The sequence below is a fragment of the Pristis pectinata genome, chromosome 32 (assembly GCF_009764475.1).
Source record: "Pristis pectinata isolate sPriPec2 chromosome 32, sPriPec2.1.pri, whole genome shotgun sequence".
Lineage (NCBI taxonomy): Eukaryota > Metazoa > Chordata > Chondrichthyes > Rhinopristiformes > Pristidae > Pristis > Pristis pectinata.
This window is the reverse complement of record NC_067436.1, coordinates 11,264,210-11,379,576: the sequence shown is the minus strand read 5'-3', so window position 1 is coordinate 11,379,576 and position 115,367 is coordinate 11,264,210. Positions and strand designations below refer to the sequence as shown.

At 41.3% G+C, this 115,367-nt stretch overlaps 1 protein-coding gene across 1 annotated transcript; it reads left to right on the top strand.

Annotated features, from left to right (window-relative positions):
* Positions 1-1,252: 1,252 nt before the first annotated feature.
* On the top strand, positions 1,253-99,562 carry LOC127585265 (dual oxidase 2-like). The gene is made up of 34 exons (XM_052042594.1): positions 1,253-1,392; positions 1,935-2,043; positions 14,816-14,893; positions 15,764-15,928; positions 20,871-21,058; positions 22,681-22,882; positions 26,117-26,283; positions 34,526-34,586; positions 34,700-34,796; positions 35,986-36,076; positions 38,091-38,193; positions 39,644-39,816; positions 41,120-41,295; positions 42,664-42,782; positions 45,631-45,768; positions 47,948-48,061; positions 51,181-51,380; positions 54,338-54,523; positions 56,541-56,766; positions 58,829-58,922; positions 61,598-61,773; positions 62,893-62,959; positions 67,465-67,575; positions 70,920-71,098; positions 72,712-72,942; positions 74,037-74,136; positions 75,719-75,768; positions 78,198-78,325; positions 79,413-79,566; positions 80,846-81,078; positions 82,705-82,863; positions 86,729-86,884; positions 92,311-92,439; positions 97,436-99,562. The coding sequence occupies exons 2-34, from the start codon at positions 1,971-1,973 to the stop codon at positions 97,556-97,558; spliced, it is 4,647 nt and encodes a 1,548-aa protein (XP_051898554.1). The 5' UTR covers positions 1,253-1,392; positions 1,935-1,970; the 3' UTR covers positions 97,559-99,562.
* The last annotated feature ends 15,805 nt before the right edge of the window (positions 99,563-115,367 follow it).

Sequence of the window (115,367 nt, the reverse complement as noted above, 5' to 3'; positions counted from 1 at the left end):
ATCCTTGATGATACTACTAGCCTTCCTGAAACAACGCACCTTGAAGATGGACTGGGTGGAAGGAAGTGATGAGTCTGTGATAGACTGGGCTGTGTTTACCTCTCTCTGCAGGTTCCACCAGTCCATACCAGGCTGATGTGCAACCCATCAGGATACTTTCTATAGCGCACCTGTAGAAGTTTGAGAGGATCCGCTGGACATGCCGAATCTTCTCAGAAAGTAACTATGCTGATGCGCTTTCTTGATCACCACAACTGAAATTATACACATTAAAGTTCCTGACTGGTCAAGATCGGGTAACCAGAGTGCAACTGTTTCCATTAACAGATGGTTCAATGACCAGGGGACTTGGATTTAAATTCTGGGGCAAAAGGTACAAAGGAGATATGAGGAAAAACTATTTTACTCACAAGTTATAATCTACAACTCTCTTGCTTCATAGATAGCGGGAGCAGAATCAATGCCTTCAAGAAGGTATTGGACAGAGACTTGAGGTAGAATAATTTGCGGGGCTATAGAGGAATAGGACTGACTAGATTGCTCTACCAGCAGACTGCATGGACTCAATGGGCCAAATGGTCTCATCCTGTGCCATAATAATTCCCAGATTCCATTCTATTAAGTGCTCCAGTAATCTGTAGCAGAACTCAGTCCACCACTTAAACATTCAACCCCTTTACCACAGGCACACTAAAGTTGCAATGCAACAACTTCGAGATGCAATGGTGGATCTCGCCAACCCACTACATCTATAAACTAGGTCAAGGGCAATAACACTTGTGAGTACCCCCCAAGTCAGAACCAATCTGGCATGGAAATATGCAATAATCTTTCACTGTTGCTTAACCTAAATTCTAAACCTCCCCACCCCTGAGAGTAGCATTATTTACAATGCCAAAAAACTACAACCTTAAAGCTAAAGTATTAGGGTCAGTTCAAATCAAGAGCAACAAATTTACTTCTACACTTGGAAAAAGGAACAAATAGACCACACACTTGGCAACTCGATGTGCAGACTGTCTCATTTTCTGATGTGGGGGTGATATGAGGAAGAATCTCGACAAAGTGCACTTCACATATTTTAAATAGTGTGTGCAGTTTTTATTTGAAAATAGCTTCAAAGGCATTTGTCATGCAGGAACCATTTGAACAAGTTGTCTTAGTGCCGCCTCTAGGGTGTGTTCATTTAGAGACACAATGCACTTGGCAGAGAATTTATTCAATTCTACATTTCCTCCTGTGCCTCCTTAAAAGGAGTAGTCAAATCAACCCAGGCAAAATCCTTTTTTACATTGTAGACTTAGAATAAGCTTTTGCCATCAGAACAGCATGAGATATCTGCTCCTCTCCTTGTGAAGCTTGCTTGAAGATACATAATCAAGTTTACGCAAGGTATGTTCTTGTTCCCTTTCTGACTTTTATATTTTTCATTTGTTAATTTTCAATCATTTTTCATGCTGGTACACAGCTGATAAAACCATGCATTGTAAATGTTGCAGTAAATTATAGTATGGTATTCATTATACTAAATCCATTAAATAATTTCTATATGTTTTATTATTATTTTCCTATTTAAAATACCAAATGATTTATTTGATTAGTTGAGATTAGCAAACTGCAGTTTTCACTACTTTTCAACTGCTTTCATAATCTGAAAAGACTTCCAAAATGCCACTCTACAGTCTATTCTGTTTTCAAGAAGGGAACTCCAGGGTGTTCCGGTCTTTGCTGATAATTACAAGCTCTCAACTCTGTATGTGTTTTACCAATACCTCGGTCATATGTAATTGTGGAGGCCAAGACTCTTCCTATTGCACAACAATTACACTGGTTGGTTCAGGCTTAATTTTATTGCACTTAAAAGAGCACAAGCAAATTCGGGATGTTGCACATTAAAACGTGTTTCATGTCTATATCTTTACTATTGTTGACAGATCATTGTGGATGTAAAAATTCAAAGTTGGAAGATAATGAAAGCACATAATAACTTTAAAGTTCTGGTTGTTTTCTGGACCCTGATCCTGTGTTGTCCTTCACTTCTCCGTGAGTAAAACTAATATGAAGCTTCTTGCAAAACAAATGTACGGTTTATTGTTGGCTTACCTTTAAATAAGGGAGCTCCAAATGATATTTAAACCATTGACCTGGCATATACAAGAGCAATTGAGTCAATGGGGTTGATTTATCTCATCAGCTTGCATTGGATGGTCAGATACATATGAAAAACCAACCAGAATAACATGTAAATAGCACACAATTTTATAGAATTATAATTATTCCAGATGCCATTTGTTTTTCTTCAGGGGCTGGGAACTCAGTTACACAGAGGTATATGTGCAAAATGGAAGAGGTAATGAACAATCTTAGTAATAATGGCAGGAGGGGAAAGGGTGTGTAGTTATGTTTCATATCTTCATGCCCCCTTCTTGAACCTATTAAGACCTCTTTGTACAAGTCCCTTCCCAAAGTAAGGTACGTGGCCCTTTGTGTGTAGGTGAGCTGGGATGTGGATGCAGGACACATCCGGTCGGGCTTTACTTGCCTGCCATCTCTCCACCAGGTTGTCCTTCTCCAACACATTCACTTTTGGGGTATTTCCATGGAGAAATCCAACTAATGGGGAAACATGGTGCTGGGAAAAGGGTGGCACAACTGGTAGGGCTGCTGCCTCACTGCTCCAGTGACACAGATTCAATCCTGACCTCCAATGCGGTCTGTGTGGAGTTGGTGCATTCTCCCTGTGACCTTTCGGGTGTCCTCTGGCTGCTTCACCTTCTCTCAACATCCCAAAGACACACACATTGACGGGTTAATCAGCCACCATAAATTGCTTCTGGTGTGTAGGTGATTGGTGGAATCTGGGAGAAGTTGAACAGAATAAGTTCCAGGGAAAATTAGAAGGGAATGGGATTACTCTATGAGCTGGCAAAGGCTTGATGGCCTCCTTTGTCATTAGGAAAAATGGAATATGGAAAAAATGCCCACAATGGCTAATGATAGCGATTAAAACAGTAAAAAAACTGGAATTCCTGTAAAAACTGGTGTCAGAACTTTCTTATCATCCATTAATACACATGATCTAAGCAATTCCTTAACAGCTGTGGCTGAATCTGGCACACTGCACATTCAGTTATTGGAAACTAGCTTCAGAATGAAGGGAAATGTGTCAGTGGGTGACAAGACTGTGATTCAAGTCCCACAACAGGGATTTAGTGCAAGCATTTCTACTGACATTTTGTAGTGTTAGGAGAGGTGCCATCTTTCAGAAGACCGAAAACAAAAGGCCCATTTGCCCACTGATTTATGTAAAAGACTCTATGCCACAAGATTTCTCAATTTACAGATTTTCCATTTACGAATTTCTGCTGTAATGCCATTAGTTCTTTGGGTTACATGTATTTGATTTACTGTCACAAGGAATAGCATGTCATTCTCTGCCTTTAGGAAGACATTGTACCAAAATACCGACAATTTATTTTACCCAGCCTTATCGATTTATGAAATTTTACTTAACAACCTGTTTTCCAAGAATGCATCTTTTTTTGTAATTCGGAGAATGGCTGTATTTCAAAGGGAAGGGCATTATCCTTGGTGTTCTCGCCAATATTTATTCCTCAGTCACTGTCAGATTATCTGTTCACTATTACACTTCTGTAGGGAGTGCACTGGACGTGAATGGTCTGTTCTGTCCATTGCAACAGAAGCAGAGCTGCTGCCTCCAAACAGCTCCAGCATTCTCAGTTCAGTCCTGACCTCCTGTGTTGTCTGTGTGGAGTTTGCACGTTCTCACTGTGACCACATGGGTTCCCCCCCACCCCCGAGTGCTCCAGTTTCCTCCCACAATCCAAAAATGTGTATTTTGGTAGGTTGATTAGCCACTGTAAATTGGCCCTAGTGTACAGATGAGTGGAAGGATCTGGGGTAGTTGATGGGGATGGGTGGACAATAAAATGAGATTAGTATGAATGTATGCTAGACGGTCAGTGTAGATTCAGTCCATTGGGACTCTTTCTATGCTGTGTGAATCAGTAACGACTACAAAGAGTAAAACAGTATGTTATAAAGCTCTTTGTAATATATGATGGTCAGGAAATGTACTGTACAAATGCAAACCTTTTAAAATCCAACCTTACTTTTGGGTCACTTCACTGTGTGTATGTATACAGTGGGTGATAGCTATGAAACGTAGGACCATTAGGGTCAAGTAAGTGAATTAAATGCTTGGTAATGGCCTTTGATTGCATCTTACCATGAGTTTATTCTTTTACTTTTTGGACCATTGAAATTGGAAAATATAACACTTTCTGAATTCAAGCATTGTATTCACAACTGCAGTACAGTATAAGCAGGGTTAATCTTTAGACAAGATCTATTTTTAAATCCTTGAACTTTTTGCAAGAGTTCTAGCCATGCTGATTTGAGTAAAAGATGTGTTGGGAACAGGGAAAGGATGGTCTTTCGTTGCAGAATGTATTTGTTTATATGCAATCAGAATAGCAGTGGTGGAAACTGGAACATAGTAATGCTGTAACTATGGGGACTGCTGGAAACAAATACGTTTCTGCATCAGTAAACTTTCTGGCAGTTTTAAGTAGTCTTTCGATTATAATAACTTGGCAATCACATTTGTCTAGGTTTGCAAAACATCACAGCCATGGCTGAAGCCAAATAGTTAAAAGAGTTTCTGATAAATATTCAGCACAGTTTGGGGAAATGAACAGAAGAATAAAATAGCACAACATAAATTTGATGAAATCAGCCATTTGCAGTAGATATGAATTCCGCATGAAGAAGTTAATGCTACATATCGATCATAAATCTTGGTTTACTTACATAAATGCCTTTATTCTTGTTTTGCTTCACCTTCCACTGATGGTAGATTATTATTGAAAGCCAGAAATTCTCTAACTCAATATATGTTTTAAGAATTCATTTTTTACACTCATTCATGGAATGTTGGTATCACTATTGCGGCATTTATTGCCTATCCCTTAATTTCCTTCTGAACTTGGTGGTTCACCGGGTCATTTCTGAAGGTGGTTAAGAGATAACAGTATTCATTTATAATCCAAACTGAATAAGGATGACAGATTTTAATTCATGAAGAATGTTAGTGAACAGAAAAGTTCATACATAGATTGTAATTTCACGGTCTCCATTTCTTGCATTTTTCTCCAGTTTTATTTAATAAAATGAATTGAGAGACATAGACAATAGGAGCAGGAAAAGGCATTTTGACCCTTCGTTCCTGCTCTGTCATTCACTATGATCATGGTTGATCATCCATATTCAGTTCCAACATTCTCCCCATATCCCTTGGTCCTTGCAGCCCTTTGTGAATATTTTTAATGATTTGGTTTCAGCTGCTTTCAGTGGCAGAGAATTCCACAGGTTCACCAATTTCTGGGAGAAGAAATTTCTCCTCATAGAGTCACACAGCATGGAAACAGGCCCTTCGGCCCAACTGGTCCATGCCGACCAAGATAACCATCTAAGCTGGTCCCATTTGTCTGTGTTTGGCAAATATTCTTCTAAACCATGTACCTGTCCAACTGTCTTTTAACTGTTGTTAATGTACCTGCCTCAACCACTTCCTCTGGCAGCTCATTCCATATACTGACCACCCTCTGGGTGAAAAATGTTGAACTTAAGGTTCTTATTAAATCTCTCCCTTCTCAACTCAAACCTGTGCCCTCCAGTTCTTGTTTCCCCAATCCTGGGAAAAAGACTGCGTGCGTTCACCCTATCCATGTCCCTCATGATTTTGTATAACATCACCGCATATTCTCCTATGCTCCAAGGAATAAAGTCCTAGTCTGCTCCACCTCTCTCTATAACTCAGTCCCTTGAGTCCTGAAAACATCCTCATAAATCTTTTCTCTACTCTTTCCGGCTTAATGGGATCTTTCCTATAGCATGGTGACCAAAACTATATTCCACGATATAGTTATTACATGATATTCCAAATGCGGCCTCGGCAACATGTTGTACAACTGCAACATAACATTCCAACTTCTATACCTCAGCCTTAAATGGTTTACTCCTTATCAGTCTTTGACCCATAGTCCTCAACTCCCTGAACATCTGGATCATCCTTCCTGCATCAAAACTGTCCCTTCCCATAAGCATTTTGTGGGTTTTGATGAGATCCCCTCTTATTCTTCTAAACTCTAGTGAATGCAAACCTAACTGACCCAATCTCTGTTCATGAATTGGTTCTGCCATTGCAGAAATCAGCTTGGTGAACCTTCACTGAACTCCCTCCACAGCAAGAACATCCTCCCTCAGATAAAAAGACCAAAACTGCACACAGTACTCAAGGTGTCGTCTCACTAAGGCCATGTACAATTACAGAAAGACATCCCTGCTCGAATCCTCTTGCTATGAAAGCCAGCGTACAATCTGCCTTCTAAGTGCCTGCTGCACTGCACACATACCTACATACCTACTGCAACTGGCGGACAAGGACACCCAGGTCTCACTGCACCTCCCCCTTCAACTCATTGTTGTTGCCATCAAAGTGAATAACCTCACATTTATCCGCATTATTCTGCATCTGCCGTGTATCTGCACACTCCCTTAACCTGTTCAGTCCAACTCAACCTGGAACTTCTCTACATCATCCTTACGGGTCACCCTCCCACCCAGCTTTGTGTTATCCACAGACATGGCAATATTACATTTAATTCCTCAATCAGATAATTAATATACAGTGTGTGTATATATATATATATATATATATATATATATATATATATATATATATATATATATATATATATCTGTACAGCTATATATATATATATCATTAACAGCTGTGGTCCCAGCACTGATCCCTGTGATACCACACCAGTTACTGCTTGCTACCTGGAAACTGACTTGTTTAATCCTACTCTTTGTTTCTTGTCAGCCAGCCATTTCTCTATCCATATCACCAATTTTCCCTCGGTCCTTAATTTTGCACACTAATCTCTTATGTGGGACTTTATCCAAAACTTTCTGAAAATCCAAATGCACAACATCACAATCAGAATCAGGTTTATTTTCACTGACTTATATGTCGTGAAATGTGTTGTTTTGCGGCAACAGTACAGTGCAAAGACATAAAATTACTATAAATTACAAAATAAATAGTGCAAAAAAAAGGAATAACAAAGTAGTGTTCATGGGTTCATGGACTGTTCAGAAATCTGATGGCGGAGGGGAAGAAGCTGTTCCTAAATCATTGAATGTGGGTCTTCAGGCTCCCACTGGTTCTCCCTATTCTGCGAGTTACATTCTCAAAAAATTTAGTAGACTTGTCAAACATGATTTCCTTTTAAAAATTCCACACTGACTTTGTCTGACCCTATCACTTTTCTCCTAGTTCTCTGCTTTTATATATTTTATTATGGACTCCAGCATTTCCCCATCACAGATATCAGGTGAACTGGTTGATTTGCTCACCAGCTCTTTTTTTAATATTGGTGTTACATTAGCTAATCTCCAATCCATTGGAACTTCAGAGATTAGAGAATGTTGGAAGATGATTACCAATGCAGTCACTGTTTCTAGGGTTATTACCTTAAGTACTCTAGGATGCAGGCTCACAGGCCCTGTGGATTATTGGTCTTTGATCCTTTCAATTTCCTGAACCCCATTTTCCTACTGATACTTATTTATTTCCTCCCTTTCAATAGACCCCACGTTCCCCAATGTTTCCTCCTGTGTGGCACAGTAGTGTAGCAGTTAGCGTAACGCTATTGCAGCGCCAGCGACCCGGGTTCAATTCCGGCCGCTGTCTGTGAGGAGTTTGTACATTCTCCCCGTGTCTGCGTGGGTTTCCTCCGGGTGCTCCGGTTTCCTCCCACACTCCAAAGACGTATGAGTTAGGAAGTTGTGGGCATGCTATGTTGGCGCCGGAAGCGTGGCGACACTTGCGGGCTGCACCCAGAACACCCCACGCAAAAGATGCATTTCACTGTGTGTTTCGATGTACATGTGACTAGTAAGGATTTCTTATCTTATCTAAGGATGAATTTAATTGGACTGCCTTTTCTTTGTTCTCCTTCTTTCTTACCCTTCTTTCTGACAGGAAGGGACCTAAATTTGTTTTCACCAATCTTTTTCTCTTCACGTAGCTTCGGAAACTTTTACTTTCTGTTCTCATCCTCTCCATGAGTTTACTCATATTCTACTTTCTCCTTCCTAATCAACCTTTGTCCTCATTTGCTAAATTCTAAACTACTCCGTACTTGCTACTCCCTCTAACCTTTTTATGTTTCTCCTCCTTGGATCTAACAGTGTCCTTAATTTATTTTGCAAACCATGGTTGAGCCACCTTTCCTGTTTTATTTTTGCACCAATCAGAATGTATGTGGTAATTGGTACATTCACTCTTTAAATGCTTGTTATATTGCCTATCCACTATCAACCCTTGAAGTAACGTTCCACAATCTATCATTGCCAGCTTGTGCCTCACACCTTAGTTTCATAGAACATGGAACAGTATAGTAAGTACAGCACAGTAACAGGCTCTTTGGCCCACCACATCTGCACCAGGCACAATGCTAAATTAAACTAAATCCTTTCTGTTTTAACATGATCCACATCCCTCCCTTCCCTGCATATTGATCTTGAATGCCACTATCACGTCTGCTTCGACTACCACCCCTGGCAGCGTGCTCCAGGCACCTACCACTCTCTGTGTAAAAGAGACTTGCCCAGCACATCCCCTTTAAACTTTCCCCATCTCACCTTAAAGCTATGCCCTCTAGTAGTTGACATTTCTACTCCAAAAAAGATTCTGACTGTCTACCCTATCTATGTCTCTGATAATTTTATAAACTTCCATCAGGTCTCCCTTCAGCCTCCTACACTCCAGAGGAAACAATCCAAGTTTGTTTAACCTTGCCTTATAGCTAATACCTTCTAACCCAGGTAGCAACCTGGTTAACCTCTTCTGAACCTTCTCCAAAGCCTCCACATCCTTCTGACAATGGGGCCACCAGAACTGCATGCAATACTCCAAGTGTGGCCGAAGCAAAGTTCTATTTTGCTGCATCATGACTTCTTGACTCTTATACTATGCCCCTAGTGATGAAGGCAAGCTTGGCATATGCCTTCTTTACCAATTTACTATTGCCACTTTCATGAGGATATGGACTTGGACCCTGAGATCCCTCTGTACATCAATGCTGTTAATGGTCCTGCCATTAACAGTATACTTTTCCTTTACATTTGACCTTCAGGACCCCAGTCTCAGAATCAACTCTCTCACTTTCCACCATAATGAAGAATTCTATCATGTTATGGACTCTCTTCCCCAAGGGACTTTGTACAACAAGATTGTTTCTTAATCCTTTCCTGCTCCCTACTTTGGTTTCATCTCTCATGTTAAGATGATGTTTACACTTCCTCAGAGCAGTTGATCATGGGAGCAAGCATTGAGTGGAAAAGTTGAGAAAGATGACCAACATTTGGCTCAAAGAATGGCATGGGTGACTGAGGGAGGTTCAGTGAGTGAATTTGAAATTGTGAGGCAATGAATGTTTTGCCCCCCAGCAGAGGGTGTGGATGATCCCACACTGAAGGTTGGAGGATCAAACAGCAGGAGACAAAGAATAGCACAGTGCAGTGTAATGTTAACGGCTGCATTCACTTAGACTCAGAACACCACTTGGGAGGTTATGGTGTGGTTGTATAAGATGCTGGTGAGGCCTCACTTGGAGTATTATGTTCAGTTTTGGTCGCCTTGCTATAGGAAAGATATTATTAAACTGGAAAGAGTGCAGAAAATATTTACAAGGATGTTGCCAGGACTCAAGGGCCTGGGTTACAGATTAGGACTTTTTTCTTTGGAGCCTAGGAGACTAAGGGGTGATATTAGAGAGGTGTATAATAGAGAGGGGCATAGTTAGGGTGAATGCACTTAAACCTTTTTTCCCAGGGTTGGAGCATCAAGAGCTAGAGGACATAGGTTTAAGGTGAGAGGGGAAAGATTTAGTAGGAACTTGAGGGTCAACATTTTTACACAGAAGGTGGTACATATGTGGAAAGAGCTGTCAGAGGAAGTGGTTTGAGGCAGGTACAGTAACAACTTTTAAAAGGCAACTTGACAGGTGCATGGATAGGAAAGGCTTACAAGGCTATGGGCCAAACATGAGCAAAATGGACTAGCTTGGATGGGTATTTTTGTCGGAAGGGACCAGTTGGGCCGAAGGGCCTGTTTCCATGCTGCATGACTCTATGATGGAAAGGAAATGGGTGCATTTATTGTGACAGCCAACTCTCAACTGAACTGAAGCTTGGTACCTACAATGTAAACCAGATGACAGATTCCTTCATTGTAGTGACTCACAAACAAAGCAACAATTAAATGTAGCAACTAATATGCATGAACCACAAGACAAGACACAGATATGCTGGCCTTGCCAAAGGCACATTACATGAATAAACAATAAAATGCATGTGTAGGCTTTGGTGAGGAACTGATTAACAGTTGCTGTTGGAGTATCTTAGGATGTAACTGCAATGTATTTGGTAAACGTTCACGTGGTTGCTACTGTAGTGTAGGAAATGAAGGTTCCCTGGATGGTGAATGGGTGCCAGTCAAGGGGGCTATTTTATCCTGGATGATGTTGAGCCTCCTGACTGTTGTCGGGGGCTAACTTATCGAGAAAAGTGCAGAGTATTTCATCACATTCCTGACTAGTGCCTTTTAGATGGTGGAAAGGACTTGGCAGTGAACTGTACTTCCTACACTTGGACAAACACTTCATGAGGCCAAGCAAGGAATTCTTTGCCATTGCATGCTTTTATGTGTTAAGTAAAGGAATTAGTATAAAACAAGATTGCTAAGTACCCACTGAAGCTACTAGACATTGGCGACAAATGGCTTGCAGTGCATGCATTAAGGCCAACTGAGCAAAATTCATCATGTATACAAAACCTGGAAACAGAAAAGGTAACTGTCAGAGCCTGGTGCTGACAATTCAGCTGAGATCTGCTCCTGTGCAACTTAAAGGGGATCAGTGTAGTGGTTAGTGTAACGCTATTACAGTGCCAGTGACCCAGGTTCAATTCCGACCACTGTCTGTAAGGAATTTGTACGTTCTCCCTGTGTGTGCGTGGGTTTCCTCCGGTGCTCCGGTTTCCTCCCACATTCCAAAGATGTACAGATTAAGAAGTTTTGGGCGTGCTATGTTGGTGCCAGAAGGGTGGTGACACTTGTGGGCTGGCCCCCAGAACACTCTATGTAAAAGATGCATTTCACTGTGTGTTTCGATGTACATGTGACTAGTAAAGAAATCTTATCTTTTCTGGCAATTGGTGATGCTGAGATGTTGATATCAATGTATCCTGTTTTAAAATTGTTTTTTAAATGTTTGCTTCCAACCATCCCTAACAGAGTTTGGTTCAAAAGAATTTTCACCATCTCACCATCAGACACTGACTCTGTCTTTGGACCCGCTAACCACCCCCACCACCCCAGTCATCCACCACCCCCAACTCTTCAGTCAATTTCATTCCTGAACTTTAACACCCAGTCCACCTTTCCCCTTGCAGCTCTCCAATTCCAACCCTCCCTATGGACCTCCTCATTGAGAGCCAGTTTGAGGTGCTAACAAGCTCAGTGGCCTGTTATTTTACATAGAACTGAGGTTGGGACTTTGATAACAGGGGAGGGAATCTTGATGCTATGCAGTTGCTCTGGTATTCGCTGCTGCTTTTACTGACATTATACTCTGAACACCAAATCCCAAATCATTGTAGGGTGAATGAATCCAATGTGAATGACAAGCTTTCTTTCACTGTTAATCCTTTTTTTCTGTCCACTATCCAGAAAAACAGAAATTGGTATTTAAATTGGAGTAGACTGTCAGACCCATTGTCTGACAGTGATCTGGTATTCCCAATTGGTTAATGTTTATAGAACCCAACTTACAAAATACTTTGAAAAAAAAAGTCAATTTTATTGTCATATGCACAAGTACATGTGTGCACAGGTGCAGTGAAAAACTTACTTGCAGCAGCATCACAGGCACATAGGATCAGATAAACAGCATTCACAAGAAAAACATAAATTATGCACAATATTTACATGTAAAAACACAATTAGAACAAAATTGTGTTCTAATTTTAGTCCAAAGTGGTCATAGTGTTGCTAAACTGTAGTAATTAGGGTTTTGCCAGTTGGTTCAAGAACCAAATGGTTGAAAGGAAGTACAGTAGCTATTGTTGAACCTGGTGGTGTGGGACTTCAGGCTTCTGTACCTCCTGCCCAATGATAGCTGCAAGAAGATGGCATGGCCCAGATGCTGGAGATCTTTGATGGTGGATGTTGCCTTCTTGAGGCAGCACCTCTTGTAGATACTACCGATGGTGGGGAGGGATGTGCCCGTGATGCATTGTGCAGTCCACTACTCTCTGCAGCTTCTTATGTTCCTGCACATTCAAATTGCCATACCAGACCATGATGCAAGCAGTCAAGATACTTTCAACAGTACAGCTGTAGAAGTTTGTTAGAGTGTTCGGTGACAAGCCGAACCTCCTTAACCTCCTAAGAAAATAAGGATGCTGGTGCGCCTTCCTTGTGATTGCGTCTGTGTGCCGGACTTTGACCACATTTTGTAAGCCTTTGTGCTGAAGACTGAAGTCTAGCTGAATTCTAACATTAAGGTTTTTTGTGAACCTGTAGGAGAAGGAAAAGATGCTTTTTTTCATATAACGTTGAAAAAATATAGCATGTTATAATGTAATTATAGCATCACAGCCTTTGTACAATATGGATCGATGAGCTGAGATGTGGTGTTAGTGATTGCCCTTAACACCAAGTCATCATTTGACCATGTGTGATGTCAAGGAGCTCTGGTAAAATTGAAGTCAAGGGGACTCAAAGCAGAAATACTCCACTGCCATTTGATTCCCATTGAATTTAGTTCACCCCAGCCCAGAGCATTGCTGCAGGAGTTTGTCAGTGCTGTGTCCGAATCTAACCATTTGCAGTTGCTTCATCAGTGATCTTTCCATCATAACGTCGGAAATGAGGATGTTTACTCATACACAACTCCTCAGCAAATGCCACAGACCTTAGCTTTAAACAGTAAGATTCAGACAACATTCAGGAATGGGCTGTTCAGTGGTAGGTAACTTTCATACCATAGAAGTGCTAGGTGGTGACCATTTCCAACAAGATGGAGTAACCACATCATTCAACTTCTTTACCATCACCCAGTTCCCCTGTCATGAGCGTGCTGTAGGTCACTATTGACCACAAACCCAACTAGGCCAGTCATGTAAATAGCAGCAGGTCAGAGACAATGAATAACTCACCTCCTAATGCCTTGAAGTCAGGAGTGTGATGGAATACTCTCCAATTGCCTGGTTGAGTGCAGCTCCCAATAATTCTCAAGAAGCTTGATTTTATCCACTCAAAGCAGCCCACTTTGTTCGACCACACCTAAACATTCATTCCCTGCATCACTGGCAAACAGTGGCTGCGGTGTGAGCCATCCATAAAGTGACCACAGCTTCTCACCCAGTCTACTCTTGACAGCACCTGCCAAACCCGTGATACTTACCATCAAATATGATGATAACAACAGGCATGCAGGAACACCTCCAGCTGCAGATTCCCTTCCAGGCAGTACACCATCATGATATGGTAATATATCTCCAGTCCTTCCTTGTCACTGGGTCTAAATCCTGGAACTCCCCATCCATCAGCTCCGAGGCAGTATCTTCACCAGTAGGACTGCAGTTGTTCAAGAAGGAGGAACACCACCACTTTGTTGAAGGCAATTAAATATGAGCAACAATTGTTGACCACACCCAGATCTCAGAAAATGAATAAGTAACAAAACTATTATTTATAAGTTTGTGGCAATTATTAAATGATAGTTCATCATTTACGGGTATGACGTATATTTCTAGCATATTATTATTTTATTGCAGAGTTTTTCCTTCATTCAGGGATATAGATATTGCTGGCAAGACCAGTAACATCCGTTCATTATTTCTCATGAAGGTAGCGGTGAGACACCTTTTTTACTTCAAAAGTAAACTTTGTTCATAATAATAAAATTCATAATAATAAAAAAATACAAAAGAAGAACAGTGCAAACTCGTTACACTCTTAGTGTTGCTTGGTTTATACATTCATTGTTGCTTGTTCTATACACAGTAGTGTCAGCACATCTTTTTGTAGATAGCACCATTGCCCCTCATATGGACCCCTGTGGTGATACACCCTTCAGTGTTTGAGGGGCTTCCCCACCCAACTCGGCCCCTGCATGTCTAGTAGTGGAAGGACCCCAGACTCGGATCCTTCCTCACAGGATCTTTGTATTGGCTGCACCAAGCTTCAGAAAATCCCTCACCATGTACTCCTGCAGTCTAGAATGTGCCAGTCCCTTACGGACACCTCGCTGTGCTGGAAGACCAACAAGTTTTGGGCAGACCAAGAAGCATCTTTCACTGTTGATGATCTCCTCTTGAAACTCTGCAAGTACGCACACTAAGCCTTGTAGATTTGATTGAACTGAGTGGCTTGTTAGTTGGGTCTGGAGCCACAGTTGGATAAATATGAATGGGAAATTTTCCTTCTGAAATGACATTGATGACTTATATGGGGTTTTATGGCCATGTGTTGTTTCATGATCACAATTACTGTCAGTAACATTTTTGTATTCCATGTTTATTTAAATAAGTTTAAGTTTGAATATATTTCTAAATCACAAAATCATTCCTTCTGGGTTATCTGGCCAGTAATGTATATTCATGGTATTGCAGAGAATCTTTTCAGTATTGACCATGCAGATTTGCTTTGGTTTAGATGCTGTTCTGAACTGGGAGATACAGCGATACGATGGATGGTACAACAATCTTGCCCATCACAGCAGAGGGACGGTAGGTAAGTAGTTCCTTCTGACTGTAATTATCTCTACAACAAAGCCATCTTACAACATCTTGTCAAAATACTGAGCCATCTGCCTGAATGAATGCACAGCAAAGAAATTTGTAGCATGCCATTGGAAATATTCCTGATAACGGTAAGTAGAATTGTGCAGGTATAATGGACTGAATGTCTTCTTCCTTTGCAGAGTGGGGCCCACTGTCCAATCACCTCTCACAATCCGCAGAAATTTTATCTAGATTCATAAGACTGATCTTATTGGTCAAAAGTCCAAGGAGCAGCAAAGCCCCACAAATGGCACACCTCTGGAGATCTTTGACAGGTAGCAAAGCCATGCTCCCAGTTTTCTCACCGACAGATGTTTTCAAGAATTTTCATTATCTCCAAAGATCCCAAAAGTTTTGTTTTCCTAAATGTTTCTTATGCCCTTCACATTTAGAAGCATTTAGATCTATTAAAAATGAAGTGAACAACTTCATTTTAAAAACTTCAGGACCGACCAATTTTGCCCTGTAGTTTTGCCATACATTTTTGGCTGTGGAGGAATCGGGGTTATGGGGAAGAGACAAGAAAATGGAGCTAAAGCCAACAATGAGACCAGCCATAGCTTTATTTAATGGCCAACTCCTGAATCTATTTCTTGTGTTATCCAAATATGAAAACATCTTCTCTGTATCTAGGCTATCAAAACCTTTAATAATTTTAAAGGTGGTATCAGATTACCTTTGAGCCTTCCATTTTGTGGAGAAAAGAGCCCAATGTTTTCTGAAAGCTATAACCTCTCAGTGCTGGTATTTGTTGAAGCATTAAGAAAGTATTCATGCTGATTTTTAAAAATAAACATTGTGTCACTCTTTTTCCTTTCAGACGCTCCCTTTGCACGCCTGCTGCCTGCTAGTTATGCTGACGGAGTTTACCAGGTTTTACAAGAACCAGAATTACCAAATGCTCGCAAGATCAGCAATGTGGCGATGGATGGAAAGTCAGGAATACCATGTTCCAAAAACCGAACCGTTCTGTTTGTCTACTTTGGTAAACTAGCTTAGAATTTTGGGAATGTTTTAGATTTGCAAATGTTCATACAGATTTGAAGTTCTTACTTGCAAAATAAATTCACTCACTAATTTATGATTAGGATTCAAATTGAACTACTCATTATAAGTAGCAAACACCAACAATGGATAAGGAAATAGACTAAACTAAAAGTAATGGAGGTAATGGAGACACGAGAGACAGCAGATGCTAGAATCTGGAGCAACAAACAATCGGCTGGAGGAACTCAGTGAGTCAGGCTGCATCTGTGGGGGGGGGGGGGGTGGGGAAGGAACTGTTGGGGGGGGTCTTTTCTCTTTGGAGAGAAGGAGAATGAGATATGACCTGATAGAGGTGTACAAGATGACAAGAGGCATAGATCGAGTGGACAGTCAGAGACTTTTTCCCAGTGCGACAATGGCTAACACGAGGGGACATAATTTTAAGGTGATTGGAGGAAGGTATAAGGGGGATGTCAGGGGTAAGTTTTTTTACACAGAGAGTGGTGGGTGTGTGGAACGCACTGCTGGCAGAGGTTGTGGGGGCAGATACATTAGGGATGTTTAAGGGACTCTTAGACATATGAATGATAGAGAAATGGAGGGAAGGGTTAGATAGATCTTAGAGCAGGATAAAATGTCGGCACAACATTGTGGGCCGAAGGGCCTGTACTGTGCGCTAGTGTTCTATGTTCTATGAACTGTCGACGTTTTGGGTTGAAACCCTGCATCGACTGGAGGAAAACTTCTATGAAGTCAGCATGCCTTGAAGGGACTTTGCAGTAGATGATGAAGCAGTCTAAACAAAAAGCTTAGACTATTTCATCATCCACTGCAAAGTAAGGAAGCAGGTTTTCAACCCCAAATGTTGACAATCCTTTCCCCCCACTGATGCTGCCTAACCCTGAAAGTGGTGTCACAGATAAACAGGATAGTGGAGAATGTTTTTGGCACTGGCCTTCTTCATTGATCAGGGCATTAAGTACAGAAGTTGGGATGTTATGTTGCAGTTGTACAAGATGTTGGTGAGGCTGAATTTGGAGTATTGTGTTCAGTTTTGGTCACCCTGTTATAGGAAAGATCTCATTAAGCTGGAAAGAGTGCAGAGGAGATTTACATGAGTGTTGCCAGGACTTGAGGGACTGAATTATGGAGATAGGTTGAGCAGGTTGGGACTTTACTCATTGGATCATAGGAGAGTGAGGGGTGATCTTATAGAGGTGTATAAAATCATGAAGGGCATAGATAGGGTCAATAAACACAATCTTTTTCCCTGGGTTGGAGAATCAAGGACATAGGTTTAGTGGGAGAGTGAAGAGGTTTAATAGGAACCTGAGGGGCAACTTCTTCACCCAGAGGGTGGTCAGTATATGGAATAAGCTGCCAGAGGAAGTGGTTGAGGCTGGTACATTGACAAAAGTTAAAAGACACTTGGCCAGGTACATGGATAGGAAAGGTTTAGAGAGGGATGAGCCAAATGCAATCAAATGGGAGTAGCTTAGATGGGAATCTTGGTCAGCAGGGACCAGTTGGGCTGAAGGGCCTGTTTCCATGTTGTATGACTCTGTGACTCCATGACCCACTGAGTTCCTCCAGCAGATTGTTTGTTAAACTAAAAATAATGTTAGATCACACAAATGAAAGCATTAACTGCAAATGAAGGTAATGCTTGACTGATAATAAAAAGAATCATAGCCAGAGCAGGTAGGAGATGTTAGTATGTCTTATTTTTTACAGGAATAGAATTTTAGTGGTATTGCATAAGCTGTGTAAAAGTTGGCAAGTTCACTTGTTTTTGAATTAGAAGTTTAAATGTGTAAATCACACTCCAGACACTTGAGGATAAAAATCTAGACTGACTCTGCAGTTAGACACTGCTGCACTGGGACCCAATTCCCTTCTCCAATGTCACAGAGCTGTATTTTGGGTGGCGTTCTCCCCCACTGGTGTCCTGGCTGACATCACCTGCAATGGTATGAGTAGGTGGGGTGATTTCACAATCATCTGTTCGAAATGTAGAACTGCTTACAATAGGAGTGATAATGGTTTGAGGTGATGGTGCAGTCAGTGCCTGGCGCTGGCACTGCTTGAGCACTCCCTGAGGCTTTTTGGGTATGAGATCACATCAATGGTGCAAGATCATCCAACAGAGTGATACAATATAGAAACAGCCCTTTGGCCCAACTGGTCCATACTGACTAAGGTGCCCATCTAAGCTAGTCCCATTTGCCCACATTTGGCCAATATCTCTCTAAACCTTTCCTATCCATGTACCTGTCCAACAGTCTTTTGAGTGTTGTTATTGTACCTGCCTCAACCACTTCCTCTGGCAGCTCGTTCCATATACCAACCACCCTCTGTGTGAAGAAGTTGCCCCTCAAGTCCCTTTTAAATCTTTCCCCTCTCACCTTAAACCTATGCCCTCTAGTTTTTGATTCCTTTTCCCTGGGGAAAAAAACCCTATTCACCCTGTCTATGCCCCTCATGATTTTATATAGCTCTAATAAGGTTACCTCTCAGTCTCCTATGCTCCAATGAATAAAGTCCTAACCTGCCCAACCTGTCCCCATAACTCAGGCCCTCGAGTCCTGGCAACATTCTCGTAAATCTTCTTTGCACTCCTTCCAGCTTAATGATGTCTTTCCTATAACAGGGTAACTAAAACTGTGCACAAAACTCACCGATGTCTTGTACAACTGCGTCATAACCTCCCGACTCCTATACTCAATGCCCTGACTGATGAAGGCCAGCGGCCAAATGACTTCTTCATCACCCTGTCTACCTGTTCCCCTTATAGAGCATTTTCTAGCATGGAAGCTTCAGGTGTCTCATGGGCAGGAGATGTTGGTACGGGTAGGGTAATTGGAAATAATTGTAATTCAGGCCTTCATTCCTAGGGAGTTCTTTCTTGCAGCAGGAACCTTTCTTCCAATCATAACTGCAACAACAGCAATTTCTATTAACAAAACAAGAATGTACCAAAGTGGTCCAAGGACCAACAGAAAAAAACATTTAATGCTAAACAATGAAAGGACAATGTGTTTGATAGCTCAAAGAGTTAGATTTAAGGAACTTCAAATAGGACTACTGAATCTCTATATGAGCCACTAATAGCCCTCCACTTTTCAGCTGTTGATTCATTGCCCTGCGGGTTATGGCCCTTCAAGCACTCACCCATACACTTTTACAAAAGTAGTGTGGCTATCTTTTTGCTTTTCACTTCCAGAAGTAAAATATCATTTTTCTTAACTTTTCTGATGCTTTTGCCAAATAATCGTTTGCCCCTAAGTTACTGACCTTTGCAAAAGGAAAAAGGTACTTACTGTTTATTTTGTCTGGGCCTCTTATAATTTCTCCTCAGTGTTCATTGTTCCAAGAAAATAACTTTCCAGCCTTGGCAACAATCTCATAAATCTTTTCTGCACCTGCTTGAATTCCATTAAAAGTCAAGTTGAGGTTATTGTCATATGCAGAAGTATGGTGAGGTGCAGGTACGATGAAAACCTTGCACTACTGACACGCAGGTTCGGATAACACAGAGAACATAAATTATACAAGACAATGAAGAGAAAGACTGTGCCAAATAAGACATTAGTGCAACAAAAAACACAATCAGGGACAAGTCCCTGGTAGTGCAAGAGGTGGTCTGCAGTGTTCCGTTGCTGAGGTAGGGTTAGGTCAGTTCAAGAACCTGATGGTTGTAGGAATGCAGCTGTTCCTGAACCTGGTGGTGTGGGACTTCAGGCTTCTGATGATGAGGAACTTCCTATTTTGCAGTAACCAGATCTGTACACTTTAGTTGTGGCCCAAGTAATGCTTATAAAACTCTTTCATGATCTCACTGCACTTCCACACTCGGCCTTGGCCAAAAATGCAGGTATCACATAAGCCTTCTTAACCACTATAAGTGTGCTGCTTCCAGCATTTGTGGCATGTTCTCCTTGCTCCTTGTTTTACCAACTTTACCGTTTATCATGCATTCTGTTCTTGTTATCTGCAAATGCATTATCTTATACTCCTCATAAAGGAGGAAAATGTGACAGGGAGGTTAAGAAAAGAACTCCAGAGCTTGGCACTGTGACAACTGAAGTCATGGTTGCCAAAGATGGAGAGATTAAAAATTGGATGTGAACAAGAGGCCAAAATTTGAGAAGTGCAGGTGTCTCAGTGAGTTTTAGGGCTGGTGCAGGTTATGACAGAAAGGGGGAGTGAGGGCTTTGAGAACAAAGATGAGACATTTTAACATCAAGGCAGTGCTTCACTGAGAGCCTGTAGCAAGCACAGAGATTGCAATTTGAACACCAGCCCAAAATGTCGCTCAAAGGCACAGCAGACATGAGAAGCCATGTAGCCTACATCTCCACAGCAGAATTGAACCCAGGTCTCTGGCACTGTGAAGCAGTGGCTCTCCGAGCTACACCACAGTGCTGCCCAGTTAACCACCACAATAGTCATTATCTGTCGTATCAAGAGACCATCAGGGCAGGAAGTGATGATTCAGATGATTTATTTGAGTTTATCAGTTCCTTTATTTGACTATCAGCAGTGATAATCAGGTCTGTCGTTCCACAAGAAACAGCGGCAGTCTATCGATCTTCAATTGAAATAGCATAACAAATTGCAACCAAACTAATTCTTATCCCCCAGTTCACAGAGTCACACCAGCTGTATGCAAGAGGACTCTAGCTAGTCCCAGTCCCAGCTTTCTCCGCATAGCCCCACAAATGTTTCCCGTTCAAATATTTATCCAGTTCAGTTTCTGAATGCCAAGATCAGATTTCCTTCCAGTTCATAACCACTCACTGTGGAGATAGATCTTCTGATGGGACCTGGTTCTTTTGATAATAATCTCGACACTCCACCATGCTTTATTTGAAAGAGAATGAATAGAATATAATTTTACTGAATTTTCTGCGATTAAATGTTTTTCTGGTTTATCAAAGGGTTTCACGTCTTTGATGAAATTTTGGAAGTGGTTGGAACTGGATGCCCTGCTGAATTTCTTAACATTCAGGTTCCTTCTGGGGACACAGTTTTTGATCCCAACAGCACAGGGAGGGTGGAGCTGCCATTTCAGCGCTCTCGGTGGACAACTAAGTCAGGCCAAAGTCCAAACAACCCCCGAGTCCAGGTGCGTCATGTGACAGAGTGCAATGCAAATGTTGATCAATTAAATCATTTTGAATAATATAGGAAACCGATCTGAAGCCAGAGGTACAGATCTCCAACTGATATCCTCCCCAATAATCTTTCCTTTTGAATGGCAGGGTGGGGATGGGGTGGAGGTGGGATTTGGCTGTAGGGAAGCATGCAGCGTCAAATGATTAGTATTAGAGAAAAGACAATCAGAATTAGGTTTATTGTCACTGACGTATGTTGTGAAATTTGTTGTTTTGCGGCAGTGGTATGGTGCAAGACATAAAAATTACTATGTTACAAAATTAAATAAATAGTGCAAAAAAGGAAAAACGAGGTAGTGTTCATGGGGTTCATGGACCATTTAGAAATCTGATGGCAGAGGGGAAGAAGCTGTTCCTAAAACGTTAAGTACGTCTTCAGGCTTCTGTACCTCCTCCCTGATGGTAGTACTGAGAAGAGGGTGTGTCCCAGATGGAGAGGGTCCCTAGTGATGGATGCCGCCTTCTTGAGAATATCACTATGGATAATTCCTGTTCCTCTTCCTCTCTATTTGGCTACTCGTCATCGAATGAGTGAGGCTTGAGTTCAACGTTCTCTCCTCAGCTGAAGAATGTGAAAATATTGAACAGAACACAATAAAATGAACATTAGGCCAAAAGTGTGTCAAATGGAGATAATAAAGCCCAGTAGGCCATTCTCCCTTTAGGCCGAAGGTGTGCGGCACTGTTGGAGGTACTGTCATTCAGTTGAGTTACTAAACTAGAATCAGAGAATGCTACAGCACAGAAGAGTCCATTTGGCTCACTGAATCTGTTGATCAATCCCATTTGTCCAATTCCCCTGATCTTACCCTTTATCCCTGCAAATTATTTTCTCTCAAGTATCTATCCAAATTAGAATCTGTTTCCGCCTCCTTTACATATCATCACATCGTGTGTATTAAAAGATTTATCTCCATTGTACAGGCTGTCCCTGGCTAATGAATGGGTTCCAATTTTACAGGTACAGGGATTTGACACAAAACACAGACCATTACTTTCCTCCTTTCCCCCCACCAATGCTGCTGGACCTGCTGAGTTCCTCCAGTAGACTGTTTTTGCTCCAATTTTACCGAGCTTGAATTATTAGTACTTTCCACATTTTGGATATGTTCTAACTCATCCTGTATCCAATTAACTTACTTCTGTAGTTCAGGGTGTTAGATTAAGTCCACTCCAATAACAAGTGAATGACTGACAGGTTGTTCTATTCCTAGCACTGTCGTGTGGGGAAGAGCATCTGGTCAGGTCACAAGGAGACCTTACTGGAGCTGTTGTATCTGTTAAAGCTTCAGCTTGACATTTCACTTTAACAATAACATTATAATGTGAGTGGCATCCAGAACCTGGTTGAGCCTCTGCCTGCACTGTAGGAATAATAATTGTTGACAGTAGAATTCTGTTTATCTGGCCGTCACATCAGAGAACAAGGTACATGTTGCTTTCGATTTGGGTACTGCAAAAGAAAACATTACCTTTCCTTGTTGCTGGGTATAGATTAGTTTCTCTATTAACAGAAACTTGATAACGTAAGACATTTGTGTGTGATATCTTACATCGGGCACTTACATTCCAGATAAACCACGTCACCACTTGGATTGACGGAAGTTCTATCTACGGATCGTCCCATTCCTGGTGTGATGCCCTGCGTACCTTTTCTGGTGGACTTCTGGCTTCTGGACCAGACAAACGGTTGCCAAGACAAAGTAATGGATTGATTCGTTTGTGGAAATTTGCAGATCCTGCAACCAGACAACATGGAGTTCAAGGACTTTATGGTAATTAGTTTGACTCCTCACTGTGGCTTGTAATGATATTTCTTAGGAGTTATTTTTGATAGCTATCCATAAATCTTTAAGAAACCCACCATCATACATAAATAATTTACACTGCATAGCTGGTGTAGTTATTTACCCTAGATATATATTGGGCTGAACTTTTGCCTCTGATTCTGAAGGTTCTGGGTTCAAGTCCCATTCCAGAGACTTGAGCAAAAGCATATCCAGGTTGTTCTCCAGTGCAGTGTGGAGGGAGTGTTGTATTGTTGGATGTGCTTCCCTTTTGATGCAAAATCAAACAGAGGTCCCGTTAGCTCTCTTTGGTGGATATAGAAGATTTTCTTGCCAGTATTTTGAAGAAGAGCTTGAAGACTAGCTCTTACGTCCTGGCCTATATTTATCCCTCATCTGACATCATCAAAACTGGTTGGACTACAACTTACTAGGAAATTCCGGTAATTCCTTACACTGAACTGTGAACATTTCTTATGTAAACTTGGAACTGGAAACACATAAATACCAAACTTGCTGACTCAACTTGTTTGAAGATCACACAGATATGCTGTCATGTTGAACAATGTGAGTGCAACAAAGGAGTATAAATTTTTTGTGCTAGGGGAATCTTCCTGCTAAAACTGAATAGAAAGGAACAACTGTGTGTATAAGTGAAATATTTTTATATATTTTAAAATAATTTTATTGATTTTTAATAGTTTTTAAATGTTTCTGAATGTCAGAAACATTTAGAGTTCTCGACAGCTGGCAAAGCCTGGAACGTGGCTTATCCATCTGTTTTATGGGTGGGACTTGTTCTAGCCTACCCACAGACTGGCATTATTTGCTACAACACCCTGTCACTATGCAGGGTGTTGCCATTTTGAATCCGGGTAAGTTCAGGAGCCGGGCTGACTATACTAGAAGCAGCAAGTTAAGTCCACAGATGGGCAGTGTGGACAAGCTGCCGAATGTAGCAAGTTCTAATCTATTTTATTTGATTCTTATCATCCTGTTGTTTTGTGTGTTTGCTGAGTCTAACTTGGCTGCTGCATTTCCTATGTTATAGCAATCACATTAGTTCAGATTGGCTGTAAAGAATGACCTGAAGCAAAAAGTGCCATATAAATGTTTCTGTAATTTTAGATACAATAGAATTTAGTGCACATATAGAAAGCTGGCCTTGATAAACAGGGCAGGAGATCCACTCTGGATGTTTGTAATGGCATTTGCCTTGGTCCCTGCATTATTTGCATCGCTTTATACATTGATTGGAAAAATATACCGATCAGAGATCTGGAATAAGAAAAAAAAAACTGCAGAAGCTGAAAATCCACAACGTAACCAGAAGATGCTGGAAAAAAACAGCAATTCAGGCTGCATCCATGGGGAGATAAACAGAACCAATGTTTCAGGTCAGAGGCCCTTCATTTGAAATGACTCTTGTTTCTTTCTTCATGGGTGCTGCCCAAGTTGCTGAATTGTCTATTTATGTGCCAGCTGGTGATTGGCTTGAAGACACAATGGAAATCCAATAGGAATAAAGATCTTCATTTCACTATACAATCTTTCCATTCTAAGGTTTTGCTCCTATTTTGTTAACACTGCTACCAATGGCAGTCATTAATATTCAAAACCTAATTATCCCATCCAGTGACTTCTTACAAACCTCTCAATGATCTTTGAAGACAACAGTAGTATTTTCTTAGGGACATTCTTGCTGAATTTATCCCCTGCACTCCGAGAATAACAACATGAGTTATGATCTGTAGACAGATCTTGAAGTTAAAAAAAATACTCGTGTTTATATACGTGGACAGGTTATGTGGAGTAAGTTTCTATCCATCAACTTGCAGATGATTAAGAAAAAAAAATCAACTTCTTCCTGATACCGGAAATTTGAAATATAAGCAGAAACTTTGGAAATACTCAGGAGGTCATGCAGCATCTGTTGAGAGAGATGCTGAGTTTCAGATCAAACACCTTACATTTGAACTGGAAAAAAATTATAGAAGTGATACTTTCAAGCAAATTCAGAACCATAGAAGCCGAGGGAGAGAGGATAGAAGAAGAGTTTATCTTACACCTTGAAGCCTGTCATTCTTTCTTTACTTGCGCCATTATCTTCCCCTTATGCTTTAGTTCTTCAGCCATTTAACCTCTCAGCTCATCATTCAGTTCAAAGAGTGGGGGAGAACAAGGGACAGGGAAGACAGAAACTAAAGCACTGAAGGTCTTGGATTTCCCGATCAGATCTCCCTACATGCACACTGTACAGTAGGAACTGTAGAATCTATACTCTTGTATCAATACTAGGTAAACCCCTGAATTTGGGAGTAAAGCAACAAACACATTGGTAGGTGTGAAGTCAGCTGCAGGCTGGGCAGGGTAGGAGCAGCTGATTATCTTAACTGATAGTTGTTAGTGAACCATATAAGATTTTACAACCATCTGGCAGTTTCATGGTCATCACTATGGCTACTAGTCTTTTATTCCTGATTTATTTAATTACTTGAATTTAAATTCCCCAGCTGCCACGATGGGCTTTGTAAACATGTCTCTGGATTAATTGGAAGTCCAGTAATTTAACAACTATGCCACCAAAGGAAGAAATTGCTAGTTAGTAATTGGTTTATTATTGTCACATGTACTGAGGTACAGTGAAAATCTTTGTTTTACATGCCATCCATACAGATCATTTCAAAACATAATTTCTTTAGCCAGAGGGTGGTGAATCTGCGGAATTCATTGCCATGGAGGGCTGTGGAGGCCAAGTCATTGGGTGTATTTAAGGCAGAGATTGATAGGTTCTTGATTGGTAATGAGGTTAAGAGATATGGGGGGGAAGGCGGGATAATGGGGTTCAAAAAAAATCAGCCATGATTGAATAGTGGAGCAGACACAATGGCCTGAATGGCTTAATTCTGCTCCTATACCTTGTGATCTGTAAGTATATTGAGGCAGTACAACAGAAAAAACAATAATAGAATGCAGAGTATTGTGTTACAGTTACAGAGAAAGTTACAATAACGTCCAAGCGCTACTACGAGGTAGATTGTGAGGTCAAGTGTTCATTTTTATCATACAAGAGATCCATTCAAGAATCTGATAACAGCAGGATAGAAGCTGTCTTTGAGCCTGGTGGTGTGTGTTCATTGGATAAAAAGGTGTAGCTGGGGAGAGGAGGACTTTTTCCAAATTCTTATGTTCTAATTTTGTTTGTTTGTATCTTGCTGACAGATTTTGGAAATGCAAAAGGAAATGAGAGTCCGTTCCACAGAGCAGAGAACATTATCTGGTTCCGATATCACAATTACTTAGCTTCCCGACTCCAAGCACAGAATCCCACGTGGACAGATGAAGAGTTATTCCAGAATGCCAGAAAACTAGTGATTGGCACCTTCCAGGTAATTATAAACCATGGAACTTTCCTTATTGAGATTCACTTACTGGTTAGACTTAGAAGGTTCTTCTGAACAAGCCATCCAACACATTGTTCATTGAGATCACAACCAAGCATCTATGCTTATAACAGTGTTTATCATTATCACTGAGCAATTTGCAGCAATACTGTGATTACACTGTTCCTAATTACAACCTTTTTTATGTGGAGTTTTCCATTTGTCAAGGATTTAACATTTCATGCAGTTTAGACCAGATTGACACCCAGTCAGACCTACCATAAATGTAAACTCAGTCTACCCTTTCATATTTAACATCTGCAACATTCACTGAGTGCCAGGTTTTGAACCAGAACTTTGTTGGAAATTTCTTGAGATTTCACTGAACCTTCTGTGGTGGATGAAATGAGGATCATGTGTATGATATAGCATAAATCGAATGTTAGATTGTTAGGGCTTGTTCAGACGGGAAACTGGTTGGAAGCGAGGTACCTTGAGATATACATTTGTTCCTGGTAAATAAATAAATAAAAGTCAAACTTAGCCAGTTTTCAATTTTACTTATGATAGAAAAAGACTTCACACAGATGAATGAGCCACTTTGTAAACTGGAAAAGTGTGAGGAAATACATTTAGGATGGGAAAACAGGAAGTGAGAGCATTGGTTCAATGGAAGGGAGCTGATTAGTCATACAGTATGAAAACCGGCTCTTCAGCCCAACTCATCCAAGCCATTCAAGATGCCCATCTAAGTTAGTTCCATTTGCTCGCATTTGGCCCATATCCCTCTAAACCTTTCCTATCCATGTAGTTGTCCAAGTGTCTTTTAAATGTTGTTATTAGGGATGTTGATTGTATGATTGAACAGAGAAAATTGGGATATTAAGTATATAATTTTCCATAGCTAATTTAGAACATACTTGTCTTGGAATCCGTGCAGCAAGGTCTTAGTAGTTTCTTTCTTGGGATGAGGGTTGACCTATGAAGAGAGATCGAATTAGATTAGTCATTACGCACTGTAATGAAGAAGAATGAGAGATGATGTTACAACGACGGTAAGAGGATTGACAGGATAGATTCAAGAAGCTGCTTCCTGAGGCTGTAGAGTCTTAATCTAGGGAGCACAATCTTGGGATAAGGAATTGGCCTTCTAAAACTGAGATGAAGAGGAATTTCTTTACACAGAGGGTTGTGGATTTTTGGAATTCTCAACCTTACAGGGCTGTGAACGCTCGAAGTTGTGGGCATGCTGTGTTGGCGGCGGATCATGATGACACTTGCGGGCTGCCCCCAGAAAACTCTATGCAAAAGGTGCATTTCACTGTGCATTTCCATGTACATGTGACTAACAAAGATATCTTATAAAGCAATCTTACAGTCATTGCTGATGCCAAAAGGTTGTGGGAATTAGGAGGCAAAGTGGAACAGGTACACGATAAGCCACATCCTGCTTTTACTTATGTTTTTTTGAGACTTCAAGCACAAATGAATAAAAGCAGAAGGAAACCCAAAAGAATATTGATTTTGTAACTGCATTTACAGAGCATATCGGTAAAGATGCCTCTGCCCAAAAGGTTAGATAGACTAAATTATGTGGACTGCACCCATAACAGAAAGCTTACTAAGGTAGCTGAGGAAATAAGGCAGAGATCCACCTCGGTAACATCAGGGATAACGAAGTGTAGTTATCAGAAGATACTGGTGTTATTTTCACTAGGACAAAAGAGATTTTATAGAATCTTCAAACATTGTGATATGTTTTGATTTGGGAATAAGACCATAAGACATAGGAGCAGAATTAGGCCATTCGGCCCATCGAGTCTGCTCCACCATTCGATCACGGCTGATTTAATTTTCCCTCTCAACCCCATTTTTCTGCCTTCCCCCCCCCCCTTAACCTTTGACGCCCTTACCAATCAAGAACCTATCAATGTCTGCTTTAAATATACCCAATGACTTGGCCTCCACAGCTGTGTGTGGCAATGAATTCTACAAATTCACCATCATCTGGCTAAAGAAATTCCTCCTCATCTCTATTCTAAAGGGACACCCTTCTATTCTGAGGCTGTGCCCTCTGGTCCGAGACTCTCCCACTACTGGAAACATCCTTTCCATGTCCACTCTATCCAGGCCTTTCAATATTCAGTAGGTTTCAATGAGATCCCTCCTTGTCCTTCTAAACTCCAGCAAGTACAGGTCCAGAGCCATCAAACGCTCCTCATACATTAATCCTTTCATTCCCGGAATCACTCGTGAACCTCCTCTGGATCCTCTCCAATGCCAGCACATCCTTCCTAAGATCTGGGGTCCAAAATTGTTCACAGTACTCCAAATGTGGTCTGACCTCATAAGTTGGAATAAGTCAGTAAACTTAGTGACAATGGCATATCAATTTAAAACTGTCAGAGTGATTAGAGAGTTGGTAGAGTTAGGAATGTAATGATTGGTAAATTGGTTTATTATTGTCACATGTACTGAGGTACAGTGAAAAACTTTGTTTTGCATGCCATCCATACAGATCATTTCATCACATCAGTAAATCACAGCGCTACAAGAGAAAAGCAAGAACAGAATGCAGAATAAAGTGTTACAGAGATAGTACAGAGTAGGAGACACAAGGTGCAAGGCCATGATGAGGTAGATTGTAAGGTTAAGAGTCCACCTTATCGACACAGGAATTAGCTGAAGCAAATTTATTGCATTTATGATAATTTGGAAAAGATATTTGATATCAGACTATAGGTGAGAATGCTGGCAATGAGATTAATTTTGATTTATTTTATAACAACACAGAATGAAACCATCCTAACCATCAGGACCATGTCAGCTCAGAGGGGCAATCCTATTTGTCCCATTTCCCCTCTCTTTATTTCCCTGTGTCCCTGCCAAGGTACAGCACATGTGATGAGAAATAAACTGGCTTCTCTATTGCTGGGAACTACTAAGATTCTGAGGGACAGGATGTCATCACACTGTTGAGTTGATATCATCTACCAAATCTGCAACCCTATATGACCAGAAAAGACAAGGGCAGTGGTACATGGTAACACTACGTTTTCAGGTTCCTCCTCAAGTCACATTCCACTTTCACTTGGAAATATATTGCTGTCTGTATCCAAAGTCTTTTAGTGGTGTTTCAAATTGTGAAGGATTTGGATAGAGTAACTAAAGAGCAACTGTCTCCAAAGGCTGAAGATTTGATTGGGAGTGGAGCCATAAAAAGTGAAATGCAAAAGAACTCAGAATCAGGTTTACTATCACTGACATTTGACGTGAAATTTGTTGTTTTGTGGCAGCAGTACAGAGCAAAGACATAAAATTACTATTAATTATAAAAATAAGTAGTGCAATAAAAAAAGGAATGACGAGATAGTGTTCATGGGTTCATGGACCATTCAGAAATCAGTTGGTGGGAGGAGGAATCTGTTCCTGAATCATTGAGTTTGAGTCTTCAGGCTCCTGTACCTCCTCCCTGATGGTAGTAATGAGAAGAGGGCATGTCCCGGGTCGTGAGGGTCCTTAATGATGGATGCCGCCTTCTTGAGGCACCACCTTCTGAAGATATCCTCAGTGGTGGGGAGGCTTGTGCCCGTGATGGAGCTGGCTGAGTCTACACCCCTCTGCAGCCTCTTGTGATCCTACACATTGGAGACTCCATTCCAGGCAGTGATGCAACTGGTCAGAATGCTCTCCACCGTGCATCTGTAGAAATTTGCAAGAGTCTTTGGTGACATATCAAATCTCCTCAAACTCAAAGTGGAGCTGCTGGCGTGCCTTCTTCATGATTGCATTAATGTGTTGGCCCCAAGATAGATCCTCCGCGATGTTGACGCCCAGGAACTTGAAGCTGTTCACTCTTTCCACCGCTGACCCCTCCATGAGGACTGGTGTGTGTTCTCCCAACTTCCCCTTCCTGAAGTCCACAAGCAATTCCTTGGCCTTGCTGATGTTGAGTGCGGGGTTGTTATTGTGACACCACTCAACCAGCTGATCCATCCCGCCAGTCTCCTACACTCTTGCTCATGAGTATAGCTTGTCCATAAGTTGGGCATTCATAACCTAGGGAGGGTGTGTAGGTAAATTTTTGCAAGATTGGAGAACGGAAGACTATGTGGAACTGGCTCAGAAAAGGAGTTGAGGCCTGTGGCAGATCAGCCATGATTATATTGAAGGGCCAGGTAGACTATTCCTGCTCCTATTTTCTTGTTCTCTGTCCCTTTATGATGTAATGGGAATCAATTAGCCGCATCAATTGTATTTTTATATCCAACCAAGTAGGTGCAAATCCCTCACCACATGATCTCACTACTATTATGAACCTTAACCACTCATAAGTGATTGTACATTGCATAATTAGAACTGACTGCAATTTGCATAATTATTCATGGTTTTAAAATATAAAACTGTGAACAAATAAAATGTCTGAAATGTTTTAAAAGTTACAGTGCCATTTCCAGAGGCATTTGAAATGCAGACCGGTTTCAGAGCTGCCCAACAGGTTAATTGGGTTTGGCTCCCATTCCAAGCCTGAGCAGGTTATTCATCAGTCTTGGCTTTCTCATCATATAGTCAAAGCTGTTCTAGCTTTCTTGTTCATTGACCCATAATTTAGCTGCTCTTATTTCTGATTGTCTCTTTAAAAATGCCAAGACAACTTTTTTGTCCCCAACCGAATAATTTGCCATTATGTGTCAAATCACGAGACAGCAGACTCATTGTTGGAGCTGAGCATTTTGTGCATTAGTACTTCCAAGAACCCTTCATCCCTTTCTTTTACTGCCTGGACTCTCACTGTGAAACTAGTTCCTCAACAATCGGAGCTTGTTCTACGGAAGACTTGGCAGTGCCTGCTGAGAAAGCTGGAGTTGCAAAACTCTGACCCATCTCTCCAATCTTACAAAATCTGCACTGTCCTGTCAAACAGTAACACATGGGCCATAGATTCCATGAACCATAGAAAGAATGCTTTGGCCTATCAAACTTGTGGGGGCTCTTTCAAAGAACAATCGAATTGGTCTCACTCGCTGAGTCTTTTGCCATATCTCTGCAATGTTTTTCTCCAACTTTCTCCTACACTCTCCTACACTCTTGCTCACGAGTATAGTTTGTCCATAAGTTGGGCATTCGTAACCTGGGGAGGGCGTGCAGGTAATTTTTTGCAAGATTGGAGAATGGAAGGCTCTGTGGAACTGGCTCAGAAAAGGAGTTGAGGCCTGTGGCAGATCAGCCATGATTATATTGAAGGGCCAGGTAGACTATTCCTGTTCGTATTTTCTTGTCCTCTGTCCCTTTATGATGTAATGGGAATCCAACAATTGGATTCTCTAACAATCCAATTGTTAATTCAAGGTTACTGTTGAATCTGTATCCACCAACCAGTTAGGCAGAACAATGCCATTCCTAACCTCTCATGGACAAACAAATGGGCACCATAGTTTGCAGCTCGTTATTCCTCTTTTGCAGTATTCATTTATTTTTGTAACTTATACTAATCTTTATGTCTTGCACTGTACTGCTGCCACAAAACAACAAATTTCACGTCATATGTCAGTGATAATAAACCTGATTCTGATTCTGAACGGGGATAGGTTTGCCAGCTGTTGCGGGGCTGCAGGCTTCTGCTGCTGAGAGCAAATGGGACATTTCCCAGCGCCTTCTCTCCCCCCATCCCACCCGAAGCCACAACAATCGGGGGCTGGGTGGAGCCGAGCAGAGCTGGGAGCGCTGAGCAGACTTGCTCACTCATTCCCTGAGTCAGTGAGGCCGGCTGGTATGTTCTCAAGACTTCTTCTGCATGTATAGATTCTGGGACAGTGAAATAACAAGCAGCAGCTGGGGATTGAGAACCCTGTCAACAAATGGTCATTCTATACATAAGCAAGAAGAAAAACTTGTTCACATAAGGGGCAGTAGTTTGTTTGGTTCTATATTCATAAGGCAAACTACAGTTTGATTGGAAATTGGAACCATTTCTCCCTCAATAGCAATGGGACTTACGGACACCTCATACATATGAAAGAGCATTTGGGAGATCAGCAGGATGGATGGGGATGGATTTGCCGGCTGCTGCAGGGCTGCAGGCATCTTCTGCTGGGTGGGAACGGGGCATTTCCTCCTGCCTTCTCTCCCCGCCACTCCCCCTGAACCGCAACAATCGGGGGCTGGGTGGAGCCGAGCAGAGCCGGGAGCGCTGAGCAGTGAGGCCGGCTGGTGGCCGCTCTTCCCGCGCCTGCTCGCTCCCCCTGTCACAGCTGTTTCTGTGACCCCCTCCCACATACTGTGGTTGTTCATTTCCGACTTACAAACAGTTTGGGTTACGGACGGTTCTCAGGAACAGAACCCTGGGGACTGCATTTTAAATATCTCCATTAATATGACCTCCACCCCTGCTCTGGGATGGAGAATTTCAGAGATTCATTACCTTCTATGAGAAGAAGTTCCTGTACCTCTCATTTTCAAATGACTGCCCTCTTATAATAATGTCCCCTCATTTGAGCCTGTCGACTATTGAAAACATCGCAACGTCTACGCCATCACCCTCTTAGGATCTTGAGCAACAAACAATCTACTGGAGGAACTCAGCGGGTCGAGCAGCATCTGTGGGGGGGTGGGGGAGAATAGGAATTGTCGATATTTCAGGTCAAAACCCTGCATCAGGGCATATTCCAGCATCTGCAGTCTCTTGCCTCTCCCCCTTTGGATCTTATATGTTTCCATAAATTCATCCCTTGAATCTATGTTAGCACATTTCCCTCAATCCTGTCAGCTCTATGAGTAGTTGCAGTCTTAATATTCTCCCTTCTGTGAAGCTTTCATGAATTAAAAATGGGTTTTATTTCAGAAAAGTAGTTCAACAATGTAATTGACTGTGCAGAAATTGGAAAACTTGTTGGCTGAAATTGGGACCTTTATTGTGGCATAAGTTAATTCAACTTATCCTAGCATAATTTGGTCTTCTTAAAATTTCTTTTGGTTTGCAAACTACATTCTATTCAACTCTAAAAACAGATTCAGTCAATGTTGGAATGAGCATTGGTGTAAGTACACTGAAAGGCAGTTTCCTCATCAATAAGGAAAGCCTTGCATTTGCATATCCCACACAAGACATTCCAAGGCATCTGGTGATGATGATTTCTGGATATCAGGAATAACTCCCTTGCTGTTCTTCGGGATATTGCCTAATGGTCTTTTACATGAGAGAGCAGACAGGGCTGTATTTAACATCTCATCCAAATATAGCAGCACTCCTTCAGTGTCGCAAGCAGTATCAGCCTAGATTTATGTTCTCTGGTATCTGGAATGGGACTAGAACCAGTGTTTTCTGACTTGGAAGCAAGAATGCTTTCACCTGCTACACTTAACATGAGTTGGTTCTGTGTGCAAAATATTTGTGTTACATATTTTGCATACAAAGGATTCATGAGATAAGATGCAAATGATGCATACCATGACATATGAAATGCAAGTATCTAGCTGCGTTCTGAATATAGTTATTTTGCCTTGGCATTTTTGAGTTAATAAATTTCTGAGAATATTTCTGGGAAATACTCATTGCATGTAATTAGGAAGTTCTTGCAACTAACTGAATCCTTGAAATGTTGAGAGAACATGTGAATAACGCCCACTGAAAAATACTCTTGAGGCCAAATTCTTTGAGATGCATTAAGTCTTAGAAAATAACAAATGTCAACCAAAGGACAAATCTGCTCCAACTGGAAGCTTAAAGTCATTAAAAGCCTGCTTATTTACCATTTAAAAGACTTTTGAAACTCCATTGTTAAAAGCTTTTGCTTAAACCTTCAATAAAAATAGAAACTTCTGGAAGTCTCAGCATGTCAGGCAGCATCGATGGAGAGAGGAAGAATTAAGGGGCCAAAAACGTACTTGCCCTTTGCCACTTCAGAAGAAAGCCACTGGCAAGGTGCTCCTTGTGGGTCAGCTCGTTCCAGCTTCTACACAGATCAGGTATTGGTTCACTGGACCCCCTGTTCTGTTGCTCGACTCAGCACTGACTAGGGATGAAGGCAAAGCCTCCTGAACTGAGGAGCTGGATAGACTTTTGAAAACTGTATTCTACTCCATTTCACACCACACATAATCGTGTACGTTTAGGGCCATTTCCTAGTAAAGGTGATATGTGGCAAGCCAGAACTATATTAGTATCTCTTTCATCAATAAACAATCTGTATTGAAGGCACGGGATTATATTTTAGTTAACTCCGTTGACATTTTTGTTTTATGTTTGTAGCGTATTCTATTCTATGAGTGGCTACCAGCCTTCATTGGAGAAAATGTGCCAACATACAGGGGTAAGTATGATCTGATGTTACCCATAAATTCCAGAAAGCTGGAGCATATTGAATCTCAAGCAATTCCAGAAGATAACACTGAGCTTTTCTGATTTTCTGTTTCTGTTTTGCAGGCTACAAGAAATATGTGGACCCCAGCATTTCATCTGAATTTCAAACTGCAGCTATTCGAATAATGAACTCCTTGGTTCCTCCAGGCATCTATATGAGGTAGTGAAGCCAAATATTATGCTGTTATAGATTTTTTTTATATTTTTGCTGGTGTGCCTGATCCACTTCTGATATATTGCTGGAATTTATCTAAAAGTAAAGCTTTCACTCTACTTATGATCTTATGATATAAGTATTTAGTCAGTCTTAAGGTAGCTTGGTTCAACTGGTGTACAAGATGATAAGAGGCATAGATTGAGTGGACAGAGACTTTTTCCCAGGGCAAAAATGGCTAACAAGAGGGGGCATCATTTTGTGATTGGAGGAAGGTATAGGGGGATGTCAGAGGTAAGTTTATTTTTACACAGAGAGTGGTGGGTGTGTTATTATGTAGATAGAATAAAGAACTACAGTTCACAGTAGGCAATGCAAGGGGTCACATAGGGGAACAGGAAGTGGCTGTAAAAAGAGAGGGAAAGCAAGCCAGGCTGGTGTTGGTCAATAAAAATTTACAGATGTTAAACCCACGCCAAGTTTGTCTCTTGATGAAGAACAAACATACCAGTGGGTGCGTGGAACGCATTGCCGGCAGAGGTTTTGGGAGCAGATACATTAAGGACATTTAAGAGACTCTTAGATAGCCACATGAATGATAGAGAAATGGAGGGCTATCTGGGAGGGAAGTGTTAGATAGATAAAATGTCGGCACAACATCGTGGGCCGAAGGGCCTGCACCGTGCAGACCTTGATCAACATATATTCTATATTGATCAAGGTCTGAGTCAGAAGATATTGGCTCAAGCTCCATTCTAGGACTTGAGGATATAAATATCAGTTATCATTTCAGTGAGATGATGAACTGCAAAGTTAAAGAAAAACGCAAATGGCTGGAGGAACTCAGCAGGTCAGGCGGCAGCTAAGGAGGGAAAAATGGACAGTCGACGTTGTATTCAGTATTGTTGGTCCACGGATTGGCAGCTGTGATTGCTTGAGTAACAACTGTAACTACACTTAAAAAGGAATTGATTAACCTCAAGTTTAGGTCTTTTGAGACAATGTTATTCTAATTGACAATTCCATTATCATCATGTGACATGAGCATTAAGATGACAACAACAAAGCTACATGGATCTTTGGTCCAGAGGGAAACAAGTTATATTCTAATTCGAATACCAGGTATTAGTAAAATGTAAAAGCATTTCTGATACTGTGAGCAATAAGAATACTTGCTTCCATTTGACTCTCCCAGGAACAGAACATGCCACTTTCGACGGGTTGAGAGTGTTTATAACAGAAGGGACCCAGCACTTCGAGTCTGCAATAACTTCTGGAGTCGAGAGGTATGGCAGCATTATAGTTGCAGCACTGAATAAGTGCGTGAAAGGGCAAAGCTTCTAACTGCACTGTGGCAAATTGTGAAAAGGAATTTAATAGTAGCTGGGTACCTACAAAGTGGCATCGTAAAGAATTACTATGACACCTCTGGAGTAATGTGCAGCTGGTTCACTGACATCCTTCAGGGAAAGGAACTGTCTTTCCCTGTCCAGTCTACATGTGATTCTGGTCCTTGATTTTTAGCATCCACTGAAGTACCCTGGCCAACCACCAGTGAGCCACGACATGGCATCTGATTACACACAACTCCCAGCTTTCATGTAACCCATTGTGTGATTTCCATCAAAGTTTAAATTGCTGTAGTTCTTTGATTGAGTAAATTATATGGGAGCTTCTTGCTTTAAATATACATTGAAAATCCAAGACAAAATGACCTAAACCTATCTGGAATCATGGCTGCTTACCTCTGTTATGTTGGTCATGGTTGACTGTTTGTCTGTTCTTGTTTTTTTGCAATAACTTTCTGAGGAAGCATTCAGAATCCATGGAATTCTGTGTGTTTTCAAGTCTAATTGAGTCTATAGTCATGTGCACAAGTATGGTGAAGTACAGATACAATGAAAAACTTGCTTGTAGCAGCATCACAGGCACGTAAATTCAGACAACACGTAGAATTTATACATAAGGTATACAAGGTAGTGAAGAGAAGAAAAGACTGTGCAAAATAAGTCATTAGTATAAAAAAAAACACAATCAGAGACAAGTCCATGGTAGTGCAAGAGGTACCTGCTTCGGGTTCCCAACACTTTGTATCAGTCTGCCTCTGTGTTTCAGGCAATAGCCTCTCTGCAGTTGACAGCTGTTTTCAGAAACCATTTTGGGTTGAGGATGGATTGATAGGGAATACCCTGTTCACTGCCCTGCCTGTTCCTTTTTTGTGCTGTGATAGCAATCTGCAAGGTACAATATGCAATAAAACAGCGATTGAAAGGTTGTCATGTGTTTGACCTAAAGCAGTAGAAATTCACCATAAGCAGAGGTGTAAAATAGTTTGTATAATAGTGTAGTGAATATGTTATTGGACTAGCATCCGGGGGGGGGGGGGGGGGGGCTTCACCTTTGATCTGGTTGAGAAATTTAAAACTGTAATTAAAGCTGGAATTAAAATAATTGTGTTAATGTAAAAATGACCATAAAACTGCTATATTTCTCCTTGGACTCTTTTGTCTTTACCTCTCATTGTCTTGGTGAAGCAGCCGGCATAATGAAAGACCCCACCCACCCCAGACATTCTCTCTTCTCTCCTCTTCCATCGGGTAGAAGATACAGGAGCCTGAGGGCACGTACCACCAGACTTAAGGACAGCTTCTACCCCACTGTGATAAAACTATTGAATGGTTCCCTTATACAATGAGATGGACTCTGACCTCATGATCTACCTTGTTGTGACCTTGCACCTTAATGCACTGCACTTCCTCTGTAGCTGTGACATTTTACTCTGTACTGTTATTGTTTTTACCTGTACTACCTCAATGCACTCTGTACTAACTCAATGCAACTGCACTGTGTAACGAATTGATCTGTACGATTGGTATGCAAGACAAGTTTTCACTGTACCTCGGTACAAGTGACAATAATAAGCCAATACCAATACCAAATATTGTTCTGGTTCGGTAATGCCCTTTAATGAAAGAAATGTATTACCTGCACCAAGTCTGATCTGCATGTGACTCTAGACTCATCAATGTGGTTGAATCTTTAATGCTTCATTAAGGGCATTTAAGGATGGACAATAAACACTGACCTTGCCAGAAGTATCCACGCCTTGTGAGTAAATAAATTAAAAGATGAGTTTTATCAAATTGATTGCCCACTCTGGTGGAATTACATAAGAGGTGTGGGAAGTCATGGCAAGAGATCTGATTTGGCCATCTGCTTTCTACTTCACACTTTATGATGGTTAATTGATGGATATTTTCCACCAAGTTTACTTTGTTTTTGTTAATTTTGTGGTTTTAGAATCCAAATTTTAAGAAAGCAGAGGACATAGACGAGCTGATTCTGGGAATGGCTTCCCAAAGAGCAGAACGAGAGGACAATATTGTGGTGACAGACCTAAGAGGTAAAACATGGCCAATGTTATTATATCTGTGCCCCACTCACTGGTACAAAATACATTGATCAGCTGCATCAGAAAGCTCTGCTGTGCTTTCAAAGTTAATTCAACACATGATCTGTTCATTAGCATACTATTTAAACGGACAGATCTTCAACATATTTCAAAATCAAGCACGGCACAAAATAAATTTTCTATATCCGCTTAATTTGGTTTTTTTCTGTGTTTGTATAAATCCCAGCGGTGTGAATAATGAGAAGCTAGTTTCTCTGGCAGGGTAATAAGAAATGAGAAGCATTGTGGATACATAATTTTATATTGAATAAGGCACTTTCATTAAAAAGTGTGTCATAAATAGATGAAAATGTTCAAACATAGTGCAGGCTGTAAAATATAGTGAGCAGTGAGACAGAATTGTTGAAAAGAGTATTTTAAATTGTTTATATTGAATTATCAAACCAATTGGTACAACATTATTGCAACGAGCAATGAATTTAGTTCACATGATCTGCCAAATGTGTGTGATTATTTTACCACATGCATCAGAGGTTAAAGTGATTGTACTCTTAAGTAAAATGTTCTTCCCTCAGGCTTTCCTGCTTTCTTATGTACCCTTTGTCAGTTTATATGCTTATATACTTACATGCTCTATATTAATTTAATTGGAGTTTCCACTAACCTTTAGTGTCATTCAGTATGGAAACAAGCCATTTGGCCTAACTGGTCCACGCCGACCCAGATGCCCATCCAAGCTAGTCCCATTTGTCAGTGTATGGCCCATAAATTTCTAAACCTTTCCTATCCATGTACCTGTCCAACTGTCTTTTAAAAGTTGCTTTTGTACTTGCCTCAACTACTTCCTCTGACAACTCATTCCATACACGTACCATCCTCTGTGTAAAAAAAGTTTCCCCTCAAGTTCCTATTAAATCTCTCCTCCTCACCTTAAACCTATGCCCTCTAGTTCTTGATTCCGCAACCCTGGGACAAAGACTGAGTGCATTCACTCTATCTATGCCCGTCGTGATTTTATATCATTTTCTAATGTTATTGACCTGGACCTTCTATCGCACAGCATATTATTTGTTACACAATATAATTTAACTGGAAAATCCTTCACAAGCTTCAGGATTTATCCCATGCTCCAAGAAGTCTGTGATTTTCCTTCCATTTCCTCTGTGTAGTGCAATCCAACATCATGCAACAGATACCTAGATGCATCTTCGTGATGCATGGGATAGTCTTGGACCTTTCATGCTGCAGAAATTTACAACAATGAGCCCTTGGAAAAAACATTCTTTGCACCACTCATTTAACATGCATTTTGATGCCAAATGATCTAAATTTCTCTATTTTTGACACATTGCTATGAGAACAATATTTTTTGGTGTTCTATAGTTCTTGCATGACTTAAGTACTATATTGTCTTATTGACTGTACCATGTACCTATTACAGATTATATGTATGGACCTTTGAGGTTTACACGATCAGATGCAGTAGCCCTTGATATCCAGCGGGGACGAGATAACGGCCTTCCAAGTTATAACCAAGCACGAAAAGCTCTTGATCTTCAGCCAGTTACAAACTGGTCAGAAATTAACACTGAGCTCTACAGGGAGAATCCACAGGTCAGATACCAGAATTACTTACTCCTGTCTCGAAAAACAAAGTTGAGAAAGAAAGATACTCTATGTTAAAAAACCTGTGTGAACTTGAAAATATAATTCTCATGGGAGAAATATATACCCGTGTATTATTTGTCTTTTAACATAATTGTTCACCAGCTTTTGCCCCCTGAAAAATTATGAACTCATTATTCTTTTGTTCCTCTCATCTTCTATTATAGCAGTAAGTCATTTGGGTGCCGGTATCTGTACCAGCTCTTTGAAGGAGTTATTTCCCCATAGCCTTGCATTTCTTTTCCTTACAGATATTTATCCAGTTCCTTCAGCGTTACTATTGAATCCTTTCCCACCCTCTTTTCAGACAGCATATTCCAGATCATAAAAACTCAACATATGTGTAGATATATACACTTTGATTCTTTTGATCACTGACCCAACTCTCAGTGGAAACTATTTTATTTACTCTCCCTAAACCCGTTGTGATATTGAACACCTTTTAAAGGTTCATATTCTTAGGAATACCTTGTAGGAGATGGTGCTCTGATAGAACATTAGGATTTCTTCTGTGCATCTTTATTTTTCATTTCTCTATCTGAATTATTCTACTTCTAGATTGTGCCTTTTCCTAGTCTCCAGCTAACGAGTCTATGATATCATACTGGTAAAGACCCTCTGCACCATCTCCAAATTCTTCACGTTCTTACTAATGATTGGTTCCTCAGGTTAGTCACTTAGGTGCTTTAAATGAGGCCTAAGAAGCAATTTACAAATGTAATTTGCTCGGTTTTGGGGTAAACTAACTTCTTAAATTAAAATTCTCTACCAATAACCAATACTTTTTGATTTGTTTTAAACTGCTTTATTTCCCTCAGTGGGGTCCTAGAGTTTAACCTTCGACCTGTACATTAATTCTCAGTAGGAAAAGACACGGTGCCTAGAAGGAGAATAATTAAGACAGAGAAATGAAAAATAATGATGCACTGAAAGAATGCTAATGTTCCACCAGAGGCCTATCTCGGTACTAGTACTCTTGCCTCTCTTAGAGGGTTGTGAGTTCAAGTCTCAGTCCAAAATGTTAAGCACATAGTACAGGCTGGCACTTCTTCAGTACTTTACCTTCTGAGCCTGTGCCTTCTGTATAAGGGCCTCGTATTCACTTCCTGTTGGACATAATTGATGCAGCTATGTTCAAAGAAAGCTCTTTAGTTACGTGCAATGATTTTTTTTTCATTTTCTTTTATGCATTACATTTTTCAAATGTTCTGAATGACATGCTGAATGATGTTTTGTCTCTTCTATAAACCAGCTCATTAACCAATTAGCAGCACTGTACAATAATGACATATCCAAACTGGAGATGTTTGTTGGAGGCATGCTAGAAAACAGTGAGACCCCTTCACGACTCTTCACCACCATCATCAGAAAGCAGTTTGAGCACTTACGAGATGGGGATAGATTCTGGTTTGAAAATACCAAGAATGGGTGAGTTAAGGTCCTTTACCGTCTATTGATTACATACTTGGCAGACGGATTAATAAATGGTTTACAAAGACATGGTTTACAATGCAGCTCATCCAGTTGAGCTTCTGGTCAACGGTGACCCCAGGATGTCGATGGTGGGGAATTTGGCAATGGTAATGACATTGAATGTCAAGGGCACTGCTGAAACATAAAACACAGCCACTTTTGACAAGTTAAGCTTCAGTTTATTATTTTTCTTCATTTATAACTTTTTATGAGGTCCTCTCTCACTCTATATGGTCTGATTACGACCATATAGCTTTAATATTGGAGTCCAGATTGAATTAGGCAGCTTTGTCTGCAACACAAGAGATACTGGAGGAACTCAATGGGTCAGGCAGCATCTAGGAAGGAAAATTAACAGTCGACGTTTCGGGTCGAGACCCTTCATCCAGTCCAGATGAAGGGTCTCAACCCAAAACGTCAACTGACCATTTTCTGCCTGACCCGTTGAGTTCCTTCAGCATCTTGTATGTTGCTCCGGATTCCAGCATCTGCAGACTCCTGTGTCTCCAGCTTTGGCTGCAACTAGCTTGTACATTTATACATGTGCCAATCAGCGGAAATTATGAAAATATCACTTTTTGTACCCATCAGTCATATAGTTATGGTCTTTTGGTCCATCAAGTCTATGTTGGCTCCTGGCAGAACAATCCCATTAGTTCCATTTGGTCGCACTTTCCCCATAGGCCTGCCAAGTTATTCCCTCTCAGATTCACTCCAGTTCTCCTTTGAAGGTACTGATGGATCGTCTCCACAAAGTGAGTTTGGATCATAATTATTCTCTGTGTAAATAAAGATTTTCCTCAAACCCACCTTGTATCTTTTGCCAAAAATTTTAAATTTCTGCATCCTAGTCCCTGAAACATCTGCTAAACCACTCAATTATTGTACTATTATCAAATGTTCTTCCTTGCTCCAAGGAGAACAATTATTGCTTCCTTTATTACAATAATTATTCTGTTAAATCTTTCCTGCAGCCACTCTAGAACCTTCATGTCCTTCCTAAAATGTGTTGACATCGAGGAACAAGATATGAGAAAGGTCATAAGAATGGTTCTGGGAGAGGTGAAAGTGGCTTAAATTTCTTACTGTAGCCTATTTTATTGATACTGAATGCTTTGTCTGCTTTCTTATTAGTACACTGTAGTAGCACATATTGACTTAATTTCTGGATTGAGATCAGTGGAAAATGACCAGTGCATGAAAATGTAAAAGATGAAGTGTCAGTGAGAACTAAGAATTATATGGAAAGGAATGCTGTAAATGAGGAGCAACACCCTAGACTGGTAAAATGTATGGCGTTATTCCAAATTCTGTTTCTTCCAGAATTTTTACAGAAGCACAGCTCAGAACCATTTGGAACACAACATTTAGAGACGTTTTGCTGGCAACAACAATTGCAGAGCCTGGAGATATTCAGAAAGATGTATTCTACTTGAAGGATGGTAAGCAGCATGGGGCTGAGGAGACCTGGGGCTTACATAATCTGCTAATAATTAGCAAGATGTTTATAAATCTCAATAGTATTGTTCAATAAAATGGACTAAAAATGTTCCTAAGTAGAAATAAAAGCAAAATTCTTGCTCTGGGGAACACCTTAAATGGTTAAATTTGCATTTGCTTTGTCAAAGTATAGTATCTTCCCATTTTACAATACAATAACAAGTACTGAGACTCAGGGATATTCTTTACCCTAAGCACTACATCTGCATCACAGTCAACACCCTAAATTCTTCAATTGCTTCTCTAAACTTCCCTGTATTCCTTTTAAGATGTTCCTTAACTGCCCTAATTGTTTCTCCTCTGGAGCAATTCTGGACAGTTCCTTGGATGAAATGTATTAAAGCAAGTTAGTGTTGAGCATCATCAAAAATACAGTATGCTCTGTTAGTTTAGAGTTATATCTCTGACTCATTCATCAGGAAAGTTTGAGGTTTGTAGTTCTGGCTTGCTCTCAGTTGCGACAATGGTGCTAATTGGTCTCAGTACTGTCAAGTTTCCTGGATAATGAACCTAGTCCCTCCTACTCACTGATTTTGGAATATTCTTGCCCTTCGTGCTTCACAGCTTGAGGTCAGCCAACTCTGCACAGGCTGACAATTGGACCAGCTTATTAAGATTCAACTGTTCATTGGATGCAGGACACAACTGAAACTGACCCTTTTGACAAACTGAAGCAACACACAAAGGGTGAAAGCTCTGTCTTTTTCCCAGGGTTGGGGAATCAAGAACTAGAGGGCATGGACTTAAGGTGAGAGGGGAAAGATTTAATAGGAACTTGAGGGGCATCTTTTTTATACAAAGCATGGTATCCTTGTGAAATGAGCTGCCAGAGGAAGTGCTTGAGGCAGGTACAATAACAACTTTTAAAGACAGTTGGTAGGCAGGTAAGGGAAGAGAGAGTGGGAATGATGTCAGAAGCTGGGAAGTGATAGGTGGAAGTGACTAAGGACTGAAGATGATGGAATCTGATAGGTGAGGAAGGTGGAGCATAGAATAAAGGGAGGGAGGTGGGGAGGGGAACCAGTGGGAGGAGTGTGTGGGTGATGGGCAGACGGAGATGGTGGGGGAGGGAAAAGCAAGAGGGTGATGGGGGCCAGTTGGATCAGGAGGAGAGAGAAAAAAAGTAAGAAAAAGGGAAAAGAGGCAGAGAAGGAACAGTTACTGGAAGTTTGAGAATTCGATGTTCATGCTGCCAGGTTGGAACGTGACAATTTGTACAATTTGAAACCTCTTTCTGCTTCAAAAGAACATTGAGACAAAATATGATATTGAACTATGTGGGGAGATGTTGGAACAGTGCCAAAATTTGGTTGAAAAGGTAGTTCAACAAAGACTGACGAAAGGTCATCTACCTGAAACATTAACTCTGTTTCTCTCTCTCTACAAGTATTGTCAGACCTGCTGAGTATTTCTTGCACTTCCAGCTTTTGTTTTGGATTTCTAGAATCCTTTGTATGTTACCTTTGTATTAAAGTCTGCAGCTAAACCTTTAAAGAGAAGGGGATTATTTTTCCCATACTTCCTTATTGTAGAGAATGAGGCCATTTGTATATATGATGGTTGATAGTCCAATCCCATCCCCCACTGACTTTCTCTGTAAACTGTTGTCCCCATATTAACATCAATTCTACCGTATAGCTGTACACTGAGTATAATTTACAGTCACCAATTAGCCTACCAATCTGCATGTCTTTGGGATGTAGGAGGAAACTGGAGTACCCAAAGGAAACAGGGAGGACGTTCAAACTCCACACAGACACCACCTGAAGTCAGGAACAAACATGGCTCACTGGAGCTAATATGCAGCAACCCTTCTGCCATCCCAAAGAGACTGAGAGGTTTAGGCAGGGAATTCCAGAGTCTGGGACCCAAGTAGCTGAAGGCAGAGATGCCACTAATTGGATAAATCTTTGAAGGAGAAAAAGCCAAAATTGAAAGAGCACATTGGTGTTGGTATTGGTTTATTGTTGTCACTTGAACTGAGGTACAGTGAAAAACTTGTCTTGCATACCGATCGTACAGGTCAATTCATTACACAGTGCAGTTACATTGGGTTAGTACAGAGTGCATTGATGTAGTACAGGTAAAAACAGTAACAGTACAGATTAAAGTGTCGCAGCTACAGAGAAGGTGCAGTGCAATAAGGTGAAAGGTGCAAGGTAGATCGTGAGGTCAGAGTCCATCTTATCGTTTAAGGGAACCATTCGATAGTCTTATAACAGTGGGGTGGAAGCTGTCCTTAAGTCTGGTGGTACGTGCCCTCAGGCTCCTGTATCTTCTACCTGATGGAAGAGGAGAGAAGAGAGAATGACCTGGGTGGGTGGGGTCTTTGATTATGCTGGCTGCTTCACCAAAGCAGCGAGAGGTAAAGACCAAGAGTCCAAGGAGGGGAGGCTGGTGTCTGTGACATGCTGGGGCTGTGTCCACAACTCTCTGCAGTTTCTTGCGGTCTTGGGCAGAGCAGTTGCCATACAAAGCCGTGATACATTCAGATAGGATGCTTTCTATGGTGCATTGATAAAATTTGGTGAGTGTCAAAGGGGGCAAACCAAATTTCTTTAGCCTCCTGAGGAAGTAGAGATGCTGGTGAGCTTGCTTGACCATGGCATCTGAATTACTGGGAAATTTTTCATTGATTGCACAATACAGTTTTACTTTGATGTTTGAAGACCGTATTTGTATAAATAAGTTTTGCATATTAACCTGAATTAAAAGAATACTATGCCAAAGAGCTTAAGAAATGCTTTGTCAATATTCCCTTACTAATTTAGGTCTATTGTCTCCTGGCAGGTGACCCCTGTGTTCAACCAAAACAGCTGACTGTCAATGATATGGAACCATGTGTACAAGTCAGCACCATGCATTACTTCCAGGGCAGTGGAGCAGGTTTTGGAATACTCATTGTGGCTCTTTGCTGTTTCCCTCTAGGTCTGTAACTTCTATTTTATTTTTTAAAAGAAGCAAAAATGAATTGGAATTACCATATATTATCATCGTAGATAGTACACTCTGATCAAATGTTATAAAAGAAACCAAGCCACCATTTCTAAACAGTTACTTCTAGCTGCCATCTTTTAAGTTCAACAAACAATCTGCTGGAAACCTGATGCAGGGTTTTGACCTGAAACTTCGACAACTCCTTTCCTCCTACAGATGCTGCTTGACAACTCCTTTCCTCCTACAAATTGTTTGTTGCTCCAGATTCCAGTACCTGCAATCTCTTGTGTCAACCTCTGTTAAGGTTATTGTTTAAAATTAAAAGCAATAGACTGTCTCTTTTAAACAGTGTCTACTTAGACATAGCTGGAATGATATATGCTTGTTACTGATTAAAAATCAGCACAATGCAATCCAATTTTGATTTAGCCAGAGTGAAATGTGCTAATAATCATTTTCAGGTGAAATTGAGCCAATTGTGAGATTGGACTGTGCCCTTCTGTTTGTGCTCCACACTCACCTGCCTGACCTTTACTTGGTGCAACATGTAACACCGAATGATGTATCCATTCATGCAAAGCTATTTCTGTCCCTAACAATGTAAATCAGAGCTCAAAGCTCCAACCAATGGCCATCATGAAACAGGTTCAGTAGAACCATTGCTGTAGTTTGTTATTTTCCCTGACCATTTAAAAGGACATTTTGTTGACTGGGAGAACAATCTGGGCACCTTTGGAAAGGAGTTCAGGCTGTCGAATCACCTTGGATGGAAATCTTAGGGCAGGAAGCAAAGATTCCACATGTGAAATCCTGGTCCCTGAAAATGTTTGGACATGCAAACCCCTTTGGGTTGAGGGAATCATGCACTTCCTGGAAACTTGCCAATAACCATCATGAAATTTGTGAAGGATCTACCCTCAGGGCGTGTTGAGAGACACCACATCCTACAATGAGCAGTGGATTCACAGCCTCAAGTTTTCCAAGGCTTTTATCGTGTTTCAGGTCTGAGACCCTTCATCAGAATTGAAAGATGTGAAATGTTGCTGGAAGGACCTTAGCCACCATCTTGCGCATGGACTTGTATCTCCGTGAGGGTCAAGGTTATGTTGATTCTGCACTACAAGATCGTTCCAAGCTGCGTAACAGATTTTTGCCATATATCCCAATGCGTCATCAGATAGGTGTCTGAGGCATCATACTTATGAACAAACAACTTTATTTTTTACCAACATCTGTATCAATGCACCCATTATTGTCCAGGTTGTTATTGCCCAAGTTTCTTGGCTTAGCTTAACGCTGTAGTGTCTTAAATAGTTCTGGATTCTAACACGGGTGGGATAAAATTTTACTTCGTAACCATATAAAATTTATGACACAGATGATGATCATTTGTTCTGTGTCCATGCTGATCGATAAGGAACCACTCCCTAATCCCATATTTCCACACTAGGTCTTTACCCCTGCAGGTCACATCTCTCAAGTACACAATCAAGTTCATTTTAAATGTGATGATAATATTGAAAGTGACCAAATTAAATCCAGATGGATCTTACCCTGACAGACCACACAGGAAAGTTGTGTATTATAAGATCTCAGGAAGAAAAAAGATTCAGAGATTCTGCTGTAACTTTGGAAAACATAATTTGGTAATACATTTCCAATAAATCTTCCGGCATACTTAATCTGATGAAATGGAAGCAGCTTCATGGAAGTTCTGGACCAATGGAAGTACGGAGCAACAATGGAGTACGGAAGAATTTCAACATGAGATAAAGCTGACAGAATTCTGAATCCTAACTCTGGATGTGAATTCAAAACTTTATTGATGAATAAATGAACCCAGCATTTTAGATTCACACATCCTGACTGCACAGTGTTATCTTTTATAGGACGGTTGAGTGTTGTGACATTGTGATGTACAGTATATGGTTTATTCTGTGGCTCCAAGAGTTCCTGGTATCTTGCTGATGAGTATTAATAGACCCATTCAAATAAAAACTACTTCTCCTGACCAACTAATAATGAACAGACAAGCACTTGGACCTTGTAGAGTTACCAAGACAGCCAGACAGAAACATTGGGTCAGATCACTTTGAAGTTGAAAAGAGCTTTACAATTTAACTTTGTTTATGCCTTCATAAGTGATGGCTTCTTTTTATATATTTTACAGCGGCTTTGCTTTTGGCTTTCGCTATATCGCTTGGTCGAAAGAGAGAAAGGAGGAGATTACAGAACAAGAAACATTCTGTCAGGAAACAAGCTGCTTCAGGAGACAAAATACGAGGTATTAATTATAATGTTATGAAATAAAATGTTTTGTGTCTGAGAGTTGCAACTGACTCCTGCTAACCATTGTGCAGTTCACAGATAATAGTACTTAGCTAATTATAATTATAAAAATAGTAATTAGCTAACTAGGATGTTAAGTACTTAGTATGCATGGTAGTGTAGCGGTTAGCGTAATGCTATAACAGCGCCAGAGACCCAGGTTCAATTCCGGCCGTTGTCTGTAAGGAGTTTGTACGTTCTCCCTGTGGCTGCGAGGGTTTCCTCTGGTGCTCCGGTTTCCTCCCACATTCCAAAGGCGTACGGGTTAGGAAGTTGTGGGCATGCTATGTTGGCGGAAACACTTGCAGGTTGCCCCCAGAACACTCTACACAAAGATGCATTTCACTGTGTGTTTCAATGTACATGTGACTAATAAAGAAATCTCAGCTTATCTTTACCTTACCTTATTAGTAAATGGTTTCACTCCATTCAATAGAGGTGCCCCCAATAATATTACAACCAGTTTAAAATTCCAGCTTTGTGACCTTTAAATTACTAGCCCCAAATCATTGGTTCATAAAAGTGACAGTTATTAGAAATAAAAAGAGAGGAGAAACTGGTCTTCGGTGACTAGCACTATAGCTGTGCACAAATGTCAGCTTTTGGATGTATGTACTTCTCCATGCTTGGATCCATTGAACTTAACGCTGGGAGAACTATATGACTGGCGGCTCATATTCAAGCGTACACTTAGTGGCAGCAACAGTGATGAATTATTCTCTCTCTCCATTCTCATCTTCATGCAAGATGATAAACTTCAGCTCCTGTGACAATAAGATGGCTACCACCACCTTTGCACCTGTTGCCTATCAATGTCACTACAGTGAAGTTGATCGGGTAGATAGTCAGAGGCTTTTTCCCAGGGCTGAAATGGTTGCCACAAGAGGACACAGGTTTAAGGTGCTGGGGAGTAGGTGTAGAGGAGATGTCAGGGGTAAGTTTTTTTACTCAGAGAGTGGTGAGTGCATGGAACGGGCTGCCGGCAATGGTGGTGGAGGCGGATACGATAGGGTCTTTTAAGAAACTTTTGGATAGGTACATGGAGCTGAGAAAAATAAGAGGGCTATGGGTAAGCCTAGTAATTTCTAAGGTAGGGACATGCTCAGCACAGCTTTGTGGGCTGAAGGGCCTGAATTGTGCTGTAGGTTTTCTATGTTCTCTATGTTTGTATGAAGTTCTCCTCTCTTGTTTCTCCTAGACTATAAATGCAAATGTCCTTTATGTTCTTCATCATCCTGCATCCCTAGAGTGTTGTAAACAGGACAAGTCACTTCTTGCCATTAAGTAACACCTGCCCAAGACCTGTTTCTCCATACCCTACTGGTCTGTACTGAACCAGTTTGATCTCATCTAAACTCTACTGCCTGAATTGCCTCATTGCTTTTCCTTTTCAACCATGGTTGTATTGTGCAGTATAGTTTATGTTGACTGATTGATGCTGAATTTTCTTTTGTTTACAGATGTATCAGTTTTTTGAGCTCTAAATTCTAATTGTTCATTTTTCAACTGCAAGTAGAATTCAGTGTCTTCGAGTAAATTTCTCAGAAAAAAAATCACTGCTGCATTAAACTGTAACTAATGCAAAAACAGAATAAGCTATGATGTATTTGGAATGCATAATTGTTGTTTCAACTTGTAAGGAAAATTTTTGACTCAATTAAACATTCTTAAATTTGCTTTGGTGACCAAATGTCAGCAGGGCAATTTTTTTTATGTCAGAGGTGCATCTCTTTGAGATATGTTTCTTCTCCATTGAGCAGCTGAAGTTCTTTACAAATGAGACCAAATGTTCCTCATTCATTCCAATCTGTGTGTAACAGGGACACTTTTTGCTTTATCCACTTTCGTCATCAGAAGGTTAATGCGATTTTAAATTGATTGATTCCCACTTTCAAATCTGAAGCAAAATGTGCTCTTTTGTAGATGTTTACATGATAGGTCTTTTACCTCACTAAGGTATAAATAAACTCAAGTTAACATTTCAATGCTGACATCATTCTGCTGTGTTCTCGAGGCCCTGTGTAGACTTTTTTTACAATTTCTCAAGTACTGCCAAGCTATAGGTGGTTCAAGTCCACATTCACTAAGCAGTTTGAGAACTCTTCATACTCATTATAAAGCCCACAGAGAACCTGAAGAGGTATCAACATGATCCTAGAAGTGAATGGACAGCAACTTGCCCCCTCCATATTAGCAGCTCCTAATCATAATATTTCTTGTTTGGGATGGTGCCCCGGTTCCTGGATCTGGATCTGGAGTAAATATGGCAAGTAGTGCCGTGAAGAGTGCATGACCAGAAAAACGTTTTGCCATTATTTCAGCCTTAAATGGACAGAAATGTGGCCGATTTCTTAACTGGGTCTCATTCATCCTTATCTGATTTACCTCATAAAACATCAAATGCTACAGCACAGTACAGGTCCTTCAGCCCACAATGTTGTACCGACACTTTATCCTGCTCTAAGATCTATCTAACCCTTCCCTCCCACATAGCCCCCTATTTTTCTATCAATCATTTGTCTATCTAAGAGTCTCTTAAATGTCCCTAATGTATCTGCCCCCACAACCTCTGCCAGCAGTGCGTTCCACGCACCCACCACTCTCTGTGTAAAAACTTACCCCTGACATCCCCTTTATACCTTCCTCCAATCACTTTAAAATTATGTCCCTCATATTAGCCATTGTCGCACTGGGAAAAAGTCTCAGACTCAATCTATGCCTCTTATCATCTTGTACACCTCTATCAAGTCCCCTCTCATCCTCCTCCTCTCCAAAGAGAAAAGCCCGAGCTCACTCAACCTATCCTCATAAGACATGCTCTCCAATCCAGGCAGCATCCTGGTAAATCCCCTCTGCACAGTCTCTAAAGCTTCCACATCCTTCCTATAATGAGGCAACCAGAACTGAACACAATTCAGCCTGATAACCTGACATAGAGTGGGAACACCCTGCATATATTTTGTGGCTCTACATCTGATTATATAGGCATGGCCATGAGATTTGAAATATTTAAAGCCTGCTTTATTATCATCTAAAATGTTTGTTATGTGGTGAATGTTCTTGAATTGCATTTAGCTAGAGAATGGCAAGGGCCCAAGGAAGCACCGCGGGTCGTCAGCGTTGCCTTTGACTCCAACAAGTGCATTAAGGTCATGGACAGTAAACGTTCTGTAATCCGAAATATCAGGCTCAGCCAGGACCACTTCGATATTATTCAATCCACCAATAATGAGCAGAAAACTTTGCTGCTGAAGGTCCCCAAGGAATATGATCTGGTAAGCAGGAATTTGCATTTGTGACTCTTTTTTTCACAATGTTTAAGCGCCCTCCTAACCAGTTGTTTCTCTGCAGTGGCAATGCTTATAAACCAGGTAAGTTCATGTACGGATTTGTCAATTGACAAAGGCAAGCTCCTAATGTATCAATGCCTAGGATTTAAGATTATCAACCATGTACCCATCCCTACATCACCACAGAATATTCTACCTTCAACTCTCTCTCTTGCCATTCTATTTATGTGACTGGTCCAGTTAAGTTTCTAGTCATTGGTGAGCTTGGATGTTGGTGCTTGTAATGTCATGAAATGTCACAGGGAAGTGGTTAATTTCACTGGAGAGGATCATTGCCAGTGAAAGTGCAAATTGTCTCTCTTCTTTAAACCTGGGTGTAGTTCATGTCCATCTATGAAACTGCAAATGAAACTGAACCCAGTGGAATGATCAGAAACATTCCCATTTCTGACTTCAGGGTGGAGGGAAGATCATTGGTGAACCAGCTGAAAATGGCTGGGCTTAGGACAGTGTCTTGAGGAAGTTCTCCAGCGAAGCCTGGAGCTGAGTTAATTGGCCATCAACAAGTACACCTTTGTGCAAGGTATGACTTCAACCAGTGGAAGGTTTGCCCCCCATTCCAATTTCACTTCACGTACTGCACTCTCTCTGTAGCTGTGACACTTTGCTCTTCCATTCTGTATTGCTTTACCTTGTGCTCCCTCAATGCAGTATGTAATGAATTGATCTGTATGAGCGGTATGCAAGACAAGTGTTTCACTGTACCTCGGTACAAGTGACAATAATAAACCAATTCCAATTCCCTTTACTGGGTTTCTTTGGTTCATGGGTTTCATCAATCACTTGCTTATTACCAGGTACAGCTACTTTCACTTCAACTCTGCAATCAGCTCCTTGGCCCATGTCCCTCTTTACCTCACTTTAACAGTACATCATTGTCTGTAAAGCACATTGCAACATCTTGATAAAGACATGAAAGATGCTGTTTAATCTGTAAAGAGATCTGGAACTACATGGTCACAGCACAGTCCCTCAGCTGAGCATTGGTGACCAGGTGCAACAAGCAATCTGCTGGAGGAACTCAGCTGGTCAAGCAGCATCTGTGGGATGAAAAAGATTGTCGCCATTTCAGGTCGGAACCCTGCGTCAGCCCTGAAATGTCGACAATTCCTTCCCCTCCCCCCCCCCACCCCCCCCCCCCGATAGATTTTGCTTGACCCACCGAGTTCCTGCAGCAGATTGCTTGTTGTTCCAGATTCAGCAGCTACAGTATTTTGTGCCTCCATTGGTGACCAGGTTGTTACTGAATGTCATTTGATAACAATGTCTTGAGCAGCTTCCATCACTTCACCTATGATTGAGAGTAGGCTTACAGGATAGGAGTTAGCTATATTGGATTCATCCTGCTTTTGGGAATAGGACTGGATAGAACAATGTTGTACATAGAAATGTGAGTGGGCCTTTAAGAGCTGTGCATGACTTTTGATATATTGTTGTACTAACCACAGCTGTTAGTTGAATGTTAATTATCTTCAGTGAAGAGTGTTCTGTTGGTAGCTCTTTCCTTGTTACTTGTCTGAGTGAACAGCAACACAAAAGCCCCTACAATGTTCCTCCATATAAGATCACAACATATATGAGCAGAATTAGGACATTTAGCCCATTGAATCTGCTCCACCATTCAATCATGGTTGTTTTTTTTAAACCCCATTCTCCCACTTTCTCCCCGTAACCCTTAACCCCCTTACCAATCAAGAACCTATCAATCTCTGCCTTAAATACACCCAATGACTTGGCCTCCACAGCCCTCTGTGGCAACGAATTCCACAGATTCACCACCTGCTGGCTGAAGAAATTCCTCCTCATCTCAGTTTTAAAGGGATGTCCTTTTATTCTGAGGCTGTGCCCTCAGATCCTAGACTCAGTTACCTGCCATATTTGTGACCAATCACAGTTGTTAGTTTTTTCCCCCCTTTTATTAACCATAGAATGCATTAGTTAGATTTTTAGGAACAGTTCCCAGATTATGTGTTGCTCTCAAATTAAATTCCCTTCTCCAATGGGTCAGTAATCAGCATGCAACTTTGGAAGGTCCCTTGAAGAGTCTCTGCTCTATGCTGTGAACTGATTTCACTCAGGAAAGCAGTAGGGTTGGTATAATTGCCATTTCTGCACATCAAAGTGCCAAGTCTTCTCGGTTCTACAGACAGTGTTAAGAAATGTGATCAGATGTAATAAAGAAAATCCTGTCATCCACAGGATGATATCATTCCCTATGCAGTGCTCCTCTGGGAGAACTTTGGGGGAACATGGACTATGTTGCCTCGGGAATTGTCATCGTTAGGCACTCCTGGAACAACCTAGCCTTCTCAACACAATCCCAGGTGGAACCCTATCATTTAAGGCCCTTATATATTTATAATCATCCCCATACACTGTTTTGAACCCCACCTCCATCACACACTGTTGTCCCTGACCTGGTCCTGAAACCAAGACCCCAATTCTTTGTCTGTCTGGCCTTGCTATGTCCCCAAGTCCCGACATTCTGACTTCCTGAACTTTCCTCTGAGGCTGATGACCCGTCAACCTCCTAGACCGCCTGCCCTTAAGTCCCCACCTTCTCCTCACTGCTACCAATCATTGGTAAGATCCTCCACCTCCTCCTTCAATCCTTGACTCTTGTTCCAGTCCTTCCCCTAACCCCACCCAACTAAAGACACAGCCTCAACCCCTTCCACCTATTCCTTCCTATCTCCCAACCCCTGCCCTCCTCCAAGATTCAATTATTTCATCTTCTTACCTTATCATCATGTGTGTTTTTATAATATCAAATTTGACAGATGTAAATTTTATCTTGTCATTCAGAAAACATATGCACTGGTGTCAATGTTTAAAAGTTAACGTGCCATCACATTAATATAAACTCTGCCTTTTGCCCTCAGGTTCTGATGTTTAATGAAGAAGATGAACGTAATGAATTTGTGGCAGATTTGAAAAATTACCTGGACACTCTGGGCATACGTATGCTGGTGCATGAAGTGAAAGAACGCACTCTGTTGAAAGAAGCTGTAACAAAGCAACAACGGATGAAGGTCTTAGATACGTTTTTCCGTCGTGTGTTTGCACAGGTAATACAGCAATTGAATTGGTAAATTGGTTTATTATTGTCACATGTACTCGGGTACAATGAAAAAATTGTTTTGCATGCCTCCATACAAATCATTCCATCACATCAGTGCATTGAGGTACAAAGGAAAACAATAACAGAATGCAGAATATAGTGTTACAGTTACAGAGAAGGTGCAGTGCAGGAAGACAATAAGGTACAAGGCCATAACGAGATAGATTGTGAAATCAAGAGTCCATCTCATGGTGCTGGCAGACCATTCAATAGTCTTATTACAGTGGGATAGAAGCTGTCCTTGAGCCTGGTGGTACATGCTTTCAGGCTTTTGTATCTTCTGCCCGACAGGAGGGGGAAGAAGAGAGAATGTCCAGTGTGGCTGGGGTCTTTGATTATGCTGGCTGCTCTACCGAGGCAATGAGAAGTGTAGACAGAACCCATGGAAGGGAGACTGGTTTCCGTGATGTGCTGGGCTGTGCCCACAACTCTATGCAGTTTCTTGTGGTCCCGGGCAGAGCAGTTACCATACCAAGCAGCGATGCATCCACCTATTGCACCTATAAAAATTGATGAGGGTCAAAGGGGACATGCCAAATTTCTTTTTGACTTTTCCCCATGTAAGGTCCTTGTTACACCAAAACCTGGAAACCACTACCAGATGTTTACTGTGCAACATGTTCCTCGTTCGGTTTACTGTGTGAGCAGGGGACTGGGGTTGCCCCACTTCATGAATGTCCTATGATAAGTTGGAGGTTGCATTTCACTATTTGTTTCCATGGCCATAAGGAACAAAGGTCTTAGTTAATCTAGACTTTTTTGTTATTTTTTAATGTTTCACTAGCTTTTGAATATCTAAACCTCTCCAAAATTCTGCCCTAGAATTGCTTCCGTACCATTAAGACGTTAAATGGCAGTGAGCCAACTCATCATCTACGTGTGGACCCACACTGCCCACACATCTTCCTGCTACAAATTCTATTATTGGAAAGGCATCATGCACACTTTGTGGCAACAGATGCCCTTCTTCAGCTTGCTCATTATTGCAGAATAATGATCTGTTGCAGATCATGGGGGGAGGCTGTAGTGAAGGGAGGTCTGGGATGGGGACTAGGTCAGGGGGAAGGAGGGTGGGATCAGGATTTCAAGGGTCGGAACCAGCACTGGAGAAGAGGATTGCATTTGGGTTTTGGGAGATGTGGCGAGAGTTGGCCATGTCAGTGGAGGGTTGATGTCTTGATTGAACTAAGAAGCGAAAAAGGGAAAAAGGTATGTCTGCAGTTGCGTGAAGAGTTGTCGTGAGGGAGTGTTGATGGATATGGGAAAGGGAGTGGTCCCTTTGGAAAGCTGAAAGAGGAGGGATGGAGAAGGTGTGTTTGGTGATGACATCAAGTTGAAGTTGACAGATGTTATGGAGGATGATTGGTTGAATGTGCTGGAGGAAAGTGAGTGAGGAAAAACAAAGACATCTCAGAAGCACTGGTGTGGAAGGAGTCATCAGTAGAATTGGCACAATGGAGTTAAAGAACTGCAAGAACAGAATGGACTCCTTCCAGAAAGGAGAGTGGGAGGAGGTCCGTGGTGAAAATGAGCTGGTTGGGACCAGGAATTTGGGAACTCGCAAAGTGGTGGAGGGGCATGAGAGATGCTACAGCTGTAAGTAGGAAGAGATCGGACAAGGAGAAAAAGAATAGGTTCACGGTGGGGAGAAATATGTGAGAAAAGAATAGGCTGAAACACTGGATCTACCAGGGCAGTCCTACTCACCGATCTTGGGGAGGAGGTAAAAGCTGTCTTTGCATGACTGGGGGACTATGAAGTTAGAAGCTGTGGAGAGGAGATCTCCTGAGGAATGAGATCACTGATGGGAAGACCTGGTGGGTCACAATCCAGAATGAGGTATGAGGAGGTGCCAGCTGTTGTTCATCCTCAGTGAGGTTGACGTCACTTCGTCAGACAACAACAACATCACTACTTTCTGATTGTATAATATTATCTACTTCTGCATTCTTTGCTACAATTAGGTTCTGGAGATTGATGGGTCCAATGCCGGGGACTTTGATGACGAAATCTCAAAGAAAGCAAAAGAGTCTCTGACCTGTGAACTGACGACCACAGAATTTGCTGAGGCACTGGGAGTAAAGGAAGACTCCATGTTCGTCGAGCAGATGTTCATACTGGCAGACAAAGATGGAAATGGCTACCTATCATTCCGGGAGTTCCTGGATATCTTTGTTATTCTGATGAAAGGTAATCCTGAGCTCGAGGACAGATGGGAGCTCAGCTGGGAGTCTGGCCTGTGTCAGCAACAGACAGGGAAACAACGGAATGCTAGGATATGTGAAATCCACAGTAATGCACGTGTTCTATATATTCACTCCTGTGTTACTTGATTTCCTATTATAACCTTGTGCATTTCCCACGATTTTTGTAGAATGTATTTTATTTTTACTTTACGATATCTTGGATATTCTTCTAAAGTAAGGCTTGTTTATCAAGATGTCCCAAGGTGCTTTACTGCACATGGTGTACATTTTGAAGTGTTTGTACTGCTGTAATGTGAAAAATGTGGCCGTCAATTTGTACACAGCAAGCTCCCACAGACAGCAATACTGCACTACAGGCAGTCCCCAGGGTTCCTCCGTTCCTGAGAACTGTTCGTAAACTGAACTGTTCATAAGTCGGAAATGAACAACAGTGTGTGGGAGAGGATCACAGAAACAGCGGTGACGGTGGGGGGGGGGGGGGGGGGCGCGAGCAGGCAGAAGAAGAGCAGCCGCCAGCCGGCCTCAGTGAGTGAGTGAGTCTGCTCAGTGCCTCCCAGCTCTGCTCAGCTTGACCGAGCCCTCAATTGATGTGGGGAAGATAGCACGTGGAAATGCCCCATTCTGTTCCCACCCGGCAGAAGATGCCTGCATCCCTACAGCAGCCGGCAAATCCATCCCCATCCATCCCACTGGTCTATCAAATGCTCGTTCGTAAGGCAGGCATTCTTAACTTGGGGAGGAACTGTAACCAGACAATCTGTTTTGATGTTGTTTAAGAGATAATTATTGAATAGAATACCAGGGATAACTCTCCTGCTCTGAGATAATGTCATCAGCAGTTTTACATACAGATGGAGCCGTGTTTAAGGTCACATCCAAAAACCTCTGCATATTCTTTCTGTACTACATTGGAACATCAGTTTAGACAGCTGCAACCCATTAAAAAGAGCAGCCTGTGACTTCATTGGGCCTTTATGGAGGGATAATTTTCATTTCAGAGAGGTTGTTAATCACTGTTAGTCACTACAATGGTGACGTACAGAGAGATCTAGGTATCCTTCCACATCAGTCACTGAAAGCAAGCATGCAGGTGCACTAACATGGAATGATTATATGTACAGGTGAGTACAATTGTTGTCGAACTGCCAAATGACTGCAGAGAATCTCTTACACATTTAGCACTGGTGACCAAATATGAACTTCTCCCTCCCTGTGGTCCCAACAAACAAACATTTTCAAAGTCGAGTTTCTTGTCATATGCACAAGTACATGTGTGCACAGGTACAATGAAAAACTTACTTGCGGCAGCATCACAGGCACATAGCATCAGATACGCAGCATTCACAAGAAAAATAAATTGAACATAAATTATACCCAATTTTTACAAGAAAGAACACAATTAGAACAAAAAAAGAACAAAGTCCATTTTAGTGCAAAGTGATCAAAATGGTCATAGTGTTGCTATACTGAAGCAGTGATTAGGGTTGTGCAGGTTGGTTCATGAACCGAATGGTTGAAGGGAAGTAGCTGTTCTTGAACCTGGTAGTGTGGGACCTCCTGCCCGATGGTAGCTGTGAGAAGATGGCACAGACTGGATGGTGGGGACCTTTGATGATGGATGTTGCCTTCTTGAGGCAGCACCTCCTGTAGCTACTACTGATGATGGGGAGGGATGTTCCCGTGATGTATTGGCCCGAGTCCACTACACTCTGTAGCTTCTTATGTTCCTGCACATTCAAATTACCGTACCAGACCACGATGTAACCAGTCAGGATACGTTCATCAGATCTGTAGAAGTTTGTTAGTGTTCGCTGACAAGCCAAACCTACTTAACCTCCTAAGAAAGTAAAGACGCTAGCACGCCTTCCTTGTGATTGCATCTATGTGTTGGGCCCAGGATAGGTCATCTGATATATTAACACCCAGGAATTTCAATCTTCCTCAGGTGTAAAATCATAATTGTAGATTGTCTTCCCATCGTAAAACTGATTGACTGTCAATTCCAGCAAGGATCAACTAAAAACTATCCCAATTTCCTTGTGCAGGTTCTCCAGAAGCAAAATCCAAGCTCATGTTTGCAATGTACGATGTTGATGGAAGTGGTTCCATGTCAAAAGAAGAGTTCTCGCAACTACTTAGGTAACGCAAATTGACTTTACTGGCACAATATTGCAGTTGGTCCAACAAACAATCTGCTGGAGAAACTCCGCTGGTCAAGCAGCATCTGCGGAGGGGACAGGAATTGTCGGCGTTTCAGGGTGAAACCCTGCATCAGGACATACAGTTAATCCATCTTGTGCATCAGGGCATGTCGTTAGTCCATCTTGTTTCACAGTTTGTGTTCAATCCTGAGGCAGGGGGTTGTCTGTGTGTTAGGCGCGACATTATAAATGGCTGAATGAAAACTGTTGAGAGAGCAAATGGGTTCCTTAAAGTAAAAGAAATTGTCTCCATAGTTGTGATAGTGCTTCCCACAGGTGGTACCCTGGGAACACACTTTGTCTTCCTTAAAAATGTAGTATTTTGGGTTTCTTGCTGTTCTGATTTGGAGTATTGACTGGCATAAAGCTTCAAACATAAAAATTACTATTTCAGAATTAGTGGAGTAGGAATTAGTTTGTGTTGGCCTGCCATTGCCAAATGATTCCTGTACCTTAAAGGACAGGCCCAAGTCACAGCCATTAGTCTGCCTCTCCTGGCAGGGTTACATACTAGAATAATGCCTTTTACATAACCAGCAAGGCCCACTCACAAAAGATAGGCTATTTTTCAGAAAAGTTTGATATTTTTTCCATATCTTGGTTGCTATTGTTTTGGAGTTTTATTTTAATCCTGGTCATGCTTTCTTAAGTGAGATGTCTTCAAACAATCCAGTGTAGGATGATGCTTTTGTTCACTAGCTGATTTAATTTCAATGAAAAATAAAATGTGAAGGGAAATAGGGAATTGACTGCATAAAATCTGCCACTTCTTCTGAGCCTTCTGCATATCTGACATGGTGGTGCAAGGAGAGCATTGGGCACGTACTCCTGGGTGCCAAAAGCCATGGGTTATATGTGCAGAATCAGGCCTTTCCTGTGTTCTTAGGACTGAATCAGCTTCCCCTGTAGTTCCTAAGCAGTTCCGTGTGTGGGGATGAGTGCTTGAACCAGCCCTAATTAGGTCCTCTTCTACATACCTGACTTTCCCTTAGGACCTCCACCCCCTCAACTCAGCTCCACACTGCTCAAGATCTGCTTGAGGAGGAAGATCAATGGATCAGGATTTATCTTGGGATGAGTCACAGAAGTGGGATGAGTGGAGGTTAAGCAGACTAGGCCCATACTCTCTTGACGTTGGTAAGCTGGTAAATCGGTTGATTACTGTCACATGTACTGAGGTACAGTGAAAAATTTGTCTTGCATACCCCTTCATACAGATCATTTCAGTACACTGTGCATTGAGGTAGTACAAGGCAAAACAATAAAAGAATGCAGAATACTGTTACAGAGAAAGTGCAGTGCAGGCAGACAATAAGGTGAAAGATCATAACGGGGTAGATTGTGAGGTTAAGAGTCCATTTCATCATACTAGGGAACCGTTCAATAGATTTATAACAGTAGGATAGAAGCTGTCCTTGAGCTTAGAAGAATGGGATCTTCTAAGTTAAACGTACAAAATTCTTGACAGGGTAGAGACGTAGATGATACTTCCCTGGGAATAGGATATGCAGAACCAGGGTCTTGTTCTCAAACAAGTGATTCAGGACTGAGATGAGAAGAGATTTCTTCATCCAGAGGTTGGTGAATATTTGGAATTCTCTAACCAAAGAGGTGTGTAGACCCAGTTGCTGAGGTATTTCAACAGAGATCAATAGATTTTTATATATTCAGAGAATAAAAGGACATAGAGTTAGAGTAGGAAAGTGATACTGAGGTGAAAGATCAGCCAGGATCTCACAGAGGAGGCACAAGGGGCCAAATGGCCTACCTCTGCTTCTATTTTTGATGTTATGTAATGATGAGGGACTTGGGTTAGAACTGGACCATAGCAGTGTTTGGCACAAACTAGAAGTTCCCTTCTTTAAATTAAACAATTAAAAATGTCACAGATTAAAAACAATACCGTACTTTTATTTATGATTCATACAACTTTGCTATTTATGCCAGATAAGATTATAAGATAAGATTTCTTTATTTGTCTCATGTAGATCGAAACACACAGTGAAATACATCTTTTGCGTAGAGTGTTCTGTGGGCAGCCCACAACTTCCTATCCTGTACGTCTTTGGAATGTGGGAGGAAACCGGAGCACCCGGAGGAAACCCACGCAGACACGGGGAGAACAAACAAACTCCTTACAGACAGCAGCTGGAATTGAACCCGGGTTGCTGGTGCTGAAAAGCGTTATGCTAACAGCTAAACTACCGTGCCTGCCCCTTTCAAAGATTAAAGTTCTTTGGAAGATTCTTAGATGGTTACTGTTATTAAACTGGATTAAAATATTTTCCTGCTATCTTCCAACAAAGCAGTATTGAGTGTAAAAGTATTCAGATGAAAATTAGTGTTCAATCATACTTACTGTTGAGAGATGTGAATTAACCAGCAAATGAAAACTAATGATCATGGGATGCCATTGGATAATTGGGCCGTGCATAAAGGCTTGAGCCAATCTGTTGTTAGAAAACAAGTCGAATAATTTTTTAAATTATTATTTCCAGAAGAACGCACATGCTCAGTGCTTACTTTCCAATACAGCTAAACAGAGGGCATAGTTTGGGATTTATATTTTGGGATTACCCATCTATTTAGATTTACTTTCACCTTTTATTTTAGGTCTTTCATTGAGATCTCTAACAACTGCTTAACAAAAGATCAGATACAAGAGGTGATAGAGTCAATGTTCAAAGATGCTGGATTCGAAGATAAGGAGGAGTTAATGTGGGAAGATTTCCATTATTTATTCCGAGATCACTACAGTGAATTAGAGTTAGCTCAACTCACAGTGAAAGGTCAGTCAAACTGTTTCATAATTCTTTTGGTCATTTGTCAAGTATTAAATCCTAAACTCAATTTCAAGGAAACAAGGAATTGACTTTCCACCGCCTTCCATTTAGATTGTTCAGTGTATAATATAATGTTCAATTTGATTTATTTTTAGCATATTGTTTTTAACCATAAACTGCCCTGCCTTGAAAATAGATTGTTGAGCTGTTATCATTCCTAGGTCAATATGCTGCAATCTTCAACACTGTGAGAGAACCTTTGCCACAGCCTCTCCAAAGATTCAGGAAGGACAACTCATCTCTGGAGTTGGTCTTTCCTGTTACATCCACACCCTGAAAATTTAGTAAAAAAGTATTGAAATCATTCCCTTACTTGCCAAAACTCTTCTCATTCAAGCCTCCGCACAGTGTAAGCTAGCACTTCCTTTAATTTTTTGTCCTCAGGAAACAGTTTATACTCCCCTCAGCCTTGTATTCATTAGAGGTAAATAATTAGTTCTGTTTTCAACAGTCCATTTTTGATGGAATGGACGCCAGTGGATCAGGCCATCCACAGATACTTCAGGTCAATCTGCTATTGGAAACCAAGCTGAATGAATTAACATGAGCTCTGTTCATGCACAACCAAACAAGAAAGCATGGTTTAGCATTGTGCATTATTTTCCAAAGGCGAACAGCCTTCACTGAAAAAGTTTCAGAAGGAGAACAAATTAATTTTCTTGTCATTAAGTTCATTTTGGAATTGTGTAGTCACCAAATCACGTACAGATGGTTAAGTACAACGTTATGAAGAGGTATGATAAGGTAGATGACGAGCAGATTATGAGGTTTGTCTGCTATACGTAGTGGCAGGGAAACCTGCCATTATGTATAGCAGTGACTGGATAATTTTAGAGTTGTTGAGTTGTACAGCAAAGAAACAGGCCCTTTGGCCCACCACGTCCATGCTGACCTTTTTAACCCATCCCATTTGCACACATGATGACGGTATCGTACTGTGCCTTGCTTAATTGTGACTGTCCAAATGCCTCTTAAACGTAGCATTTGTATCTGATTCCACCATGACCTCTGGCATTTTTATTGTCACTTTCAAATTCAACATCTGTAACTAATTTATTCCTTCAGGTGTTGAAGGACAGAAACGTGACCAATCCAGTCGGGTTTCCTTCATAATGAGGAAAAAAGAAACCAAGTAAGTAAACAGGAGGTAACTGAGGGAAGACTTGTTGGAGGTCTTCGAAATTATGAAGCAAATTGAGAGCAGTTTGACAGGATAGATGGAGAATAGTGCCTAGAAACTGAATCAGATAACATGTAATGTCAATTAGAAAGAAAAAAAATCAGTGGCAAGGGAAAATTGCAAGACCAAAGATGTGTCTAGTATTCCTCGGGGTCCTTTACCTGTCTGACTCGCTACACACGTGTGTGACTTGCAGATGATGTGACCACACAGGCAGAAGCAAGTTGCCACAACACTGCTGAGGCTTGCTTCAGGGGTTATGTAAAGTGAGCTTCACCGAGCAGGTCCAAGGCTGTGGAGTCTACTGCTGGGAACCCATTTCAGGGATGTTCTGCTCAAAGGCCCTAGGGGCAACTAACCAGATGTTGTACATCTTCAACACCCAAAGAGCGCTGTGTGCTAATGCTGTCAGAGGTTGGGCTCAGCGAGGGGATGGGAAGGGGGCACAGGATGACAGGGCTTATACTGCCATTGGTGGGGGGGAGGGAGTGGGTGTAGTAGAACTCTGCAGTTTGAAAGGTGGGTGGGATGGATTGGGACCACTAGGTCTAACATTGGGTGGGCAAGAACTGGGAGATGCAAGGAGGGCAACTGAGGAATGGCAGCTACAAGTGGCAAATATGAAGAGGAAGGGGACTGGGAGTGTCACCAGATAAAGGGGAGGAACAGGGAGATACAAAGAGGGAATCTGGGGAGTAGCAGCTGCGAGGGAGGGAGGGAGGGGATTGGGAACTGGCAGATACCAAGCGGTTGGGACTTCACTGAACAGCAGCAGCCTGCAGTCTGGGATCCAGATGATTAAGGCAGGGATACTGGGGTTGGGAGGGAGATTGGAGGGGTGAGGTGAGATGGGCAGTAGCCAACACAGTGCATGTAGTTAGCGGCCTGAAGGGTGACGGTAAGTAATTCATTTACTTGTAAGTCATCCAATCTAACGCTGTGTGGGAAGACTATATTATAGGGTTATGGAGTCAGAAACAGGCCTTTCACTCCACTGAGTCAGTGCCAACCATCAAGCACCCATTTAAACCAATCCTACACTGATCCCATTTTATTTCCCCCACATTCCCATCTATTCCCCACAGATTCTATCACTTGTCTATGCATTCAGGGCAATTTACAGTGGCCAATTAATCTACCAACCAGCATGTCTTTGGTATGTAGGACGAAACTCGAGCAGTCACAGGGAGAATGTGCAAACTGCACACAGACAGCACCAGAGGTCAGGATTGAACCTGGGTCACTGGCACTGTGAGGCAGCAGCTCTACGATGATCCCAAGAATGTCCGGAGATGGAGCATGGCACCTAAATCAGCATCATCCTAGCTCACACTGGCACTGAAATCTTGTCAGTGGGTCAAGAATGACTCATACTATAGTACCTGAACAAGTTTATGGTGTAATTTAAAACACCAGGAAATGGCTGTTATCACATTTCACCTCAGAAGTAATAATCTAGAATTATACAATGCAGAATAGAAGAGTGTTGTATGTTTATGTTGCTAGGAATGCATTTTTCCAGAGCCATTAGGAACAATTGACAAATACTTGAAAGTTAATTGCATTTCACAATATTTTTCAGCAACGTGCTTCTCATCAGTTCAGTTTTGGATAAAAAAATGGATAGAATTTCATCCTGTGATGTATATACAAAGTATTAGCATGTGATTTGAACTTTACTTCTGAAACTCAGTTCCATTACAGTCAAGCATCAAAGATTTTGAATGGCAACATTGCAGTATAAGTCCTCAATTTACAAATGCTGCATTTACAACTTTTTGCTATAACATCAATGACTTTTCAGGATAACGTGCCTTCGATTTACAAAACTATTTTCCGCTATAAAAGTAATACACAACTTTCTGTGCATTGAAATACATTACTGAAATGCCCAGAATGTAATTTGCTCACACTTTTTAAATGGAAAAAAAAAGTTGCTTAAAAAAACTTTCCAGGAATGCAACCCTTTTGTCAATCAAAGAACGGCTGAAATTAGTTATTGTATTTTTACTTGAACTATTCAATTCGGTGTAATAAATAAGCAGTTTTATTGTTAGTCTGTGATTGGCCCACCCAGGTTCTTCCAGGTTGGACTATGAAGGTGAATGCTATTTAATTGTGGCATCGTTAAGGTGCTGACACCAAAGGCCACATTGCGTGATAGCTAGCTGCAGTGTGCACTCTAGTGCATTTCTGGATTCGCAACATGTGCATTGCAGCTCCAAACTGCAGATGCACTGGAAGTCAGATGACAGCTCATCTGAATTCCCACTCCAACCTTGGACATTAGAATTCAGAGGCAGTTTCCCACCGTACTGTGTGAGGGGCTGGATACAAACATAGACCAGTACAGCACAGGAACAGGCCCTTCGGCCCACAATGTTGTGCCGAACTAATTAAACTAGTAATTAAATGCCTAACTAAACTAATCCCTTCTGCCTACACAATGTCCATATCCCTCCATTCTCTGTACATTCATGTGTCTGTCTGAGCCCCTTAAACTACTCTATCGTATCTGCCTCCACCACCACCCCTGGCAGCGCATTCCAAGCACCCACCACTCTCTGTGTAAAAACTTGCCCCGCCCATCTCCTTTGAACTTAACCCTCTCACCTTAAATGCATGCCCCCTAGTATTAGATATTTTGACCCTGGGGAAAGGATACCGGCTGTCTATGCCTCTCATAAACTCTATCAGGTCTTTCCTCAGCCTCTGTCACTCCAGAGAAAACAACCCAAGTTTGTCCAACCTCTCCTTATAGCACATGCTCTCTAATCCAGGCAGCATCCTGGTAAAGTTCTTCTGCACCCTCTCCAAAGCCTCCACATTCTTACTATAATGGGGCAACCAGAATTGAATGCAATACAATTCTTATTTGGCTCCTCACCTTATGCCAGCCATAGTTAGTGTATCTAGCCTGGGACAATTTATTTGAGCCAGGTTGCCAATTTTCATTAAAAAGATAATTTTTCCCCTTTATTTTAACTAATTTAAAAATTTTGTTTTGCATTAGTTTTTTTCAAATTTTTTTTCAAATAATGTTTGATTTTTTTCAATCATTTAAAGCTATTCAACTGTTTCTAAATGTTTCTGGTTATCGGAAACATGTAGAGACAGTGGAAAGGTCTTTCTGATGTAACAAACTATCTCGAGACTATCAGCCCACTACTTGGGCAGGGTCTTCAGGATGTGTTGCTATGGGAGCCAGGGGTTAGACAGGATCACTGGAGAATGGGGATCAGCACAAATTGCTGCAAATTATATCACTGGTGAATGTCCAGTCAGATGATGCAGCCTCATGTTTCTTGATGAAGAAAGCTATCCAGAGTTCAGAAGCCCCTCGAGGAGAGGTGAGAAATGTAAAATAAAAAAAACAATATCACAGTACTCTTTTAACTCTTCTCCCATAAAGCCTTAAACTCTTGCTGAACTTTTTTTTAAACTGCACAGTTTACTTCCTGACATCCAGTTTTTTTGTTTTATATTGATAAGTTTTCCGAATGTTCAGTCATACCTCAACATCTTTAGCTATTTAGTATTCTGTATTTAATTTTGGCTGTGCTTTTGCGCACGTCTGATTTGATAAACTTATTCCACTCATTCAATGGTTGGCTCAGTTCCTTCTACGTCACTAGACTCAACTCTACAATGTTGTCTTTAGGATCTTATCCACAACTTGTTATAAGACATGTACCTGGAATTTTTTTTGCTAGTTCATGGTGAGAAAGTAGAAAATTCAGTACCAGTTATGCAAGAAATATTTCATACCTCCACTTATCAAAGAAGAGATCTGTACACAAACATAGTTTAGTATACAAAGCATATTCATTGATTAGTTGCCAGTACTCCCAATGCAGAACTACATGAATTCAAGACCTATTCAATGACTGGGATACAATCCAGGCTGATGTGCCAGTGCTGTAATAAGGGAGCTCTGCACTATCTGACGGGCTGCCTGGCTGTAAGAAATTAATGGGGACTCAGTTGACTGTTGGGTCAGATATTAAAAAATCCTGTGGAGTCATGTGCCCTTAGGAATATTTAGTTCTTCGCAGCAACAAAAACTAATAAACTAATCACTCATCATGTTTGATGCTTTTGGGATCTTGCTATTCTAAATATGGCTGCATATTTCCCTGTATAACTATAATTAATGCACTTACATTCATTGGTTGCAGTGCACTTTGGAATGTTTGAGAATAGAATATAGAACACAGAAGAGTACAGCACAGGAACAGACCCTTTGGCCCACGATACTGAGCCAAATTAACTAAACTAGTAATGTAAAAGGTGCTGCATAAATGTAAATTCATTCAATTATTTGTGCAACAGGCTTTTCCCTTCCTTTGTAAATCTACAAAGCTTCTTTAGACAGCAGCTGAAGAATTTGTGTTAGGATGGGATTCAGGTTTGCTGAATATTCCTGAGACCTCACATCATTCTTTGACATTTTCCAGCAAGGAAGAAACCAAAGAAGCCAACCATGCAAAGACCAACCAACAGGAAGAGATCAGCTCCCCAAGGCAGGAGGGCTTTGTAATGGATCTGCGGAAACGATTTGGCAAAAAGTATGGCATAAATTAAAGTGTTAATTAATTTAAGTAACTGGAGTGCATTGCTGAAATTACACACTGACTTTAGCTTGTAACGTCTTGGCATAAGAAATCAGCCCATGGACCAGTGTGGAGTTAATCTGAAAACCATGCAGTCTCTTATTGTTTTGTTATTGTTTTCTTGCAAAATGTGGAAGATTTATAATTGTCCATGATATCTTGACACAAAACTTGGTATATCTTTAAATCCCTTGAAACACAAGTAAAATCATGGCCATGTTTTCCTATTTCCCCTTTCAAGGGCAGTGTTCTCAATTGTAACATTCTGACGTGCGTACTGGGCCTGATTAGTTAACCAGTATAGATGGAGTCATGAGCCTTGTTCCCTGTGGCTCAGTTCCAACAGTTGGATCTAAAAATGTTAATAGAATTTGATGGAGCAGCGATTGTTTCCTCTTTCAGGAATGCAAAGCAAAGAGTATGATAATAAAATTAAATTAAAGCTAAGTCGATCTAGGAACTTGGAAACACAAGAGATGCAGATGCTGGAATGTGGAGCAAAAAGCAAACTGCTGGAGGAACTCAGCAGGTCGAGCAGCATCTATGGGGGGAAAGGAATGGTCGTGGCTTTGGATCAAGACCTGATGTAGGGTGTTGACCTGAAATGTCAACCATTCCTTTCCTCCCACAGATGCTGGCTGACCTGTTGAGTTCTTCCAACACTTTGTTTGTTGCTCAATCTTGAAACGGTTTTCCATGCATAATGTTAATGGGAATCCTGAACACCTCAGCAAATTAGACAATCGGCCTGTGGATCTTTCATGACCAAGATGGAATATTACTTGGCATGGCTTTCAAGAGATCTTGGGGTTGGTCACAGATCATGTAAGAACTTATTGAATGTCTGAGCAAGATCAATGGACTGAATTGCCTTCTGTTGTTCACATTTACTATTTCATGGCTAAAAGGTTACAAACTGGACACACTTTCAAGTTTTTTGCCCAAACATCTCTGTCCAAAGTGTACTAAAGTAGTACAGCCTCCTACACTAGGCTGAGCTTGTGCAGAATTGTAGATACATTACCTGTTGCACATTGATGCAGGTCTAAGAACTTCTTGGCGCACTCTTGTATTTGCCATAAATTTTGTGAACAATATAGTCTCTGTGCCTCAACTTGCAATATTCAAAGGGTCTTCTGAGATCAACAGATGTAGGCCAATGGAGGGGAGAATCATTTTAGTGGAAATTTATAATTTTAAAGGAAAGTTTATATCTGGTGAAACTGTTGGTTCCTAGTATGAAAAGCCATGGTGGGTTCTTGTACAGAAATTAGTACATCAATGTAAGGCCAGTGACTGCAGGTGTGGAGAGAGTGGAGAAGCTAAATCTGTTCTCCCTGGAGCGGAGGAGGTTAAAATGGGACATGATTGAGGTAAATAAAGTTTTGAGGAGTATAGATAGGGTAGACTGCAGGAAACTTTTCCTCATATCAGAGGGAGATAAAACTGGAGGACATAGATTTAGAGGGAATCTGAGGGGAATCTTTCTCACCCAGAGGGTGGTGAGGACCTGGAATGCACTACCTGAGAGAGTGGTTGAAGCTGGGTCTGACAGCATTTAAGAAGTGTCTAGATGAGCACTTGAATCGCTCAGACATATAAAGCTATGGACGAAGTGTTGGGAGATGGGATTAATATGAAAGAATGCCCACTGATCAGATTGGATGAGTTGGGCTGAATGGCCTGTTTCCATGCTGTGCAATTCCATGATTCTTTGAGAATAAAAGAAGAAAAGTGAACAATGAGAAATTGTCTGGAAAATGGGCAACACTGGACTGAGAGGTAGAGGGAGAAAAGTTAAGTCAAAGTCAAGTTTATTGTCATATGCACAGGAGCAATGAAAAACTTGCTTGCAGGAGCATCACAGGCACATAGCATCATTTAAGCAATATCTGCAAGGAAAACATGTTAAATATGTATTATACATAATTTTTCCAAGAAAGAACAGAATTAGTCCAAAAACACCCAAAGTCCATTGTAGTGCAAAGTGATCAAAGTGGTCATGGTGTTGCTAAACTGTAGTGATTAGGGTTTTGTACCAGTTGGTTCAAGAACTGAATGGCTGAAGGAAAGTAGCTGTTCCTGAACCTGGTGGTGTGGGACTTCAGGCTTCTGTACCTCCTGACCGACGGTAGCCGTGAGAAGATGGCATGGCCCGGATGGTGGGGATCTTTGATAATGGATGTTGCCTTCTCGAGGCAGCGCCTTCTATAGATACTACCAATGGTGGGGAGGGAGGTGTCTGTGATGTATTGGGCAGAGTCCGCTACTCTCTGCAGCTTCTTGTGTTCCTGCGTGTTTGAATTACATGTGAGGTACATGGTCCTGTTTACATTTCAGAATAACATTTCACCCAAACAGGTTGACGTGAACCATTAACTGTTTCTCACTCTACAGATACTGTTGAAAAGTTGCAGCATTTTCTGTTTATTTCAGATTTCTGAAGATTTCACTTTGATACAGATTCCTTTTGCTTGAGAGCTGAACATATAGAGTAATAGATGCTTGGGTTTTAGGAGAATTGGGTGTTTCCATTTGGTTTAATCGCATGATAGCTGGTTGTGGCATGTGCATCTGGTCCAATGATCCAAGAAGGTCATCTCTTTATCAAGGCACCAATATAATGTACCATCTCACTGCATCACCTGCAATAGTCCATTTCTGGTTGGTATCTAAACACAGCCTTTCATTCAAATTCATCTAATATAATCAGACTGAATTAGTCCATCAGACCCTTATTACCAAAGTTGGGTGCACATGCCATTTAGTGTACATTAAGATTATATTATGATAAACATGGAATTTTTGAACTATTTTATTGAATGTATGCTCAGTTTAGAAGAAGGGTGACATTACTAGTTCTAGACATTTACTGCAAGGATATGTTTTCTGTATAAGCTGTGAATTAATTGGTAGAACCCTTTTCTCTGAGTTCAAAAGGTTGTGTGTACCCTGACAGAGACTTGAAGGTTTAAGCACAGATGTTTTATCATAAAGATTAGGGATGTTCCACCATTTTTCTATTAAGAAATTAAACTAAAGCCTCTCTTGATTACTCAGGTGGATGTAAAGGTCCTACAGGTGTAATTCAAGTGAAACCAAAAGAGTTATCCTATCCAATAGTTACCTGGTCATGCTATTTATGAAGGCTTGCGATGTGGAAATTGCTTTCTTTCTATGATTACTGCAATATTTGCCCTTCAAGTATACTTACTTGACTTTAGGACCTGCTGTTACAAAAGGCAATACATATAGCACTTTTATTCAGTTGACAATAACTCTTCTATTTTTTGTTTCAGAACTTCCCAACCATCAAAAAATGTCTTTGCAGAAGCAAAGCGGGATAAGTATACTGACAACAAATTTCAACAGAAAATTCAGGAATATACTCAATATGTTCAAAACCACCAACGCCAGATTTTCTGCACCATAATCTTCTTTGGTATTACTGCCGGTGTCTTTGTTGAGCGTGCCTATTGTAAGTACTAAGTCTTTTAGTTCCTCGGGCCTTTTCCCATTCAGTTAGATCATGGCCGATCAGTACCTTATTCTATTTGCCATTTTGATTCCCTGTCCCTACATGTCCTTCCCCAACAAAAGTGTTACCTTGACCCAAGTCTCTCAGCCTTTTTGATGAGTGAAAGAGTTCCAGATTGTCAAAGAATCATTACAGCACAGAAAGAGTTCATTCAGCTGATCAAGTCCATGCCACCACCACCTTTTATGTGAAGAAGTACTCTATTCATTGCCTCTGAATAGCCCAGCTCTGAAGCAACAAACAAACTGCTGGAGGAACTTAGTGGGTCAAGCAACGTCTGTGTGTGTGTGTGTGTGTGTGTGTGTGTGTGTGTGTGTGTGTGTGTTGGGGGGGGGGGGAGGGTAGGGAAATAGGAATTGTTGACATTTGGAATCAAAACCCTGCATCAGAACTGAAAGCTTAGCTTTGTCAGAGGAAATAGTTTCTACCTACCATATTAAACCTTCATATTCATCTTTAACATCACAATTAGATCTTCATTCTAAGAGGAACACAACCTTTATCTGTTCATCATGAATTCATAGAGTAACACAAATATATCACCATGAATCATTTCTGAGATGCTTAGTCCAAAGCTGAATGAGTTACTTTACATGTTTGCTAAGTGGTGTATTATACAGCAAAAGGATTACTTGAGATAAAGAGATGATTCTAAGTCATTTTAATTTTAGGACTTAGAATCCTAAAATTCTAAGTCCAAGAATTTTAGGACCTAGAATTCTAAGTCCTAGAATTTTAGGACCTAGAATTCTAAGTCCTAGAATTTTATTGATAACTATAATAGTTGAATGGCTTTCTCATAATTTGGTTCTACCTGATCTGCTATTTCCAGAATTCTCTTAATCTATTATTTATATTCCCTTTATTGGCAAGTAGCTTTGATATTTTGAAAACCAAAACAACTGCAGATGCTGGAAATCTAAAATAAAAATGGAAGATGCTGGAAATACTCAGCAGATCAGGCAGCATCTGTGGGAAGAGCAACAGAGTTAATATTTCAGGTTGAAGACCCTTTGTCAGAACTGGGAGGGAAACAAAGGAGCTTCTTAAGATGAAGGGAGTGTGGGGGATGTCTCTAATAGGGTGAAACCAGGGTGACCATGGGGATAAGCTGTAAACAAGATTATCTGGTCAATGGGTAAACGGGAGCAGTTAAGGAGTGAGAACAGACACAAGGATGTAGGAGTTGTGAAATGCAGAACAGGAAGACATGCCCAGCAGGTCACACTGGGCATGTCCTCCACAGACAAAACAAGAGGAAAAAGAAAAACAAGCTGAGATAATATCACAGATGGATGACCAATACAGACATAGGAATCAAGTTACCTGAAGTTGTAGAGTTCAGAAGGTTGCAACGTGCCCAGATAGAAGATGAGGTGTTGTTCCTGTTTGGATATAGCATTGCACAGCACAGAAACAGGCCTTTCGGCCCACCAGATCCATGTTAACCATTAAGTACGTATCTATATTAATCCCATTTACTTGCATGTGTTGAGCTGTGATGAATGAATTCATTGTGTGCCCAGGGTGATAAGTTCCCACTTTCTCTTTAGACTATGCAGTTTTAAGAGAGCACTCTGGGGTACCTCAAACCACCAGGGCTGGTCTCATCATTGCCCGTGGATCAGCAGCTGCGGTCTCCTTCATGTACTCGTACCTCCTTCTCACCATGTGCCGCAACCTCATCACAGTACTGCGTGAAACCTTCCTCAACCGCTACATTCCCTTCGATTCTGCTGTGGACTTCCATCGTTGGGTCGCAATGGCTGCTATCTTCTTCTCAGGTACATACAACACTGTGCACACCAGTTAATGCTGACAGCAACCTTTCTCATCCCTGCTTCTGAAACTATGCCACCTAATTCTAGACACCCAACTCAGGAAAGCTAACCTGGTGACTCACCTATAGTTGGCCATCATAAAATTGGCCTACTTCAAAACTTGATCCCTGCCTGACGCTGTGAGCTGATCTCAGCTCAGGTAGAAGGATTGCTAGAATAGTGCTCAGCATCTGTGATCAAGAGAGACAAAGCCTCCAAGATTCCACTTCCTAGTTATTATCCAGTGATCTTCCACTGGAAAGCAAAAGGTGGGAGGCACTGGGCTCAGATGTAATCATCCGATCTGACTTGAAAAACTTAAGAGACCCAGAGGACCACCATCCAGGCCATGCCATCTTCTCGCAGCTACCATCAGGCAGGAGGTACGGAAGCCTGAAGTCCCACACCACCAGGTTCAAGAACAGCTACTTCCCTTCAGCCACTGGGTTCTTGAACTAACCAGCACAACCCTAATCACTCACTCAGTGTGGCAACACTATGACCACTTTGCACTACAATGGACTTTGTTTTCTTTTGTTCTAATGTTGTTCTTTCTTGTAAAAATTGTGTATAATTTATGTTTAATTTGTGTTTTTCTTGTGAACATTGTGTATCTGCTGCTGTGCCAGTGATACTGCTGCAAGTAAGTTTTTTCATTGCACCTGTGCACACATTTGCTTGTGCATATGACAATAAACTTGACTTTGACTTAGAACAGCAATTAAAATATCTCATGTTTTACCCATCAAAGCGTATTGCTTTAGCCAACCAATTAGTGAAAGCTAGAAACTACAAACAGAGGCTGAGAAGCAAAATTACTCACTGCCTTAAACAGATGAATTATCAGGAGATATTCTTAGCAGTTCCAGTAACTCAGTAGGTTCCTTGCATGGTTAAAACCATTGAGCAGGAGAAGCTTTGGCTCATGGCCATGCTTTACATTTGAACTTAGATCAATGGTGAGAGACAAATATCTAATCTGTTGTTCCATATTGAATATTGGTTATGGTGTATGAAAGTCACAAGTATACCTACAACCTGTTTATTGTATTTTTCAGTACTCCACAGTGCAGCTCATGCAGTTAATATCTACGCATTTTCTGCGAACCCACTCAGTGTTCTTGCCTGCCTATTCCCTGATGCAATCTATGATGATGGGTAAGTTTAATTATTACAAATCAGAAAAATTGCAATTTACATTGCACCCCTTATGATCTCAGGACAAAACACATGCTTCCTACTCACGTATGATGTAATAGTTGTCATAAAGTAGGAAAAAAATAACACTGAAGGATTATTGTTGATCTACTGGACAAAAGAACAAGCAATTGAAGAAGGAACAATGGTAGAACCAGTCTAATTGGTCCTTGAGAGTGTTCCACCATTGAGTAAGATCCAATCTTGGCTGATTCAATCTTGTCCATTTTCCCTCTTGCTCCCCTTCTTCCTTGACTCTCTCATAGTCCAAATGCTTGGCAGTTTTTGCCTTAAATATATTTAATGATTCTGTCTTCCCAGCTTTCTGGGGCAGAGAATTCCAGAGGTTTTCAGCCACCTGAGAGGAGAAATTCCTTCTCATCTCTGCCGTAAATAGCTGATCCCTTATTCTGAAACAATGTGCCTCATTTCTAGCTCCCCAACTAGGAAAATGATCCTCTCAATATCCAGTCTGTAAGTCCTACCTGTTTCAATAACGTCACCTCTCAATCTTCCGAACTCTGGTGTGCATGGCTTACTTAACCTTTATCGTACATCAACCCCTACGTCCCAGGGATCAACCTACTGAATCTCCTTTGCACTGCCTCTGATGCAACTATATCATTCCTTGAATGCAAAGAGCAAAATTGTCTATGGTATTCCACGTGCAGTCTCATCATCACTTTATAAATTTGCATCAAATCTTCCCTACTTTTATACTCCACATTCTTTGCAATAACACCAACATTAATTTTGCAAATTACTTGCTATACTTGCTGCTAACTTTTCGTGTCTTATGCACCATGGGCCCCCTGATCTCTTTGTTCTGCAACATTTTGTAATCAAGCTCCGTGTACACAATAATTTTCATTCTTCCTTCCAAAGTTGAAAACCTCACTATTATATTCTGCGTGTGAACTTTTTGGCCACGATTAATCAATCTACATCTCTTTGCAGGCTCTTTGTGTCCTCCCGATAACTTGTTCACCCACCTGTCTTTGTCTCTTCATCCAAGTCATTCGTATGGATTGGAAAGAGTTAAGGACCCAGCACCGATCCCTGTGGCAAGCCACTAGTTACTGACTGCCAATCTAAAAATGACCCTTTTATCATCATTATCTGTTTTCTTTTAGTTAGCCAATTGCATTGAAATGCCAATATATTACCACCATCTCTGTGTGCTATTATCTTGTGTAGTAACTTTTTATGAAGCACCTTATCAAATGCCTTCTGGAAGTCCAGTTACAGAACATCTGCTGCTTCCCTTTATCTACCTGTTACTTCTTCAAAGAACTACAGCTAATTGGTCAAACACAGTTCCCCTTCCATAAAACCGCATAGACTCTGCTTGATTGTCTTATGATTTTCTGAATATAATGAGTCTCAGCATTTTCACAATAACCAGCCAATAATTTCCTGCTTTCTGTCTCTCTTCTTTCTCAAACAGTGGCGTTACATTCATGGTTTTCAGATCCTCTGAGACCGTGCAGTCAATGTATCCTTGCTGCATGTTATAACTCATGATGTTGCCTTTTTCCTGTAGGTCTGAACTTCCCCTGAAGTATTACTGGTGGTTCTTTCAGAATATCACAGGTACTCACACCTTCTTAAGGCTGAATCTTACAAAGAAACATTTGCGCACTGAATAGAAAGGTTACGATACCATAAATGTGTCCTCTGTTGTGAGATGTGAGCTATAGTTATGTGTGTTTGTCAAACTCCTATTCTGAAGTTGAGTTGCAATGAAGTAATAAAAAACAAATTTCCGAAACTTGAGTTCAACACAAACTACATGATGTGTACAGCACATGCAACATTGCATGTATTTCCAATGCAATGGGCTAGAAGTTGTTTTAGTATGTGTTTCTACATCAGAGGTTGGGGAGGGAGGGCAGTTGTGGAGATGAGTGGTACCTAGCCAACTTGGGACAAGAGTGCAAGGGCCTGATAGTCTAAGTTGCACAATACTCAAAATGACCCACATACAAAGTAACCATTCGTAACTAGCAATTGTGTTTCAGCTAATGTTCACTCATATTGGCTTGACAGGTTGATAAGGTGATAATGAAGGCATATGGCATGCTTGCCTTTATTAGTCGAGGCACTGAGTTCAAGAGTCAGGAAGTTATGTTGCAGCTTTATAAAACTCTAATTAGGCTGCATTTGGAGTATTTCATTCCCTTCTGGTCACCCCATTATAGGAAGGATGTGGAGGCTTTGGAGAAGGTGCAGAAGAGGTTTACCAGGATGCTGCCTGGATTGGAGGGTATGAGCTATAAGGAGAAGTTGGACAAACTTGGGTTGTTTTCTCTGGAGCGACGGAGGTTGAGGGAAGATCTGATTGAGGTTTATAAGATTATGAGAGGCATAGATAGAGTAGGTAGCCAGTATCTTTTTTCCAGGGTCGAAATGTCTGATACTAGGGGGCATTCATTTATGGTGGGAGGGTGTAAGTTCAAAGGACATTTGCAGGGCAAGTTTTTTACACAGAGAGTGGTGGATGCCTGGAATGTGCTGCCAGGGGTGGTGGTGCAAGCAAATACGATCAAGGTGTTTAAGAGGCTCCTAGATAGGCACATGGATGTGCAGAGAGTGGAGGGATATGCACATTGTGTAGACAGAAGGGATTAGTTTAGTTAGGCACTACATCGTGGGCTGAAGGGCCTGTTCCTGTGTGTACTGTTCTATGTTCTATATTGTGCACAGATTTATTGCACTTCACAAAAGCTGTTTATTTGGCCAACTAGTCCAGTAGAAATCTTAGAATCCTTTGAGATCTTCTTCTTGAAAAATGTTTGATTCCTCTAACTGTGGGGAACATCACAACCAAGCCTATCCTGCCCCTTACGCTGTCCACAACATGGACTTTCTACCTGTTAACTGGGTAGCAATCTGGAATGGAAACTCTGGGTGACTTCTGTTCTCCCTCAAGCTCAGGGATACTCATATGAATATTGGTTGCTTTAGTTGATCTATGCCAACACAAACCAAGAGATTTTTTTATTAATATATGAGATACGGGCATCATCAGCAACACCTGCATTCCATTCCTAATCGCTCTCTAGAAGATGCTAGTGAGCTACTTTCTTGACCACTGCTACTCGTGTCTTGACAATGTTCTTATGTAGAGTTTGCCAGGATTTTGATGGTGCCAGTGAAATAGTAGCCATGTATTTCCGAGTGAGTATAGTATGTGATCTGTAAAGAAACTTACAGATGGTTTCCATGTGTTTACTTCCCTTGTGTTCCAAGGCGATGGAAGTCTCATGTTTGGGAAATGCTATTGAAGAACCCTTATTGAGTGACCGCAGTACATTTTGTTGGTGACATACACGCTGGTGGTGGAGAGATTGAATCCTTAGGGTGATGGGTGGGATGCCAGTCAAGCAGGCTACTATGCCCTGGATGGTGTTGAGCTTTCTGAGCAGTCTTATACCTGGACTCAGCTGACCAAGTGGAAATACTCCAGCACACCCCTGACTCGTGCCTCATGAATGATGGAAAGGCTTTGAGAGATCAGGAGGTGATTTGCACACCACAAAGTTCCCAGCGTTTAAACCTGCCACCTTCACGCTTCTTACATCTGTACATGAAAGGAATTTGTGTTGCAATATTAGTATCAGATACTTTAGGCCAAGATTCAGGACAAATCTCATCATTCACCTAAAATCCATAAAAAGACTTCTCATTTTTATACCTCCTCTGAGTGAAATGCTGAATCATTGATGATTAGTATTGAGGAATAGTGACCCTGGAACTGTTACTCCTAATTACTGAAAATTAAATTGAACCTGTAGCCATCCAGCCAGGGTAGACCGAGTGCTGATCTCACTGTGATAGCTTGGCTGGTTCCATTGTTCCAACTGCAGCGAGTAGATGCTTCTGTTGAATTAAACCATTAAATCAACTGATTTCTGTAAAATATTGTTGGGAACCCTAGATTTGCTTAGCCACGTATTGTGAAGAATCCACCAGATGGAACTTTAGTGACCATTCCATCAATATTTTGTTTTGTTTTTCAGGAATGACTGGAGTTCTGCTTCTTTTTGCCTTTGCTTTTCTACACATCTTTGCCTTGCATTATTTCCGACGCATTAGCTTTCGAGGATTCTGGTTGACACACCATCTCTATATTGTGATTTACATCTTGGTAAGGAGAATTTTCTTTTAAATCTCAAAGGAATCTTCAAACCAAGCCAAAATTCATCTTAGAGACACAGATTAAATTAATTTGAGGTAATTGTTTGAGCTGATGGCAATGAATTTAGTCTGGAGCCCATCCTTGCTTACAAAGTGTCTGTACACTATGGAACTGGATAACCAACTGGATGATAACACAAGAGACTGCAGGTGCTGGAAATCTGGAGCAACACAAGATGCTGGAGGAAGCATCTACCTCAGTGGGTCAGGTGGTATCTACGGAGAGAAACGGCCACTCAACGTTTCAGGTTGGGACCCACTTCCCTCCATAGATGCTGCCCGACCTGCTGAGTTCCTCCAGCATCTTGTGTGTTGAACCAACCGCATGTGGCAAGTTCAATAGGACCGGTCATTCTTAAGTCGATAAATATATTATTGAATACTGCAAAATTGCCATTGAAGAGCTTGAACCATTAAAGCCTTTCGAGGAAATGTACTTTCATCTCTATCATCCTAACGTTACATGCCTTTGGAAATAGTCAGGTAAGCCAGTCAGACATAAATATAATGACAATAAAAACTACCTGCATACAAAGTGTATATTCACTGGATAACCAACCAAAATATGGCAAGTTCAATAACACAATTTCTAAGTAGATAAATAGGTCATATGATCTGCAAAATTGACAATAAAAAGCTTAATCCATTAAAGCCTTTCAAGGAAACATACCTATCATCTCTATTGTCCTATAAATAACTGTCCCAACATTACATGATTAACTGAGCAAATAATCAGGTAAGCCACTCAGATATAAAGATGGCAATAAAACAATCACCTAGTTCATGCAATGAAAAGGAATATGGTCTTACCAGTGATACCAATACCAAGAACAATTAGCTAAAAAGGAAGTCAGGAATTCATGGGAGCAATGTCACTTTTTTTTTGCTAATTTCAGGGAGCAAGCTGAATTATGTAGCCTGATTGTGCCTGGCTTGAAGGAAGTATCCTTTATGTTCATTACTTGAAGAATGCTACCATTTAACTTGATTCAACAAATTAACCTTGTCACTGGGCAACTTTTGTCTTTTTGAAACAGATAATCTTACATGGTAGTGCTGCTTTGCTTCAGCCTCAGAGATTCCACATCTATTTTATCGTCCCCACTCTATTCTTTGTTGGAGACAAATTTGTCAGCTACAGCAGGAAGAAAATCGAGATAGATGTTGTGAGGGCGCAGCTTCTGCCTTCAGGTAGGTCGAAAATCTCCAAACTAGTCACACTGCAAGAACTAACGATTCCAAACAGTCCTCTTCATTGATTTTCTTTATTTTAACATGAACTACGTTCTTTAGGCTCACTTCAGGTGAATGTGAAACAACCCATGTTTCTGTGGAGCAAGGGAGTTCCTCATACATCCTAGCCAATACTGTTTCTTTAACCATCAAGAACAGGTTAGGTAGGCATTGCTACTTACAATACCTCCCTGCACAACACAACAGGGAGATATTTGCCTAAAAAGCCATATGGAATACAAGACTTTCTACTTTGAGTTTTCCATGATGATTTTTCAAACCCTTATGGTGACATCAAGAGGGCATTTGACTGAATGTGGCATTAAGTAATACTAGAAAAATCAAAGTCAATGGACATCAAGGAGAAAACATCAAGGATTTATTCTAGCTGAGGTTGTTGAAGGTCAATCACCACAACCTCAGGACATCAGTGCACGAGTTCATTAGTGTTCTAAGCCAAACCACATTCAGTTGCTTCATCAAAGCTTTACTTTCCTTACATACTAGTGTCAGAAATGATGATTACACCATGATTCACTGATGATTATGCAATGTTCAATTCCCTTCACAACATCTCAGCAAGTGAAACAGTCCAGGCCTGCATGAAGTAGGACCTAGATAGCATTCAGAGAGGGACTGATAACAGACAAGTAACATTATTGCCACAGAATTGCCAGATAACAATCATCTCCAACAAGTGAGGGTCTAAGACATTCAATGGCATTACAATGGCACTACCTGAGGAATATCTCCAGGAGATAAGATCCAGTGAATGATGCATTCACATGGTCACTGAGTTGACATTGGCACTAGTTAATCTCGCTCTATGTTCAGGGAAATATTCATAGGAAATACAAAATTGAAAAATGAATAAGGAACAGTCCAATTTTTTTGGCATCAGCATTTAACCTAAGTGGTTGCCAGGAAACTGCTGAAATCAGATAGAATGTTGGTTTTACACCCAGTTTAACTTACTGTCTCCTGAGGGGAAAGAGCGAAATAGTCTGAAGGATATTAAACTAGGATTCCACCTGATCCCATGGGAGTCCTGGGGTTTATCAGCCAAGCCAGATACAGTTTTGCCTTGTTTCTGGGGATTTTCCTCACAGCAGAGTAAAAGATGTTCATGCTACACAATGAAACTCTTGCCACAGCAGAAACTCTGTGTCCAACATTCCGTGTTCAACGCTGACTCTTGTTTGTGAAAACACCTGAAAATTAAACACTTTTTTTGTAGGTGTTACTCACCTTGAATTTAAACGACCCAGAGATTTTGACTACATGTCTGGTCAGTGGGTACGTATTGCAAGTCTTGTCTTGGGAACAAATGAGTACCATCCTTTCACCCTGACCTCAGCTCCTCATGAAGATACCCTTAGCCTTCATATCCGGGCTGTGGGACCATGGACAATGCGCTTACGGGAAATATACTCTTCTGAGAATATATCGAGCCTTGGTTTTTACCCAAAGGTAAGAAGACAATTTCAGCTGTCGTTTTGAGTTCAAATTTTGGAAGTTTATGAAGTTAAATATTTCCAGTATGAGTTATTTCCCAAAACAAGGAAATCTCCTTATGATCAAAAGATTATTATTTCTGACCATTTCTCATTAGATTTAACATTGGCTTGGCCTTGGCTCTTAACATTTTCATCTCGGACTTGTGAAAGTTATGTGCACAAACCCCAATGAAAAACCTGGTTTAGGTAAACTTGGCAGTTACTTCAGCACGGCATACAGTAATGTTGAATGCAGGATTTCTGCAATTACTGTCTTTCACAGAAGTTGTTGAATTAAATGATCCATCTGCTTGTTCAAGTTAAATGTATAAGATTGCATGACACTACTGGAAGAACAAAGAGTTAGAGTCATAGAATCATACCGCATGGAAATAAGTCCTTCGACCCAACTTCTCCATGCCCATCTAAGCTAGTCCCATTTTCCCATGATTGACCCATATCCTTCTAAACCTTTCCTATCCATGTACCTGTGCAAATGTCTTTTAAATGTTGGTTCATAATTTTCGATAATGGTTCTCCAGAAATGAACACAATAAAACTCCAATAATCTGGTATACAATCATTCGGAAGTCCTTTTGGTTCAGCACCTAACACCAGCTAATGTTTCCCGCGCTCCCTTCCACTCACCAGGGCCACGATTACTGCTCTCCTATTCAACTCACTGGGGTCCTGTTTCCTACTTTCTCTTCAAACTGGCCAGGGTCCCATTTCCTGTGCTTTCATTAAACTCACTGACTTCACTGGGAAATTTATTACCATACAACATAACATCGAAAAAAAAAGTGAATTAAAATATGTTATTCAGCAGATCTGATTGAAAGGTCATGGATCTGAAACATTAACTCTATTTCTCTCTCCAGTGATGCTGCCCGACCTGAGTATTTCCATTATCTGTTTTTATTTTAAATTTCCAGTACCTGCAATGTTTGCTACTGTGTTGAATGAGTGATAGTTATGGCATATTTAATAAAAATAGCTAGCCTGAGAAATTGGCACTTCACTGTTGACAGTTAAGTTTGCAGAGTGAAATGAAATAGGGGTATTAACTTACAACTGAAGTCGCACTTTAAAACTGGTCTAAACATTCAGCAGCCTTAGAGATGCTACCTTACTGGTCTTGGTGTTGGTGATGAAGTGGTGTGGGGAAGAGTTTCTCTGCATGCTGCATGTTGGAAATGCATCCTCGAATGCAACAGCAGATCAGTATGTTTATATGGGATTGTGAATTGAGAGGAATGCATCACAATGTGGCTGCACACTCCGATGCAGTCAAGCATGGGGAGAGTGAAGTCAGACATATGCAGTAAAATCCTCAACCCAGTGGGATTTCACTGGAACCATCACAACAATGGCAATTCTAGTTCACTGTTAAAGTAGGTAAACCTACTAAAGTGATCCCCAGATGTGTTGTTTAACTATCAATGTAAAAAAGATATGTGGCTGGAAACAAGTGAGTATAATCTTGGTTCGAGAGATGTGTTTTGAGGAGCACCTGACTATATTGAAGCCATAAATGGCAAAGCTGCAAAGAAGATCAGTGTATAAGAACAATAATTGAAATTGAGAATCTTTTCTTTAGATCTATCTGGATGGTCCTTTCGGGGAGGGCCACCAAGAATGGAACAGGTTTGAGGTATCTGTTTTGGTAGGAGGTGGGATTGGCGTGACGCCTTTTGCATCTATCCTCAAAGATCTTGTCCACAAGTCAACGGTCAAGGACAAAATATCATGTAAAAAGGTAAACTTAAGCTCACTTAATATTGTGCTGGTGCTTTAGTTAATGTGTTTGAGACTTTGAATGGAAACAGTAGACATTTTTCTCCAAGTTCTTTTCCCTTCTTCCCTGAAGGTGCTGACTTTTATGAGCTGACTTTTGCATCGTTGCAGGCCATTTCATTGTACCTAGGTCAAGTGATGACCATGGATAAGCCTAGTGAAAGACTTGGGTTGTTCTCAATAGAGTGTCGGAGGCTGAGGGAAGACCTGATAGAGGTTTTTAAAATTATGAGAGCCATAGATAGGGTTGACAGTCAAAATCTTTTCCCTAGGATAGAAATGTCAAATACCAGACAACATATACTTTTAAGATTAGAGGACAGATGTTTCAAGGTGATGTGAGGGGCAAGTTTTTTGATGCAGAGAGTGGTAGGTGCCTGGAATGGGTTACCAGGGGTAGTAGTGGAAGCGGGCAGTTTGGTGGAGTTCAAGAGGCTTTTAGTTAGATACATGGATGATTCACAGGAAGAGGACATTTTGTATAAATTGACATCGATCGGCACAATACCATGGGCCGAATAGCCTGTCCAGTTCTGTACTGTTCTATATTCTATGAAAGTTGTCAAGTCTTCAACCAGAGGAAGTATCATAGTGGTAAAGTATGTACGCTCAGTGGGTAGTTAACCTCAAATAAAGTTCATTGTAAAATATGCAGCCTGATACACAAGGAGCTCAAACAAAGAGTGTATTGTTTAGTTCACAATGCCTCTGCCAGTGTGCAGTTGGACATGAACCATTAGTCATAGAGGGTGACAGTCTTAAAGCAGAGTACAGCTAATATTACAAAAGGTATAGAGGTCAAGCTTAATTAAGCATTTGCACAAAACCCACCTTCCAAAACTTTTTGGATATCCATCAGGAGTAGGTTAAATAGAATTTTTTCCCCAAGATCCACTGTGATGCTTTAATATCTACCCTTACCATAGCAGAATATGCTAACAGAGCACAAACTGTGAGTTGCACAAAGTCAAAGTCGAGTTTATTGTTGTTTATTGTACATGTGTGCACAGGTGCAATGAAAAACTTGCAGCAGCATCACAGGCACATAGCATCAGATAAGTAGGATTCACAAGAAAAACATAAACATAAATTATATACAATTTTTACAAGGAAGAACGCAATTAGAACAAAATAAAATAAAGTCCATTTTTAATGCAAAGTGATCAAAGTAGTCATAGTGTTGCTAAATTGTAGTGATTAGGCCTGTACCTGTTGGTTCAAGAACCGAATGGTTGAAGGGAAGTCTTGAACATGGTGGTGTGGGACTTCAGACTTCTGTACCTCCTGCCCAATGGTAGCTGCGAGAAGATGACGTAGCCTGGATGGTGGGGATCTTTGATGATGGATGTTGCAGTCCCTGCCTGAATACTGTCTAGGTCCTACTTCATGCAGGTCTGGACTGTTTCACCTGCTGAGATGTTGTGAAGGGAATTGAACATTGCATAATCATCAGTGAATCATGGTGTAATCATCATTTCTGACACTAGTATGTAAGGGAAGTAAAGCTTTGGTGAAGCAATTGAATGTGGTTTGGCTTAGGACACTAATGAATTCCTGCATTGATGTTCTGGGGCTGTGGTTATTGACCTTCGTCAACCTCAGCTGGAATAACTCCTTGATGTTTTCTTCTTGATGTCCATTGACTTTGATTTTTCTAGCATTACTTAATGCCACATTCAGTCAAATGCTCCCTTGATGTCAAAGGCATATTGTTTTCTCCTGACTTTAGGAATTAAGATCTTTGGTCCATGTTTGGAACAAAGCTGTGTTGAGATCTGAAACCAAGTGGTCTTAGCAAAACCCAAACTTGGCATTGGTAAGCAGGTTATTGGTGAGTAAATATAGCCTAAAAACACCGCCAATAACACTTTTAATCACTTTCCTTATCATTGAACTGTACTTAGCCAGATTGGATTTGACCTGCTTTGGTAACTGGAACATACCTGGGCAATGTTCTACATGAGCAGGTAGATGCTAATGTTGTAGCTCTATTGGAAAGGCTTGGTTAGAGGTGCAGATAGTCCTGGAGCATGGGTCTTCAGCTGGGATGTTGTCCAGCCACGCAGCAAACAAATGTGCTACTCTGGGGTAAAAAAAAATCTCATGACACCATATAAAAGAGTAGGGAATTATCCCCTGTGACCTTGCCTCTGTTAATCCCCTAACCAACATCAATATAAGAGATTGTCACTGATTTTTGAAAACTTTTCATGCACAACTAGTCTGTCATTTTTCCTATATTTCAACAGTGACCAGACATAGAAAATACTATTGTGAAAGGGACAAGAATTAATGCAAGTTATTTTTCTTTTTATAGCATTCTTTTTTCTCAGTAACTCAGTGTTGCCAATCATACCCTCAGTCAACATTGATTACTGTTGTGAGAAATGCCACATCACAGTGTAATCTTTGTACTCATTATATTCTCACTGCCTTCCTTCCACCAGAGAGAGTAACAGATACAATAACATTTATTTGTTTTGTAATATTCTGGTGCTTCCTTAAGTACATAGATCTGCCATGTCAGCTGTTACTTCCAAAAATACTGAACATAATTCACACAGATGATTCCTTCTCCACCCTGTTGGATGGCATGTAGGAGAACCAGAACGTAATAAAAATCTCTCAACTGCACCAGTCCAGCACCATTTCCATCATTTTTTATAACTTACAATGTAAATTTCCTGACACCTAATTAAAAAGCTGTACCTTATGAACTTTGAAATCCTTCACTCATTTATAATCCTAGGAGATTGTTTTCAAAAGCACACATGGGATATAAATATTGCCCTGCAAAGTATGTGGACACTGGGATTGATAAAATCTCTTCTGCATCACACTGGATTGAGAGTTGGGCTTTACCCTGTGTGAGCTAGCCACTTCCTCCAACGCCCTGCAAGCTTTTCCTTCTCAACCATACGAGTTCCACCTTGAATGTTTGACCACTGTCAGTGAAACATTGTCGTTACTTTCCAAAGGATTGAAAACTGAACTGAGTGCCTTGCAGTTTTGTGATATGAATAGGCAGCAGCTGAGCCATCTCTATATCAATGCACTCTGTACTAACCCAATGTAACTGCACTGTGTAATGAATTGATCAGTATGCAAGACAAGTTTTTCACTGTACCTCGGTACAAGTGACAATAATAAACCGATACCAATGCCCCCAGAGCTGGGATATTAGCCCTTAACAACATTCACAAATCAATCTTGAATCAGTAGAACACAGAACAGTACAGCACAGGAACAGACCCTTTGGTCCACAATGTTGTGCCGAACTACCTAAACTAGTAATTAAACACCTAAGTAAACAAATCCCTTCTGGTTCATATCCCTTCATTCTCTGCACATTCATGTGCCTATCTAAGAGCCTCTTAAACTCCTCTATCATATTTGCCTCCACCATCACCCCAGGCAGCGCATTCCAGGCACCCACTACTCTCTGTGTAAAAATAACATGCCGCGCACATCTCCTTCGAACTTTTCCTCCCTCACCTTAAGTGCATGCCCTCTAGTATTAAATATTTTGACCATGGGAAAAAGATACCGGCTGTCTATCTATGCCTGTCATAATCTTATAAACTATCAGGTCTCCCCTCAGCCTCTGCCACTCCAGGGGAAACAGCCCAAGTTTGTCAAACCTCTCCTTATAGCACCTGCCCTTTAATCCAGGCAACATCATGGTAAACCTCTTCTGCATCCTCTCCAAAGTATGAAATTGGAAATCGGGCAATCAAAACTAATTACATATTTTGCTGTATTAATGGGTGGTGAATTTTGAGGGGTTTTTTTGCTTTTAATAACTTCGTAAACCTCTTCATTGCCAGATATACTTTATCTGGGTGACTCGAACACAGAGGCAATTTGAGTGGCTGGAGGACATCATCCGTGAAGTTGAAGAGACAGATAAAAATTCCCTGGTCTCTGTTCATATCTACATCACTCAGCTAGCAGAGAAGTTTGACCTGCGGACCACAATGCTTGTAAGTAACATTTGAACCTAGATTTTTACAAATACATTTTTGAACTGGGATTTTCAGAACTTTAACCCCTCCAAGGTACCATGTTCAACTCCATCCTTGACTCTACAGGTCTACTGCTGAAACTCTCATCTAACATTACAATGCACTGTTGGCCATCCTCCCATTTCCCACTCCAAACAAAGCTTGAACTTATGCACTCCTCTGCTGTCATTATCCTAACACACCAAGTCTCATTCACCTGTCGTTCATATGCTCACTGGTTCAAATTGACTCCTGGTTTGGCAGTAACTCTTGTTTTCAAATCCCTCCACAGCTTCCTCTCTGCCATCTCCCCGTCTTCCTCCTCTGGTGCTACAACCCACTGAGTTCTCTTTGATTCTCCATTTCAAATAACTTGGACGTCACTAAATTTTCTTCACTTCCCCGAGGGCAGACGTGTTTACCTGGTCTAGCCTGCTTTCCGCTGCCTCACGAAAGCAGCCAACATAATCAAGGACCCCTCCCACTCCGGTCATTCTCATCCATCCCCTTCCATCGGGCAGAAGATACAAAAGCTTGAGAACACCATACCACCAGGTTCAAGGACACCTTCTATCTTGCTGTTATAAGACTATTGAATGGACCTCTTGTACAATAAAGATGAACTCTTCATCTCTCAGTCTACTTCTTCATGGCCCTTGCACCTTATTTGTTTACCTGCACTATACTTTCTCTGTTACTGTAACACTATGTCCTGCATTTTGTTTTTGTTTTGTACGACCTCGATGTATATGGAATGATCTCCATGCAAACAAAAGCTTTTTACTGCATGTCGGTATGTGACAATAGTAAAACAATTACCAATTCCCCTCCACCTGTACCTCTCTCCTTCACTCATTAAAACCTACTTTTGGCCAAGCTTTTGGCCACTTGTCCAAATTTCTCCAAATCTGACAAATCTTGTTTGATCACCCTCCAGTGTTGTTCTTATATCCATTAATGGGCATTATTCATCAGTGGGCATTGTTGACCAGACCTGTATTTATTGCCCTTAAAGTGGTGGCGACCCGCTTTCTTGAGCCACTGTGCAGTGTGATCCTTGGAAAGGCAGATCCAGTATTTGGACCCAACGATAATGAAGAGATGTTGATATACTTACAAGTTAGAATAGTGTAGCCTGAGGCAGGAAGGGTTGGGGGGAGGTGGGGAAACTAGGCTGGTGATCTGGGAGATGATTACATTTCTGTGTGCCTCTTGTCCTTAACAGACGTGGAAGTAAAAGAGGAGGAGGAGTTGCAATATTGATTAGGGAGAACATCACAGCAGACAGAGAAGATATTCTAGTGAGGCTATATTGTAGGTAGGCTATATGGCTATGGTGAGGCTATATGAGTACTTAGAAATAAGAAAGGGATGATCACTTTGATGGGATTATACCATAGGCCTCCCAATAGTCAGTGGGAATTAGAGGACCATATATGTAGGGAAATCGCACGTAAGTGTAGGAATAATGGGGTTGTAATCGTAGGTCATTTTAACTTCCTTAATATTGACTGGGACTGCCAAAGTGCTAAGGGATTAGATGGGGCAGAATTTGTTAAGTGATATCAGGAAAGTTTTCTGAAACAATATGTAGGACGTAGAACAGTACAACACAGGAACAGGCCCTTTGGCCCACAACGTGTGCCAAACTAAATAAATTAGTAATCAGATGCTCAACTAAGCTAATCCCTTCTGCCTAAACAATGTCCATATCCTTCCATTTCCTGCACATTCATCTGACTATCTAAGAGCCTCCTGAAGCGTTCTATTGTACTACTCCACCACCACCCGGCAACGTATTCCAGGCACCCACCATTCTCTGTGTAAAACAAAAACTTGCCCCGCGCATCTCTTTTGAACTTACCCCCTCTCACCCTAAGTGCATGCCCTCTGGTTTTAGACGTTTCAACCCTGAGAAAAAGATACTGGCTGTCTGCTCTATCTATGCCTCTCATAATCTTATAAACCTCTATCAGATCTCCCCTCAGCCTCCGCATTTCCAGAGAAAACAACCCAAGTTTGTCCAACCTCTCCTTATAACACATGTCCTCTAATCCAGGCAGTATCCTGGTAAACCTCTTCTGCTCCGTCTCCAAAGCCTCCACATCCTTCCTATAAAATGAGTCGACCAGAATTGAATACAATACCCCAGATGCAGCCTAACTAGAGTATTATAAAGCTGCAACATAACTTCCCAACTCTCGAACTCATTTCCTCGACTAATAAAGGCAAGCATGCCATATGCCTTCTTTATCACCCTATCAATCTGTGTAGCCACTTTCAGGGAACTATGGACTTGAACCCCAAGATCCCTCTGCACATCAACACTGTTAAGGTTCTTGCCATTAGCAGTATACTGTCCCTTTACATTTGATCTCCCAAAGTGCAACACTTCACATTTGGCCAAGTTCATCTCCATCTGCCATTTTTCTACCCATATCTGCAACTGATCTACATCCTGCTGTATGCTTTGGCAGTCTTCTATGCTGTCCACAACATCACAAATCTTTGTATCATCTGCAAACTTACTAACCCACCCATGCACATTTTCATCCAGTACGGATCCCTGCAGAACACCACTAGTCACAGACTTCCAGCCAGAATAAGTCCAATCAACCACTACCCTCTGTCTTCTATGGGCAAGCCAATTCTGAATCCAAATGGCCAATTCACCTTGGATCCCATGCATGTAGATAGCCCTCCTAAAGAAAGGGCTACAATCGACCTCTTCTTAAGAAATGAGGCTGGGCAATGGTTGATGGGTCAGTGGGGAAGCACTCTGGGACCAGTGACCATAATTCTGTTAGTTTCAAGACAGTTATTGAAAAAGGTAAGACTGATTCCCAAGTTAAAGTCCTCAATTGAGGCAAGACTAATTTTGATGGCATTCGACAGGAAGTTGCAAAGGTTGATTGGGGGAGGCTGTTAGCAGCTAAAGAGATGTCTGGCAACTGAGAGGCTTTTAAAAGTGAGATAGGAAGAGCTCAAGGCAAGCAGGTTCCTGTGGGAGTGAGGGGCAAGGCTGGCAGGATTAGGGAACCCTGGTCGACGAACAATATTAAGACTCTGGTCGGGGAAAAAGAAGGAGGCATATGTCGGGTATAGGCAGCGAGATCAAGCAAATCCCTTGAGGGATGTAGAAGTACACCTAAGAAGAAAATGAGGAGGGCAGAAGGGGGACATAAGATGTCCCTGGCAGATAAGGTAAAGAAGAATCTTAAAGGATCCTGTAAGTATATTAAGAGCAAAAGGGTAACTAGAGAGAGAGTAATGATCTGTGTGGTAATCTATTTGTGGAGCCACAGGAGATGGGTGAGATCTTAACTGAATACTTCTCATCTGTATGTACTGTGAAGAAGGACATGAAAGCTCAGGAGTTCACAGAAGAGAACGGTAATATCCTGAAATATATCGACACTATGAAGGAGGAGGTGTTAGCAGTCTTGAAGCACATAAATGTGGATAAATCCCTGGGCCTGACCAGATGTATCATAGGACATTGTATCAAGGGAGAAGATTGCTGGGATCCTGCCAGATATTCTTTTATCTTTCTTAGCTATGGGTGAGGTACTGGAAGACTGGAGAATGGCTCATGTTATGTCTTTATTTAAGAAAGGCTGCAAGGACAAGCCAGGAAGCGGCAGGCTGGTGAGTCTCATGTCAGTGGTGGGAAGGTTTCTGGAAGGAATTCTGAGGGACAGGATTTATTTGCACTTGGAAAGGCAAAGACTGATTAGGGTTAGTCAACATGACTTTGTTTGGTGGGAGATCATGTCTCACAAGTTCAACTGGATTTTTTGAGGAGGTGACCGAGTGGATTGATGAGGGCAGGGTAGTAGAACTTGTCTACATGGATTTTAGCAAGACCTTTGACGGTAGGCTGGTCCAGAAGGTTAGAATACATGGGATATGGCGTGAGATAGCAAATTTGATTTAAAAATTACCAGTGACAAGAGGTAGCAGGTGGGAATGGAGGATTGCTTTTCAGATTGGAGACCTGTAACCAGCAGAGCCACAGGGATTGGTGCTGGGTCCTTTGTTGTTCATCATATATATTAACGATTTGGTTGAAAATGTAGGTGGTGTGATTAGTAAGTTAGCAGATGGCACCAAAATTGGTGGTCTAGCGGACAGTGAAGAAGGTTGTCTAAGGTTACAACAGGATAAAGGTCAACTGGGAAAGTGGACAAAGGAATGGCTGATGGAATTTAACTCAGACAAGTGTGAAGTGATGTATTTTGGGAAGTTAAACCAGGCCAGGACATGCACAGTGAATAGCAGGACCCTGCGGTGTGTTATTGAACAGCCAGACCTTGGAGTACAAGTGCATAGTTCCCAAAAGTGGCAACACAGGTAGACAGAGTGGTGAAGAAGGCATATTGTATGCTTGCCTTCATCAGCCAAGGCATTGAGTATAGGAGTTATGAAGACATGTTGCAGTTGTACAAATCATTGGTTGGTCCGCACTTGAAGTATTGTGTGCAGTTCTGGTCGCCATGCTAAAGAAAGAATGTGGTTAAGCTCGAGAGGGGTGCAGAAAAGATTTACAGGGACGTTGCCTTGATTGGAAGGCTTCAGCTCCGAGGAGAGATTGCTGGGATTGTTATCCCTGGAAGGAAGAAGGCTGAGGGTTAAACTTATAAAGGTTTATAAAATTATGAGGGGCATAGATGGGATAGATAGACAGTATTTTGCCCAGGGTAGGGTAGTCTAAAACTTGAGGGCATAGGTTAAGTTGAGAGGGGAAAAATTTAGAGGAGATCTAAGGGGCGTTTTTCACACAGAGGGTGGTGGGTACATGGAACGAGTTGCCAGAGGAGGTGATAGAAGCAGGTACATTAACAACATCTAAAAGGTATTTGGATGAATACATGGTTGAAATATATGGGCTAAAAGCAGGCAAATACAATTAGTGTTGATAAGCCGAAAGGCCTGTTTCCATGCTAAATAACTCTATGGATCTATGAATCTTTAGGTTGGAACTAAGTCTGATGCCAATGCATATTGTAACAGCCAATACACTGCAAACACCCCAGTTGAATGTTACCTTGCCTTTCAACCAACACTTGTGTAACTGTATTACATACCTTAGGACTGACCGAGTTCTACTGGTATTTGCAACAAAGATGCCTGGAGTTGGGTTTGCAATTTGGCAATTGCAGTGAGTTTTGTATCCTAACGTCAGCCAGAAAATCCATTCTAGAAAGCACTGACCTTCAACAATTAGGCAATGTCCACAGCAGAATGATAGTGAAGAGAATGGAAAAAAACCTCACTTGAATTGATTTTGTGTGCAAACATTTGGCACAGCATTGAGGAAACTGCTCGGTTATCTTGATGATTTATTAATTTTATGTTTGCTCTATTTCTGGACATAATTTAATGACATTTTTTGTTTGGTCTAGTACATTTGCGAGCGTCACTTTCAGAAGGTGTCAAACCGTAGCTTGTTCACTGGACTTCAATCCATCACACACTTTGGACGTCCTCAATTTGTCCCTTTCTTCAGCTCACTTGTGGATGTCCACCCTGAGGTGAGTAGCAGTATCTGGTCCTGCAGCTATAGTTTAAAGTATCCAGTCATCACCATGGTAAATATTGCCATTTCACAACATTTCAGGAATGCACAGCTTTGATAAGGCAATTTTAAGTGGATCTGTGAATTTGATTCAGTGTGACATATCCCAATGTTATGCATGCCCCAGAACTTGTCATGCACTAAATTATATTGTCAAAGTCGAGTTTATTGTCATCTGCACAAGTACATGTCTGCACAGGTGCAATGAAAAACTTACAGCAGCATCACAAGCACATAGCATCATATAAGCAGCATTCACAAGAAAAACATGTTACACATAAATTACACACAATTTTTCAAGAAAACGCAATTAGGACAGAAAAAACAAAGTCCATTTTAGTGCAACGTGATCAAAGTGTTGCTGAGCATGGTACTTCAACTAACACAGTGTGAAACACTAACATGGAATTTTGAAGCGTGATAGACTTCTTGGAGACGAGGCTTGTTTTAAGTGTGATGATATGATATTCTTTCACACCTTATTTATTAAACCTTTGTCCATGACCTTCAGCCCACTGAATCCCTGCTGACCATCAAACACTCACGTACATCAATACTTCATTAATTCCATTTTATTCTTCCATGTTTGTTTGTGCAACATGTAATAATACCCAGTTTAATGACCAACATAAACAGGCAATAACGTAAACCTGCCTTCCCAAGCAATAATAGATATTTTCAAAAGCAGTAAGTTAGACATTTTTTCTGGATCTTGCACTGCAATATTCAGCTGCTTTATAGACATTTTGTGCATATTTTTTATCTTCATCAAATGTGGCCTAATGATTGAAAAAAATCAATGGAGAGCCAAGGCTAAAAATACAGGTCACCAAGATCAAAAAGAGTAGAACAGATGTTGTGTTGAATGAAAAAATAATGGCCAGGACTTTGCAGTCGGTGCTGAAGTGACAATGTTCACTGTTGACCTCAAAGAAAGCTGCCCACAATGACACAGCAACCCCTGTGGCATAAACATCCATCCTCCTTATCATGTTTGCTGTCATGCATCAGATCAGAATGTTCCCAGATCAGAATGTTCCATGATTGATAGCTAAGCAATCAATTATGAAAAATTCATAACACCAAACCAGGAAGAAAAGGGCAGAATTTTTTGCCAACATTAATTTTTTTTACAGATTAGAAATATAACTAGAATAGGAAGTATCACAAGTAAGTTTCAAAAATCTTTTACACTATCTTAAAATATATTACTTTGAAATCTTAAACTGAGGGTCTTATAATCTATATATATAGAATTTGTTTTGTGAGTCTTAGAGGTTGCAAAGCAATAATTTGGATTAGTGTGCCATTAAAATTTCAGAGTATTTGACTATGAGTCTGTTCAGAGACAGCTGAATGTTTTGTCCTTTCACTACATTTCCTTGGTTTTCATGGATAAGGCTGCTGAACAGCAAAGCCTCTGAAGGAATGCCAATATCGTTGGCAATTTCACATTTAATCTACTAACTGTGGAAATGCAGAACATTCTGCCAGTTTCAAGAAGAATTGACAATGAAAAATGATTATTAATTAGTGAATCTGGGCCAAGCTAGTTCAAAAGTTGATTGTAAAACCCTGTGAAGCAGGGGTAGATTTAGGGAACTCAGAAGCTAAAAATGACAAAAATTGACAAAGAACGGAAAGCAATGGAATGGAAAGAAAAGTCCAGTTGATAAATTCTAGCATTTCCACTTTAGATGAACTCCTATGATCCCTCTTCACCTTACTGTACCAACATACAGTATGTTCCTTGCTCCTTCATGTCGTGATCTCAAGACATGAAGTCAACTCAAGCAAATGTGAAGTGATGTATTTTTGGAAGTTAAACCTGGGCAGGACAAACACAGTGAAGGATAGGGCCCTGAGGAGTGCTGTAGAACGGAGATACCAATGGGTACAAGTACATAGTTCCCTGGAAGTGGCAACTCAGGTTGACAAAGTGGTGAAGAAGGAACGTGGCACATATGCCTTCATCGGACAGGGCATTGAATACTAGAGTTGGCAAGTCATGTTTTGGCTGTACAAGACGTTACTGGGACTATGCCTGGAATATTGTACATAGTTCTGCTCGCCATACTATAGAAAGGATGCGATTAAGCCAGAGAGGGTGCAGAAGAGTTTTACTCGGATGTTTCCAGGACTAGACGGCTTGAGTTATAAAGAGAGATTGGATAGGCTGGGACTGTGTTTCCTGGAGCAAAGGAGGTTGAGGGGTGACATTACGAGGTTAATAAAATCATGAGGGGCAGAGATAAGGAGGAGGGTCTTTTTCCCAGGGTAGGGGAGGGCATAGGTTTAAGGTGAGAGGGGAAAGATTTAAAGGGCACTTGAATAGCAGGTTTTTCACTCAGAGGGTGGTGGGTATGCGGAACAAGCTGCCAGAGGAAGTGGTAGAGGCGGGTACAGTTACAACATTTAAAGACATCAAGATAGGTTCATGGATAGTAAAGGTTTGGAGTGATATGGGTCAAACATAGTCAAATGGAGCAGGTTCAGAAAGGCACCTTGGTCAGCATGGAGAAGTTGAGCTGAAGGTCCTATTTCCACGCTGTATAACTCTATGACTCTATGATAGCAAGTTACGCACTACCACTACACTCAAGAGAAAGAGGCCTCACCTGAATTCTCTGCTGGATTTATTAGCAATTATCTTGTATAGATGAGCCTGAGATTACTACTTCCCCTAGTGAGTGAGTATTTGGAGGAAGTGTTACATTAAATCACAGTCAACCTGCAATGATACAGGGACCTGGTGCTCCAGTATAACATTAAAACCCAATTCAACCTGAACCCAACCTCCACCTAAATATTAATAATTCTTTTATAACTCTTTCCATGCCTTAACTGACCTGACTTCATCATCATTGTAGATGTAACAAGCCCAGACATGGTGTTGCCCTGTTGAATATGACACACCAAATATTATCAGGAATGGACGATGGTGATACTAATTTGAATTGCTGAATAGTTCACATTAATTTAGAGGAATGGATTTGAAATATCTGTAGATTTTATTGTTACTGCACATTTTTACCTTGACCATGATTGAGTACTGAGCTGCTCCCACATGGCACAACTCAGTTTTATCAGAAGATCCTGGTTGGTCACCATGGATATGGTGGAATGAAGGGCCTACTTCTGTTCTGTATGAGTCCATGATTCTAATCCACTCTTGGCCTGACTAAACCTGATATATATGGTAAAGGGAAGAATAAAATGGGATTAATGAAGGATTGATGTAAATGCTTGTTTGATAGTCAGCATGGATTCAGTTGGCTGAAGGGCCTGCTTCCATGCGATATTACTTTGTGACTCTTTTTCTAGTGAAAAAACAAACTACAGGAGGAACTCAGTGGGTCAAGCGGCACCTATGGGGGAAGAGGAATTGTTGACACTTCTGGTCGAAACCCTGCATCAGGACTGAGAGAGGAGAGGGAAGATAGCCATATAAAAAGGAGAGGAGGGGAGGGGTGAGACAGGGGCCAATAGGAGATAGGTGGTCTGAGGACGGGTGAAGGATAATGAGCAGATAGACTCAGGTGGTGGAGGAGGAGGGATGAAGTTGTGAGACAGAGGCATGAGGGTGATAGATGGAAGCAGACAAGGGGAAAAAAAGGCAGATGGAACTAGGTAAGGGGAGGGTGAAGATGGAGACATCTAATGGAGGGTGATAAGCAGGAAGGCTAGAATCTGAGGGAGGTGATAATGGGAACCATTAGGGGACAGGTGAAGGGCAGATGGAACCAGAGAGGGGAGGGAATCTGGCGGGTGAAGCGTGTGGGGAGAAGGTGGACGGAGCCAGGAAGAGGAAAATAGGTGATGGGAGTGCTGGAGGTGGGGTGGGGTGGGGGTGGGTGGTATAGCAGAGGGAACTAAATTTGGAGGACCGGAGGTGTATCAGAAGGAGAGAGAGGGGAGAGCACAGGAGGTAAGGGTTCCCTGAAATTCTAACATCTGCACGCCTCTTGTGACTCTATAGTTAGGTTTTGTTGCACTCAGTTCAGGTGGGCAGGTTCTAACAGGAATGAGGAAAGGCATTTCCAGCTCAGGAGATTGAGTAAGAGTCAGGGAAACAATGTATTACTATTAATAAAACAGATGTAAAACTTTGCAATCAAATAAGCAGTAATGCATTTAAGGTGAGAGGGGAAAATTCAAAGGAGACGTGCGGGGCAGGTTTTTTTACACAGAGAGTGGTGGGTGCCTGGAATGCGCTGACAGGGGGAGGTGGTGGAAGCAGATACATTAGAGGGGGTTTAAGGGGCTCTTAGATAGGCACAAAAATAGGCAGAGGTTGAAGGAATATAGACCATGTGAAGGCAGAAGGGATTAGTGTCATTACTTATGGAGACATACAGCATGGAAACAGGCCCTTCAGCCCAACTCGTCCATGCTAACTGTATTGCCCACCGAGCTAGTCCTATCAGCTCGTGTCTACCCAACCTCTCCTTGTAATCCAAGCCCCCAAGTCCAGGCAACATCCTGGTAAATCTTTTCTGCACTCTTTCTAGTTTAATAGCATCTTTCCTATAACAGGGTGACCAAAACTGTACACAATACTCCAAGTGCGGCCTCACCAACATCTTATATAACTGCAACTATAATTTCCCAACTCCTATACTCAATGCCCTTACTGATGAAGGCCAGAGTTCCAAATGCCTTCTTCACCACCCTATCTACCTGTGACGCTGTTTTCAGCAAACTATGCACTTGCACTCCTAGGTCCCTCTGTTCCATAACACTCCATAACACTAATTAGCTCAATTAGTTCGGCACAACATCGTGGGCTGAAGGGCCTGTTTCTGTGCTGCACTGTTCTATGTTCCGTAAGAGATCATAGAAGTGAGGGAGAGTGTCAATCAGATGACAGTTTTTTGTACTGATCCAGGATTGTTGAGGGAATTGTGAAATCCTTTCTGGTGTAATTTTTTTTGTTCATTTTTGATGAGCAGGTTACCAAAGTTGGGGTGTTTAGCTGTGGACCTCCTGGAATGACTAAAAATGTAGAAAAAGCCTGCAAAGATATGAACAAGCAGCACACAATGCAATTCCATCATCACTACGAGAACTTCTAGCCTCACGAAACTTCTACTTGAACTTCTGATAAATTCAGCTTTATAAATCTTCCTTAAAGTGAAGGAATACTTTGTGTAGGTTGAAAAAGTTTGTATCTTTCACTCACTGTGTACATGTGGTAGTTTGTGTTCTGTGTGCACAATCTTAACACTGGGATCTATAAATCTGACTTTACTTTTCTGAACAATATTTTTCAGCTGTAAGCATCTGTACAGATAAAGATAATGTCAAATGATTTGTTAAAATGATCCATATGTGAGAGGGCTGTCCCTCGAATTGTGAACTGTTAGACAGGATTTAGAATAAAATGTACTCTTTACTCTGCCATTAAATCTTGAGTGTTAACCCTCAATACTACTTGGATTTATTTAAATAAATCCACATCCATTGACTCAAGAACAAAAAAAGGTAGAAGCAGGTCCTTCAAGCCTGCCCCACCATTCTGATCCATGCTGGCCTCAACTCTTCTTCTAAGCCATTCTTTGAACCATCAAATATTTATCCGCCTCCACTTTAAATACTCCTAATAATCCAGCTTCCACCATCCACTGGGGCAGAGAATTCCAGAGATTCACCACCCTCTGCAAGAAGAAATTTCCCCTTACCTCAGTGTTAAATGACCGGCCTCTTACCTTGTAGTTACATCCCCTTATTCGAGACTCTTCCACTGGTGACAACATCCCAACGTCTACCCCTGTTCAGGCCCCCTTAGGATAAGGTCACCCCTCATTCTTCTAAACCCCAAGGAATACAGGGCCATATTACTTAGTCTCACTTGGTAGGACAATCCTCTTATCCCAAGAATTGACCTGGTGAATCTCCTTAGTACTGCCTCCAATGTTACTATATCTATTTTTTTAAGGGGACAAAAGAATGCATTGTTCCAGGTGAGGCCTTGCCAATGCCATGTACAATTACAAGAAAATCTCCCAATTTTTAAACTTCAATCCCTTGGTAATGAAGGCCAAAATGCCATTTGTCTTCTAAACTACTTGTTGGACCTGCTTGCTAGCTTTTTGTCATTCATGCACTAGAACACCTTCTGAACTTCACTCATTTGCAATTTCTCTCCATTTAGATGATAATATGCCTTGTGATTTTTCTTACCAAAGAACTAGCTTCATTTCACCACCACATTAAACTCCATTTGATAGTTTTTTGCCCACTCATCAATCTGGCTATATCCTATTTGAGAATCACAACCTGCCCTTCCACATATTTTTGCATCATCAGCAAATTTGAAAGCCTTGCATACTGTTCCTTTCTCCAGATCAATAATGTAAATAGTGAACGATCGAGGGCCGAGAACTAACTCCTGCAGCGCTCCACCAGTTACCTCCTTCCAATCTGAAAAGGAACCATTCACTCCACCTCTCTGCTTTCTAGCAGACAGCCAGTTTTCAGTGTATTCTAACATACATTCCCTCATTCCATGGATTTTTAATTTATGCACTATCCTCCTATGTGGCACCTTGGCAAATGCCTTTTGGAAATCTAAATACACTACATCTATAGGTTCCCTTCTATCAGCTCCCCTATTACATCCTTAAGGTATTCGAGCAAGTTTGTCAATCGTGATTTACCTTTCATGAAACCATGTTGATTAGGTTAAATTATATTCAGCTTTCTGAAATGATTAGATATCTCCTCTTTGATTATTGACTCTAGCAGCTTGCCAATGATTGCTGTTAAACTAACTGCCCTGTAGTTCCCCACCTTCTGCAGCTCTCCTCGTTTAAACAAGGGAATTACATTGGCTGTTTCCAAATCTTCTGGTACCCTTCCGGAGTCTAGCAAGTTATGAAAAATTTCAATCAATGGGTCCACCGTCTCTGCAGCCACTTCCTTTAAAACCCTAGCTTGCCATTCATCCTGGTGACTTGCCTTTCCCCTCTCACACCCACCACCCCACGCACCCCAGCCCACCCCAAATTTCTCCAATAGTTTATCCCTTATCAATCCATAGGGCCAATAATCAAAGAGGAGATATCTAATCATTTAGGAAAGCTAAATATAATTTAACCTCATCAACATAGTTTTATGAAAGGTAAGTCAGGTTTGACAAACTTGCTCAAATACTTTAGGATGTAATGGGGGAGTTGATAGAAGGGAACTTGTCGCTGTAATTGGGATTTTTGTAAGTTATACCATCTTATTTAAAATTGGCTCATATGATATCTTAAGGATATTAACAATGTCATCCACAATGAAGACTGAGCAAACAATCGATTCAACATATCTGCCAACTATCTTTCTTTGCTGTCATTAATTCACCAGCCTCATTCTCTAGAGGCCCCATATTTACTGTAGCTGCCCTCTTCTTATTTAAATATCTATGGAAACTTTGTTTTTATACCACTGACAAGTTTTCTTTCAACATTCATTTTCTCCCTTCTTATGAGCTTTTTAGTCTTCTACTGCTTAACCTTCCCAAATCCTCTGGTCTACCAGCAGCCCTTGCCACTCTGAATACTCTAGTTTTCAATCTAACATTATCCTTTACCTCCTTTGTGCCTCTTTCTCATGGAATCACTTGTTTTGATTGAGATAAACTCTTGCCCAGCATTATAGACCAGCTGTTTGATTAAACTAAAGACTGTTCACTTACACATTCTAGGGTGGATAAATTGTTCTAAGGGCTAACAAACTGGGATTGTAAAATGGTAATCTGAATCTATTACATAAATGGATAAAGTAATATTCCAAAATTAGAAGAGAAGCTTTGGTGGGAGAGATATGCTTTGTAATAGACATGTACATCATCAAATGTATCATTATTAGTAAAATCTGATAAGCAAGTTGTGCAAGAAGGAAGTAATCTGTGGTTTGACATTTCTGTCTCAATATACACACATACTGTATGTAATAGATGGAAAATTAGAGCAATGTGCTTCATGCGTCATGTTCATTATGAAAACAGCAAAGTAAATAATATGTTGCAATCCAGGAAGGGAAAAAGAAAGTCATTTATAGTCTAAATTCAAGTTTTAAGAGTTAAATTAAAATTACAAGATAATTCAATTCTTATGAGCATTATTTTTGTTGTATTATTTAAATAGATTAATTCAAATTACTTAATAATTCATATCATTTTAGAGCAATGACTGTATTGTTACTGAACATGTTCATTTTTACTCAAATTTGATGATTTATAATTCACATAAAACTCGAAGGTACAATATCAGGAATATTAGAATAAGATTTATGCCCAAAGATTTTTACCCTGATTTCAGCAATGGAATGGCAATGTGTCGATGGGACTATACTTTGGAAACAGGAGATGCACAGCCCTAACATCCTCAGTACCAGTTGGGGGCAACTGTTGCCACAATCACCATGCTAAATTCCAACTCAATATTATAAAATTGTGTAACACTGGAACAATAGTAGAGTCCCAGGAAATATTGAGGAACAGAGACTTGGTGTACAAGTCCAAACGTCCCTGAGGATGCCAGCATAGGTAAATAAGGTGGTGAAGAAAGTGTATGAGATACTAGCCTCATTAGCCAGGTATAGAATATAAAAGCAGAGAGGTTATGGTACATGTTTATGAAACTTTGGTTAGGCCACAGCTGGAGTACTGTGTGCAATTCTGGTCACCATATTATAGGAAAGACATGACTTCAGTGGAGAGAGTGCAGAGAAGATTCACCAGGATGTTGCCCGGGATGGAGCATTTCACTTATGAGGAGAGACTGGATAGTTTTTCTCGGACATAGGAGGCTGAGGGGGGACCTGGTAGAGATATGTAAAATCATGAGTGGCATAGGTAGGATAAGTAGTGGGAAACTTCTCCCAATAAGCAGATGTGTTTATAACCACAGGTTTAAGGTAAGGATTCAGAGGTTTAGAGGGGATGTGAGGAAGCAATTTTCCCCAGAGGTTGGCTGGAATCTGAAATGCACTATCCAAGTAGGTGGTTGAAGTAGGTACTTTCACAACATGTAAGAAGTATCTAGAAGAGCATTTGTAATGCCATGGTATAGAAAGCAATGGACCAAGTGCAGGTCACTGAAATTAGCTGGGTAATTGATGGTCAGCATGGAAATGGTGGCTCTTTAACACTTCAGTTCTCTCCAACATCTAGTGCTGGCAAACATCACTTATCTATGACACCAGAACCCTCCATAAAATCCAGCAAATTTAAGAAAATGTACGCCTCACCATTAAGTGGGGCCTCACTAATGTATCCTGCCAGCGTTTAAGATCACACAAGCCATTTAGATCCTTGCACTCAATCTCTAGCAAGGCAGTTTTAATCCTGATAAAGTTTGCAAAGTCAAATGGAATTCACAAGGTCGTAAATAAGCAATTAGTGAAAGACCTGTTGCAGAGGATTTTATAGTCATCTCTAAATTATACCTGCACAAATAATGGCAGATATGAACAACTGATGTATAAATGGAAATTAAGAACATTTCCAATGTGTGACTGTAGTGATCCAAAACTGATATGCAAGTCATAACGACCTTCTGTGCAATCCACGTACATCAAGGAGGTATTAAAGTGATAAACTCTGTCCCTCACCCCACCACAGTTGCGCCTTCAATATCCAGATGTAAAATTATAGTTGTCGCTCTACAGTTAAACTAAGAGACCCTTACAAAAGAGAGATAAAGTGCGACTGACTGGAGATTAATTCCGAGGCAAAAATTTGCATATAATAATTACAATAGACTCGCACATTCCACAAACCTGTATTATGATCACTTTAGCCATGTCTGATACCACAATAATTTGTATGACATGTTTATCTCTGAGTCAGCAGTCTACAGTTTGTGTACAAAATTGACATTGCCACTCCAATGTGGTACAAGGACAGTGCTGAACAGTCAGAGCTGCCATCTTTTGGATTGTATATTAGATAAAAGCCTTTCCTGAAAAAAAAGTGGACCTTAAAGCCATATGACACTATTTCAGAAAATTAGTAGCAAGTGCCTGCTCTGCCATTCATCAAGATCATGGCTGAATTTCAACTTTATCTCCATTTTCCTGCACTATCCTCACACCCCTTGGTTCCTTTAATATCTCAATAATGATCTCAATAACTTCTGGGCCTCCACAGTCCTCAAGGACAGAGAACTCAATGCCGGCTGACGAATTTCTTCTCATCGCAGTTCTAAACAATCTACTGCTTAGTCTGAGAGTGTAACCCCTGTTTCCAGACAACTCAACCCGGGGAAGCATCCTCCATTGTCAAGCTTGTAAGAGTTTTGTTTCTCTCATTCTAAATTCTTGAGAATACAGGCCTAGTCCACTCACCCTCTCCTTATCTGACAAACCTAACATCCTATGAATTGCACTACCTCTGTGACAAGTATATCCTTTTTTAGTTAAGTCAATCAAAATGGTGAACGGTACTCCAGCTGCAGTCTCAGCAAAGCTTCTTAATGTCTGTCCTCAAATCTTATTGTGATAAAGGCTAGATACCATTGGCCCTCCTCATTGCTTGATCTAATGCTTATTAGTTTTCAGTGACTTGTGGACAAGGGTGTCTAGGTCCCTTTCAAGATTACTGTTTCCCAATCTGTCACCATTTTAAAAAGTCTGTGCTTTTCTGTTTTGTGCACCGAAGTGGGAGAACTCACAATTTTTCTACATTATATTCTAACTGTCATGTTCTCACACCTTCACTTAGCTTGCCTAGAAGACTAGACGGCCTGGCCAAAATCTATCCTTAAACCAGATCCAAATTGGCTGCTAAATGTTCTATGTTAAAATAGTGATAACACTGTACCACATTGGTTGTGATATTTTGTGAAATATGCTATATAAATATATTTTTCTTTTAATTTATTTTGGTTTTTAAAAGCTGGATTAATGAGCAATCTTCTGTACCAGGATAATTGGTACTTGGTATCGGTTTATTATTGTCACATGTACAGTGAAAAACTTTGTTTTACATGCCATCCATATGGATCATTTCATCACATCAGTATATCGAGGTAGTACAAGGGAAAAGCAATTAACAGAATGCAGAATATAGTGTTACAGTTACAGAGAAAGTGCAGTGTAGGCAGATGAAAAGGTGCAAGGCCATGATGAGATAGATTGTGAGGTCAAGAATTCATCATATCATGCAAGAGGTCTGTGTTGGATTTGACTCTCTTAAGTAGTTTTTTAAATGTATAGTGTTTAATACACCTCAAGTGGCTGTACAAGGAATGGCCACTTCCTAGATATTGGTACGTCCATCATGTGAATACATGTTTTCTCATTGGTTGATTTTGCCACAGGTATCCAATAGGTTTTCTGATTGGACTATTGTTATCTAAGGAGGACCTCTTATCTCAGGTATAAAAGGAGTCGTTTTTTTGTTAATCTCTCTCTTGCTCTCTTTTCCTTCCCCCTTTTAGTTCCTTTGTCTTGGCTCATCTCCCAGTAGTAAAGCTAGTGCCAAGTGCTCTGTGACTGTTTCTTTGTTTTAAACTTTTCCATAAAACTTTGTGAAGCACCAAGTTGTTTTCAAATCATTCTTGGACTCCTGAAAGAACCTGCGGATTCAGAAACAACCAGATCCAACATCTGTTCAATAGTCTTATAACAGCAAGTGGTTAACACGGTAAAGAAGACATGTAGCATGCTTGCCTTCTGCTGTTTATTTATAAGATATTAAAGATGGAAAGTAATAAGGAAGATCTTTCGTGAACCCCAGGGCCGGATACTGGGCAGCAATTGTGTTTTTCTGAAATGTGGTCGTTCATTTTGTGGTTGCACAATAAATTGGCCAAAACTGCAACGAATACTCCAGGTGCAGTCTCACCAAAGCTTTACATAATCTTTACACCTGTACTCAGATCTTATTGTGATAAAGGCAAAATGTGTAAAGGAGTAAGCAAGTCATGTTGCAGCTTTAGTCAGACCGCACTTGGATTATTCTGTGCAGTTCTGGCCACCCCATTATAGGAAGGATCTAGAGACTGTGGAAAGGGTGCAGAAAAGGTTTACCAGGACGCTGCCTGGATTAGAGGGTATGAGCTATGAGGAAAGGTTGGACAAACTTGGGTTGTTCTCCCCAGACCGTCGGAGGCTGAGGGGAGACCTGATAGAGGTTTTTAAAATTATGGGAGGCAGAGATAGGGTAGACAAGTCATAATCTTTTCCCCAGGATAGAAATGTAAAACACCAAGAGGACATGCTTTTAAGGTTAGAGAGGAGCAGTGTAAAGGCGACGTGATGGGCAAGTTTTTTATGCCGAGTGTGGTAGGTGCCTCGAATGGAAGCAAACAGTTTGGTGGGTTTTAAAAGGCTTTTAGGTAAACACATGAATATGAAGGGAATGGAGGGATATGGATGATACACAGGAAGAGGACATTTAGTAAAAATTGAAATCAAGATTGGCACAACATCATGGGCTGAATGGCCTGTCCAATGCTGTAACTGTTCTATGTTCTGTAAATCGTGAAATACACATTTTGCTTTTATCACAATAAGATCTGAGTACAGGTGTAAAGATTACGGTTTTGGCCAACTTATTGTGCAACCACAAAATGAACAACCACATTTCAGAAAAATACAATTACCGCCCAGTATCTGGCCCTGGGGTTCACAAAAGATCTTCCTGACTACCTTCCATCTTTAATATCTTATAAATAAACAGCAGAAGAAATTCAGTGCAAAATTGGGATTATGACTGGAGAGTCTTTGAAGGTACAGTGAATGCTGTTGGAGCTCAAAAACATGATCTCTACTGCACATGCACATTCAGTGTGGGAAAATGTGCCATGCATCGCATATATAACTCGAAACGGAACATGACACCTGCGCTATTTTGGAATTCGATGATTCAGCATGACGATTCTTGATGGGTTGACTATGCCCCATGTGAGTGATATTTAAAGCAAATAGATCAAGTTGCAATTGTTTCCTTCTGGAGATTCTCTGACACCACACATGTAAAGTTCCAAAGTTTCACAGGGAGTGGTATGGCCAAAGGGCATTTTGCTGACAAGACTGTGCACCCCCCAGTTGCTCGCAAAGACAGATATTCCGCTTACAAGCAGCGTGACTCGGAGAAAGAGATCCAACATGCAAATCAGAACAAGCTGCTAGGAGGAGGCAACTGAAAGCAGACCAGATCTTGGGCTTTCAGAAAGTAATGTATAAAATATCTGTTCAAATTTTACATAACTGCTTTATTTATGATCCAAAATTTCCAAAGAAAAAGTAAAATAATGCAAAATCTGGTAGTCTGTAATAAAACAGCAAGTGCTAGAGACACTCAGCAGGTCAGACAGAACCTGTGGAATGAAACAGAGATAACATTTCAGGTCAATAATCCCTAATCAGAACAGAAAAATGAGAGAACAGGTGTGTTTTAAATTATAGAAATGGACAGGCTTAAGAGAACAGAGAGGATGTCTGTGATGGGATGTAATTGTAAAGATAGCAATTACTTAAATTCTGGCAGTTAGAAACAAAAGAGAAAGGAAACAAAAGAACAAAGCGAAACTGAAATATCAACCAACGTTTGCAGAGAGAGCAAAAAAGAAGGCTGTTTTACTGAGGCAGGCACGGTAGTGTAGCGGTTAGCATAACGCTTTACAGCGCCAGCGACCCGAGTTCAATTCCCAACGCTGTCTGTAAGGAGTTTGTACGTTCTCCCTGTGTGTCTGCGTGGGTTTCCTCCGGGTGCTCCGGTTTCCTCCCATATTCCAAAGACGTATGGGTTAGGAAGTTGTGGGCATGCTATGTCGGCACCGGAAGCGTGGTGACAATTGTGGGCTGCCCCCAGAACACGCTACGTAAAGGATGCATTTCACAGTGTTTCGATGTACACGTGACTGATAAAGAAATCTTATCTTAAATTGACAAATTCCACATTGAGTACTAAGTACCGCAAGATGTCAGATGGAAAATAAGGTGCTACTTCTTAAGATTCCCTCAGGCATCATTGGAACAGTGTAGAAGGCCAAAGGCAGAGAGGTCAGGAAGCAATAGGACAGAGAATTAAAATGACAGGAGAATGGATTCTCAAGACCACCCTTGCGGACCTCCACGTTCAACTTCTCCATTGGTCACCGTGATCACTAAATACAAGACACTAATTTCAAAGGTGTCCATGTCACCTGCTGCTTCACCTAGATGAACTGCTTTGGCCCCTGGATGGTGGACAGAGAAGGGTGACACAGTGGCACTGAGTAGAGCTCCAGTGCCCTGGGTTCAGTCCTGATCTCCAGTAGCGTCTGTGTAAAGCTTGCAAGTTCCAGGTGCTCCGGTTACCTCCCCCATCTCAAAAACATGTAGGTTGGTAGGTTAATTGCCCACTGGAAATTGCCCCTTGTGTGTAGGTGAGTGGTAGAATCTGGGGAAGAAGGGAATGTGGGGACAGTAAAATGGGACAGGATAAAATTAGTGTAAAACTGGGTTCTTGATAGTCAGTGTAGACAAGGTGGGCTGAGAGGTCTGTTTCCATGTTATATATTTCTATGACTCTATGAGGTAAAAAAGGGGGTGTTGTATTTTCTGTGGTTGCATCGAAAGGTGGAGTGGTTGGTGAACCAGGGAATTATGAAGGGATAGATCCCTTGAAAATGTAGAAAGAGGAGGGGATTCAAAGAGGCAGAAATTCAAAATGGCAAAGGGATTCTGCCATTCAAAGAGGCAGAAATTGTAAAGGATAAATCAATGCATGTAGAGCTGGTGTGGTGGAAGGTGAGGACAAAGGAAACCATCTGCTAGCTGGGAGGAAAGGGGCTTAGAGCAGGAATGTGGGAAATAGAGGGCCCTGTCAACCACTGTAGAGGGGAAACCACAGTTAAGGAGAAAGGAACACATCTCAAGTGCATGGATGTGGAAAGTCACGTCATCAGAACAGATACAATGGAGGTAGGGAAACTGGGAGAATGGAACGCAGTCCAAAAGGAAGCAGGGTGGGAGTAAGTGTAGTAGCGATCACCATGTGAATCTGTGGGCTTTTAATGGACATTGGTCTTTAACCTGTCTTCTGAGGTGGGCTTATAATGGGCCATAATTGGCATTGATCATCTGCTTGGGGAAATGCCCATCTGGGTCCGCTCTCTCCCCTTAGGATGTTAAGGACGATTGGCACTGACCATTGCCTGAAGACGTTAAGGGTGGAAGGGAGGAAGTTATCCACCTGGCAGAAGTGAGGTGGTGGGTGGTGGGGCCCAGCTGGGTTTGGCTTGCTTGGTCAGACCCAGCCTTTTCGAAGTGGGGAACAGCTCATAGAGTTCATAGAGTTATACAACACGGAAACAGGCCATTTGGCCCATCTGGTCCATGCCAACCACGATGCCCCATCCAAGCTAGTCCCATTCACTGACATTTGGCCCATAAACCTTTCTTATCCTTGTACCCATCCAACTGTCTTTTAAAAGTTGTTATTGTGCCTGCCTTAACCACTTCCTCTGGCAGCTCATTCCACATACATACCATCCTTCGTGTAAAAAAGTTCCCTTCCAAGTTCCTATTAAATCTTTCCTTTCTCACCTTGAACCTATGCCCTCTATTTCCCCAGGTCCAGGAAAAAGACTGAGTGCATTCTTCCTATCTATACCACTCATGATTTTATACACCTGTATAAGATCACCTCTCAAGTCTCCGACACTCCAAGGAATAAAGTCCTAGCCCATCCAACCTCTCAAAAACCTCAGTCCCTCAAGTCCGGGCAACATCCTTGTAAATCTTTTCTGCACTCTTTCCAGTTCAATAACATCTTTCCTGTAGCAGGGCGACCAAAACTGAACACAATACTCCAGGTGCGGCCTCACCAGCGTCCTATACAACCGCACCATGACCTCCCAACTTTTATACTCAATGCCCTGACTGATGAAGGCCAGCGTGCCAGAAGCCTTCTTCACCACCCTATCTACCTATGACTCCACTTTCAGGGAACCATGTACTTGTGCTCCCAGGTCCTTCTGTTCTGCAACACTCCCTAGGGCACTGCCATTCACCTTGAAAGTCCTACCTGGATTTAACTTTCCAAAATGCAACACCTCGCACTTACCTGAATTAAACTCTATTTGCCACTCCTCGGCCCCACTTACTCAGCTGATCAATAACCCCCTATCAGCTAAGACCGCAACACGTGGTTAGATGTGCTTGTGTACCCTGGCTCCCTCTGCTTCCTGGGGCTGCCATTCACAAGGGTGGACATCAAATTTAGTGCAGCATTGAGGACTCCCTTCTTTGTCTAGGTCCTTAAGTGTGGTGTTCCTGCATTGTGACAGCAGTGATACAATTCGGACAAAACTTGGGCTGAGTAAAATAACACCACCAGCACCTCACAGCTTATCACCAAGTTCCTGCCTATAATGGTGAGGAAGCATTCCACCCATCAAACCGACCTGTTTCTGTTACAGTAAGAAACGTGGAACCTGCGTCAGGCACAACTACAACGTCAGAAAAGGGTGAGAACATCATTGCCAGTGGCTGTTACAACAACAAAGAACTACTGTGCACCTGCATCATTCCAGGTTGGAGCAGGAAATACTTGCAAAAACTCTCAGGGCTCCACTTGAAAAGAGTTACCTTATTACATTGTAATTGACTCCTGGTGTATGTTTTTAAAGGGTGTAATTCGATTGGGAAGCAATAAGTCTGTTGACACATGGTGGAACTTTGACCAGCAGCGTCAGTGTACTGAGTACACCAGGATCAGAATCAGATTTATTATCACTGACATATGACGTGAAATTCATTGTTTTGTGGCAGCAGCACCGTGCAAGACATAAAAAACTATAAATTACAAAAATAAATAAATAGTGCAAAAAAAGGAGTAATGAAGTCGTATTCATGGGTTCATGGATTGTTCAGAAATCTGATGGTGGAGGGGAAGAAGCTGTTCTTGAATTGTTGAGTGTGGGTCTTCAGGCTCCTGTACCTCCTCCCCGATGGTAGTAACGAGAAGAGGGCATGTCCCAGATGGTGAGGGTCCTTAGTGATGGATGCCACCTTCTTGAGGCACCACCTCTTGAAGATGACCTTGATGATGGGGAGGGTTGTGCCCATGATGGAGCTGGCTGAGTCTACAACCCTTTGCAGCCTCTTGTGGTCCTGTGCGTTGGAGGCTCCATACCAGGCTATGGTGCTTTCCACCGTCAGAATGCTTTCCACCGTTTCATCAGAGTCTGCGGTGGCATACCAAATCTCCTCAAACTCCTAATGAAGTCGAGCCGCTGGCGTGCCTTCCTCATGATTGCATCAATGTGTTGGGCCCAAGATAGATCCTCTGAGATGTTGACACCCAGGAACTTTAAGCTGCTCACCCTTTCCACCGCTGACCCCTCAATGAGGACTGGTGTGTGTTCTCCCAACTTACCCTTCCTGAAGTCCACGCGGAGCTTGTATTAGTGATGTCAATCATGTGATCAATCTAATGTCAGCTCCCTGTAATTTTTAATCATGCAACTAACTCTCAGTGTGGACCACATACAAGAAAGGAAGTCTTAGCAGCATGGAAACACATGCCACACATACTCTTGAAAGGGATCATCAGTTGCCAGTTTGTTGTGGAGTCATTTGGAACTGGCTCAGTTCATTCTACTGCCCTGTAAGTTGTGTGCAGAGTCTGGGTGACTACTGAAGGCAAGTTTGCCTTTATTACTCCTTACAATCAAAGCTTCAGTAGTTGTCCTGTCAAGCCTGTGACATGATCAAACAAGGAGAACAGGGCCCAAAACAAGAAAAGGTCAGAGGAATCCAAAAAAAGAGAGACAGAGGCTTTCAATGGAAGATGTGATCCTCAAGGAGCCAACCTCCAAATTCCCAGGAGCATTGAGATTGTAGCTAGGATTTTCTTTGTGGTGAAGATGTCACCTTTTCTAGATACATTGATGCTTAGATTGTTTGATGTCCAGAAGTGATGTTCACCACCAACCTTTTCATCAGTCCAGTATTGACAGTAGATCTATGCCATGTCACAAATTGGTTGCAGTTTAGCAATGATGCTGGTGCACTCTGCTGAAAGGGGAGTTGTTCTTCTGCTTCAGCAGAGACCAGAGGTGGTCCCAGACTTGTAGATTTTGTAGCATTGTGAACTTCCCGATGGCTGAGGGAATGATAAGTCTACACTTGTGTGATGCTCAAGTAACACAATGCCTATCACTTCCTGAATTTTCAAGGTAATGTGTGACTACCAGCCAAGAATCATCATAGTCAATGCTATGCTCATGGAAAGTGTGCAGAACATGTTCATACTCAGGCAATCTGGCATGCCTACCATACTTCATCTACCATGCCAGGCAGCTAGCTCCTGAGGAAACAAAGCCACCCCTCTATCCTTGCTTGTTTACTCTCAAGTGTGATCCTCTGGTCATGCTGGTTTGCAAATAAGCCAAGGGACGCTTAGTGGTGAGTGTCCTCAGGGTCTACAAGTGAAATTCCATCCAGGGGTCTCTGTATCAATCACCAGACTGGATCTCACATTTCTTTGTCATCTGACATCGCGAAGCATCAGTGGAGGGGGAGGACAACTGATAGACAGTGACAAAGAGGAGCCCTGTCTGGACATACAGTCAGGACATGCCTTCTAGCCTGAGATTCTCTACAGCTCCTCTCCACTAGCTCCTGGCAATTAGTGCCCTATAAAATAAAAGCTCAATTGGAAAAACGGTCTGTGTGATTAACAAAAGAAGTTAGTTCGTATTAGATCAAAGGAAAAGGCTGATAACATTGACAATAAAAAAACAGTAAGCCTGAGTACTGGAAAACTTTCAGAATTCAGCAAATGAAGACCAAGAAATTGAGAAGGAAAGAGGAAGCTGAATGCCAGAGGAGTCTAGTGAGAAGTGACAAACAGACTATAAAAGCTTCTTTAAATCTGTAAAAAGGAAAAGGTTAGAAAAAGTTAAGAGTGTAAGGTGATTCATTTTATTTAAATGATTTTTAAGACTTTACTTTTTTATTTGATATGTTGATATCCTTTAATAAATGGGAAGAGTTGAGGGTATGACTTTGGCATCTTTCAGTATTATTGCCAGCAGTTTTGCTTGAGGGGTTTGTTCTGTCCTGCGCACGTGACCAAGTTGCATTGTGTGGGGCTTTGACACTACACAGGGGGCTGCTGAATGGATTTGGACACTCTGGTCCAGCAGTATAAGCCTTCTGAACACAGATCAGGTGGGTATAGGTGGGGAAAAACCTTCAGTAAGTCATTTAATTTGGATTATGGCTCATCCCTCCCACCTTGTGATTATGGTTTGTAACTACACCCATATACTCTGATATTAATCTGGATCATTCCAGGTTGGAGCAGGAAAGGTTTGCAACAAACCTCGATTCGCAATTTGTTTTTTATTCACAAGCATTGTAGTGTAAGTGAAATTACTAATCTCCATTTCTAAAGAGCTAATCTGTGGCATTATAATTCAATCATAGCAGACATTTTTTTAGAAGATACAATGTAATTGGGGATCAGTCAAGTTCTTAACATGATGGAATGTTGACTGGCAGCTTCAGTTCTTGAAATGTGCTTATGCGCCAAGTACGTAGTTTGTATGAGTGACATCATTTACAAACACTCAAATGTCAGCTCTCTGTAAAAGTTAATAATGGAACTAACTCTCAGTGTGAACCACACACAAGAAAGAAATCTTTAATAGCACAGAAATGTGCTGCACCTGCACGATTTAAAAGGATCATTGGTTGCAGGCTTGTTGGGGAGTCTGAGGTATCTGTGTGGAAGGTCTTTTCATCGGAGCAGATGTGACAGGAACAGTGAAACTGGGAGAACAGAATGCAGTCCTTAAAGAAAGCAGTGTGGGAGGAGGTGTGGTGGAGCTAGCTGTGGGAGCCTGTAGGCTTGTAATGGATACTTTCTGTATCGGCCAATATGCCAGGTCTTATAGGACCCCATCCCCTGCCGATCAATATACTTGCCTTTTGTGGCTATGTGGCCCCTACATCCCATCAGCTGCACTGCTGCATCCTTCTGTGAAGCAGTGGGCTGTAAGGGCCAAATGGGCAACAAGGAATAGATAAGTCCCCAGCTTTGGATTGACCCAATTCAGACAGGAGGTACAGGAGCCTGAAGTCTCACACCACCAGGTTCAAGAACAGCTACTTCCATTCAACCATATGGTTCTTGAACCAAGCAGCACAACCCTAATCACTACCTCAGTATAGCAATACTATGACCACTTTGATCAATTTGCACTGGAATGGACTCTTTTTGTACAAGTTGTGTTCTTTCCTATAAAAAGTGTATAGTTTATGTTTAATTTATGTTTTTCTTGTGAATGTTGTGTCTCTAATACTATGTGCCTGTGATGCTGCTGCAAGTAAGCTTTTCATTGCACCTGGGCACACATGTACTTGTGCAGATGACTTTGACTTTGTTTTCTCCCAGCTTCTTCAGTCAAGGGCCTTTTCTATGCTAACTGGTAATCAGAAACATTTAGAAATAAATGGAAAAACATTTATCTTTCTTTTAATTAAAAAGTATTGATAAAAATTGGAGACATAATTAATTTCTTTTTTCAGGATCTGGACGTCACTGGTAAGGGAAGCATTTATTGCTCATCCCTAATTGCTCTTTAGCCATGTTCTTGAACCACGACAGTCCATCTGGAGAAGGTGCTCCCTCAGTGCTGTTGATAGGGAGTTTCGGGATTTAGATGCAATGACAATGAGGAACTGGTGATGTATTTCCAAATCAAGGTGGTATGCAACATGGAGGCAAACTGCAGGTGGCTACGTTCTCCTTGTCCTTCTTGGTGACAGAGGTCATGGGTTTATGAAGTGCTGTCAAAGTAACCAAGGTGAGTAATTGCAGAGAATTTTATTTAAGGTGCACAGTTCAACCACATGGTTTGGATGGGGGAGGGAATGAATGTACTGTGGTTGATTGGCTGTTGATTAAGTGGCCTGATTTGTCCTGGATGGCGTTGAGTTTCTTGAGAGTTGGTGGACTTGCATTCATCCAGGCAAGGGGAAAATATCCCATCACATTCCTGACTTGCGCCTTGTAGATGGTTGAAAGTCTTTGGGATGTCAGGGGGGTGAGTCACTTACCACAGGATACCCCGTTTCTGACCTGGTCTTGTAGCTGTGCTATTTATGTGGTTGGTAAATTGAGTTTCTGGTCAAAGGATGTAGATGGTGGAGAAATTAGAATGTAAATTTAATTTTAAGGGTAGGTCGGTAGATTCTTCCTTGTTACAGATGTTCATTGTCAGTCACTTCTATGGCGTGAATGTTAATGAGTTGTGAATGGAGTTAAATATTGTGCAATCATCAGCATACATTCTGACCTTATAATGGAAGGAAGGTCACTGATGAAGCAGTTAAAGACCAGGGCACTGCACTGGGGAACTCCTGTAGTGATGTTCTGAGGATGGGATGATCGTGCAAGGAATGAATACAGCCATTGGAGTGTTTTACCCTGGATGCTCACTGACTTCAGCTGCCAGCATTCCTTGATCCCATACTTGGTCAAATGTTGCCTTGGTGTCAAAGGCATGTTACTTTCACTTATCTTCTCAAAATTCAGTACATTAGTCCACGTTTGGACAAAACCAGTGTTGAGGTCAGGAGTTGAATGAACCTGGGGAAACCCAAAGTGTTATTGGTGAGTAAGTGCAGTTTGGTGACTGCTGATCATCGAGAGTTGACTGACTGGATGACAGTCAACGTGGTCAGCCCTGCTTTATGTGAAGTTGTTTACCCTTCGAATCTGACCAGCTAACTGGTTAGGTCTCTGTTCAAGGAAGAAGCAGGTAGCCCTCAGACCATGCTGCTGTGGGATAGAGGAGTGCAAGGATTGTCCACCCATGGTGAAGAGGAGCTGTCTGAAACAAGTTCAGCCTATATATTTGTGGTAATACATCTTTACATCTAACTACAATGCTATAGATAATATATCATTTGCCTTCATAAATGCCTGCTGCACCTGCATGTTAGTTTTCAGCGACATGTGCAAGGACACCTAGGTCCCTTCAAAAATCAACAGTTCTCAATTTCTCACCATTTAAAATACACAACATTTGATTTTTTTATATATATATACCAAATTAGATAACCTCACACTTTTCCACAGTGGTACCGTTCTAAAAGAAGGCAGCTTTGCAAGTTTTCCTATTAGTTTGACTGGTGTGGGTGGCCTTCTTACAGATTTCATAGGCACCTACCTAACTGCCCATGAGAACATCTCTGGAGGAGTGGGATGAGTTATAGGGAGAGGTTGGGTAGGCTTGGACTTTATTCCTTGGCGTGTAGGAGACTTGGGGGTGACCTTATAGAAGTTTATAAAATCCTGAGGGACATAGAGTGAATGCACACAGCTATTTTATAAGATATCTTTATTAGTCACATGTACATCGAAACACACAGTGAAATGCATCTTTTACGTAGAGTGTTCTGGGGGCAGCCCGCAAGTGTTGCCATGCATCCGGCACCAACATAGCTTGCCCACAACTTCTTAACCCGTACGTCTTTGGAATGTGGGAGGAAACCGGAGCACCCGGACGAAACCCACACAGATACAGGGAGAACGTACAAACTCCTTACGGACAGCGGCGGGAATTGAACCCGGGTTGCCGGTGCTGTAATAGCATTACACTAACCGCTACACTATTATGCCTGCCTCTTTTTCCCAAGGAAAAGGAATTGAAAACTAGTCAGAATAGGTTTAAGGTGAGAGGGGAAAGATTTAAAAGGGACCCGAGGGGCAACTTCTTCACACCGCGGGTGGGCCCTATAAGGAACAAGCTGCAATTTGTAAAATAACTTTCCCTGATTTGTGGTTAAGGCAGTTTCAATAACAAGAATTAAAAGACATTTGGACAGATACATGGAAAGGAAAGGTTTGGAGGGATATGGGCAAAACATGGGCAAATGGGACTA

Bases quoted from the DNA above. Each gene is read 5' to 3' on its own strand.
- LOC127585265 (XM_052042594.1), top strand. From the start codon at position 1,971: ATGAAAGCACATAATAACTTTAAAGTTCTGGTTGTTTTCTGGACCCTG. The intron at 62,960-67,464 runs GTAAGTAAACAG...GACATTTTCCAG, and splicing joins ATGAGGAAAAAAGAAACCAA to CAAGGAAGAAACCAAAGAAG. The intron at 86,885-92,310 runs GTAAGTAACATT...TGTTTGGTCTAG, and splicing joins ACCTGCGGACCACAATGCTT to TACATTTGCGAGCGTCACTT.